At 38.5% G+C, this 119,769-nt stretch overlaps 2 protein-coding genes and 1 pseudogene across 2 annotated transcripts; 2 read left to right on the top strand and 1 right to left on the bottom strand.

Moving 5' to 3' along the window:
- The first annotated feature begins 19,943 nt into the window (after positions 1-19,943).
- On the top strand, positions 19,944-67,051 carry Vom2r49 (vomeronasal 2 receptor, 49). Its single transcript, NM_001099515.1, has 6 exons — positions 19,944-20,158; positions 21,274-21,571; positions 28,294-29,103; positions 38,131-38,355; positions 54,819-54,942; positions 66,159-67,051. The coding sequence occupies exons 1-6, from the start codon at positions 19,944-19,946 to the stop codon at positions 67,049-67,051; spliced, it is 2,565 nt and encodes an 854-aa protein (NP_001092985.1).
- LOC120102735 (small nucleolar RNA SNORA17) lies at positions 58,953-59,070 on the bottom strand (annotated as a pseudogene).
- Positions 67,052-87,282: 20,231 nt separating the features above from the next.
- Vom2r50 (vomeronasal 2 receptor, 50) lies at positions 87,283-109,526 on the top strand. The gene is made up of 6 exons (NM_001099507.1): positions 87,283-87,506; positions 88,545-88,842; positions 98,909-99,718; positions 101,888-102,112; positions 103,313-103,436; positions 108,634-109,526. The coding sequence occupies exons 1-6, from the start codon at positions 87,283-87,285 to the stop codon at positions 109,524-109,526; spliced, it is 2,574 nt and encodes an 857-aa protein (NP_001092977.1).
- Positions 109,527-119,769: the final 10,243 nt, after the last annotated feature.

Consider the following 119,769-nt stretch of genomic DNA (forward strand, 5'->3'; position numbering starts at 1 on the left):
GATGGGGAGGAGAACAGCCATAAAGAAGGGGAGGGGGAGGGATTAGGGGGAAAAGGGAATAACACTCGAAATGTAAATAAGAAATACTCAAGTTAATAAAAAAAGTAACATTAAAAACAAACAAACAAACAAACAAACAAAAAATAACAAAGAAACAAAAAAAAAAAAAAAGAACCAGGGAGTCTAAAGTTCATGGTTGAAATTGATTCTCAACTTTGGTCCAATGTTTTCAGTCTACATAATTTTTAATCCAGTCAATTTACTGAATCAGGATTTTGTGCATGCATACAGTGCCCTGGCAATGTTTTTATAACTGTGGCCAGCATGTAACTTAACAAAATAAATGCAGTGAGGAAAAAGTCACACTGTAAATACAAGGAAACAATATTTCATTTTTCATGATGTCAAAATTTGTTCTTGAAGCAATTGTGTCCTCCTGTGGCAGACAACACTACATTGTCAACACCAGAGTCACAAAAGTTATGCATGACTCCCTATATTGTGTGTCATCAGGGCCTAAGAAAATTGTTTCCCTACCTCCCTCCCTTTTTATCATCCCTCTTCTGTGTGTAGTGCTGTCTAACTGGCAGTCTGCATGTAGAAAATGGAAATTCATGTATTATTTGTCTACTTGTACAAAGCTCAAATCCAAGTGGATCAAGGAATTCCACACAAATCCAGATAAACTGAATCTAATAGAAGAGAAAATGGGAAAGAGTGTAAACACCCTGGCACAGGGGGAATTTTCCAGAACAAAACAATAGTTCAGGCTCTAGGATCAACAACTGACAAAGGGGATCTCATGAAACTGAAAAGCATCTGTAAGGCAAAGGACAATGGCAATATGACAAAATCTTACTAACCCTATATCCAATAGAGGCCTAATATCCAAAATATGCAAAGAATTTAAGAAGTCAGATTCTGGAAAACCCAATATAACTATTCAAATTGGGGTACAGATCTAAACAGAGAATTTTCAAGTGGCAAATCTCAAATGGCTGAGAAGCACCTAAAGGAACATGACACCTTTTAGTCATCATTGAAATGAAAATCCAAACAACCTTGAAATTCCACTTTAAACCAATCAAAAAGGCTAAGATCAAAACCTTAAGTGACAGTAGATGCTGGCGAGGATGAGAAGAACGAGGAACACTCTTCCATTGCTGGTAGTTTTGAGAACTGGTATAACTTCGATAATCAATCTGACCACTCCTCAGAAAGTCAGAAATAGTTCTACCTGAAGACCCAACTATACCACAACTGGGCATATGCCCAAAAGATACTCCAACATATAAGAAGGACACATGCTCTACTATGTTCATAACAGCAGTATTTATAATAATCAGAAGCTGGATATAACCTAGATGTCCCTCATCAGCAGAATGGATACAAAAAATGTGGTACATTTACACAATGGAATATTAATTAGCTATTAAAAATGAGGACATCACAAACTTTGCAGGCAATGGACAGAACTAGAAAATATCATTTTGAGTGAGGTAACACAGACCCAAAAGGATATACATTGTTTGTACTCACTGATAAGTGGTCATTAGCCCAAAAGTACAGAATACCCATGATACAGCTCAAAAACCATATGAAGCTTAATGAAAAGCAAGGTCCAAGTGTGGATATTTCAATCAGCTCTAATGGGGAACAAAAGAATCACAGGAGGCAGAGAAAGGGGAGGACATGGATGAGAGAAGGAAGGAAGAGGAAAAAGGGTGGAGCAGGTCACGTGTAGGAATAAAACAGAAGAGAAGCCCAGAGGGCCATGAGATTGAATAGAAATATGCAGCAGTGTGGGGTGGGGAGTGGGGAGAACCACTAGAACATTCCAGACACCAGGAATGAGGGAGGCTCCCAGGACCGAATAGAGATGACATTAGCCTAAATGTACATCAGCTGGGAGATAGAACCTGAACAGAGCACCTCTAGTAAATAAACATGGTTCTCAGTTGAGGGATGGGGCAACCCATTCATCTTCAAATTTTTTAAACCAGAATTGTTCCTGTCTGAAGGAAATGCAGGGACCAAAGAAATGGAGCAGAGACTGAAGAAAAGGCAATTCCAAGACCGCCCACTTTGTGATCCATTCCAGGAGCAGATACCAAATCTTGACACTATTGCTGATGCTAAGATGTGCTTGCAGACAGGAACATCCTATGGCTGTCTTCTGATAGGCTCTGCCAGCAGCTGCCTGAAAGAGATGCAGATACTTAAACTCAACCATTGGACTGAGTCCAGAAACCCTAATAGAAGAATTATGAGAAGGACTGAAGAGGCTGAAGGGGATTACAAACCCATAGGAAGAACAACAGTTTCAACAAATTGGACCCTCAGAGCTTAAGGGAACTTAGCCACCAACCAAAGAGTATACATGGCCTGATTTGTGATCCCAAATACATGTCTAAGAGAGGACTTCCATGTCAGCCCTCTTTGGGAAGAGATGCACTTGGTCTTGTTGAGGCTTGATGCCTCAGGGAATTTGCTTGATGCTAGAGGTATGAGGTAGGAAGGGATGGGTGTGGGAGCACCGTCTTAGAGGCAAAGGTGACAGGGGAGGGGTTGGAGGGGCTTGTGGAGGGAGAACATGGGAAATGTAAAAAAGTAATAAAAAATTCTGAAGTTTTATTTGTGTGCACGTTACAGCTGTCTCCCCCTAAGGAAGTTCTCATGAGACCATCCTTGAACCAGTTTTCAATTCCCTTTTTATAGGGCAAAACCACAAGGTGGGATGGGAGATCCTTTCAAGCAAGACTGCAGAAACAATCCGAGGCAGTTATGCTTTCACAAAGTAGATAAGGAATATTTCTGGAGCGTTACAGAACATTTCCTGGTTATAGGCTCCAGTGCAACTCAAATTCCCAAACAACATATGTTATTGCCAAGACAATAGGATGCTCTCCACAAAGTTTGACAGCAAAGCTCCAGTGCTGAAGACAGCACTCACAGAAATCATTGAACATGGAGAAGTTAAGCTAACACCTACATAAAGCAGGAAGGTACTCTACACATTCTCAAAAGAGAAACAAAAATATTGCAAACTCTTTTGATCTACAGTGGTTTCTTACTTCCAAGATATGCCAATAGTGGCATGAAGCTTGTGGGCATGACCAACTAATAATGATTTGATTTAAAGTACCTTCCCTAAGATAGAGCCCATACCTGACACTGCTTGTGTGACCAAGATTCAGAGACTAGATGACCCATGAGCCTAAAGAAAACAAAGCAAATAATACTGGTCTACACAAACAAATCTTACTAATAATGACTCCCAATTATATTCTGTTATATTCATACATCAGTGCAATAATCAGTGATACTTCTTCCTCCAGCAGATGGGAAAAAACACAGAGAGAACTTTGGAGCACTCAGCCCGACATGACATGTCTTCATCAAATCTCTCCCCTCAGAGCTCAGGAAACACTTCAGAAGAGGAGGCAGAAAGAATATAAGAGCCAATGGGGATAAGAAACACCAAGAAACCTGACCCTCGAAATTAAGTGAGCAAACCTCATATGAACTCACAGAGACTGAAGCAACATGCTCAGGGCTTTCATGGGCTAAAACCACATCCTCGGTTTATGTATCATGGTTTCTAGTTTAGTGTTTTTATGGGATTCATGAGTATGCAAACTTGATCTCTGATTCTTGTGCCCTCTTGGGCTATTTTCCTTGTTTTGGTTTGTCATGTCCAACTTTGATATTCTTAAATTAGCTTATTACATTTTATTATAAAAATTAAAACAAAAAGATATATATGCATGAGTGAAGATTAAAAAACAAGAAATAAAAGTCAAGAATAACAAAAGAGATAAACATTATAACACCAGTCAGCATATTTTTTCATAGTAGGATGATTTCAAATTCCCCACCATATTGTGATGTCTTATGAAACAAGTGGTTCTGATGAGAAGGTGTAGTTTGTGGCTCCACTTTCAATCTGGAATATAGGGGTGATGCTTGAGCAATTTCCCAGAGAGTGTAAACAAATTGATTGCAGTGGATACATGCTCAATCACTAGTAGGTGTCAGTCCTTCCTCAAGTTTGCCCAGATCTCTTATGGAATGAGTCTTTTTGAAAATTTCAACCCATGATCATGCTGAGTGTGATGGAAGTCATGAGCCTGCCACCTTCCAGGGTTTCTAAGCCCAAACAGGTGTGACCATGCTCTTTTCCATTCACATGCCCACACCTGTGACCATGTGAATGCTTATGGTTTGTTTCTTTTACCTTTTCTGCTGGAAAGTTTCTCTTACAAGGATTCTGCTTGTCTCTGCAGGAGTCTACTTCAACAGTTTCTACAAATTTCTAGGCAATCATATCCAGGCATTCAGTGTTGGTCTTTTTGGAGTACCTAGTTTCAAATGGATTGCCTTCCTCTTACCCTTGAAGATCAGAGATTTATGCAGGACAGAAGCAAAAAGATTGTGAGATCCAAAAGTGAGGGATGATTCCAAATAAAAACAGTGTTTTCCAGATACAACATGACTGATGCACAAACATGTGAACTCACTGAGACAGTGGAAACAAGCACAAAACCAATACAGGTTCAAACAAGATGGGACCCCATCACAGAGAGTAGGAAGAGGACACTCAGTTCTACTCCCTAATTGAGAAGTCACTTGCAATTGATACCTGTAGGGAAAGGGGAAATCAGTTTTCTCTAATGAAGTGTCTAAAACCACAGAGATTCTTTTGAGTAGAGTCGGTGCTTGGCTGCTATGTTATCTTAAGATAGGCAACACATGTGGACATGAGGCTGATTGCAGCTCTGGCTGAATCTGCTGTGTAAATGCCATAGTGTCTCAGGCCTTGAAGTGGGAATGATGAATCACAAATCTGTCTATACAGACTTCCTGGAAATCCCGCCAGGGGCAGGCCTTCTGAAGAGAGGATGCCCAAGGTCTGTCTGTCTGCTCCAATTCTGAAACAGAAGGGGAATTCAGATGAATATCACCTTTCTTTTGCCTGATACACTTTACTCACTGTATTCCACTATAGAGACACCAGTCCTTAGAGATCACCAAGGGAAGAACAGTTAACAACCCCAAACAGGACTCGAATGGCAGACCCCCACAGTACAGACACCACCTGGACCTGAGGCGAACCAGTCAACAGTTCTCTGCACCCAAATCTTGTAGGAGGAAGAGCTAAACCTTCAGAGGGGCAGACACACCTGAGAAGCCAGAAGAGACTACACTCTGCCCACATTTCTCACTCCAGAGGAAAACACCTAATGCCATCTGGAACACCGGTGCACCGGGGCTCCAGGAAAAGGTAGTGCAGGCCCTCGTGGTTGCCACCCTCACTGAGAGCTCAAAAGCAGCCCCCCCACGAGCAACTTGAGCTGCGGGACCACAGATAAGACCAACTTTTCTGCTGCAAGCGACCTGCCAGGTGGACTCAGGACACGGGCCCACAGGAACAGCTGAAGACCTGTAGACAGGAAAGACTACACGCCCAAAAGCAGAACAATCTGGTCCCATAACTGGCTGAAACAAAACAGGAAAACAGGTCTACAGCACTCCTGACACACAGGTCAATAGGACAGTCTAACCATTGTCAGAAATACCAGAACAAGGTAACACCAGAGACAACCTGATGGCAAGAGGCAAGCGCAGGAACCGAAGCAACAGAAAACAAGACTACATGGCATCATCAGAGCCCACTTCTCCCACCAAAGCGAACACTGAATATCCAAACACACCAGGAAAGCAAGATCTAGATTTAAAATCACATTTGATCATGTTGCTGGAGGACTTCAAGAAAGACATAAAGAACTCCCTTAGAGAAACGCAGGAAAACATAAATAAATAAGTAGAAGCCTATAGAGAGGAATCACAAAACTCTCTGAAAGAATTCCAGGAAAACACAATCAAACGGGTGAAGGAATTAAAAATGGAAAGAGACGCAATAAAGAAAGGACACAGGGAAACAACCCTTGATATATACAACCAAAGGAAGAGACAAGGAGCCGTATATACAAGCATCACCAAAAGAATACAAGAGATAGAAGAGAGAATCTCAGGAACAGAAGATTCCACAGAAATCATTGAAACAACAGTCAAAGAAACTGAAAAACGAATAAAGTTACTGGTCCAAAACATACAGGAAATCCAGGACTCAATTAGAAGATCAAACCTAAGGATAATAGGTATAGAAGAGATTGAAGACCCCCAGCTCAAAGGACCAGTAAACATCTTCAACAAAATCATAAAAGAAAACGTCCCTAACCTAAAGAAAGAGATGCCCATAAACATACAAGAAACCTACAGAACTTCAAATACATTGATTGGACAAGAAAAGAAAATCCTCCTGTGACATAATAGTCAAAACACCAAATGCACCAAATAAAGAATATTAAAAGCAGTAAGGGAAAAGGGTCAAGTAAAATATAAAGGCAGACCTATCAGAATCACAACAGACATCTCACCAGAGACTATGAAAGCCAGAAGATCCTGGACAGATGTCATACAGACCCTAAGAGAACACAAATGCCAGCCCAGGTTGCAGTATCCTACAAAACTCTCAATTAACCTATATAGAGAAACCAAGATATTCCATGAGAAAACCAAATTTAAACAATATCTTTCTACAAATCCAGGGCTACAAAAGATAATAAATGGTACAGCCCAACATGAGGAGGCAAGCCACACCCTAGAAAAAGCAAGAAACTAATCATCTTGGCAACAAAACAAAGAGAAGAAAAGCACACAAACATAATCTCACATCCAAATATGACTATAACAGGAAGCAATAATCACTATTCCTTAGATCTCTCAACATCATTGGTCTCAACTCTCCAATGAAAAGACACAGATTAACAAACTGGATAAGCAATGAGGACCCTGCATTCTGCTGCCTACAGGAAACACACCTCAGAGACAAAGACAGACACTACCTCACAGTGAAAAGCTGGAACACAAATTTCCAAGGAAATGGTCTGAAAAAGCAAGCTCGAGTAGACATTCTAATATCGAATAAAAACGATTTTCAACAAAAAGTCATCAAAAAATATAAGGAAGGACACTTCATATTCAACAAAGGAAAAATCCATCAAGATGAACTCTCAATCCTAAATATCTATGCCCCAAATACAAGGGCACCTACATACATAAAAGAAACCTTACTAAAGCTCAAAGCACATATTGCACCTCACACAATAATAGGGGGAGATTTCAACACCCCACTCTCATCAATGAACAGATCATGGAAACTGAGATTAAACAGATCCATAGACAGATTAAGAGAAATCATGAACCAAATGGACTTAACAGATATTTATAGAACATTCTATCCTAAAGCAAAAGGATATACATTCTTCTCACCACCTCATGGTACTTTCTCCAAAATTGACCATATAATTGGTCATGAAACAGGCCTCAACAGATACAGAAAGATAGAAATAATCCCAGGCATGCTATCAGACCACCACAGGCTAAAGCTGGTCTTCAATAACAATAAGGGAAGAATGCCCACATATATGTGGAAATTAAACAATGCTCTACTCAATGATAACCTGGTCAAGGAAGAAATAAACAAAGAAATTAAAGACTTCTTAGAATTTAATGAAAATGAAGGTACAACGTACCCAAACTTATGGGACAGAATGAAGGCTGTGCTAAGAGGAAAACACATAGCTCTGAGTGCCTGCAGAAAGAAACAGGAGAGAGCATATATCAGCAGCTTGACAGCACACCTAAAAGCTCTAGAACAAAAAGAAGCAAATACACCCAGGAGGAGTAGAAGGCAGGAAATAATCAAATTCAGTGCTGAAATTAACCAAGTATAAACAAAAGGGACCATAGAAAGAATCAACAGAACCAAAGGTTGGTTCTTTGAGAAAATCAACACGATAGATAAACCCTTAGCCAGACTAATGAGAGGACACAGCAAGTGTGTCCAAATTGACAAAATCAGAAACGAAAAGGGAGATATAACTACAGAATCAGAGGAAATTCAAAAAATCATCAGATCCTACTACAAAAGCCTGTATTCCATAAAACTTGAAAATCTTCAGGAAATGGACAATTTCCTAGACAGACACCAGGTACCAAAGTTAATTCAGGAACAGTTAAACCATTTAAACAACCCCATAACTCCTAACGAAATAGAAGCAGTCATTAAAGGTCTCCCAACCAAAAAGAACCCGGGTCCACACAGGTTCAGAATTCTATCAGACCTTCAGAGAAGACCTCATACCAATACTATCCAAACTATTCCACAAAATTAAAACAGATGGAGGGCTACCGAATTCCTTCTATGAAGCCACAATTACTCTTATACCCAAACCAAACAAAGACCCAACAAAGAAAGAGAACCTCAGACCAATTTCCCTTATGAATATCAACACAAAAATACTCAGTAAAATTCTGGCAAACCGAATCCAAGAGCACATCAAAACAATCATTCACCATGATCAAGTAGGCTTCATCCCAGGCATGCAGGAATGGTTTAATATACGGAAAACCATCAACGTGATCCATTATATAAACAAACTGAAAGAACAAAACCACATGATCATTTCATTAGATGCTGAAATAGCATTTGACAAATTTCAGTAACCCTTCATGATAAAAGTCCTGGAAAGAATAGGAATTCAAGGCCCATACGTAAACATAGTAAAAGCCATATACAGCAAACCAGTTGCTAACATTAAACTAAATGGAGAGAAACTTGAAGCAATCCCACTAAAATCAGGGACTAGACAAGGCTGCCCACTCTCTCCCTACTTATTAAATATAGTTCTTGACGTTCTAGCCTGAGCAATCAGACAACAAAAGGTCAAGGCGATACAGATTGGAAAAGAAGAAGTCAAAATATCACTATTTGCAGATGATATGATAGTATATTTAAGTGATCCCAAAAGTTCCACCAGAGAACTACTAAAGCTGATAAACAACTTCAGCAAAGTGGCTGGGTATAAAATTAGCTCAAAAAAATCAGTACACTCCTCTACACAAAAGAGAAACAAGCAGAGAAAGAAATCAGGGAAACAACACCCTTCATAATAGTCCCAAATAATATAAAATACCTCGGTGTGACTTTAACCAAGCAAGTAAAAGATCTATATGATAAGAACTTCAAATCTCTGAAGAGAGAAATTGAAGAAGACCTCAGAAGATGGAAAGATCTAGCATGCTCATGGGTTGGCAGGATTAACATAGTAAAAGCAGCCATTTTACCAAAAGTAATCTACAGATTCAATGCAATCCCCATCAAAATGTCAATCCAAATCTTCAGAGTTAGACAGAACAATTTGCAAATTCATCTGCAATAACAAAAAACCCAGGATAGCTAAAACTATCCTCAACAATAAAAGGACTTCTAGGGGAATCACTATCCCTGAACTCAAGCAGTATTACAGAGAAATAGTGATAAAAAACTGCATGGTATTGGTACAGAGACAGACAGATAGACAAATGGAATATAATTGAAGACCCAGAAATGAACCCACACACCTATGGGCACTTGATTTTTGACATTGGAGCCAAAACCATCCAATGGAAAAAAGATAGCATTTTCAGCAAATGATGCTGGTTCAACTGGAGGTCAGCATGTAGGAGAATGCAGATTGATTCATGCTTATCACTTTGTATAAAGCTTTAGTCCAAGTGGGTGAAGGACCTCCACATCAAACCAGATACACTCAAACTAATAGAAGAAAAAGTAGGGAAGCACCTCGAACAGATGGGCACTGGAGAAAATTTCATTAACAAAACACCAATGGCTTATGCTCTAAGATCAAGAATTGACAAATGGGATCTCATAAAACTGCAAAGCTTCTGTAAGGCAAAGGATACTGTGATTAGGACAAAACAGCAACCAACAGTTTGCAAAAAGATCTTTACCAATCCTACAGCTGATAGAGGGCTTATATCCAAAATATACAAAGAACTCAAGAAGTGAGACTACAGGGAGACAAATAACCCTATTAAAAATGGGGTTCAGAGCTAAACAAAGAATTCACAGCTGAGGAATGCCGAATGGCTGAGAAACACCTTAAGAAATGTCCAACATCTTTAGTCATAAGGAAAATGCAAATCAAAACAACCCTGAGATTTCACCTCACACCAATGAGAATGGCTAAGATCAAAAACTCAGGTGACAGCAAATGTGGAGAAAGAGAAACACTCCTCCATTGTTGGTGGGATTGCAGACTGGTACAACCATTCTGGAAATCAGTCTGGAGGTTCCTCAGAAAATTGGACATTGAACTACCCGAGGATCCAGCTATACCTCTCTTAGGCATATACCCAAAAGATGCCACAACATATAACAAAGACACGTGTTCCACTATGTTCATAGCAGCCTTATTTATAATAGCCAGAAGCTGGAAAGAACCCAGATGCCCTTCAACAGAGGAGTGGATACAGAACATATGGTACATCTACACAATGTAATATTACTCATCTATCAAAAACAATGACTTTATGGAATTCATAGGCAAATGGATGGAACTGGAAAATATCATCCTGAGTGAGGTAACCCAATAACAGAAAATCACACATGGTATGTACTCATTGATAAGTGGCTATTAGCCCAAATGCTTGAATTACCCTAGATGCACAGAACACAGGGAATTCAAGAAGGATGACCAGAATGCGAATGCTTCACTCCTTCTTTAAGGGGGAACAAGAATACCGTTGGGAGGGAATAGGGGGGCAAAGTTTAGAACAGAGGCAGAAGGAACACCCGTTGAGAGCCTGCCCAACATGTGGCCCATACATATACAGCCACCAAACTAGATAAGATAGATGAGGCAAAGAAGTGCAGGGTGACAGGAACCAGTTATAGATCTCTCCTGAGAGACACAGCCAGAATACAGCAAATACATAGGCGAATACCAGCAGCAAACCACTGAACTGAGAACGGGACCCCCGTTAAAGGAATCAGAGAAAGGACTGGAAGAGTTTGAAGGGTCTCAAGATCCCATATGAATATCAATGCCAACCAACCAGAGCTTCCAGCGACTAAGCCACTACTCAAAGACTATAAATGGACTGACCCTGGGCTCCAACCTCATAGGTAGCAATGAATAGCCTAGTAAGAGCACCAGTGGAAGGGGAAGTCCTTGGTCCTGCCAAGACTTAACCTCCAGGGAACGTGATTCTTGAGGGGAGGGTGGTAATGGGGGGAGGATGGGGAGGGGAAGCCCATATAGAAGGGGAGGGTGAAGGGTTAGGAGGATGTTGGCCCGGAAACCGGGATGGGGAATAACAATTGAAATGTAAATAAGAAATACTCAAGTTAATAATGATAAAAAAAGTCTGTATGACATCAGCCTAGGATCTTCTGGCTTTTAAGTCTCTGTAGAAAAATTTGGTGTAATTCTGAGAGGTCTGCCTTTATACATTACTTGACTTTTTCCCCTTACTGCTTTTACTATTCTTTCCTTGTTTCTTGCATTTGATGTTTTCATTATGTTGTGACGGGAGGATTTTCTTTTCTGATCCAATCTATCTGATGTTTTGTAGGTTTCTTGTAAGTTTATGACCATCTTTTCTTAGGTTAGGGAAGTTTTCATCTATAATTTTATTGAAAATCTTTACTGGCCCTTTGAGTTGGGAATCTTTGCTCTCTCCTATACCTATAATCCTTAGATTTGGTCTTTTCATTGTCCTGGATTTCCTAGGTGTTTTGAATTAGGAGCTTTATGCACTTTGCACATTCTTTGACTGTTTTATCAGTGTTTTCTAAGGTATTTTCTGCACCTGAGAGTCTCTCTTCTCTTTCTTGTATTCTGTTGCTGATGCTTGTATCTATGACTCCTGATCTCTTTCCTAGGTTTTCTATCTTCAGGGTTGTCCTACTTTGTGATTTCTTTATTGTTTCTATTTCTATTTTTAGATCTTGGGTAGTTTTGTTCAATTCCTTCACCTGTTTGGTTGTGTTTTCATGTATTTCTTTAAGGGATTTATGTGTTTCCTATTTAAGGGCTTCTACCTCTTTACCTGTGTTCTCCCGTATGGCTTTAAGGGAGTTGTTTTTGTCCTTCTTAAAGAGCTCTATCATCATCCTGATAACTGATTTTAAATCAGAACCTGCTTTTCTGATGTGTTGGGGGTATCCAGATCTTGCTGTTGTAGGAGAACTGGGTTCTAATGATGCCAAGTAGCCTCTGTTTCTGTTCTTTAAGTTCTTGTCCTGCCTCTGACAACACCATCTGTTTATCTCTGGTGTTAGCTAGTCTTTCTGTCTCTGACTGGAGCTTGTTATTCTTGAATCTGTGTGCCAGTGGCCTTAGGTTTGTCTGCCCTCCCAGGAGACCATTTCTTTCTTGGTGGGATTTGGGTACATAGAGCTATGGCACAGGGTCAGCTCCAGGGCATCGATGGAAGCTGGAAGAAATCTGTTCCCAGCTGTTCCACAGTTGCTGTATCCTGTGGCATCCTGTTGTGTTTCTCTTGGGCCAGATATTGGAGCAATAGTGGTGGTCTTACTTGTGAACTTAGGTGTGACAGGACTCATGTGAGACAAGCTCTCTCTGGGCTGGATTTGGGTATGGAGAGCTGTGACACAAGATTAATTCCAGAGTGCAGATTAAAACTTGAAGTTTTATGTAGGTTTAATAATAACAGGAAAAGCATATTAATAGCAGGAATATTTCATAAAATGAATTATCTTAAGCTTTCCCCATAAGACTGAATCTGTCACAAATTAATCAGAAGCAGACCATCTCAGGAAGGAATACCAGCTAGTTATTAGCTTGTCTTAATATGGCTCCTAACATTTAACAATCTTTTAGTTCACAACAACTGTGTAGTGTTTTAATACTCTAAGCTACTATGACTATCTCTCAGTCAAAATCCCAGTGATACTTGCATGTTAGTGTAGATATGGCCTTCTGAGCTCCAGGTGTTTTCTCATGGTGTTTCCTGTATTCTCTACCTGTGGTTAATTATTTCCTATGCTGACTCTCTGTCTCTCTGTTTCTCTGTGTGTCCCTCTGTCTCCTCCTCTCTCCCTCTCCCTCTCCCTCTCTCCCTGTCTTTCTCTTCCGCTAGGCTACAAAGAATTCCAGCCATATTCTATCACTGGATGGTCACCTAGCTTTATCGATGAATCAGGGAATGATTGGAGAGCAATGTTTATACAGTATTGAGACAGAAGATTCTCAGAATAAGGGAAACCAGATATGGAGACACAAAAAAATTTATTTTTTCCTAGATAACTTATCTATTGTTGAGATTAGGGTAATGAAGTTACCTAATCATTGTATTAGGATTAATCTGTGTTGTATGATTGTTATCTTATGAAATTGACTACACTTGTGTTTGATGAAGATGTTCTAAACTTTTAATAGCCTCATCACAGATTCAATCTTTAAGGAGTATGAAGAGACCCTCCTTATCAGTTCTGAGTAGTTTTGGTTGGAAATCTATCTTGTCAGATATTATATTAACAATGTCTGATCAATTCTTAATTCCATTTTCTTAGGAAATAGTTTTTCATCCTTTTACTTTAAGATGGTATCTATCTTTGGTAGTAAGACATTTTTTTGGTTCCATGAAGGGTTTAAAGTCTGTTTTCTAAGTCAATCTGCTAGTCTGTGTTTTTTAATAGGACAATTGAGGCCATTAATATTCGGAAGTATTACTGGAGGATGTGTTTATGTTCCTGTCATTTGTTGATTTTTGTAATGTTTTCTTAGACCTCTTTTTATTAACTTTTCTGATTATGTGTATTTATTCCTGGGAGCCAGCTGTGTGTGCTAGTCATTCTGTTCAGACTTTAGCATTACTTCTAAAATCCTTATACAGATGCTTAGGTGTCATAAATTTCTGTATACTTTATCATGGAATATTTTAATTTATCCTTCAAATATAGGGCATAGTTTTACTATGCATAATACTCAAGTTGGCATTTGTGGTCTTTCAGATTTTGGTATGCATTCTTCCACACTCTTCTGCTTTAACTGTTTCTACTTAATACATGCTGAATTGTTTTTCTGATGGGCATGTCTTGTAAGGGATGTGTCTGAGTCTGTCACAGCTTTTAATGCCTTTGTTTTGTATTTCCAGTACTTTATCTCTAGTATATCATGTGATGTTTCTTTTCTGTTCCATTTGTTTTCTGTAGGCCTCTTGTACCTAATTGAATATTTCTTTCTGAAAGTGTAAGGACTTTTCATCTATGAATTTATTGCAAATAATTTCTATGATTTTGTTATTTAATTATGTTCCTCCTTTGTGTATAAGATGTGAGGGTTGGTGTTTTTATGGTGTTACAAATCTCTCCCCTTTCTACACTCATATTTATTTTAATTTACTGTTGAGCACTATTAAATGATTGAATTTAACTAACTGATTGATTAATTTATTGTTCTGTAACTCTACTACAGTATTTTCTACCTCTTCTCCCAGTTCACTTGCTCCAAGCCCCATCCACTCACCCAATTTTCTTCAAAACAAGGTAGGCTTCCCATGGATATTAACCAGAATGTCATGTCAAGCACAAGACCAGCATATCCTTTTCTGTTAAGGCTACACAAGACAGTGGAAGGGTTAGGAGTCTCACAAAAAGACCAAGCTACACAACTGTAACATATGTGCAGAGGGCTGAGGTCAGTCCCATCAGACTCCCTGGTTTGTGGTTCAGTCTCTGTGATAACCATGTTAGCTGATTCTATGAGTTTTTTCTTGTGGTAATCTTTACTCCACTGACTCTTGTAATCCTTCCTTCCCCTCTTCTGCAGGATTTCCTAAGCTCTTCCTAATCTTTGGAAGTGGGTTTCTGGGTCTGTTTCCAGAGTTACAGAGTAAAGCCTCTCTCATGACAACTGGGATAGACAATAGTCTATGAGAATAGTAGAATATCATTAAAAATTATTTTATTGACTTTTTCCCATTATTGTAGTTAGGGTTTGTTTGTTTGTTTGTTTGTTTGTTTGTTTTGCCATTTTATTTGTTTCTATTCTGGGCCTCCAGGCTATACAGTCACAGGATTATGGCCCTCCAAGGAGTGTCAGAAATGGGCTACCTCCCATACAAAGGTCTCAACTTGGACCTGCCATTGGTTGGCCCCTTCCAAATTTCTGTGTCAAATTTATTCCCAGCACATCTTGTAGACAGAATAAATTGTAGGTTGATGGTGTGGTGGTGTAGGTTGGTGTCCCAATTCATCTACAGAAGTATTGGCACAGAGTTGTCCAGTTCAGACTCCATATCACCCATTCCTAGGAATTTTATCTAAGGTCACCCTGATTCCTTCCTGGAATTTTTCCGTTGCCCTCAGTTTCTAGCAAGACACAACCCAATTCAAATTGCATGTACCAGTTATTATGTTCCTCTGTTCTCCCCACACATGATTCTTCCTGTTCCCCTTAAAGAGTAAATGGTTAAATCCTTTAAATAAATCCAGGAAAATACAAACAGGTGAAGGAAATTAATCCAGCTGTTTAAAACCTGAAAATGAAAATAAAACCTGGAGGAATCCTGGAAATGGATTTTCATCTAGATAAGTGAACAGGAACTAGAGATGAAACTATATCACCAGCAGGATACAAAAGTTGGAAGAGAGAATCTCAGGCATAGAAGATGATATAAGAAGTTGACACATTGGTCAAAGAAAATGTTAAATCTAAAATGTTCCTGACACTAAACTTCCAGGAAAACTGGGAAAATATGAAAAGACAAAGCCTATGAATAATAAGAATAAAACAAAGGAAAGATTCACAGATCAAAGGCCCAGAAAATGTAAGAAAATTCATATAACCTAAGGAAAGAGATGACTAAGAAGATAGAAAAAGTTTACAATATACCAAATAGATTGAACCAGAAATAAGTCCCATTGCAACATAATAATCAAAACATCAAATGTAGAGAACTTGGAAAGAACATTAAAAGCCAGAAAGAAAAATGGCCAAGTAACATATAAAGGCAGACCTATTCAAATTAAACCTGACTTCTCAACAGAGACGCTCAAAGACAGAAGGGGCTGGACAGATGTCTTGCTGACTCAAGGAGAGCACAGATGTCAGCCCAGACTACTATACCCAGCAAAATGCACAATTACCACAAATGGAGAAAACAAAATATTCTGTGACAAAACTAAATTTAAACAATATCTATCAGCCCTAAGAAGTTACTAGAAGGAAAATTCCTACCAAAAGATATTAATGACATGTAAAATACTATAGGAAATAAATAAATCCACACCAGAAAAGCTAAAAGGAGAAAACACACACACACACACACACACACACACACTAACAAACACAAACATGCATGCACACACACATTCATCATTACCTACAACATCAAAAAAGGATTAACAATCATTGCTCTGTAATATCTGTCTACATCAATGGACCCCGTTTTCAAATAAATACACAAAGCTGACAGAATGGATGTGAAACAGAACCAATCATTCTGCTGCATAGAAGAAGCACACCTCAACATAAAAGGTGGACATTTCTTCACATTAAAGGGCTGGAAAAAATACTTTCCAAAAACAGATACATAAAGCAAGCTGGTGTAGCTGTTATAACACCTAACAAAATAGATTTTCAACCTAAATTAATCAAAAGATATGTGGAAGGAAACTTTATATTCATCAAAGAAAAAAATCCCCAAAGATTTAGTTTATATTCTGAGTGAACATGCCCCAAATGCAAAAGCAAACACTATCATAAAGGAAACAGTATTAAAGCTTAACCCACAGATCCATACTTACAAATTATTATTGAGAGACTTCAACTCCCTAGACTAACCAATGGAAAGGTCATTGTGGTGCTTGTATATGCTCAGCCCTGGGAGTGGCATTATTAGAATATTTGGCTCTTTTTTTTTTCTCTTGCTCTTTTTTTTTTATTAACTTGAGTATTTCTTATATACATTTCAAGTGTTATTCCCTTTCCCCGTATCCGGGCAAACATCCCCCTCCCCCCTCCCCTTCCTTATGGGTGTTCCCCTCCCAACCCTCCCCCCATTGCCGCCCTCCCCCCACCAGTCTAGTTCACTGGGGGTTCAGTCTTAGCAGGACCCAGGGCTTCCCCTTCCACTGGTGCTCTTACTAGGATATTCATTGCTACCTATGAGGTCAGAGTCCAGGGTCAGTCCATGTATAGTCTTTGGGTAGGGGCTTAGTCCCTGGAAGCTCTGGTTGCTTGGCATTGTTGTACATATGGAGTCTCGAGCCCCTTCAAGCTCTTCCAGTTCTTTCTCTGATTCCTTCAACGGGGGTCCTATTCTCAGTTCAGTGGTTTGCTGCTGGCATTCGCCTCTGTATTTGCTGTATTCTGGCTGTGTCTCTTAGGAGCGATCTACATCCGGCTCCTGTCGGTCTGCACTTCTTTGCTTCATCCATCTTGTCTAATTGGGTGGCTATATATGTATGGGCCACATGTGGGGCAGACTCTGAATGGGTGTTCCTTCAGTCTCTGTTTTAATCTTTGCCTCTCTCTTCCCTGCCAAGGGTATTCTTGTTCCCCTTTTAAAGAAGGAGTGAAGCATTCACATTTTGATCATCCGTCTTGAGTTTCATTTGCTCTAGGCATCTAGGGTAATTCAAGCATTTGGGCTAATAGCCACTTATCAATGAGTGCATACCATGTATGTCTTTCTGTGATTGGGTTAGCTCACTCAGGATGATGTTTTCCAGTTCCAACCATTTGCCTACGAATTTCATAAAGTCATTGTTTTTGATAGCTGAGTAATATTCCATTGTGTAGATGTACCACATTTTCTGTATCCATTCCTCTGTTGAAGGGCATCTGGGTTCTTTCCAGCTTCTGGCTATTATAAATAAGGCTGCAATGAACATAGTGGAGCACGTGTCTTTTTTATATGTTGGGGCATCTTTTGGGTATATGCCCAAGAGAGGTATAGCTGGATCCTCAGGCAGTTCAATGTCCAATTTTCTGAGGATTCTCCAGACTGATTTCCAGAATGGTTGTACCAGTTTGCAATCCCACCAACAATGGAGGAGTGTTCCTCTTCCTCCACATCCTCGCCAGAATATTTGGCTCTTTTGGAGTAGGTGTGTCATTGTGGTTCTGGACTATCAGACCCTCACCATAGCTGCCTGGAAGTTAGTCTTCTACTAGCAGCCTTATGATGAAGATGTAGAACTCTCAGCTCCTCCAGTACCATGCCTGTCTGGATTCTTCCATGTTTCTGCCTTGATGATATTGGAACTTCTGAACCTGTAAGCCAGTCCCAATTAAATGTTGTATTTTATAAAACCTGTCTTGGTCATGATGTCTGTTTACAGCAGTAAAACCCTACCTAAGACAGTCTACCAGACTGAAACTCAATAGAGAAATAATGGAGCTAACAGATGTTATGATTCAGATAGACCTCACACATATCTACAGAATATGTTGCCCAAATACAAAGAATATACCTGTTTTTTAGGACATTAGGGCACCTTATCCAAAATGGAGAAGTCACAAAACTGATCTCAGCAGATACAATTCCTGAACTGATAGCCAAAGGATGCTCTACTACACCACAAGAATACTTGCCCGACTATGTTCATAGCAGCTTTACTCATGATAACCAAAAATTGGAAACAACCTAAATGTTCCTCAGCAAAAGAATGGATGAAGAAAATGTGGTACATTTACACGATGGAGTACTACTCAGCTGCTAAAATCAATGACATGAAATTTGCCAGTAAATGGATGAAACTAGAAAATAGCATCTTGAGTGAGGTAACTGAGTCCCAGAAAGACAAATGTGATATGTACTCAATTATATGTGGATATTAGCCTTAAAGTAAAGGATAACCATGCTATAGTCCACAGACTCAAAGAAATAAGCTGAGGATAAGGTTTCATCAAGTACTAAGCAAGAAAACCTGTGTACACATTCTTACATAAAGGTTCTTACCCTCTTAAGGACTTTGATGAAGTGTATTTTCCTTGTTGAATGAATTTAATATGAATTTAAAAAACCACAAATGGCATATCTCTTTATACATCTGTGCTTTTACTACAAATATGTATTTTTTTTCACACCAAAATTTGGTAACAACTAGGATTGGTGATGCACACCTGTAACCTTTACTGATCAGATGATTGAAACAGGAGGGTCAAAAATTCAAGGACAACCTGGGCAGCCTAATCCGTATATTTAAAGATATAAAAAGGCTAAGGGTGTGACTCTATGGTAGAGTACTTGCCTAGCATGCACCATGTTTTAAATCCAGTCTCCTACAGTACCTGCACCAAAAATGAAAGAATGAATGAATGAATGAATGAGAGGAAAAAAGAGAAAAATGTTAACTCACTGGATCTCATGCACGATAGACATTTTTAAAAGCTAATAATATCTCCTCATTTACTTTCTTTGAAGTAAGTAAATTTGAAATCATGCCAGTGGTTAAAAAATATTTGAATTAAAAATTTATATTTAATTTTTACATTGTATATGCATTTCAAAATATTATAGTTATAAGTATATACAGTGTAAGATATTAAAAATACATAATTTGATAATTGACCCTTTAATAATGTTGTCTAATGTGAGGCTTTGGATTGGTCTTACAGAAATACTCTAAAATGAAACTGATGATAAGTGATTAAGAGTCCAGCTCCCTCCCCTACCACCCAAAAGAACACTGATCCTTTAATGTCTACTTCAGAAGACCCTTCATGACTTAATGTTTCCCCTGGTTATTCTCCTTTTACCTTGGGAATTTGAAAAGCCTCCGCTCACTGAGTGCACACACCCCACATGTGTTTTAGTGAACTTCACACTTGTTCGTAATTATGTGTTTTCTTACTGAGAACCAGGATTCCCAGGTGCCAAGAGTGAGGTTCCTGAGCCCTGGGAGAATCACAGTGACTCTGTGATTATAAACTTGATCCACATGGACCAGATAGCCACATGATTTATCAGTTTGTTGATGTGCTATCAGGAACGATTAGCCCAAGATTCTCAACTGAACAGAGATTTTTGTGTTTTATCAATTATTTGTCAATGTTAGTATGAAATTACTCATTGCTTTCTCTCTCCTGATTTTGCTCACTGCATTCCAGGAACAAATTTCTTGTTTCTCTTTAAGTAAACCTGCTTCTCCTGGCTACTATCAAGACGGGGATTTTGTTATTGGAGGACTCTTTTCCCTTAGAGTGACTGCTGGAGACACTAGAAGCAAATTTGGCTTTACAGACACAACCCATATACCAGAACATGTTTATGTGTAAGTGTTTGCTTCTCTCTTTAAAAAATATAATTTCAGGATTTCATACATTTATAAAATATATGTTGATCAACCAGCTGTACTGCTTCTCGGAGTCTCTGCCTTTCTGTCTGTTTCTCTGTCCCTGTCTCTCTTTCTCTCTTTCTCTCTTTCTCTCTTTCCCTCTTTTCCTCTTCCTTCCCTTCTCTCTCACTTTTTAATCTACTGAGTTAGATTTAGGCATGCCAGTACTGCAGGAGTAAAAGACATAATCTAGAATGTAGGCAAGCTACCAGGACAAACCTCCTACTGAAACTGACCCTCCCTTCCCCAGTAGCCAGCAAATGCCAGTAGCTCCTCAGCCATGACTGGCTCTGTGTGTGACTCTCCCCTACTAATGCTGAATTCTCTTAAATATGTAAGAAGGTGTTGAAAACACTTTTCAGTTGAAGTGTTTTCAGTTTTTCCTTGTTTTAATTAAGCTTATTGTACTGAGAACATTATTTTTTTCCTGCTTAAATTGACTTGACACTATTCTTTTTCTCAATTGCCATAGTTTACCAAGCACTGTGTATTTTCCCCAGGTTTATCCTATTTTTGAAGACCACATAAAATATTAAGTTTCAATGTTTGATATTCTCATATGCTTTATTCCTCAGCTTTACTTTCTTAGACACAATTCCACAGTAAAAAGTTACAATTGTACATTAGATAGTACGTGGTGATGCAAATCTTTAATTCCAGAACTTGAGAAGCAGGAGGATCTATGTGAACCTGAGGTTAACTGGGTACATGTAATGAGTTTAAATACATCCTGGGCTGAATAATCAAGACTTGGTCTCAAATAAAAGATCAAAAAACATAATTGTGAATTTGATAATAAGCTGTATTATGACTCCTCTTCTTAAAGATGAATTCATCTATATTTTAATATAGAATATCCTGTTTGTTTTTTTGGAGTGTCATGTGAATTCTTTATATGACTTAGATTGTTATAAATAAAAATCCAGAATTTGAGAGGGAGCATGGAAGGAGATGCAGGGAGAAAAGGAAGGTAAATGATGTAATTATATTTTAATTAAAAATTAGTATTAACAAAACCCCACAAAAATGGTCTTTCTAATTTTTCCTCCTAGGGATTTCACCAAACATTATCAGCACATGTTGGCAATGGTTTTTGCTATAGAAAATATCAACAAGGATCCAAATATTTTATTCAATATGTCCCTGGGATTCTATCTCTTCAATGTTGACTTTATTGAGATGAAGGCTGTGGAGAGTTCTATGGCTTTGCTCTCTGGAGAGAGCCCCGCAGTTCCTAACTACAGCTGCAGGCCTGAGAAGACTGATAAGCTGGTTGCAGTGATAGGAGGCATTTCAACAGGAATATCAACCCAGATCTCCCAACTTCTAAGTCTCTACAATGTCCCACAGGTAGGCAAAGAATCCTGGCTCTTTAGGTTAAACATAGTAACAGAGTAATAAATGCTAATTAATCTATTTATTGTTTATTGATGAGTTATGGGACTATTTAAAACTTTACTATTTAGTTATCATTTCAACTCTAACGTGTAATTTATTCATAAGATGAAATCCTGTTTGTATAAGAAATTTATTTTTAAAAGCTTTAAATTAAAAAAATATAGATACAGTAATAAAACCTGTATTCTTAACACTCCAAGAAAATTTCCTTTGCCTCGTACCACTGCTTATACGGTCTTTCTTTCATATTGAGTTTTAGGGTATCACACAGCATGAGGACTGGCACAATTCTACTCATGTATCTTCACTGTAACTACTCAGGAAACATTCCTGACTATTATACCGTGCTATCAGCTCAGATTGCCACATAACATTTATTTTTACAAAGAACCTTTGGTCAGACTTACTCTGACTGGACATTAGGGTTGTTTCAATTTTCCTATGTTGGAACAAAAGTTGTAATTTCTGTCTTTATTTAAAAGTATTTTCGTTGATCAGTAATGTTTTATAAACACCACTAGAGTATTATAAGTAAAATGCATCTTAATCAGTAATAAATTTAAACAGAGCTACTTAGAAATCTTAGTCTGCAAATAACAGTGATCCAGCATTATCGGTATCCCTGATAGTATCAGTGAAATAACTTAAAATTTTCGTCAAATGAATTAGGTTGCCATATTGATTTATTTTTGCTTTTTCTTTTTCCTTATTTGTTTATATTTGAGACTTGTTCAAGGCTGGTTTTGAAATTCCTATGTCGCCTTACAGAGATCCTCCTGCCCTTGCTTCTCTGAGGCAGAAGGTGTGCACTATTATGTCTGACCATTTTTTTCTTTTATGAGTTTTTTCTTTTAAAATTTTGACTTTGGACATAGGCTTATGACAATTATATCGAGCACAATTTTCATTAGAAATTCATATATAATTGTACTTGTCTTATTTTTGTCACGGATCCTCCTACCACCTCTCAATAACCACTGATCTCTCACCTAACAGCTTCTTCTTCTATTTTCCTGACATAGGATCCTTCCCTTGGCTCTGTAGCTTTTTCACTCCACGTAGCCCCCTGGTCAGCCATGCAATGATCTGCTGAGCTACCAGAGTCCTTTCAGAAGGCCCTTGCCCAAGGTGATATTTTAAAGGTTTCTCCTAGCTTTTCTTTAGGTGTTTCAAAGTTTTAAACTTTCCCCTAATATCTCTGAGCTGATTAGAATGGATTTTTTGCATAGGGCAGAGAGACAGACTGCTCCACCTTAAGTTCTCTGTGTGTAGCTAGATCTTTAGTTTCCTTAGTAATTTTTGGAAGCAACAGTCTTTCCTCCAGTATATGTTTGTGACTATAGTTATGTGAGTTTATTTACTGGTCTTCTATTTGTTTTGTGTACAGGTTTATCTTATACCAACGCTGCTGTTTTACCATGGCTCACTAGTATAATTTGAGATATTGTATATGAATTGACATGTACCAGTACCCTCACTATTTGTCCATTGGGGGTCTTTGTGTTTCCATATGAACGTGAGAATTGCCTTAGCTACTTTTTGATGAGTGTCATAGGAAGGTTGATGAGAATTATGCTTAATAATATATCATTTTGGAATATTTTGCAGTGTTAATTCAGCCAATCTCTGTGTGTCCAAGTTCCTTCTGTTTTCTAGGGAATTTTTAGATGGCTTTAAAGTTTTCCCCCTCTTTCCTTAGGCTTATACCTAGTTGCTTTATTTTTTTTAATTGGACACAAAATTGCTTCCATGTTTATTTCCTCTACAAATTCATTATTGATACATAGGAAGCTACTAGTTTGGATGTTTGTGGGTTTTTTTTTTTTACTTTGATAAACATGTATATCACGTTTGAGAGTTTTCGTACTTAAAGTTCTGGGAAGACTCCAGGAGAAAACATTCAGACATAAACATGTCATATGAGAACAGGGATAATTTACCCTCTTCTTACCCCATTTGTAGGTGTTTTCTTACTATAATGATTTTGCTAGGATTTCAAGCTAAAAAATGAATGGGAAAAGTGATTATTCTCTACCTTTGTTCGCAGTTTTACTAGGAAACATTTTATTTTTCATCTGGCATTTTATCCATGTCAATATTCCTGTTCATAGTATTAAAGTAGTTACAGTTTGGGGTGTATGACATTGCTTTGGGGGTTCATGTTTCTTTTCTTTCTGTGTTTGAGTTGCATGTCTACTGGCTTGGATATTTATTTTGGTTTTACTTATATATCCTCTGATTGAGCCCTGTACTCCTTTTACACAAATGCATTTGTATTTGGAGAGAGAGAGAGAGAGAGAGAGAGAGAGAGAGAGAGAGAGAGAGAGAGATTATGAACCACCTGACACAGTTGCTGGGAATTGAACTTTGATCATTAGAAGTATTTTTTGTCATCATATGATACATGGGTTACATTATGGTCATTCTCATGTACTTTTTTCTTACTATCTGCTTTCCAATGCCTCTCACACCCTCCTGAATTGCTGTTCTGCTCTCTGAAGAAGACTCAACTTTTAGTTCTGTGTTTTATTTCTGTCCCCTGCCTTAGGATTTCTTTTATCATTCTAGTGGGTCCCTTTCTAGTTCTCTCTCTCTCTCTCTCTCTCTCTCTCTCCCTCTCTCTCTCTCTCTCTCTCTCTCTCTCTCTCTCTACACACACACACACACACACACACACACACACACACACACACACACCACTATGTCTCACAATAAATGGGAAACTTAAATTAACAATAAAGGGTGGTTGGGCAGTTTCTCTTGCTTTGGCTTGGAGTGTGGAATATCTATATCAAGCAGTAGTAGATCTGAATTGTGAGGTTGGTCTAATCTTAGTGTTTGTGAAACTCTATGTTGTTTTGATATTGTGTCAGTTCGCATTCCTAATAGCAACAACAAGGCTTCCTGTTTCCTCCTACCATTTGGTTTGGTTTGTTTGGTTTTTTAAGATTTATTTATTTTATGTGTCCACATGTTTCTCCTACATACATGTTGTTTGCAACAGATGTTTACCTAGTGTCCGTAGAGAAAGCCACAATAAGGTGTTAGATCATCTGGATATAGAGTTACAGGTAGTTGTGAACTGCCATAGGGGTGCTGGAAATAAAACCCAGGTCCAGTGCATGAACACTCCCTGTTCATAACTGCTGAGCCACCTTTTCAGCACCTGCTACCTATTCCCCTGAGGAAAAAACCTACGACTGAGGTAACAAAGTAAAAAAGATTTTATAATTTGGATTCCACTGGTGGTTAAGTTTGTTCAACTCTGTTAAAATATTTATTAAACTTTGTGTTTCTTTCTTGCTGAGGAATGTCTGTTTAGTCCATTAATGGGTTTATTAATTTAATAATTCAAATGTTTTTGAAAGTCAAGTTTTGCTCTTTACAGTATGGCCAGCTGGCTGCCTGTGGCCAATGAAAGCTATGTACATGGCCCAATACAACAACTTAAATGTACTCATAGAATCCTGAGACATTTTTGTCATTTCGTCTGTAATTCACTTGCACACAGTCGTAAGAGTGAGCTGTTGAGCTGCCAGTGCTGTGCTGTTGACCACGTTCTATAGATATTTCATTTCCTTTATCATGTTGGCATTTTTGTTTGAGTTTTTCTGTGTAGAATATGTAAACCATCCTTAGTGTATGTAAATAAATCCCTGATATATGAAAATTATTTCAACTTTATAAAATAGATAAGCCTTTCTTTCCATTTCTTCTCTTTGTCAGCCTGAGTGCTGTGTCTCAAGTGGTTCCATGTGTTAGGTCCTCTGTATGCTAAGTCCCGCATCTTTCTTGATTCACTTTCACATTTTCCAGAGTGCATCCCTGAGTTGAAGAAAATTTAGAAAGTTAGTTCAGCAGAGGCTTTTCATTCAACTGACTTGCATTTTGATTTTCAGCAACTTTATTTGGTTATCTTTTTTCAGACTTTTTTCCCTCCACACTTAAAATTTTCTCCACCAAGTGCCTGTTTTCTAAGTTCTATTTAGATTCAAAATTGATTCTCTTACTTCATCTACCAGCTTATGTGAGCTCTGTTTGTGATTATTTGTGACTATTGGTCATTCTACATAACAGAATGTCTCTGGCATCCAATCTCATATAGTTTTTCTTTTTCTCTTTGACTTCTAGTACTGAAGAATTATGACATCATGGAGGTGTCATTGTTATTTGCTCTCTCTCTCTCTTTCAATGTTTATGTATGTGTGTGTATGTATGTACATGTATTCATATATGTCCATGAGTGTGTGCTTGAGAGTGTGCCTGTGTGTGTAGGGGGTTATGTGGCAACTGTTGTGTATGTCAGTACTGTATAAGTAGGCATATCAGTACACCTGGAGGTCAGACAGTCGTCTCCATCACTTCCTACACTGCTGCCTTGAAAGAGGGTCTTTCACTGCAGAGCAACCTTGAGATTTTGAGCTGACTAGATAAATCTTGGGATTTATCTGTCACTACCCAGCTATGTTGGAGCATAAGCACATACTATGTCTGACTTGTTATGGGGATGCTGAGGATTCTAATCCATGCCCTTGAGCTACCTCCTCAGCCTCACTATGTATATATTTACATATATATATGCATTTACTCTCTCTCTCTCTCTCTCTCTCTCTCTCTCTCTCTCTCTCTCTCACACACACACACACACACACACGCACACACACACTTAGCCTACATAGAAATGGAGTCATCATGACATCTTCATGCATGTATAACATTATACTTTGTTTTTCCATCCCCTAAGGCTCTGGCCTATCAGACAGTTTTTGTCTGATGCTTAGGTCAACTCCTAGTCAGTAAGTGCAAACTAAATCCTCCCTCCATAAACTGCCTGAGCAAAGCCTTTTCCTACCTATTCAGTTTCTTGCCATTGTGACCTTCCATTTCCACACCTGCCTCCTGAGTCAGCCTCATACAGGCCTGTTCAAGTCCCTGCAGATTCTGTGAGGTGCTGAAACTCCCCAATCTTAGCATCACACAGTAGGTCAGTGTTAAACAATCAGTTCTTTCCTGAGACAGCAGCTTGCCATAGCCCTCAGAGTAATAGGGAGCTATAGCTTTTCTACTTTGTCAGCCCATTTTCCTTGAGGAACAGCTGTCTTCCTGATAGCAACATCTGTATTAGAGGCCTGAAAGAACCCTAGGCTTGTCCTGTCAGCAGAACAACAGGCCTCTATCACAGACTCTTGCCTTATATTTGGATGCAATTTGTTACATTTCAAACACATTTTTTTATTTATATTTTAAAAGTAATTCCTTCAGATTTTTAGAAACATGTGTAATTAAGAAAGTTATATTAATTCATATAACATAGGTCATGTTTTATTAATTAATTTACTTTTATGGGACACACGGACCCATTATCAAAGTTTATTGATGTAAGAAATTGTATTGTCATATATCGTCTATTTAAAGTGCTTACTTTTGTGCATTTATAAAATATTAAATATCCCTTTATGCTAGTGTTTCCTTCTTCAATGTTTTCGTTTTCCTTTCATCTTCTGATTTTTTTCTTTCCTATTTCTCCTCCTTCTCCCCACCCAACCTTCTCTCCCAATCAATTAAAATGTATTGAGAATCTGCACCCAATTATCATGATTTTGGATACAATAAGTAAAATATTCACTAAATATCCAAATTCAGTGAATGGTGCCTTGCCATGAGCAGCAGGTCAGGGCTTGACCCAGTGGGCATCTGGTTTTAAGAGATTATTTAGGGAATTCGTGTGGAAATGTGTATCAAGTCCCAATCTGAGGCCAGATATTCTGATAACATTATTGTAGAAAGAGGTAGAAGATTCAGAAAGGCAGACTGATAGTGTTGGCTAAACCTTGGAAATATGTTCCTTGGCTAAAGAAAGAATCCCGGAACTCATTAAAGAGCACATTTTAAGGAAAAGGATTGATTCATACCAATATTAGATTAAGTTGAATTGTAAAGTGAATTTGATAATTGGTGATTCAATATAGCAGATTGGGTAATGAATGATCTAGTCTACTCCCCACAGCAGAAGAGATGCCCTAAAATGCATAGGAACGACATCGTAGTCATCTCAATTGAAGTTCTCTGGTAAGAAGGATATGGGGGTGACCAAAGTGTCCTGTTAAAGAGAGACTTTATGACATTCATTAAGATTGATAGTCAGTCTTTTATCCTAAGCAAGCATATTTTAGGATAGTTGACTATAGCTTAAACATTACAGAAAGACAAAAGGCATAGGAAGTTCTAGGGAAATAATATACTTCACTAGTGGATTATAAAATGCTTCATAGATCTCTCATTATTGGATAATTAATTATGGATTTGCAACCTCAAGTGAAAAAGGCATTTAGAATTGGTATTTATCTACTTCCATTATCAGGACGATGAAAATTCTGGTATGGACAGTTACAGATTTGCAAATGCTCTAATTTGATTGATATTACATGAACAGAAAGCAGGAAATAGACTATTTGCAGTCATGTTTGATATATTCTATAAAAGTGGAAAGAAAAAGATCAAATTGGTGTGAGCAGTGAGAAGAAAGTGATGAGTCATAGGTAACAGTGGTATTACTTAGCAAAGTTATTTAACTATTTACTTTCTCATAGAGTTCATTAAGAGAAAATGTAAATCAAATCATTTGAGAAAAACATATTTGTCTTGTGTTAAATAGTAACTTTCTTTCTATTTAGATCAGCTATGCTCCTTTTGACCAGAGTTTTGAGACCAAAGTCCAGCTCCAGTCTCCTTACCAGTTTCCTGTGCACACCACAGCTCTGTATCAGGGAATTATTCAACTGCTGCTATACTTCTCTTGGGTCTGGGTTGGCCTGGTGGTTCCAGATGATGTGAGGGGAGAACTCTTCCTTAGGGACATCACAGAGGAGATGAACAACCATGGACTTTGTGTTGCATTTGCAGAAAAGTTTCCAGAATTTCCTGCTAAGGACACAGGAAACAGGGAACATTTTATGGAAAGATTCACATTGACCCGTGTTATTGTTGCATTTGGTGACACATATTCTCTTCTGAGATTTGTCTATATTATCTTTTGTAATACCCCTTTCGGTAATGTCTGGGTCACAACTTCTGATTGGGATATCACCACATTACCCTTTCAACAAAATCTAGGTTATACATATTTTGGTGGAGGATTATCATTTTCTGTTCACATGGATGAAATTCTGGGATTCAAGAATTTTCTTAGAAGTGTTCAACCTAGGAAATACCCTCAAGATATCTTTATCCAGGATGTGTGGTCAATCTTATTTGAATGTCCCTATTTTGATCAGCACTGGATCAGGGAACTGAGTCAATGTGAGCAAAATGGCAACCTCAGTACACGACCTCTGCATTTTTGGGATATGAATACCTCACCCTCGAGCTACAAAGTTCATGAAGCTGTGTATGCTATTGCCCAGGCACTCCATGAGGAGCTCTTACTCACATTGGAAGGAGACTCACTCCATAAAGATTTACCCCAGGCTCCTCTCCCATGGAAGGTAGCAATCACTGGTCTTGTGTTTTCCTAGGGTGTTTGGGCTTGTATGCTCTTCATTTTGATTTATGATCTTTCCTAATTATTGTTAGAAAAATATTTATACTTTTAGCATACTTCTTTAGGGTACTGTCTTCTTCTTCCAAGTATTCATGTTTATTTCAGCTACATAAAGTGTTAGAGAAAAATGATGAAAACCACATTTTAGTGTTTGAAGGTGAGCTAACATTGCTATCAGAAAACAATATAGGTATGATGCTGAAAATGGATTTTCTATCTTAAGCATATTCAAGCAATAATACTTATACCCTTTGTCACATATCTTTTCCTTATTGCTTTTAATGATTTGTGATAAAATTATAATATGAAAATCAAGAGACTTATACAAATATAAATATGGCATGTTTTTAAGAAATTTTAGGCACATTTGATGACAATAGATTGTTTTGTTTTGATAAACAGATCCTAGAAAGAACTTATAGCTTCTGTAAGTCTAGACATTATCATCTATGTCTCTTCTCCAGTATGTGATAGGCTGACGCAGAAGGATCACGAGTTTGAAGCCAGCCTAGGTGGTGTAGACAGACCTTGTCTTAAAAACAAAATCACCAATCAAACTGAAACAAAAACAGGTTCTTTAAAATGGAGCTGGACTGAATGGGGTAGCACTATCATGACACATCAAGTTTCTACATGTTTCCCCTTCTGGATCTTTCCCACAGCTATTGCATTTCCATAACCTGCCAAAGTCCCTTCTTCTACATCATTGACCACGCTTTATTTTTTTTGAGTTTGTTTTAAGTTTGCTTATTGTTTGGTACTTTCAAACACTTAAATAATGAATGTTGGGCATTTTCTACCCCTACCCCATTGCATTCCTTACCCCTTCTTTCCTGGTTAGAGCCTTTCTCCCAACTAGCCCTCTCTCACTCTCATGACCCCTTTTTGTAGGTGAGATCCTCTAAATGTAGTTAGAGTTTCTCACCCAAGAGTGGGAGGTTGTTACTAGGCTAAGGACTAATTATCCCTTTCGATCACATAAATCTTTTGTGTGTTTTCAATTTTGACAACAGGCATGATAACACATGCAAAGTGGCAGCTCATGTTGAGCTGCATTTGCCTTTCCATGAGATCAGTGATGTTAAATATCTTCCTACACACTATTATCACATGTATCATTTTCTTAAAAAATATCTAACAAATACTTCCTCTGATTTTAACTTTTTGGTTAAATAATTTCATGAGTTACCTATAACTTGGGATAATAACCCTTCATTAAGTGTCTCGTTTGCAAATATACTCTTCCATTCCACAAATTGTCCTCTTACACTGTTGGATATTTTCTTTGCTGCACAGAATCTTTCTTTGTTAGGATAGTTTATCTTAGCTTTTATTGTCTGCCCTTGATGTCATATCTGAAAATACCATCATCAAGACCAATGACATCAAAGGACTTCCCTCTCCCTCTTACTCCAGGAGTTTTTTTTTTTTTAATTCTGAGTTTTTGATCTGCTTTTACTTCATTTGGTGTGTGAAACAGACAAAAATGTAATTGAAGTTTCTCACCTTGTTTGTGGAAGGACTACATTTCACCATTTTTTTTCTGTTCTTGGTGTCTAGTGTTTTCGGTTGGTTTCGGGATTTCTGTTCAGCTCCTCTGTGATGTGTGCCTGTTATAGGCCATGCTTGTATTGCTGTAATTTCATCAAACTATTTGGAATGGAAAATGTGATACTTTAATTTTGTTCTTCTTGATTAAATTTACAAAAGGCATGTGACTTCTTTGGAGCTGTCCTCTCTTGTGGAGATGTTAGGCCTTGCTAGTCTCTGAGCAAAACATCATTTAAATTTTCATAGAGACTGTCCTAATCTATAAAATCTTTTGCATAATGAACTATTTTAAACAATATTAACTTTTCTTAACCTTGATGCTGTTTCCTTCCTATGTCTCTTTAATGCGTTTTGTCAGCATTTTCCAGTTTCACCATAGGGCTATTTTACCTACTTGGTTAAATTTGTTTCTAATTATTAAAATAATTAGGAATAGTATATTTATTGGTATATATTTATTATACTTGATATTGGGCTTCATAAGGATAATTACATTCATGTGTAGAGTATACAACACTATTTTAACTATATTTCATCTTAATCCTTTACTCTATTTCCTCTCCCTGCTGAGATGTGGTGGTTTGAATGAGAAATGTCCCCCACAGGCTCAGGATTTGAACAATTGGTTCCCATAGCATTTGTCTAGGGAAATTTGGATGATCCAGTCTTCCTGTGTGTGTGTGTACATTTCTGTGTGTCCGTGTGTGTACATTTATATTCAAGTGTGTGCACATGTATGCCTGAGTTGATTCATGTGCACATGCATGTGCTTATTAATATCTGTGTGTGTGTGTGTGTGTGTGAGAGAGAGAGAGAGAGAGAGAGATAGAGAGAGAGAGAGAGAGAGAGAGAGAGAGAGAGAGAGAGATTTTAGGCATTTATAAATAACTGAACTCTATAAATGAGAGGAAAAACTACAATATAAGACTTTATGAATCTTTTTTGTTAATATGATAATTTCCTCATACCAATTTCCCCATAAATGCCATAACTTCACTAGTCTTTATAGATGAATAAAATTCTACTGTGTATATGCTAAATATTTATGTATTAATTAATTGATAGATACTGTATTAATTACTTTCTTTTGCTGTGACAAACATCATGTCCAAATATACTCAAAGAGAAAAGATTTGGCTTACAGTTCCAGTGGTAAAAGTGTTCATTGTGTCAAGGAATCATGGCAGCAAGCACTAGGCATGTTGACAGGGGCAGGAGTTCATATTTCAACCATAAGACAAAGCAAATAGAATAAACAGAAAATTCTCTATACTCTCAAAACCCATCCCCAGTGACAAGCTTCCTCCAGAAAGCCTGCACTTCTAAAACTGCGTGAAACAGTGCCAATCAACTGGTGACAAGTGTTCTTTACCTGAACCTATGGAGGATAGTTTTATTCAAACCACTACACACTCCTAAGTTGAGTCATGATCTTGTTATTGTTGCAGTAAGTTGTAATGTCAAGTACCTCTGATACACTAACTTAAGTCCTTCAAGTTAACATTAAGAACTGATGGAGCTGGATCATATGGTAGGTCCATTTTTGGTTCTGTGAGGAACATTCTTTCTGGTTTTCATAATGGCTAAACTAATTTACATTCCCACCAGTAAAGTAGTGCGTAAGCATCCTCTTTTCTCCATGTTATTGCCAATATTTGTTATTATTATATGAGTTTTCTGTTGTAGTGATAAAACACTGTGACTAAAAGTAACTTATGGAAGAAGGAACTTATTTTGGCTTAGGCTCAAGATTGAGAGTCCTTAATGATCGGGAGACAGAGCAGCAGGTATCTAGAATAAGTAGCCGAGAGATCTTATCTTCAACCACATTTAGGAACCAGAGAGAGCAAGTGGAATGAGGCTACATATTTTCAGCCCATCGACATACTTCCTCCAGCAATGCTCCATAGTCTAAAAATTCCATAACCTGTCAAAACAACACTTCTAACATGGCCCAAGTACTCAAATACTTGAACCTACTGGGAACATTGACTACTCATTATATATACATATATATATATATATATATATATATATATATATATATATATATATATATATATATATTGTGTGCGTGTGTGTGTGTGTGTTTTGATTGGATTCATCCCCCTCCCCAACAGCTTTCCCTTTCCTGACTGAGATTTCCATCCTATCCTCTTAAAACCCATCAAGACCAATTCATGCTGCCCCAATAATTTTGGATAGTTTATGTTCTACTGAAGCATGGACAACCTTCTAGAGGCTACATTCTTAAACAGCACTGACTCTCCCCTCCAATAGCTAACAATTTCCAGTGTCATCTCAGCTATGGGTTGGACTTCATGCTCAACTCCTTTAGCCTGGCTTGAGCTTGCTATGTCTTATGCATGCTATTAAAACTTCTAGGATCTCATATGTGCAGCTCCCTACAGAGGCCAGAAGAGTCTGTTTTCTTGTACTCATCCACTGGCCATTATTATGCATTGGTTATAGTTTACTAATTAAAGCATTTTAAAATTTTAACTATATTTATCTGATATTATTCTTCTGCCTCAAGTTCATCCAGATTCCTGCCTCCTACTTACCATGTTATTTCTCAAGAAACTAACCAAAATTCAATATGCAAACAAACCCTTCAAACCAGGAAAACAAAATAAAATCACACCCCAAAGAATAAGGCAAAACAAAATGTCAAAGTGTAATAAAAATTAAAGCACACATAAAAAGGCCTCTGGGAGTCCGTTATTTGTTGGTCACTCACTCCTGAATATGAGAGCTGCCCTGGAGTGGTTGGTGTGCCCAGAGCCACTTTTTGGAGAAACTAGATTTTTCCCTCTCCCAGCAAGAGTAACAGTTCAGTTGTCAATTTTTACTCTACTGACAGGATTTTCATTGATTTATCCATCTATCCATCCATCCATCCATCCATCCATCCATCCATCCATCCATCATTTATTTTCTGTAAATACAACAAAAACATTTTAACAACATAAAACAAAAACTATCACATAGAAGTCAGACAACAGAAAAAAAAAAAGAGCCCAAAATAGGATGCAAGATTCAGGCACATACTTGTTTGCATGCTCAGAAGTTACATAAGAACACTAAAATTGAAGCCATAATATAAGAACAAAGGACCTGGTATGGACCCATGCAAGCCCTATTCTTGCTGTTTCAGTCTGTGACTTCATATGAGATTTGCTTATGTTAATATAGAGGGAGCAAATTGTTTTCTTGGTATCCTCCATCCCCACTGGCTCTCGCCTTCTTTCTGCCTCCTTTTCCATAATGTTTCATGAGCTGTAAGAGGAAAGATTTTTTTTTAATTTTGAAGAAAATATTTTTCTCTCATGTAATACATTTCAAAGGCAGACTCCCCTTCCTCTACTACCTCCAGCTCCTCTGTCAATCTCCTCCGGACTCCTGGACCTCTGGAGCAGACCTCCCAGGAATATCAACATGGCATAATCTTTGAAATGATATACTAATTAACTGTGTTTAATTGTTCTTCCTGGATGTCATTATGGACAAATACTTTTCTTGTCAACTTACCTTGAGATTCTGATTCCTAGGAATTTTTGTAGGAATTCTAACTCACTTATTTTTCTTCTCAGAGAGATTAGACTCTCCAGAATATAGATAATTTCTTGACCCCTTAAAGACAAATAAGTACTGACAGCCTTTTTCTTCTGATAAGTGTAAGACTATGAGATATTTGCCTTTTAGTTTTCTTTAAATACTGTAGTATTGTGCTATCTACAGGGTCTTTGCATTTCCATATATATAGTTTATACTAAGTTAGCTAACATCCACATAAGAACCTACTAGCATTTTAAGAATGGTTGTACTGACTCTACGGGTCAACTTTTATGGAATTGACATATTCACAGTGTTGAGTCTCCTTATTTATGACCACAGAAATTCTTTCCATTAAAAAAGATACTCTGTTAAATGTTTATTCTATAAACTATTCAATAAAGATATTTTGACGTCATTAGCAATTTAAGTGGATTGACCTATTTCTCTATGAACATCTATAGTTATTTTTCTTCTTTGGCTATTTCTTGGACATTGTTAATGGACATATATTTTGGAAAGGTTATGGTTCTCTTAAATAAGTGGGTATTTTGTCAACTTTATTACAATTTATTAGCATTCTTTATTGGTTTTTTGTTTTACTATTTATATTAGTTATTGTTTTCATGTCCCTTTTAGCATCTGGAAAGTTTCTTGTTATGAAGGCCACTTTGCTCTCTTTAATACACTAAGTCCAACCTTCTTTTAATTAATGTTGGCACAGTATATTCCTGCATACCTTGTTAATCTACTGTTGTCTTTTTCTTATTCTTTTCTATTGAGAACTTCATACTTTCACACAACGTGTTTAGGTGGAATCCATCCCTTGTTCCTTCTCCTACACATCCACTCTTATTCATACCACCTATCCTCTCAGTTTAATTGTGCTCTGTTCTTTTGAGCTCAGTGAGTCTACTTAGATCTACATGTATATGTATGGGTTTAAGACCATGTACTCTAGTAGGGGTAAGCTCGCACTCCCTGCATTCTTAAGGAACACTGACTCACCCTATGAATTTCATGTTAAATAGCACAAAGTCTTGGCGGGTTTTTGTTTATCTGTTTGAGTATTGTGTTTTACCCCAATTTGTCTCTGTTTTAAATTCATATATTTAGTGAACTCGCCTTAAATTGATTATTGATATTTATAATAATTAATATCATATGACAATTTTCTATTTGGGGGAAGTTGACTCATTTTGTTATCTTCTCATTATCTAACATCTTTAGAATTAACTGTATTTTCTATTCTACTTTTCTCTTAGAATATCAGTTACACTTTAAAAATTCTGGTGGTTTTCTAAACATAAAAAATACTGCATGTCAGCAATACTGGCACATTCAGCAACCCTTCTGCTTTCCCTTTTCTATTTGTTGTAATAGAGCTGTCAAGAGTTTAATTTTTCTAAAGATGTAGCATATGCAATTTTTTTCTTTGAGAGTTTCCTTTAACATTGCTACAAAGCTGGAACATGAACGATTTTACTCCTGTGTGTTTTTACCTCAGATCATATTCATTTGCCCTTCAGTTTAATAGGATGATTTTTTGCTGATTCAATCTTAAATTAAATCATCTTCCTCTCTAAGGAAGGGATATTTTTCACTTATTTCTTCAGAGAATTGTTTTTCTGATTTTTTTAGTTTCAATTGTAAGATGTAGTTTTTTTATATTCATCCTATATGATCTATTAAAATAATTTATTTGTTGACAGCTATATACAAGCATACAAGTACATAATACCTTCTGTTCACACCCATTTTCCTCCCTCCCTTAACTTTCTCCAACCTCACAGATTCTCCAGTCTCTCACCATGTCTCTATCCTGCATTCATTTCTCTTGTTTTGTTTTTTCTTTCATGACACACTGGATTTATGGCTGTGTGGGCATGAGAATGCAGCTATGCCATGGGGCAGTAGGCACTCAAAAGTGTGGTTCTATCTGATGGCAATGACTTCCTCTCTTCCAGAATCGTTATGGCGCTAACAGTGCTCATGTGAGGGGCTGGACTTCATTAGCCCCTCCCTAATCTCTAGTTAAATATTTTATGGGCTCAATCTTGTATTGGTCCCACACAGGCAAACTTAGCTTCTATAAGCACATGAGTGCCATGACCATGTCACACCTAAAAGACATCATTTCATGGACCTCCTGTCCAGCATCTTGCTCTTGCATTCTCTCCATCCCCTTTTCACAATGTTTCCTGTGCTTAGGGAACAGTCCCATGGCTGTCTCATTTAAATATGAGTATTCAATAGTCATTTTTTTCCTCAAGCACTGATATTCTTGGAAAAGAGAAGATTCTCTGATATAATCTGTCAATTTCACTATACCATGTGTGTAACTATGCAGGAGACAATTCAGTAATGCATCTTCTTAGCAAAACAGAAGAATTAGGCTCACCCATAGGACTCTGATATCCCTAGACATGGAACTTGAATAGGTTTGCAGTAATAGGTATGAGTCCCTCTTTTAAAGATGTCCTCAAATACAATCAGTGAGCAGTTATTTATTCCCATAACAGTTGTGCCAGTATTTCTCCAGTATGCACATTGTATCTGGGAAATTGCTATTATAGAATGTAAGGTCCCTCGTTGGGAAAAGCCTCTGCTGACATTTTTCCCCTAGCAGCTTGTAGTTCAGCTTCTGCCAGTATGAAATGTGCAAGACAGACAGACAAACAGAACAGAAAAGTAGGGAGAAATTTTTCAGCTTATCTCCACCCTAGCTATTGTGCCCTGCATCCATGATGTGGAGTGTCTTCAGGAATATTATCTGGTTCATATATGTAACTAAGGGAAATGATCATAATCAGTATAGTCTTGGTTCTGTTTTATATAATAAACTGTAAAACCTCTGTTCAAATTCTTTTTAAATTATATTTTTTCTTTCTTTTTTGATTTTTTACAGATATTTTATTTATTTACATTTCAAATATTATTACCTTTCCTATTTTCCCCTCCACAACCCTCCTACCACATACCCCCACCCCTGCTTCTAGGAGGGTGTTCTCTTACCCACCCACCCAATTCTTCTCCCTGCCTTGGCATTCCTCTACACTGAGGTATCTAGCCTTCACAGGACCAAGGGCCCCTCCTCCCATTAATGTCCATCAAGGCCATCCTCTGCTACATATGTTTTAACTTTATGTGTAACTTCTTTATATATCTTCAGGTTTGGTTAACTTATCCCCACTTCATTCCCTCTTACTACCATCCACCTTTTCAGTTCTCTATGGCATGATTCCCTACATTTCTATATCATATGTGTTCTTCTTTCCCCTCCCTCTCTAACTACAACTTTTATATTTCAAAAGCTGAATATTTTGTTGAATTTTAGTAATTTATAATTGTGAAAGAAAAAGGTATTTTTCTTAAAAGCTATTATGCAAAAAGCACCTCATTCAAATTGTTCTTATTTTTCATAAAAATTAGAATCTTTCCTAGATTCTAATCTAGAAGTCCTCATTTCATCAGGGAGTGAATGAGAAAAATTCAGTTTTTGATTCTCAATAGTGGTGCTATTGTGGAAAGATCCTTGAACACATGGGCACTGTGGAAATTTTCCTGAACAGAACACCAATGGCTCAGGTGCTAAGATCAACAATAAACAAATGGAATCTCATAAAATTCAAAAGCTTCTATAAGGCAAAGGTCATATAGGTAATAGCACATGACTATGCTAATGTCTACATATAGCCCTATTGCTGGCATATATTAGCCCTATGATAAATGTTTGATAAATGAAATAATAATCAAAGCCCACAGGAATATATAGTTGGGGAAAGAGAAGGCAGTTAATGTACCCATGTTTATTTGCATCTCAGTGACTTATACTTCAAATTCTGACAGTTATTTTCTCCTTTAGCTTCATCCATTCTTACAAAAGGGCCAACTTAGGAGAAGCTCCAATGAGGAGAATGTAGTAAACAAGGAGGTTTCAGCAACCAAGCTTGACATCTTTAATTACCAGTCTCTGCAGAACGGTAGCAAAGCTCAAGTGAAAGTTGGCGAGTTTGTCTTTGAGTCTCACAGTGTTCAGCATTTTTCCCTAAATGAGGAACTCATAACTTTTGGTGAACACCACAGTCAGGTGAGTATCTTTGAAGTCATCACCATGTGCTGATCCGAGAGTGGAATTCCTCAGAAAATGGGGTTAGGGGACTGCTGAGTACCTGCAGGCTGAGAGTGCCTTCACTTTGTCCTTTCCAATGCCAAATACCAGAACTTTTTGTCTGCAGAATCACTGCAAGAATTACTGATTCATTTCGGATTAATTCTTCAGATAGTTTAATTTTTGTAATGATAATATACACCCATGGCCTACATAGTTAAAAAAAGCCTTGGGATGTTTTCTAGATAGTCAAGACTTTAGTAGAAGTAACTGACTTTGGTAAGTAAAGATGTATGGTCAAAAACAGTCTCTGTAAGTAGGTATTTGTAAATATAACTTTTATTTTCATGAAGTTAATTGTCATTTCTGGGGCTTACCGCCCCTATCTGCTAACCTGTGCTTGTTTCTGGAAGCTTCTAGACTCATTGCAATCTATGTCAGGGCTAGAATGTTTATAGACCTTGAGACTTGACGCTTAATAAGATTACCTTGTCTATCACTTTCCAAGTTCAGGCTGGCTGGTTCACATCAGCTACTCTGGCTCAACTCTTCTCCTAGCTGACTTGTTCAATCTGACTTCTCTCAGTTTCTGGCTAAATTTACTCTACTTGGCTTCATATTACCTTTGTAATGTGTTACAATCTTTTGACTGTTTTTGAAATTCTGGCTGATTCTGTCTCTGCCTTCATGCACTGTTCCTTTAAGTTACTGACAGAAGCCATCTAGGAAAGGCTATGGTAAACGAGTAAGTCTTCTGGAGATAGCCCACAGATATTCATGGCTGACAATTTTTCTCTGAGAGGCAAAGACCCCAGAGACTTTGACTCAGATACTGCTTCTTTTTCTTCCCACTACTACACTGCTTACTGATTTCCTGGGTATTTTCCCACCCTATTGGGCAGATTTCCTGAGGAATCAATATGAAGATGTACTTTTATGTAGTAATGCTGCTTAGATGAATTGATGATTTTCTAATTTCTGATCATTATTTTATATTGCTCCTAAATTGATACAAGTATTCTCAAGTGGCCTATAAAATAAAAGTTGCAAATAGAGCTCTGTATAACTTCAAGTCTCATGGACTAATTGTGCTAGGAAAAAAAGGATCGGAACAAATTAATGATCAAGGAAAAAACATTTATTCAATGATAGATCAAAGAAATAGGCCACAGGCATTCACTGTGAAAAAGCAAGGACATATGAAAAACTGTTGCTTTGAACTTATCATGAGCTTATGCAATGAAACACTGCTTTGAACTTATAATCTCCCTTCTTCTGTAATTCCCATTTGCATACCATGTTATATATGAGGGGATTTTTTCTTACATAGAAGATTTTTGTAACTGAAGGCAAAAAGAAAGGCCTCCTACTTCTCGCAATGTATGTTTTTTGTGTCCTTGACTTTCTTTGATTCTTCATTCCTTTGTTCCTTGGTTTGTTTATTTGTTTATTTGATCATTTGTTCGTTCGTTCCCTCCTTCCTTTCTCTCTATTTCTTTCTTCTTTCTTTTTCTTGTCCTTCTTTCTCTGTCTGTCTGTCTGTCTGTCTGTCTGTCTGTCTGTCTGTCTGTCTGTCTGTCTCAGGAAGAGTTAATAACCAATTTGGCCCTCTTGCCTTCCTAGGCAGAGTCCTCAGGATCAATGAGTAAAGAGTCCATGTAACTAAGTTTCTTTTTTTTTTTTTTAACAAAGAGAGCTTTTTATTAACTTGAGTGTTTCTTAATTACATTTCGAGTGTTATTCCCTTTCCCCAGTTTCAGGGCAAACATCCCCCTAATCCCTCCCCCTCCCCTTCTTTATGGGTGTTCCCCTCCCCACCCTCCCCCCATTACTGCCCTCCCCCCAACACTCACGTTCACTGGGGGTTCAGTCTTAGCAGGACCAAGGGCTTCCCCTTCCACTGGTGATCTTACTAGAATATTCATTGCTACCTATGAGGTCAGAGTCCAGGGTCAGTCCATGTATAGTCTTTAGGTAGTGGCTTAGTCCCTGGAAGCTCTGGTTGATTGGCATTGTTGTTCATAAGGGGTATCGAGCTCCTTCAAGCTCTTCGAGTTCTTTCTCTGATTCCTTCAACAGGGGTCCCGTTCTCAGTTCAGTGGTTTGCTGCTGTCATTCGCCCCTGTATTTGCTGTATTCTGGATGTGTCTCTCAGGAGCGATCTACATCCGGCTCCTGTCGGCCTGCACTTTTTTGCTGCATTCATCTTGTCTAATTGGATGGCTGTATATGTATGGGCCACATGTGGGGCAGGCTCTGAATGGTGTTCCTTCTGTGTCTGTTTTAATCTTTGCGTCTCTATTCCCTGCCAAGGGTATTCTTGTTCCCCTTTTAAAGAAGGAGTGAAGCATTCACATTTTGATCATCTGTCTTGAGTTTCATTTGTTCTAGGCATCTAGGGTAATTCAAGCATTTGGGCTAATAGCCACTTATCAGTGAGTGCATACCATGTATGTCTTTCTGTGTTTGGGTTAGCTCACTCAGGATGATATTTTCCAGTTCCAGCCATTTGCCTACGAATTTCATAAAGTCGTTGTTTTTGATAGCTGAGTAATATTCCATTGTGTAGATGTACCATATGTTCTGTATCCATTCCTCTGTTGAAGGGCATCTGGGTTCCTTCCAGCTTCTGGCTATTATAAATAAGGCTGCAATGAACATAGTGGAGCACGTGTCTTTTTTGTATGTTGGGGCATCTTTTGGGTATATGCCCAAGAGAGGTATAGCTGGATCCTCAGGCATTTCAATGTCCAATTTTCTGAGGATCCTCCAGACTGATTTCAAGAATGGTTGTACCAGTTTGCAATCCCACCAACAATGGAGGAGATTTCCTCTTTCTCCACATCCTCGCCAGCATCTGTTGTCCCCTGAGTTTTTGATCTTAGCCATTCTCACTGTTGTGAGGTGAAATCTCAGGGTTTTTTTGATTTGCATTTCCCTTATGACTAAAGATGTTGAACATTTCTTTAGGTGTTTCTCCGCCATTCGGCATTCCTCAGCTGTGAATTCTTTGTTTAGCTCTGAGCCCCATTTTTTAATAGGGTTATTTGTTTCCCTCTGGTCTAACTTCTTGAGTTCTTTGTATATTTTGGATATAAGGCCTCTATCTGTTGTAGGATTGGTAAAGATCTTTTCCCAATCTGTTGGTTGCCGTTTTGTCCTAACCACAGTGTCCTTTGCCTTACAGAAGCTTTGCAGTTTTATGAGATCCCATTTGTCGATTCTTGATCTTAGAGCATAAGCCATTGGTGTTTTGTTCAGGAAATTTTTTCCAGTGCCCATGTGTTCCAGATGCTTCCCTAGTTTTTCTTCTATTAGTTTGAGTGTGTCTGGTTTGATGTGGAGGTCCTTGATCCACTTGGACTTAAGCTTTGTACAGGGTGATAAGCATGGATCGATCTGCATTCTTCTACATGTTGCCCTCCAGTTGAACCAGCACCATTTGCTGAAAATGCTATCTTTTTTCCATTGGATGGTTTTGGCTCCTTTGTCAAAAATCAAGTGACCATAGGTGTGTGGGTTCATTTCTGGGTCTTCAATTCTATTCCATTTGTCTATCTGTCTGTCTCTGTACCAATACCATGCAGTTTTTATCACTATTGCTCTGTAATACTGCTTGAGTTCAGGGATAGTGATTCCCCCTGAAGTCCTTTTATTGTTGAGGATAGCTTTAGCTATCCTGGGTTTTTTGTTATTCCAGATGAATTTGCAAATTGTTCTGTCTAAATCTTTGAAGAATTGGATTGGTATTTTGATGGGGATTGCATTGAATCTGTAGATTGCTTTTGGTAAAATGGCCATTTTTACTATATTAATCCTACCAATCCATGAGTATGGGAGATATTTCCATCTTCTGAGGTCTTCTTCAATTTCCTTCTTCAGTGTCTTGAAGTTCTTATTGTACAGATCTTTTACTTGCTTTGTTAAAGTCACTCCGAGGTACTTTATATTATTTGGGTCTATTATGAAGGGTGTCGTTTCCCTAATTTCTTTCTCGGCTTGTTTCTCTTTTGTATAGAGGAAGGCAACTGATTTATTTGAGTTAATTTTATACCCAGCCACTTTGCTGAAGTTGTTTATCAGCTTTAGTAGTTCTCTGGTGGAACTTTTGGGATCACTTAAATATACTATCATATCATCTGCAAATAGTGATATTTTGACTTCTTCTTTTCCGATCTGTATCCACTTGACATCCTTTTGTTGTCTGATTGCTCTGGCTAGAACTTCAAGAACTATATTGAATAAGTAGGGAGAGAGTGGGCAGCCTTGTCTAGTCCCTGATTTTAGTGGGATTGCTTCAAGTTTCTCTCCATTTAGTTTAATGTTAGCAACTGGTTTGCTGTATATGGCTTTTACCATGTTCAGGTATGGGCCTTGAATTCCTATTCTTTCCAGGACTTTTATCATGAAGGGGTGTTGAATTTTGTCAAATGCTTTCTCAGCATCTAATGAAATGATCATGTGGTTTTGTTCTTTCAGTTTGTTTATATAATGGATCACGTTGATGGTTTTCCGTATATTAAACCATCCCTGCATGCCTGGGATGAAGCCTACTTGGTCATGGTGTATGATTGTTTTGATGTGCTCTTGGATTCGGTTTGCCAGAATTTTGTTGAGTATTTTTGCGTCGATATTCATAAGGGAAATTGGTCTGAAGTTCTCTTTCTTTGTTGTGTCTCTGTGTGGTTTAGGTATAAGAGTAATTGTGGCTTCGTAGAAGGTATTCGGTAGTGATCCATCTGTTTCAATTTTGTGGAATAGTTTGGATAATATTGGTATGAGGTCTTCTATGAAGGTTTGATAGAATTCTGCACTAAACCCGTCTGGACCTGGGCTCTTTTTGGTTGGGAGACCTTTAATGACTGCTTCTATTTCCCTAGGAGTTATGGGGTTGTTTAACTGGTTTATCTGTTCCTGATTTAACTTCGGTACCTGGTATCTGTCTAGGAAATTGTCCATTTCCTGAAGATTTTCAAGTTTTGTTGAATATAGGTTTTTATAGTAAGATCTGATGGTTTTTTGAATTTCCTCTGAATCTGTTGTTATGTCTCCCTTTTCATTTCTGATTTTGTTAATTTGGACGCACTCTCTGTGTCCTCTCATTAGTCTGGCTAAGGGTTTATCTATCTTGTTGATTTTCTCAAAGAACCAACTTTTGGTTCTGTTGATTCTTTCTATGGTCCTTTAAGTTTCTACTTGGTTGATTTCAGCTCTGAGTTTGATTATTTCCTGCCTTCTACTCCTCCTGGGTGTATTTGCTTCTTTTTGTTCTAGAGCTTTTAGGTGTGCTGTCAAGCTGCTGACATATGCTCTTTCCTGTTTCTTTCTGCAGGCACTCAGCGCTATGAGTTTTCCTCTTAGCACAGCTTTCATTGTGTCCCATAAGTTTGGGTATGTTGTACCATCATTTTCATTAAATTCTAAAAAGTTTTTAATTTCTTTCTTTATTTCTTCCTTGACCAGGTTATCATTGAGTAGAGCATTGTTCCATTTCCAAGTATATGTGGACATTCTTCCTTGATTGTTATTGAAGACCAGTTTTAGGCCGTGGTGGTTCGATAGCACGCATGGGATTATTTCTATCTTTCTGTACCTGTTGAGGCCCGTTTTTTGACCAATTATATGGTCAATTTTGGAGAAAGTACCATGAGGAGCTGAGAAGAAGGTATATCCTTTTGCTTTAGGATAGAATGTTCTATAAATATCCGTTAGGTCCATTTGGCTCATGACTTCTCTTAGTCTGTCTACATCTCTGTTTAATTTCTGTTTCCATGATCTGTCCATTGATGAGAGTGGGGTGTTGAAATCTCCCACTATTATTGTGTGAGGTGCAATGTGTGTTTTGAGCTTTAGTAAGGTTTCTTTTACATATGTAGGTGCCCTTGTATTTGGGGCATAGATATTTAGGATTGAGAGTTCATCTTGGTGGATTTTTCCTTTGATGAATATGAAGTGTCCTTCCTTATCTTTTTTGATGACTTTTAGTTGAAAATTGATTTTATTTGGTATTAGAATGGCTACTCCAGCTTGCTTCTTCTGACCATTTGCTTGGAAAGTTGTTTTCCAGCCTTTCACTCTGAGGTAGTGTCTGTCTTTGTCTCTGAGGTGTGTTTCCTGTAGGCAGCAGAATGCAGGGTCCTCGTTGCGTATCCAGTTTGTTAATCTATTTCTTTTTATTGGGGAGTTGAGGCCATTGATATTGAGAGATATTAAGGAATAGTGATTATTGCTTCCCGTTATATTCATATTTGGATGTGAGGTTATGTTTGTGTGCTTTCATTCTCTTTGTTTTGTTGCCAAGACGATTAGTTTCTTGCTTCTTCTGGGGTATAGCTTGCCTCCTTATTTTGGGCTTTACCATTTATTATCCTTTGTAGTGCTGGATTTGTAGAAAGATATTGTGTAAATTTGGTTTTGTCATGGAATATCTTGGTTTCTCCATCTATGTTAATTGAGAGTTTCGCAGGATACAGTAACCTGGGCTGGCATTTGTGTTCTCTTAGGGTCTGAATGACATCAGTCCAGGATCTTCTGGCCTCCATAGTTTCTGGCGAGAAGTGTGGTGTGATTCTGATAGGTCTGCCTTTATATGTTACTTGACCTTTTTCCCTTACTGCTTTTAATATTCTTTCTTTATTTTGTGCGTTTGGTGTTTTGACTATTATGTGACGGGAGGTGTTTCTTTTCTGGTCCAATCTATTTGGAGTTCTGTAGGCATCTTGTATGCCTATGGGTATCTCTTTTTTTAGGTTAGGGAAGTTTTCTTCTATGATTTTGTTGAAGATATTTACTGGTCCTTTGAGCTGGGAGTCTTCACTCTCTTCTATACCTATTATCCTTAGGTTTGATCTTCTCATTGAGTCCTGGATTTCCTGTATGTTTTGGACCAGTAGCTTCTTCCACTTCACATCATCTTTGACAGTTGAGTCAATGATTTCTATGGAATCTTCTGCTCCTGAGATTCTCTCTTCCATCTCTTGAATTCTGTTGGTGAGGCTTGTATCTACAGCTCCTTTTCTCTTCTTTTGGTTTTCTATATCCAGGGTTGTTTCCATGTGTTCCTTCTTGATTGCTTCTATTTCCATTTTTAATTCCTTCAACTGTTTGATTGTGTTTTCCTGGAATTCTTTCAGGGATTTTTGCGATTCCTCTCTGTAGGCTTCTACTTGTTTATTAATGTTTTCCTGTGTTTCCCTAAGGGAGTTCATTTCTTTCTTGAAGTCCTCCAGCATCATGATCAAATTTGATTTTGAAACTAGATCTTGCTTTTCTGGTGTGTTTGGATATTCCATGTTTGTTTTGGTGGGAGAATTGGGCTCCGATGATGCCATGTAGTCTTGGTTTCTGTTGCTTGGGTTCCTGCGCTTGCCTCTCGCCATCAGATTATCTCTAGTGTTACTTTGTTCTGCTATTTCTGACAGTGGCTAGACTGTCCTATAAGCCTGTGTGTCAGGAGTGCTGTAGACCTGTTTTCCTCTCTTTCAGTCAGTTATGGGGACAGAGTGTTCTGCTTTCGGGCGTGTAGTTTTTCCTCTCTACAGGTCTTCAGCTGTTCCTGTGGGCCTGTGTCTTGAGTTCACCAGGCAGCTTTCTTGCAGCAGAAAAGTTGGTCTTACCTGTGGTCCCGAGGCTCAAGTTCGCTCGTGGGGTGCTGCCCACGGGCTCTCTGCAGCGGCAGCAACCAGCAAGATCTGTGCCGCCCCTTCCGGGAGCTTCAGTGCACCAGGGTTCCAGATGGCCTTTGGTGTTTTCCTCTGGCGTCCGAGATGTGTGCACAGAGAGCAGTCTCTTCTGGTTTCCCAGGCTTGTCTGCCTCTCTGAAGGTTTAGCTCTCCCTCCCATGGGATTTGGGTGCAGAGAACTGTTTATCTGGTCTGTTTCCCTCAGGTTCCGGCGGTGTCTCAGGCAGGGGTCCTGCCGCTCCTGGGCCCTCCCCCACAGGAGCCCAGAGGCCTTATACAGTTTCCTCTTGGGCCAGGGATGTGGGCAGGGGTGGGCAGTGTTGGTGGTCTCTTCTGCTCTGCAGCCTCAGGAGTGCCCACCTGATCAGGCGGTGAGGTCTCTTTCCCACAGGGTCTGAGAGCAGAGAGCTGCTGCGGGCCGGGATCCGCGGGCGTAGGACCTCCGGCAAACACAGGATGTGCCCGGTCCTAGATGAACTCTGCCTCTGTGTGTCCCGATCTCACCAGGCAGCTCTCTTGCAGCAGACAAGTTGGTCTTACCTGTGGTCCTGAGGCTCAAGTTTGCTCGCGGGGTGCTGCCCAAGGGCTCTCTGCGGTGGCAGCAACCAGGAAGCCTAAGTTTCTTTTCTATTCTTTTTTTTTCGTCTTTATTAAATTGGATATTTCTTATTTACATTTCAAGTGTTATTCCCTTTCCCAGTTTCCAAGCCAACATCCCCCTAACCCTCGCCATCCGCTTCTATATGGGTGTTCCCCTCCCCATCCTCTGCCCATTACCACGCTCCCCCCAAGAATCCTGTACAGTGGGGGTCCAGCCTTTGCAGGACCAAGGGCTTTCCCTTCCACTGGTGCCCTTACTAGGCTATTCATTGCTGCCTATGCAGTTGGAACTCAGGGTCAGTCCATGTATGGTCTTTAGGTAGTGGCTTAGTCCCTGGAAGCTCTGATTGGTTGGGATTGTTGTTCATATGGGGTCTCAAGCCCCTTCAGCTCTTTTAGTCCTTTCTCTGATTCCTTCAACGGGGGTTCAATTCTCAGTTAGGTGTTTTAATGATGGCATTTTCCTATGTATTTGCTGTATTCTGGCTGTGTCTCTCAGGAGAGATCTACATCCGGCTCCTGTTGGCCTGCACTTCTTTGCTTCATCCATCTTACCTAGTTTGGTGGCTGTGTATGTATGGGCCACAGGTGGGGCAGGCTCTGAATGGGCGTTCCATTAGCCTCTGTTCTAAACTTTGCCTCCCTATTCCCTCCCAAGAGTATTCTTGTTCCCTTTTTAAAGAACGAGTGATGCATTTGCATTTTGGTCATCCTTCTTGAGTTTCATGTGTTCTGTGCATCTAGGGTACTTCGAGCATTTGGGCTAATATCCACTTATCACTAAGTGTATACCATGTGTGTTTTTCTGTGATTGGGTTACCTCACTCAGCATGATATTTTCTGGTTCCATCCATTTGCCTATGAATTTCATAAAGTCATTGTATTTGATAGCTGAGTAGTATTCCACTGTATAGATGTACCATATTTTCTGTATTCATTCCTCTGTTGAAGGTCATCCGGGTTCTTTCCAGCTTCTGGCTATTATAAATAAGTCTGCTATGAACATAGTGGAGCATGTGTCTTTGTAATATGTTGGGGCATCTTTTGGGTATATGCCCAAGAGTGGTATATCTGGGTCCTTAGGTAGTTCAATGTCCAATTTTCTGAGGAACCTCCAGACTGATTATGAGAATGGTTGTACCAGTCTGCAATCCCATCAAAAATGGAGGAGTGTTCCTCTTTCTCCGCATCCTTGCCAGCATCTCCTGTTGCCCAAGTTTTTGATTTTAGCTATTCTGACCGGTGTGAGGTGGAATCACAAGGTTGTTTTGATTTGCATTTCCCTTATGTCTAATGATGTTGAGCATTTCTTTAGTTGCTTCTCAATCATTCGTCATTCCTCAGCTGTGAATTCTTTGTTCAGCTCTGAACCCCATTTTTAATAGGGTTATTTGTCTCCCTGCAATCTATCTTTGTGAGTTCGTTGTATATTTTAGATATAAGCTCTCTATCAGTCATAGGATTGGTAAAGATCTTTTCCCAATCTGTTGGTTGTCATTTTGTCCTAACAACAGTGTCCTTTTTCCTACTTGTAGTTTTATGAAATTCCATTTGTTGATTCATGATCTTAGAGCATAAGCCATTGGTGTTTTGTTCAGGAAATTTTTTCCAGTGCCCATGTGTTTGAGATTTTTCCCCACTTTTTCTTCTGTTAGTTTGAGTGTATCTGGTGAAGTCCACTTGGACTTAATCTTTGTACAGGGTGATAAGAAGGATCGATCTGCATTCTTCTACATGCTGACCTCCAGTTTGAACCAACACCATTTGCTGACAATGCTATCTTTCTTCCATTGGATGATTTTGGCTCCTTTGTCAAAAATCAAGTGATATAAAATACCATGGTGTGACTTTAACCAAGCAAGTGAAAGATCTGTATGATAACAACTTCAAGCCTCTGAAGAAAGGAATTGAAAAAGATCTCAGAGGATGGAAAGATCTCCCATGCTCATCAACTGGCAGGATTAATATAGTAAAAATGGCCATTTTACCAAAAGCGATCTACAGATTCAATGCATCCCCTTCAAAATTCCAATCCAATTCTTCATAGAGTTAGACAGAACAATTTTCAAATTCATCTAGAATAACAAAATACCCAGATAGCTAAAACTATCCTCAACAATAAAAGGACTTCCAGGGGGATCATTATCCCTGAATTCAAGCAGTACTACAGAGCAATAGTGATAAAAACTGTATAGTATTGGTATAGAGGCAGGCAGATATTTTAGTGGAATAGAATTGAAGACACAGAAATGAACCCACATACCTATGGTCACTTGATTTTTGACAAAGGAGCCAAAACCATCCAATGGAAAAATTTTCTTTTCTTAATCCTCTTCTGCTATCAGCAGGAATCAGTTGCAGGAAGTCATCAGCTTTTGGCCTAGGAAGAGCAAAACCAAGTTAATTGACAAAGGCCATCAACTTCTACTCCCAAAATAGAAAACGAGAATTAAATCCCCAGAAGCCATCAGTTTTTGGGTACCAGGACAGTAAGAGAGTGTTAATGGGCAGAGATTTTCATCCTTTGTCCTTCATCTGTCACTGTGTCCCACCTCAGTACCTAATTGTAGGAGGTAGGACACCAGCAAATTGCCTCTCCTTCCTGTCTGCTCTTATGGGAGTTGGGTATACCCTATCATTGACTTATTCTGTCAAATCTCTCCCTGATTTGTCACTTTCTGCCCCTCAATTAGAAGTTATTTTCATTTCTTAAAATAACATAAAACTTTATTTTGAAGGACTTTTAACTCAGTTATTGTTATGTGAAATATGATGTTTGATTTTCAACAACAGAACCATAAGATATGTAAATCTTCAAAAACAAACATAGCCAACAGAAGAAATACATTTGGAGAGAGAAGCAAGTATAAAGTGTGACCTTGATTCTAACAGAGATAGTTATAATTCAAAGTCTGGTAAATATGCCAAGCAATTCAATTTTTTTTTTGGTTCTTTTTTTTTTTCGGAGCTGGGGACCGAAGCAATTCAATTTTACAAGTTGATAATATGCCAGAATAGTCAGAGTATGAGTAGAAAGGAAGAACCACTTCTAAAGCTTAAATCCAAACAATTCTGGTTGATTTCTTAATATGGCGTGAGATATTAATATAGTTTAATTCTCGTGTCTCCAAGAATCTGTTTTCCACTCACCATTTCCCCATTGTATGTTTTTGGCATTCATTTCAAGTATTTCTTGACTATCCATGTGTACAATTACTTATAGATAAATTCTGTCCTGGTAATCTGTGTTTGTGGTTTTTATGTTTTGTCAGTATCATTATGCTTAAATGTCTATAGCTGTGAAGTATTTTTGAAATAAGATGAAGCACAGCCTTTCGCTTTATTGTTCTGGCTATTTGGGGTCTTGTGTGACTCCAGGTAAGTTTTAGGATATTTCATCCTTAGATATGTTTTCATTTGCTTGCTTTAAAAAAATGACATTGAAATTTCACAGGGGATTACAATGGATATGTGGAAGGCTTTGAAGGGTATTTGAGAGAGATTATGAAATTGTTTCCATCCTTTCTTTTTTCCTCCATCTTTTTTTAAATTGGGTATTTCTTATTTACATTTCTTTTTTTGTGGTTTTTTTTTTTCACATTTTTTTTATTAACTTGAGTATTTCTTATATACATTTCGAGTGTTATTCCCTTTCCCGGTTTCCGGGCCAACATCCCCCTAATCCCTCCCCTTCCTTATGGGTGTTCCCCTCCCAACCCTCCCCCCATTGCCGCCCTCCCCCCATAGACTAGTTCACTGGGGGTTCAGTCTTAGCAGGACCCAGGGCTTCCCCTTCCACTGGTGCTCTTACTAGGATATTCATTGCTACCTATGGGGTCAGAGTCCAGGGTCAGTCCATGTATAGTCTTTAGGTAGTGGCTTAGTCTCTGGAAGCTCTGGTTGCTTGGCATTGTTGTACTTTTGGGGTCTCGAGCCCCTTCAAGCTTTTCCAGTTCTTTCTCTGATTCCTTCAATAGGGGACCTAGTCTCAGTTCAGTGGTTTGCTGCTGGCATTCGCCTCTGTATTTGCTGTATTCTGGCTGTGTCTCTCAGGAGCGATCTACATCCGGCTCCTGTCGGTCTGCACTTCTTTGCTTCATCCATCTTGTCTAATTGGGTGGCTGTATATGTATGGGCCACATGTGGGGCAGGCTCTGAATGGGTGTTCCTTCAGTCTCTGTTTTAATCTTTGCCTCTCCCTTCCCTGCCAAGGGTATTCTTTTTCCTCATTTAAAGAAGGAGTGAAGCATTCACATTTTGATCATCCGTCTTGAGTTTCGTTTGTTCTAGGGATCTAGGGTAATTCAAGCATTTGGGCTAATAGCCACTTATCAATGAGTGCATACCATGTATGTCTTTCTGTGATTGGGTTAGCTCACTCAGGATGATATTTTCCAGTTCCAACCATTTGCCTACGAATTTCATAAACTCGTTGTTTTTGATAGCTGAGTAATATTCCATTGTGTAGATGTACCACATTTTCTGTATCCATTCCTCTGTTGAAGGGCATCTGGGTTCTTTCCATTTTCTGGCTATTATAAATAAGGCTGCGATGAACATAGTGGAGCACGTGTCTCTTTTATATGTTGAGGCATCTTTTGGGTATATGCCCAAGAGAGGTATAGCTGGATCCTCAGGCAGTTCAATGTCCAATTTTCTGAGGAACCTCCAGACTGATTTCCAGAATGGTTTTACCATTCTGCAACCCCACCAACAATGGAGGAGTGTTCCTCTTTCTCCACATCCTCGCCAGCATCTGCTGTCACCTGAGTTTTTGATCTTAGCCAATCGCACTGGTGTGAGGTGAAATCTCAGGGTTGTTTTGATTTGCATTTCCCTTATGACTAAAGATGTTGAACATTTCTTTAGGTGTTTCTCAGCCATTCGGCATTCCTCAGCTGTGAATTCTTTGTTTAGCTCTGAACCCCATTTTTTAATAGGGTTATTTGTTTCCCTGCAGTCTAACTTATTGAGTTCTTTGTATATTTTGGATATAAGGCCTCTATCTGTTGTAGGATTGGTAAAGATCTTTTCCCAATCTGTTGGTTGCCGTTTTGTCCTAACCACAGTGTCCTTTGCCTTACAGTAGCTTTGCAGTTTTATGAGATCCCATTTGTCGATTCTTGATCTTAGAGCATAAGCCATTGGTGTTTTGTTCAGGAAATTTTTTCCAGTGCCCATGTGTTCCAGATGCTTCCCTAGTTTTTCTTCTATTAGTTTGAGTGTGTCTGGTTTGATGTGGAGGTCCTTGATCCACTTGGACTTAAGCTTTGTACAGGGTGATAAGCATGGATCGATCTGCATTCTTCTATATGTTGCCCTCCAGTTGAACCAGCACCATTTGCTGAAAATGCTATCTTTTTTCCATTGGATGGTTTTGGCTCCTTTGTCAAAAATCAAGTGACCATAGGTGTGTGGGTTCATTTCTGGGTCTTCAATTCTATTCCATTTGTCTATCTGTCTGTCTCTGTACCAATACCATGCAGTTTTTATCACTATTGCTCTGTAATACTGCTTGAGTTCAGGGATAGTGATTCCCCCTGAAGTCCTTTTATTGTTGAGGATAGCTTTAGCTATCCTGGGTTTTTTGTTATTCCAGATGAATTTGCAAATTGTTCTGTCTAAATCTTTGAAGAATTGGATTGGTATTTTGATGGGGATTGCATTGAATCTGTAGATTGCTTTTGGTAAAATGGCCATTTTTACTATATTAATCCTGCCAATCCATGAGCATGGGAGATCTTTCCATCTTCTGAGGTCTTCTTCAATTTCTTTCCTCAGTGTCTTGAAGTTCTTATTGTACAGATCTTTTACTTGCTTGGTTAAAGTCGCACCGAGGTACTTTATATTATTTGGGTCTTATTTACATTTCAAATGTTACTCCCTTTCCCAGTTTCCAGGCCAATATCCCTCTAACCTTCTATGTGGGTGTGTCCCTCCTCATCCCCCCCACCCCTAGAAGTTACTTTCAAATATGGGTGCTTTCTTCTACAAAGTAAATCTAGGACTGAGCCATGCCACAACTATAAAAAGGGGTTTGTTTGTTAGTTTGTTTGTTTGTTTAGTAAATAAGCACAATATCAGGGTGAAGAGTGTGATTAAATATCCTACGACAGATATTTCTGGATTTGAAATTTAAAACTATATGCACAAGCTTCTGTAAGGCAAAGGACACTGTGGTTAGGACAAAACGGCAACCAACAGATTGGGAAAAGATCTTTACCAATCCTACAACAGATAGAGGCCTTATATCCAAAATATACAAAGAACTCAAGAAGTTAGACCGCAGGGAAACAAATAACCCTATTAAAAATGGGGTTCAGAGCTAAACAAAGAATTCACAGCTGAGGAATGCCGAATGGCTCAGAAACACCTAAAGAAATGTTCAACATCTTTAGTCATAAGGGAAATGCAAATCAAAAAAACCCTGAGATTTCACCTCATACCAGTGAGAATGGCTAAGATCAAAAACTCAGGTGACAACAGATGCTGGCGAGGATATGGAGAAAGAGGAACACTCCTCCATTGTTGGTGGGATTGCAGACTGGTACAACCATTCTGGAAATCAGTCTGGAGGTTCCTCAGAAAATTGGACATTGAACTGCCTGAGGATCCAGCTATACCTCTCTTGGGCATATACCCAAAAGATGCCCCAACATATAAAAAAGACACGTGCTCTACTATGTTCATCACAGCCTTATTTATAATAGCCAGAAGCTGGAAAGAACCTAGATGCCCTTCAGCAGAGGAATGGATACAGAAAATGTGGTACATCTACACAATGGAATATTACTCAGCTATCAAAAACAATGACTTTACGAAATTCGTGGGCAAATGGTTGGAACTGGAAAATATCATGCTGAGTGAGGTAACCCAATCATAGAAAAACACACATGGTATGCACTCATTGATAAGTGGCTATTAGCCCAAATGCTTGAATTACCCTAGATGCCTAGAACACATGAAACTCAAGACGGATGATCAAAATGTGAATGCTTCACTCCTTCTTTAAAAGGGGAACAAGAATACCCTTGGCAGGGAATAGGGAGGCAAAGATTAAAACAGAGACAGAAGAAACACCCATTCAGAGCCTGTCCCACATGTGGCCCATACATATACAGCCACCCAATTAGACAAGATGGATGAAGCAAAGAAGTGCAGGCAGACAGGAACCGCATGTAGATCTCTCCTGAGAGACAAAGCAAGAATACAACAAATACAGAGGTGAATGCCAGCAGCAAACCACTGAACTAAGAACAGGACCACCATTGAAGGAATCAGAGAAAGAACTGGAAGAGCTTGAAGGGGCTCGAGACCCCATATGAACAACAATGCCAAGCAACCAGAGCTTCCAGGGACTAAGCCACTACCTAAAGACTATATATGGACTGACCCTGGACTCTGACCCCATAGGTAGCAATGAATATCCTAGTAAGAGCACCAGTGGAAGGGGAAGCCCTGGGTCCTGCTAAGACTGAATGTGATTGTTGGGGGGAGGGCGGCAATGGGGGGAGGATGGGGAGGGGAACACCTATAAAGAATGGGAGGGGGAGGGATTAGGGGGATGTTGGCCCGGAAACCGGGAAAGGGAATAACACTCGAAATGTAAATAAGAAATACTCAAGTTAAAATAAATAAATAAAAATAAATAAATAAATAAATAAAAACTATATGCACATTCATCACCTTATTGTTAGAACTGTTCACCCTGAACATCTCTGTGATGTGATAAAAAGAGTTAACACATAGTAATGGGGAAATTTATGGTCGTCACAAGACCTAATAATTTTTCTCCAATGGAAAACACTGGGTATATCAACCACCCCAAAGCAGGTCTCGTGTTCAGGAGCAGGGTGGCTGGGCAGCACAAGAGGGGAATACAATATATACATTATTTATTAAAAATTATATTAAATTTAACGAAATATATAAAATAAAAAAATAGCAGGTCAATGAAATAAAATAAAGCAGGAGCTCAAAAGAGAGATAGAGGAAGAGAGAGAGAAAGATAGAAACAGACTCTTGACTTCACACTCTCTAAAAGCATGGTAATTCTGTGGTTATTACAGTACACAGATGTCCTGCTGAAATTTACCATCTGAATGCTAATACTGAGTGTCATGAATTGACTTCCTTCCCTTTTCTATGTCTCCTATACAGACACCTTTTTCTGTTTGCAGTCCAAGTTGTCCTCTTGGATTTAGGAAATCACCTGTTGAAGGGAAACCATTCTGTTGTTTTGATTGTCTCCCATGTCCAGATGGAGAGATTGCAAATGAAACAGGTATTTATAAAATGAATATGACTGTGGATATTTTTGAAAGTGGTTCTGAATGTGAAAATTTCTTGAAATGATTCTAACTGTTGAAATTTATAGAAATGGTTCTGAATGTGGAAATATCTAGAAATGGTTCTGAATGAGGACATTTCTAGAAATGTTTCTGAATGTGGAAATGTTGCACCACAGGATCGAGGAATGTATTTCAACACATGAAGACACAGTTATATTTATGTTGCTAACTCCCCAAGTTTAAAACAAGTTCTTGCTGGGTAGATGCAGCAAAGGTTTTAATCCCAACTCTCAGTATATGGATCTCTGAGTTCAAGGCCTTCCTAATGTACAGAATGAGTTTCAGGACAGCCAGGACTGCACAGAGAAACCATGTCTTGAAAAACACAACAAAAACCAAACAAAAATCTTGATTTCAACCCAATGATTTTTGTTACTATTGTTTGTTTATCTGCTTGTTTTATTTATCTAAGCTGCCTGGATTGGTCTCAAACTCCTGGGCTCCAGCAATTCTCTAGGCTTAGTCTCCTGGGTGACTAAGACCACAGTAGTGTGCTCCTACATATGGTCCTGTTTTGTCTTCTGCACATCTGCATTGAGTTTAATGTGTTTTCTTCCCCTCCCCCTGTTTTTCACTACTAGTTCTATTACTGCTGTAGTAGTGTTAATGAGATAACTTAGCACTCACTTTATACTGTAAACAGTTAGTGCTCCCTATATACCCTAAACTATAAGATGCATTATAAAGTGTGACCTTATTTCAAGCTTACAATAAATACTAATAATAACCAATATTCTATTCACAAGGAAATTAAATTTCAGGACTGGAGAGGTGGCTCAACAGTTAAAAGCACTAACTGTTCTTCCAGAGATTGTGAGTTCAATTCCCAACAACCACAGAGGGGCTTTCAATCATGTGTAAAGGGATTTGATGCCCTCTTCTGGTGTGTCTGAAAAACACACCAGCTACAGTCTATTCCTATGCATAAAAAATAAATAAACCTTTAGAAAAATCCTCTTTCTCTTACCCCTTTCTCTCCCCATTCCTTTCCTCAATTCTCTCCACATGCTCATATCTGGCCTCTACTCTCCTCTTCCTCCTCCTCCTCCCTCCTCATCTTCATCCTCCTCCTCCTCCTCCTCCTCCTTCTTCTTCTTCCTCTTCTTCTTCTTCTTCTTCTTCTTCTTCTTCTTCTTCTTCTTCTTCTTCTTCTTCTTCTCTCTCTCTCTCTCTCTCTCTCTCTCTCTCTCTTTCCCTCTCTTACCCCCCACCCTGTCTCCACCATTCCAATAAACCTCATCCACATGAAAAAAAAGAAAATTAAATTTAGGAGAAACTGTATAAATTGCTATGATCATACACCCTAGAGACAGCTGAGACAAAGTACAGACATGTCAAATGTGAGGAAATGCTAAACATTGTACCTGAGTTACATTGATGAAAGCTGAACCTGGAGCCCTGGGACCCTGGGACCACTTCTTATGGTTAATAATAGAAACTATATAAATATTTGTTTAGGACTAAGTAAGTATTTGCCATATGATTTAATACTTTTCCCTTGTAATTACTTTGATTCTTGTGGGAGCTCGTATTATGCATTCCCTGGTATGGTAAACTTGCATGAGACCACTGTACAATCAAGCACTGAGTGATTCCAGAGGATGAGTGATGTGCAGGGCTGAGTGATGTGCAGGGCTGAGTGCTGTGCAGGGCTGAGTGCTGTGCAGGGCTGAGTGATGTGCAGGGCTGAGTGCTGTGCAGGGATGAGTGATGTGCAGGGATGTTCTGCCCACTCTCCGCTGACTTCCCTGCTGTCACTTCTTCCTCAGAATGATTGTAATTGCAAAGCCTTCCCAGAGCTTGGCAACAATGCTTCCTAGCAGATTTGTTTGTTTTGTTTTGTATACTTATTTCACATCCAACATTTATTTCTAAGGAGGTATTTTGTCATACCAATTCTATTCTCCTGAATGGAATCTTTACTTAAAAAAGAACATTTAGAATAAGGTGCTTTGCTCTTTTTGCTAGCAAAGTAGTGGTAGTCCAGACTAATGACTTCCTGAGTGCTGGGTTTTGCAGATAAACACTACCAAGTCCTTGTTCTGTACACTTTAAAAAATTAACTTTGTATTGGTTCTTTTTGAATTTTACATCATACACCTCAATCCCACTCATCTTCCCATCTCCCCTGTGTCCCTTGCAACCTACCCCTACCCCAAACAAAAAATGTCTTGTTGTAGAAGCTGTAGTGTGTCACAATGACTCTCAGCATACCCTTATATCCACATTTCTTTGCTTGCCAATGTTCATTCCAAGGACTTGTTAGTCTGCTCTAAACCTCTGGCTTCTGCAACTCTATCAATACTGGAACCTCAGTAGGACTCCTCTCAGATATCCTGTTGTTCAGTGTCATGAATTCCTATAATTTTGATATGTAGGATGAGCCCCTTCATGTACTCCAACAGTTAGTTCATAGTAGGGTAGAGGTAGAAGAGGGCAAATTCAAAGCACTGAATCTGGGCCTGAAAAGTATCTGAGATAGTCAGCCCATCAGTTTTCCTGCTTTCATGCCCTTGAGGCCAGGTCACCAGGAACTCCTGCTGGGAAGGCCAGCTCCACCGTGCTACCCAGGTGATGTTAAGGGTCTGTTCTCCCAAGTGCTGCTGCTGGTTGTGGGACATGACCAGTTCTCTCATTTTCATGATCCCTAGGCCAGATCTTCTGCCTGCCATGGATGGAAAGGGACAAGCAGAGGGAGGAAGGAGCTTCTCCTTGGTCAGCACCACTGGCCAGCAGAGAAGAAGCAGGCCTGGCTCTCCCATATGCCTGTCCTGGGGGCTACCTTACCTGCTACCCCCACATCTAGGGCAAGCTCTACTGTGCTAATCAAGTATTGTTCAGGGCCTGCTATCCTGAGTGCTGCAACAGGCAAGGGGTATGGACAGCTCTCCTACACTGATGCCCTTGGAGCCAGTTCTCCTATCTGCTGTAGGTGGAAAAGGGCAATGAGGAGGATATCTCTCACTCACCCATTCAATTGAGGCCAGCTCTTCCATGCTCATGCCCTTGCTGCTGACTCAGTTGGGCTCCACACTCCAACACCAGCATCAGCTCTATTGTGTTGCCAAATGGTGGTACAGGGTTCTTTGTCCTGAGTGCTGTTGCTGGTGAAGGACAAAAGGGGAAAAGAGTATCTCTCCCTCATCCACTCCATCACACAGGGACAAGAGCTATGGCTAGGTCTCCCATGGTGGGGTGCACAACTCACCTGCACCTCCAGAGGCATGCAGGGCCAACACTACTGAGTACTGCATCTGGTCAATAGTGGAGTCAGCACTCAGGCTTTCATGTCCCCAGAGCCAGTTCTCCCACAAAGTCCAGGCAAGGGGTGTAGCCATTTCTGCACAGTCCTCTGATATCAGCATGTCCCTAGTTGGCATCCCAGACCATGGATATCCACTTGGCCTTAGTAACAGACTTCTGCTGGTGCAGGGTCACACAACCGGATGTGGTCTCCAGTGGCAGCACAGGCCAGGAACCAATCAACACCTTGTTCATGATAGCTGTTTCTTACTATCCTGGAATCTCCAGTTCTGCCTAAATTTATTGTGTCCACAGCTATATTTTTCTTTTTCTTTTCCATTTCTCTGCCACCCAATTGCTCCTCTTTGTGGTACCCGGGATCTGTGAGTGTCTGAATTTGTCTAAGGAGTAGTCTTAAGATCTACTTCCTGCTCATGCTTTATGGTGTCAGGCAAGCATTATCTCTGGCATTGTCTGTCCTTCTCCCCAGCCCTAAACAGTAACCAACTCATGGTCGTTTCACTGCCTCAGGCTAGCCACCTGTCCAGGCATGAGGGCACCAATCTGGTGGACATCTTGGGCTTCCTCCTCATCTGGACTGTGGCCTCCAGTCCCAGAAAGAATTCTTCTAGTCTCCTGGGAGCCACTGGAGCCTCTGAAGCATTGGACTGGTGGTCTCTTAAGTTCTCTTTTTTTCAGGGTTGTTAGGCTACCAATCATAGGTCAGAACTCTGAAAGTAGACTTTGTTTCTCTTCTCTTCGCATCCTACTGATACAGATGTAACACAGTAGCCTACCCACAACCCTTCTAGGGTGAGGCCTTGTTCTGTACTTTGATGAACGTCAAATACTACCATATTCTTAGAGAAGCAATACATTGATAGATAACAAGACAAGACAATACATCTACCTCATACTCTCTAGGAATAACAACTCTTTAAAGTACCTTTAGTTTTATCTAATATGCTTATGGGAATCATTCCCTCTTTACCCCATTGCAGTATTTTCTGTGCCATCAGCAGAAGGCTTGATATTTCCAAGTATATATGACTGAATCTCTTTTTCCTCATATTCTAACATCTACCAACTGTTAAAGTACATTATCCTTAAACTTCTATACTTATTCTTTTATATAATGTGGATAAATAGTTTTATGTGCTATGCCTTAAAATATTAATTTTGAAAAAGCACTTTGCAATTTTCTATTTACTGAAAAGAAGTAATTTATTTGGATGATATAATCCCATTTTATTAAATAATTCTAGAAAAATATCTCTATCATTATCATTCATTTAGAACATTTTTGTGCTGAGAATAGAACCTAAAGCTTTCCATATTCTATGCATGTGCTCCAGACTGAGCTGTATCCACAGGTCATGCATTTATCATCATAAATTTTTTCATTACATCTACTAAATTCAATCTGGCTCACCATATATATACCTTTTAAAATAGATTCAGGTGTGGGTTCCATGGCTCACTGGCTTTTCAGTAGCTGCTAATAGTTCACTATATTCTTAGAATATCACATCTATTCTCTTACAGTTGTTAGGTCAGTTTTAGTTCCTGTGTATTATTTTTCTTCAAACCACCAATGTCTAGCTACTTATGTCAAAGGAAATATTCTTCAGAATCAAAAGGGCAGAATGAGCAGAACTGATAGCCAAGCATATTGACTTTGATAATGACCATGAAGATACCACTATCCCTGAAAATAACCAGTGTAGAGCACTGGAAAAACCTAATTTGAACTTCTCTTGGAAGAGAAATTAACAATACAGAATGATTAATTCTTTACTGGTAATTTTAGAATGGTCTTGTGACCTATAAACTCACAGTTGAATATGCAATCGTTTTCCTTCCTTTTTTTCTTTCCTTTCCTTTTTCTTTTCTTTTCTTTTCTCTTCTTTTCTTTTGAGATAAGGCCTCACTGTAAAATGCCTGACCAGGCCAGAAATGTGGTATGTAGTCCAGGCTGGCTGGTAACCCAGATGAGTGCTAGAATTACAGGTGTGCAGTATAGTGCTTGCTATAGTTATTTTTCTAACTAAAGATGGGTCCCCTGGAAGTATCATTCAGAGAGAATGAAGTCTAAGCTTAGTGAATAAGACTTCCCATTATACTGGATTTGTCTTAAATATTCAGACACATAACTTTACCTGTTTCCTTTTCTAAAGACACTATCTGAAGAAAATTATTAATATTCTGTAAATGTATAGGAAATTCAGGTAGCTTTAATTATATATGGTAAATATTTATTGAAAATGAAGTGCAAAATTATTTTTCCTTTACAAAACCTCTAATCAGAGTTCAATTAAGGATATTAAGGAACTCAAGGAAACAAGTATATTTTATCTGAAGAAAAACAATTCACCCCATTCTCAGTTCAATGAATGAACTCTCAGTTCAAGAGTCTGAATCTGTACTTGTAATGCTCTGTCAGAGCCTCTCAGAAGAGAACTACATCAAGTTTCTGTTAGCATGTACTTCTTGGCATCAACAATGTTGTCTGGGTTTGGTGGCTATATGTATATGGGCTGGATCCCCAGGTGGGGCAGTCTCTAAATGGCCTTTCCTTCAGTATCTGCTCCAAACTTTGTATCTGTATTTCCTCCTATGGATATTTTGTTCCCCCTTCAAAGAAAGACAGAAGTACCAACACTTTGCTCATCCTCATTCTTGAGCTTCATGTGGTCTCTGGATTGTATCTTGGGTAATCCAAGCTTTTGGTAATCCACTTGTGAGTGAGTGCATACCATGTGAGATTTTTGTGTAATTGGGTTACCTCACACAGGATATTTTCTAGTTCCACTAATTTTCCTATGAATTTCATGAAATTGTTGTTTTTAACAGCTAAGTAGGTCTCCATTGTATAAATGTACCACATTTTCTGAATCCATTCATCCATTCTGTGTCCATTGAGGAATATCTGGGTTCTTTCCATCTTCTGACTATATAAACAAGGCTTCTATGAACACAGTATAGAATGAGTCCTTGTATTGGAGCAAGTTTGAGGTATATGCCCAGGTGTGGTGTAGCTGAGTCATCAGATAGTACTATGCCCAATTTTCTGTGGAGCCACCAGACTGATTTTAGAGTGGTTGTACCAGCTTGCAATCCCACCAACAATAGAGGAGTGTTCCTCTTTCTGCATATCCTTGCCAGCTTCTGCTGTCACCTGAGATTTTTATCTTAGCCATTCTGACTGACTGGTGTTAGGTAGAACCTTAGGTTTGTTTTGATTTGCAAATCCCCGATGACTAAGGATGTTAAACATTTCTTTAGGTACTTCTCAGCCATTTGCTATTCCTCAGTTGAGAATTCATTGTTTAGCTCTGTACCCCATTTTATAATAAGGGTATTTGGATCTCTTTTGTTCTTTGTATATAATGGATATTAGCCTTCTATCAGATGTTGGATTGGTAAAGATCTTTTCTCAATTTGTTGGTTGCCATTTTGTCCCCATGACTGTTCTTTGCCTTAGAGAACCTTTGCCGTTTACAAAAGAAAGTTCACATACACATGGATGCTAAACAATGCTCTACTCAATGATAACTTGATCACAGAAGAAATAAAGAAATTAAAGACTTTTTAGAATTTAATAAAAATGAAAGCACAACATGTTCAAACTTATGGGACACAATGAAAGCAGTGCTAAGAGGAAAACTAATAGCTCTGAGTGCCTCCAAAAAGAAACTAGAGGAAGCATACACAAGCAGCTTGACAGCACTCCTAAAATCTCTAGAACAAAAAGAAGCAAATACACCCAAGATGAGTAGAAGGCGGGAAACAATCAAACTCAGACCTGAAAATCAACCAAGTAGAAACAAAAAGAACTATACAAAGAATCATCAAAACCAGGAGCTGGTTCTTTGAGAAAATCAACAAAACAGATAAACCCTAATCCAAACTAACCAGAGGGCACAGAGAGAGTATCCAAATTAAAAAACAGAAAGGAAAATGGAAACATAATAACAGAATCTGAGGAAATTCAAGAAATCATCAGATACTACTATAAAATCTTATACTCAACAAAATTGGGAAATCTGAAAGAAATGGACAATTTTCTAGACAGATACCAGATTTAAACCAAAGTTAAATCAGGATCAGATAAACCATCTAAACAGTCTCATAATTCCTAAAGAAGTAGAAGCACTCAATAAAAATCTCCCAATCAAAAAAGACCAGGAACAGATGGGTTTAGTAAAGAATTCGGTCAGACCTTCATATAAGACCTAACACCAATACTGTCCAAAATAGAAACTAAAGGAATCCTACCCATTTTCTCCTAAGAAATCACAATTATGCTTATACCTAAACCACACAAAGACCCAACAAAGAAAGAGAACTTTAGATCAAATTCCCTTATGAATATTGATGCAAAAATACTCAATAAAATTCTTACAAAGAGAATTCAAGAACACATCAAAATGATCATCCATTATGATCAAGTAGGCTTCATCTCAGGGATGCAGGGATACTTCAATATGGAAATCCATCAGTGTAATACAATATATAACAAACTCAAAGAAAAAGCACATAATTATCTCATTAGGTTCTAAGAAAGCATTTGACACAATTTAACACCTTTTCATGTTAAAAGTCTTAGAAAGATCAGGAATTCAAGTCCCATACCTAAACATAGTAAAAGAAATAAACAGCAAACCAATAGCCAAAAACAAACTAAATGGAGAGAAATTTGAAGCAATCCCACTAAAATCAGGGACTAGACAAGGCTGCCCACTCTCTCCCTACCTATTAAATATAATACTTGATGTTCTAGCCAGAGCAATCAGACAACAAAAGGAGGTCAAAGGGATACAATTTGGAAAGGAAGAAGTCAAAATATCACTATTTACAGATGATGTGATAGTATAATTAAGTGACCCCAAAAATTCTACCAAAGAACTTCTACATCTCATAAACAGCTTTGGCAGTGTGGCTGGATATAAAATTAACTCAAACAAATTAGTAGCCTTCCTCTTCTCAAAGGATAAACAGGCTGAGAACGAAAATAGGGATGTGACACCCTTCACAATAGTCACAAATGCATTAAAATGCCTCAATGTGACTCTAACCAAGCAAGTGAAAGATTATATATGATAAGAATTTCCAGTCTCTGAAGAAAAAAAATTGAAGATCTCAGAAGATGAAAAGATCTTCCATGCTCATGGATTGGCTGGGTTAATTTTGTAAAACTGGCCATCTTGACAAAAGCAATCTACAGATTCAATGCAATCCCCATCAAAATTCCAACTCAATTATCCATAAAGTTAGAGAGAACTATGTGAAACTTTATTTGGAAGAACAAAAATCCCAGGATAGTGGAAACTATCCTCAACAATAAAAGAGCTCTGGGGGAATCACCATCTCTGTCCCTCAAGCTGTATTACAGAGCAATAGTGATTAAAAACTGTATGGTATTGGTACAGAGGCAGGCAGGTAGATCAATGGAATAGAATTGAAAATCCAGAAATAAACCCACACACCTATGGTCACTTGATCTTTGACAAAGGAGCTAAACCCATCCATGGAAAAAAAGATAGCATTTTCAACAAATTGTGCTGTTTCAACTGGTGGTCAGCATGTAGAATGTAAATCGATCTATTCTTATGGTCCTGTACAAATAGAACTCCATGTAAAACCAGATACACTCAAATAAAAGAAAAAGTGGGGAAGAGCCTCAAAACATGGGCACTGGGGAAAATTTCCTGAACAGAACACCAATGGCTTATTCTCTAAGATCAACAATGGAAAAGCTGGAATTCATAAAACAGCCTCTGGCTTTAACACCTCATATTAAAACAACTTGGGATTAAGTAAAGTAGCCTTTGTTTTTATCTTTGCAAGAACCTGGAGGCTAGGATCCCAGTCTGCTAATGAAAGTCTCAGGAAGAAAACTGAATACTTTGAAAAGTGAATTTAGTATTTATTTCTAAATTCTCCAAAAATTCTCTTCCTTAAAAATTCTTAATTTTTAAGTTACCTTTTAATTTCTAAGTTTCCTTTTCATTTTTAAGTTATTATACTCTGCCATTCTCCTTCTCATATTGCTTTTGCCTCTTGCTTTGAAGTAATAATAGCCTACAAGGTATTAATTCCTTGTTTTTATACCATTTCTAAGGGAATAGGTCACATGGTTTTTCCAATCTTGTCTTTTTTTTAATAAAAGTGCACTAAAATTTCCAATATAAATTCTAATTATAAATTGAATAGGGAGTTTATAACAGAGATTGTTTATTTATGTATCCATTAGAACTTATCATTTATTACCTGTCATTAGCTCTACAGGTTCATTGAAATTTAAATTCCATAATTTTTGTGACTAAGTTATTATTGAAGTTTTGTATAAATAAAACTAGTCAATATTTCAGCTTCTGTCATTGTACCTACATTAAATCATTAGTTCCCTTTGCATGATCTTTGGTTAATAGTTTTACAGCCTCTTAGAATATGTTCTCAGTTGTAGATGTCTTCTCTCTATCTCAGAATCAATTAACTGGTGACATTTGAAGACTGACAGAGTTCTCATTGCAGTTTTAAGATCAGAGAGGACTTAATAGCAGTCTATTATATGGGGCTTAATAATTACTAGTATAATTTTAGGGAATTATTACAAAATCATCATTAAGAATTAAGAAAATCTCCTATTCGTTTATATAAAATCAGTACAAGAGAGTATATTTTTATTCATCTGCAGAAATCTGCCCACAAAGAGAGCTAACACCTGGCGACATATATGTATATGTATGTGTATGTATATGTATATGTGTATATGTATGTATTTCTCTAACTCTCTCTGTGGGTGTTGGGGGTGTGTGGGTGTGGCTGTCTGTTTATAATAAGAGGAAATGCATATTAATAGCAGGAATCTTTCCTCATATGTAATTCATTTGGTCTTGCTCAGAAGGGCAATTCCATGTTGACTTAACAGTCTGTGGTGAAGCCATTTCAGAAAGTTGGCTGCAAATTTTTGGCTTCTCCTAGATGTCTCCTGGCACCTTCCATAAGAACAAGTAAGAGCCCACAGGGATAAGAGCACCAAGAATCACTGTGATAGAGAAGGCAGAAAGCTCATAAGAGCCAGAGAGGGAACATCTGTAAGTGAAGCAGAATTTGTCAGACACGACAGGGTCCTAGAGCACAAAAACTCACACAGGCATGCCCCAGATCAGGCCAGATCAAGCATACAAAAATCCCAGCATGGATGGGGTACAGGATCACAAACTCTCACTTCTAGCTAGAAGCTATTGGTAATTGATGACTGCTGAAGAGAAATAGTCAGTTTTTTATGTATTTATGCATTTATTTGTTTGTTTGTTGTTCAGATATGTGGTCCTGATAGGCTGCCTATGTTTTAGTAGATGGCTCAATGTTGACATGCATATAGGCAGGACTAAGTGAACTCAGAGAAAAAAAATGAGCAAGAACAAAATTTTGGAGGGAGAGGGAAAAGGAATTTCAAGGGGGAGAGATTGATGGTGGATTTGTTTAAAACACATGAAATGCATATCTAAAATTCTCCAGTAATGAAGAATTATTTTAAAAGATAAAGGGAACAAAAAGAAAGATACTAAAAGTTTCAAAATAAACTATTCGTATGTAATGAAATATAATTTGTATATGGTCTGATTTCCCTTCAACATCATTTCTAGATTTCTGACTCATATTGTTTAAGTCCACCCATGTTCTTAATGTTTTGTAAATACAAATATATATGTATTTTTCTCTTGTGAAAGAAAAAATGACTTATTCATCTATTGATTTTCAATATTATGGCTTAGTGAATATAACCAGGGACATTTCCTTCAAATTTCAATAATCATTTGGCCCAAGGTATACACCCCATACGTATATCTGGGAAATACCCAATGGAATGTAAGAAACCAACCTGTCTCTATTTTAGATATGGATCAATGCATCAAGTGTCCTGAAGATCAATATCCAAATAGACAGAGGAATCAGTGTCTTCCTAAAATCACAGAATTTTTGTCCCATGAAGATACTTTGGGAGCTGTTTTTGTCTCCATAGCCATTAGTTTATCTGCCTTGTCAGCTATGATTTTAGGATTATTTATCTGCTATCGAGACACATCCATTGTCAGAGCAAATAACAGAAATCTCAGTTATCTCCTCCTGGTTTCTCTAATGCTCTGTTTCTTTTGCTCATTAATATTCATTGGCCAGCCCAGAACAGTCACTTGTGTCTTGAGACAAATGATTTTTGGGATTGTATTTTCTGTTGCTGTTTCTACTATCTTGGCAAAGACCTTCATTGTGGTTGTGGCCTTCAAAGCCATCAAACCAGGAAGTGCCTTAAAAATGTCGATGGTGATCCGACTCTCAAACACTATAGTCTTCTGTGGTTCCATCATTCAAGTGTGCATCTGTGCAGTCTGGCTGGGAACGTATCCCCCTTTCCCTGATGTCGACATGCACTCAGAGTTTGGGCAAATCATCCTCTGGTGTAATGAGGGCTCCACCCTTGCCTTCTATTGTGTTCTGGGGTACTTGGGCTTTCTAGCCAGTCTCAGTTTGCTTATTGCTTTTCTAGCGAGAAGGCTACCTGACAGCTTTAATGAGACAAAAACAATAACATTCAGCATGCTGGTTTTCTGTAGTGTGTGGATTTCTTTTGTACCCACTTACTTGAGCTCCAAAGGCAAAACCATGGTGGCTGTGGAAATTCTTTCAATTCTGGCTTCCAGTGCTGGCTTACTGGGCTGTATATTTCTTCCCAAATGCTATATGATCTTAATGAGTTCAGGTGGCCATTCACGAATAAAGTTCTTTAAATGACTTCTTCCTTAATACAATGGAATTTATTGTGATTTGTATGAACTGAACCATGTACAAATATTCAAAAGAGTGGTGTGAAGTCAATGCATTTCACTAAACAATGGCAATGGATATTTAGTCAAGTGTCCCTGCTGTCCTTGATACCAGTTAGTTACAGTAAACCAATCTACCTCAGGTTAGATAGTTGTCAACTAGAGGTGATTTCTGATGTGTCTACTAAGTGATTCTTTAAATTACAGTCTTCTCGTTTTTTAACATAATGTAACAGGACTGGAAAAGATTAAGGGTAAGAAAGAGAGTAAATCTTTTGTGGGAACAAAAGTAACAGATGTTTAAATGTTAACGTGCTTCCTCTCTGTTAATCACATGCAGGGCAAGTCTTGTCATTATTCAATAAAAATTAATTTCAAATTAATCATGTGTCCTGAAACAGAAAGTTCATAGTTTCTGCTTCTCCTTATGAAGAGCCTCACAGACAAGACAATATAGTATGCAATTTTCAGAATCTTGGGAGGCTTTCTGCTCTTTTCTATGCTCAGGTAAAACAACATGAATGAGGGCTTAGGCAGAGTCCCAGAGGAAACACAGACATGTTTACCCTAGGATATCTAACACATCAGTGAATAGTCTCCTGAGAGAGCAAACAATCTCCATGGGAAATGCTTTTCTCTAATAGATTTAGGAATTTCAAATTGTCTTCTCATAATGAAAGGTGGTACCCATTGTGTTCTATTTTCAAGGAGGGAATGTATCTGATGGTAGATGTAGGCATAAAGAACAGGTATAAGGCCAGAGATTCAACAGGGCATGGAGTATCATGAAATCATGAATTCTAGACCATGTGGATTTTCAGGTACTTGCTTTTCCTAGCCAAGATAGAAGATGATTAAACATGATTGCCAGATCATGACAAGTACAAACTCAAATTGGAGCTTACAACATTGTGAGGAATCACCGTTCAACCCTGGTCAAAAACAGGCAAAGAAATGGCTACATGGCTAAAGTCATTTTGTTTAAGATTCAGAACAAGACTTACTAATGTTTTCCATAGGTTTTAACTTGAGAGACTGTTTTCACACTGTAATATTAAACACAGTATGATTGTAAGATCAAGAAACATTTAAGATATTCTGTGTCTGTTTTGAGTCTCAATTACTGCTTATCTTTCATATGTAAATTTATATCCTAATGGACTGCATTGCTTCTACTCGGCCATAAAAACAGCACAGAAGATTTCACTGGGATCTGCTTTGATGTGGGTAAAATAAAAATTGTTCAAAATGTATTATTTGAAAGGCATGGAAAAAAGTGTCTGAAACTATGCACTCATGGGGTCTTGTCACTTTGAAGAAGAAGACACTCCACTATGAAATATTGCCAGGCAGATTATCAGCATGAGTAGAAAGACATCAATCTTGGGAAATGATCTTTACCAATCCTATATCAAATACAGGTCTAATATCCAAAATATACAAAGAACTCATGAAGTTAGACTCGAGAGAGCCAAATAACCCTATTAAAATGGGGTACAGAGCTAAATAAAGAATTCTCAGCTGAGGAATATCGAATGGCTAGAAGTACCTAAAGAAATGCTTAACATCCTTAGTCATCTGGGAAATGCAGATCAAAACAACCCTGAGATGCCGCCTCACACCAGTCAGAATGGCTAAGATCAAAATCTCAGGTGACAGCAGATGCTGTTGAAGATGTGGAGAAAGAGGAACACTCTTCCATTGTTGGTGGGATTGTTGGAAATCAGTCTGCAGGTTCCTCAGAAAATAGAAAATTGCACTATCTGAGGACCCAGCTATAACACTCCTGGGCATATACCCCAAACTTGCTGTAGTATATAACAAGGACACATACACTACTATGTTCATAGCAGTCTTGTTTATAATAGCCAGAAGCTGGAGGGAACTCAAATGCCCTTCAACAGAGGAATAGATACAGAAAATGTGGTGCATCTACAAAATGGAGTACTGCACAGCTATTAAAAACAATGACTTCATGAAACTTATAGGCAAATAAATTGGACTGAACTAGAAAATACCATCCTTAGTCAGGTAACCCAATCACAGAAAAACACACATGGTATCCACTCACTGATAAGTGGATATTAGCCCAAAAGGTTGAATTACCCAAGATACAATCCATAGACCACATGAAGCTTAAGTGGAAGAATCCCAAAAATGTGGATGCTTTACACCTTCTTAAAAGGGGGAACAAAAATATTCACAGCAGGGTATATGGAGGCAAAGTTTGGAGCAGAGACTGAAGGAATGGCCATTCAGAGTCTATCCAATATGGGTATACAGCCCATGTATATGCAGCCACCAAAACTAGATAAGGTCGATGAAGTAAAGAAGTACATGCTGTCAGGAGCCAGATATAGCTGTCTCCTAAGAGGCACAGCCAGAGCATGTCAAATACAGTGGTGAATACTAGCAGCAAACCATTGAACTGAGAACAGAATCCCTGTTGGAGGAATTAGAGAAATGATTGAAAGAGCTGAAGGGGCTGGCAACCCTGCAAAACATTGAACTGAGAACTGGACCCCTGTTGGAGGAATTAAAGAAAGGATTAAAAGTGCTGAAGGGGCTTGAAACCCAATAAGAACAGTGCCAACCAACCAAAGCTCCCAGGGACTAAACCACTACCCAGAGACTATACATGGACTGACCCGTGGCTCCATCTGCATATGTAGCAAAGGATGGCCTTGTGGGGCACCAATGGAAGGAGAAACACTTGGTCCTGCCAAAGTTGGATCCACAGTTTAGGGGAATGTTGGGGGAAGGGCGGGAAGGAGGGATGGACAGGGAAGGGAACACCCTTATAGAAGGGGAGGGGGATGGGATAGGGGGTTTATGTCCAGGAAACCAGGAAAGGGAATAACATTTAAAATGCAAATAAAAAGATAAAAGAAAGAAAGAAATCAATCAATCAGTGAGTCAATCAGCCAACCAATCAATCAATCTCTGATTTCTAGAACCAGTTTCTTTCTTGAATCTGTGTACATCATGTTGCAAGCCAAGCAAAGCACCAACAGATAGAATGCTTCAGGTTGCAGATCCAAGTGGATTTCAAGAATCTCACATCCTGATTGGAGCTTATCTGAAAGATTAAATAAATGTTCATCAAATATATGTTGCTAACTAAATGTTCAAACATTTAAATGTGTTGTAAATGGTCTCACTGTGGCAATCACTGTATAGTTAATGGAGACTACTCATTATACAGTAATCTCTCAAAAACAATTAAAATTTATTACTTGACTTTTACTTAAAAGTACATGAAAGAATAATGTCTTAAAATCTCATAAATTCTTTAGAAACTATTCATTATATAAACATTCATTTTGTGACACTTTCCTTAAGAAATATTAGAATTGTCGAAGACACCTATTTCCCTTTCTCAAGCATGTTCTCTTCATTGCACTTCTCCAGAGGGAAAACTCGTTATAAGATTTATGTTGTCGTTTCTTTGCTGTGTCTTAAATATCAATTTCCATTCTTAAAATGTGGAATGGAAAATTCTATAAAATTGTTAAAACTTTAATTTAAATTGTCTATCTTATGTAAATATGGCAAATTTTATGTATTCTCTGATTTATTGCCATTCTTAAGCCAGCTCTAAGAGTTTATACAAGTAGTGGTCTGTAATGGAGTTATATTTAGTCTTTTCCATTGATGAGTATTAAATCTCTGTACATAAAATTATTTCAATAAGCACCAGATTCTCTTCATCATAGAACTCGGGACTTCTTTCATTTTCTGAATGAAAGTGAAGTTTCTTCTATTTCTAGATTAGTCTACTGGTGTACACACATACAGATTATCTAGAACTTCAATTTAGAAAGATTATTGCAGTAAGAAATATTAATTTGTCTGTACCTATCAAATTATTTTCTAAAATATATTTGAATAATTGGGACCACAACAAAATATCTGAAAGTTGTCATCTGTACAAACTACTTAGTCATTGTCACACTTAACTTTTATTTAACTATTATTAAATGATATTACTTTGATACATTTTTTAACTTTCACTGACATAATAATCAGATTATAATCTATAATTTTAGGGAAATTCTACAATTTCACAAAGATATAAATATAGTTTTCTTTTTTTATCCCACCTAGCATTTTCTGGTCTGCCCTAATATCTAGAATAGTGTGCCCCCTTTCATGACTTTTCTCTGGCATCATCCTAGATCATTTTGTTTTCTTGGTCTCTATCTGCTACATCATAGGATGTAACAAATAGTATTATTAAGTGGTTAATATCTCTTAATTTCTACTTCATAATTTATTTGATGGAAAAACATATGATTATCTCTATGAATAACTTTACTATCAAAGTCTCTTTACACAATTCTATATTCATTCGTAATACAAGCATTTGGTGAAATGGGATCTGTTTTTTTTTTTTCAGAAGTAAGCTTATATCTTAGTGGGAAGCTTTATGAATTTAAGTTTGAGGTCAAGAATAGGGGACATATGCTCTGTATTTTCACTGCTCCTTAGCATTGAGTTAGACACAGGGGGTATTGTATCTTTTGTCTTTTAAAAAAAAGTTCTCTGCACCCAAATCCCATGGGAGGGAGAACTAAACCTTCAGAGGGGCAGACATGCCTGGGAAGCCATAAGAGACTACACTCTGCCCACATTTCAGGCTCCAGAGGAAAACACCTAACACCATCTGGGACCACGGTGCACTGGGGCTCCAGCAAAAGGCAGCACAGACCATCCTGGTTGCTGCCCTCACTGAGAGCTCAAAAGCAGCCTACAACGAGCAACTTGAGCTGTGGGACCACAGGTAAGACCAACTTTTCTGCTCCAAGCAACCTGCCTGGTGGACACAAGACACAGGCCCAGACAAACAGCTGAAGACCAGTAGACAGGAAAGACTACATGCCTGAAAGTAGAACACTCTGTTCCCATAAGTGGCTGAAAAAAAACAGGAAAACAGTTCTACAGCAATCCTGACACACAGGACTATAGGAAAGTCTAGCAACTGTCAGAAATAGCAGAACAAGGTAACACCAGAGACAACCTGATGGCAAGAAGCAAGTGCAGGAAGCCAAGCAACAGAAACCAAGACTACATGGCATCATTGGAACCCAATTCTCCCACCAAAGCAAACACTGAATATCCAAAAACACCAGAAAAGCAAGATCTAGATTTAAAATCACATTTGATCATGATGCTGGAGGACTTCAAGAAAGATATAAAGAACTCCCATAGAGAACCTTGCTGATCCCCGCCCGCAGCTCACTGCTCCCAAACCCCATGGGAGAGAGAGCTCACCGCCCGGACAGGTGGGAACTCCTGAGACTGCAGAGCAGAAGAGACCACCAGAGCAGGGATGTGCCCACCCCTCCCCACATCCCTGGCCCAAGAAGAAACTGTATATGGCCTCTGGGGACCAGAGGATAAGGGCACTGGAGCTACAGGTCCCCTGTGCCCCAAACACCCCCAGAACCTGAGGGACCAGATCAACAGTTATTCTGCACCTAAATTCCATGGGAGGGAAAGCTAAACCTTCAGAGAGGCAGACACACCTGGGAAGCCAGAAGAGACTACACTCTGTCCACATTTCTGACTCCAGAGGAAAACACCAAACATCATCTGGGACCCTGGTGCATGGGGACTCCTGGAAAGTGTGGCACAGGTCCTCCTGGAAGCTGCCTTCGCAGAGAGCTCATAAGCTACACACCATGAGCAAACCTGAGCCTCGGAAACACATGGAAGACCAACTTTTCTGCTCCAAGTGAATTGCCTGGTGAAGTCAGGACACAGGCCCACAGGAACAACTGAAGACCTATAGACAGGAAAAACTACATGCCCGAAAGTAGAACACTCTGTTCCCATAATAGGCTGAAAGAAAACAGGAAAACAGGTCTACAGCACTCCTGACACACAGGCTTATAGGACAGTCTAGCCACTGTCAGAAAGAGCAGAACAAAGTAACACCAGAGATAATCTGATGGCAAGAGGCAAGGCAGGAACACAAGCAACAGAAATCAAGATTACATGGCATCATCGGAGCCCAATTCTCCCACCAAAGCAAACACTGAATATCCAAACACACCAGAAAAGCAAGACCTAGATTTAAAATCATATTTGATCATGATGCTGGAGGACTTCAAGAGAGACATGAAGAACTCCCTTACAGAAACACAGGAAAACATAAATAAACAAGTAGAAACATATAGAGAGGAAACACAAAAATCCCTGAAAGAATTCCAGGAAAACACAATCAAACAGGTAAAGGAATTAAAAATGGAAATAGAAGCAATCAAGAAAGAAGACAGGGAAACGACCCTGGATATAGAAAACCAAAGGAAGAGACAAGGACCCGTAGATACAAGCATCACCAACAGAATATAAGAGATAGAAAAAAGAATCTCAGGAGCAGAAGATTCCATAGAAATCATTGTCACAACTGTCAAAGATAATGTAAAAGGGAAAAAGCTACTGGTCCAAAACATACAGAAAATCCAGGACACAATGAGAAGATCAAACCTAAGGAAATAGATATAGAAGAAAGTGAAGACTCCCAGTTCAAAGAAACAGTAAATATCTTCAACAAAAACATAGAAGAAAACTCCCCTAACCTAAAGAAAGAGATGCCCATAAGCATATAAGAAGCCTACAGAACTAAAAATAGATTGGACCAGAAAAGAAACTCCTCCCATCACATAATAGTCAAAACACCAAATGCACAAAATAAAGAAAGAATATTAAAAGCACTAAGGGAAAAAGGTCAAGTAACATATAAAGGCAGACCTATCAGAATCACACCAGATTTCTCGCCAGACACTATGAAAGCCAGAACCTCCTGGACAGATATCATACAGACCCTAACAGAACACAAATACCCACCCAGGTTACTGTGTCCTGCAAAACTCTCAATTAACATAGATGGAGAAACAAAGATATTCCATGACAAAACCAAATTTACACAATATCTTTCTACAAATCCAGCACTGCAAAGGGTAATAAATGGTAAAGCCCAACATAAGGAGGCAAGCTACACCCTAGAAAAAGCAAGAAACTAATCGTCTTGGCAACAAAACAAAGAGAAGAAAAACACACAAACATAACCTCACATCCAAATATGAATATAACAGGAAGCAATAATCACTATTCCTTAATATCTCTCAACATCAATGGCCTCAACTCCCCAATAAAAAGACAAAGATTAACAAACTGGATACGCAACGAGGACCCTGCATTCTGCTGCCTACAGGAAACACACCTCAGACACAAAGACAGACACTACCTCAGAGTGAAAGGCTGGAAAACAACTTTTCAAGAAAATGGTCGGAAGAAGCAAGCTGGAGTAGCCATTCTAATATCAAATAAAATCAATTTTCAATGAAAAGTCATCAAAAAAGAAAAGGAAGGACACTTTATATTCATCAAAGGAAAAATCCACCAAGATGAAATTTCAATCCTAAATATCTATGCCCCAAATACAAGGGCACCTACATACGTAAAAGAAACCTTACTGAAGCTCAAAACACACATTGCACCTCACACAATAATAGTAGGAGATTTCAACACCCCACTCTCATCAATGGACAGATCATGGAAACAGAAATTAAACAGAGACGTAGGCAGACTAAGAGAAGTCATGAGCCAAATGGACTTAACAGATATTTATAGAACATTCTATCCTAAAGCAAAAGGATATACATTCTTCTCAGCACCTCATGGTACTTTCTCCAAAATTGACCATATAACTGGTCAAAAAACGAGCCCCAAAGGTACAGAAAGATAGAAATAATCCCATGCGTACTATCAGACCACCACGGCCTAAAGCTGGTCTTCAATAACAATAAGGGAAGAATGCCAACATATACGTGGAAGTTGAACAATGCTCTACTCAATGATAACCTGGTCAAGGAAGAAAGAAAGAAAGAAATTAAAGACTTTTTAGAATTTAATGAAAATGAAGGTACAACATACCCAAACTTATGGGACACAATGAAAGCTGTGCTAAGAGGATATCTCATAGCGCTGAGTGCCTGCAGAAAGAAACAGGAAAGAGCATATGTCACCAGCTTGACAACACACCTAAAAGCTCTAGAACAAAAAGAAGCAAATACACAAAGGAGGAGTAGAAGGCAGGAAATAATCGAACTCAGAGCTGAAATCAACCAAGTAGAAACAAAAAGGACCATAGAAAGAATCAACAGAACCAAAAGTTGGTTCTTTGAGAAAATCAACAAGATAGATAAACCCTTAGCCAGACTAACGAGAGGACACAGAGAGTGTGTCCAAATTAACAAAATCAGAAATGAAAAGGGAGACATAACTACAGATTCAGAGGAAATTCAAAAAGTCACCAGATCGTACTATAAAAGCCTATATTCAACAAAACTTGAAAATCTTCAGGAAATGGACAATGTCCTAGACAGATACCAGGTACCGAGTTAAATCAGGAACAGATAAACCAGTTAAACAACCCCATAACTCCTAAGGAAATAGAAGCAGTCCTTAAAGGTCTGCCAACCAAAAAGAGCCCAGGTCCAGACAGGTTTAGTGCAGAATTCTATCAAACCTTCATAGAAGACCTCATACCAATATTATCCAAACTATTCCACAAAATTGAAACAGATGGAGCACTACCGAATTCCTTCTGTGAAGCCACAATTACTCTTATACCTAAACCACACAAAGATCCAACAAAGAAAGAGAACATCAGACAAATTTCCCTTATGAATATCGACACAAAAATACTCAATAAAATTCTTGCAAACCGAATCCAAGAGCACATCAAAACAATCATCCACCATGATCAAATAGGCTTCATCCCAGGCATGCAGGGATGGTTTAATATACGGAAAACCATCAACATGATCCATTATATAAACAAACTGAAAGAACACAACCACATGATCATTTCATTAGATGCTGAGAAAGCATTTGACAAAATTCAACACCCCTTCATGATAAAAGTCTTGGAAAGAATAGGAATTCAAGGCCCATACCTAAACATAGTAAAAGCCATATACAGCAAACCAGTTGCTAACATTAAACTAAATGGAGAGAAACTTGAAGTAATCGCACTAAAATCAGGGACTAGACAAGGCTGCCCACTCTCTCCCTACTTATTCAATATAGTTCTTGACGTTCTAGTCAGAGCAATCAGACAACAAAAGGTCAAGGGGATAGAGATCGGAAAAGAAGAAGTCAAAATATCACTATTTGCAGATGATATGATCGTATATTTACGTGATCCCAAAAATTCCACCAGAGAACTACTAAAGCTGATAAACAACTTCCGCAAAGAGGCTGGATATAAAATTAACTCAAATAAATCAGTAGCCTTCCTCTACACAAAAAAGAATCAAGCCGAGAAAGAAATTAGGGAAACGACACCCTTCATAATACATCCAAATAATATAAAGTACCCCGGTGTGACTTTAACCAAGCAAGTAAAAGATCTGTACAATAAGAACTTCAAGCCTCTGAAGAAAGAAATTGAAGAAGATCTCAGAAAATGGAAAGATCTCCCATGCTCATGGATTGGCAGGATTAATATAGTAAAAATGGCCATTCTACCAAAAGCAATCTACGGATTCAATGCAATCCCCATCAAAATACCAATCCAATTCTTCAAAGAGTTAGACAGAACAATTTGCAAACTCATCTGGAATAACAAAAAACCCAGAATAGCTAAAGCTATCCTCAACAATAAAAGGACTTCAGGGGGAATCACTATCCCTGAACTCAAGCAGTATTACAGAGCAATAGTGATAAAAACTGCATGGTATTGGTACAGAGACAGACAGATAGACCAATGGAATAGAATTGAAGACCCAGAAATGAACCCACACACCTATGGGCACTTGATTTTTGACAAAGATGCCAAAACCATCTAATGGAAAAAAGATTGCATTTTCAGCAACTGGAGGTCAACATGTAGAAGAATGCAGATCGAACCATGCTCATGTCTCTGTACAAAGCTTAAGTCCAAGTGGATCAAAGACCTCCACATCAAACCAGATACACTCAAACTAATAGAAGAAAAACTAGGGAAGCATCTGGAACACATGGGCACTGGAAAAAATTTCCTGAACAAAACACCAATGGCTTATGCTCTAAGATCAAGAATCGACAAATGGGATCTCATAAAACTGCAAAGCTCTGTAAGGCAAAGGACACTGTGGTTAGGACAAAACGGCAACCAACGGATTTTGAAAAGATCTTTACCAATCCTACAACAAATAGAGGCCTTATATCCAAAATATACAAAGAACTCAAGAAGTTAGATCGCAGGGAGACAAATAACCCTATTAAAAAATGGGGTTCAGAGCTAAACAAAGAATTCACAGCTGAGGAATGCCGAATGGCTCAGAAACACATAAAGAAATGTTCAACATCTTTACTCATAAGGGAAATGCAAATCAAAACAACCCTGAGATTCACCTCACACCAGTGAGAATGGCTGAGATCAAAAACTCAGGTGACAGCAAATGCTGGCGAGGATGCGGAGAAAGAGGAACACTCCTCCATTGTTGGTGGGATTCCGACTGGTACAACCATTCTGGAAATCAGTTTGGAGGTTCTTCAAAAAATTGGACATTGAACTACCTGAGGATCCAGCTATACCTCTCTTCGGCATATACACAAAAGAGTCCCCAACATATAAAAAGACACGTGCTCCACTATGTTCATAACAGCCTTATTTATAATAGCCAGAAGCTGGAAAGAACCCAGATGCCGTTCAACAGAGGAATGGATACAGAAAATGTGGTACATCTACACAACGGAATATTACTCAGCCATCAAAAACAATGACTTTATGAAATTCATAGGCAAGTGGAGGGAACTGGAAAATATCATGCTGAGTGAGGTAACCCAATCACAAAAACACACATTGTATGCAGTCATTGATAAGTGGCTATTAGCCCAAATGCTTGAATTACCCTAGATGCCTAGAACAAATGAAACTCAAGCTGGATGATCATAATGTGAATGCTTCACTCCTTCTTTAAAAGGGGAACAAGAATACCCTTGGCAGGGAATAGAGAGGCAAAGATTAAAACAGACACAGAAGGAACACCCATTCAGAGCCTGCCCCACATGTGGCCCATGCATAAACAGCCATCCAATTAGACAAGATGGATGAAGCGAAGAAGTGCAGGCCGACAGGAGATGAATGTAGATTGCTCCTGAGAGACACAGCCAGAATACAGCAAATACATAGGCGAATGCCAGCAGCAAACCACTGAACTGAGAATGGGACCCCCGTTGAAAGAATCAGAGAAAGAACTCAAAGAGCTTGAAGGAGGTCAAGACCCCTTATGAACAACAATGCCAAGCAACCAGAGCTTCCAGGGACTAAGCCACTACCTAAAGACTATTCATGGACTGACCCTGGACTCTGGACTCTGACCTCATAGGTAGCAATGAATATTGTAGTAAGATCACCAGTGGAATTGGAAGTCCTAGGTCCTGCTATGACTGAACCCCCAGTGAACGTGATTGTTGGGGGGAGGGCAGCAATGAGGGGAGGGTGGGGAGGGAGCACCCATAAAGAAGGGGAGGGGGAGGGATTAGGGGGATGATTGCCTGGAAACCGGGAAAGGGAATAACACTCGAAATATAAATAAATACTCAAGTTAATAAAAAAATAAATAAATAAATAAAAAGACATAGAACAAAAAACTGGATACGCAATGCTGCCTACAGGAAACCCACTTCAGAGACAAAGACAGACACTACCTCAGAGTGAAAGGCTGGAAAACAACTTTTCAAACAAATGGACAGAAGAAAAAGCTGGAGTAGCAATTCTAATAGTGAATAAAATCAATTTTCAACTAAAAGTCATCAAAAAAGATAAGGAAGGACATTTCATATACATAAAAGGAAAAATCCACCACGATGAACACTCAATCCTAATTATCTATGCTCCAAATACAAGGGCAGTTACAAATTTAAAAGAAACCTTACTGAAGCTCAAAACACACATTGCACCTCACACAATAATAGTAGGAGATTTCAACACCCCACTCTCATCAATGGACAGATCATGGAAACAGAAATTAAACAGAGACGCAGACAGATTAAGAGAAATCATGAACCAAATGGACTTAACAGATATTTATAGAACATTCTATCCTAAAGCAAAAGGATATACATTCTTCTCAGCACCTCATGGTACTTTCTCCAAAATTGACCATATAATTGGTCAAAAAACAGGCCTCAACAGATACAGAAAGATAGAAATAATCCCACGCATCCTATCAGATCACCATACACTAAGACTGGTCTTCAATAATAATAATGAAAGAATGCCCACATATACATGGAAATTGAACAATGCTCTACTCAATGATAACCTGGTCAAAGAAGAAATAAAGAAAGAAAATAAAGACTTTTTAGAATTTAATGAAAATGAAGGTACAACATACCTAAACTTATGGGACACAATGAAAGCTGTGCTAAGAGGAAAACTCATAGCTCTGAGTGCCTGCAGAAAGAAACAGGAAAGAGCATATGTCACCAGCTTGACAGCACACCTAAAATCTCTAGAACAAAAAGCAGCAATCACACCCAAGACGAGAAGAAGGCAGGAAATAATCAAACTCAGAGCTGAAATTAACCAAGTAGAAACAAAAAGGACCATAGAAAGAATCAACAGAACCAAAAGTTAGTTCTTTGAGAAAATCAACAAGATAGATAAACCCTTAGGTACCAAAGTTAAATCTGGAACAGATAAACCATTTAAACAACCCCATAACTCCTAACAAAATAGAAGCAGTCATTAAGAGCCCAGGTCCAGACAGGTTTAGTGCAGAATTCTATCAGACCTTCATAGAAGACCTCATACCAATATTATCCAAACTATTCCGCAAAATTGAAAGAGATGGAGCACTACCGAATTCCTTCTATGAAGCCACAATTACTCTTATACCTAAACCACACAAAGACCCAACCAAGAGAGAGAACTGCAGACTAACTTCCCTTATGAATATCGACGCAAAAATACTCAATAAAATTCTGGCAAACCGAATCCAAGAGCACATCAAAACAATCATCCTTCATGATCAAGTAGGCTTCATCCCAGGCATGCAGGAATGGTTTAATATACGGAAAACCATCAACGTGATTCATTATATAAACAAACTGAAAGAACAGAACCACATGATCATTTCATTAGATGCTGAGAAAGCATTTGACAAAATTCAACACCCCTTCATGATAAAAGTCCTGGAAAGAATAGGAATTCAAGGCCCATACCTAAACATAGTAAAAGCCATATACAGCAAACCAGTTGCTAACATTAAACTAAATGGAGAGAAACTTGAAGCAATCCCACTACAATCAGGGACTAGACAAGGCTGCCCACTCTCTCCCCACTTATTCAATATAGTTCTTGAAGTTCTAGCCAGAGCAATCAGACAACAAAAGGAGGTCAAGGGGATACAGATTGGAAAAGAAGTCAAAATATCACTATTTGCAGATGATATGATAGTATATTTAAGTGATCCCAAAAGTTCCACCATCGAACTACTAAAGCTGATAAACAACTTCAGCAAGGTGGCTGGGTATAAAACTAACTCAAATAAATCAGTTACCTTTCTCTACACAAAAGATAAACAAGCCGACGAAGAAATTAGGAAACGACACCCTTCATAATACATCCAAATAATATAAAGTACCTCGGTGTGACTTTAACCAAGCAAGTAAAAGATCTGTACAAAAAGAACTTCAAGCCTCTGAAGAAAGAAATTGAAGAAGACCTCAGAAGATGGAAAGATCTCCAATGCTCATGGATTGGCAGGATTAATGTAGTAAAAATGGCCATTTTACCAAAAGCGATCTACAGATTCAATGCAATCCCCATCAAAATACCAATCCAATTCTTCAAAGAGTTAGACAGAACAATTTGCAAATTCATCTGGAATAACAAAAAACCCAGGATAGCTAAAACTATCCCCAACAATAAAAGGACTTCTGGCAGAATCACTATACCTGAAATCAAACAGTATTACAGAGCAATAGTGATAAAAACTGCATGGTATTGGTACAGAGACAGACAGATAGACCAATGGAATAGAATTGAAGACCCAGAAATGAACCCACACACCTATCGGCACTTGATTTTTGACAAAGGAGCCAAAACCATCAAATGGAAAAAAAGATAGCATTTTCAGCAAATGGTGCTGATTCAACTGGAGGTCAACATGTAGAAGAATGCAAATCGATCCATGCTTATCACCCTGTACACAGCTTAAGTCCAAGTGGATCAAGGACCTCCATATCAAACCAGATACACTCAAACTATTAGAAGAAAAAGCAGGGAAGCATCTCAAACACATGGGCACTGGAGAAAATTGAACAAAATACTAATGGCTTATGCTCTAAAATCAAGAATCGACAAATGGGATCTCATAAAACTCCAAAGCTTCTGTAAGGCAAAGGACACTGTGGTTAGGACAAAACAGCAACCAACAGATTGGGAAAAGATCTTTACCAATCCTACAACAGATAGAGGCCTTATATCCAAAATATACAAGAACTCAAGAAGTTAAACTGTAGGGAGGCAATCAATCCTATTAAAAATGGGGTTCATAGTCTATGGGGGGAGGGCGGCAATGGGGGAGGGTTGGGAGGGGAACACCCATAAGGAAGGGGAGGGGGGAGGGGGATGTTTGCCCGGAAACCGGGAAAGGGAATAACACTCGAAATGTATATAAGAAATACTCAAGTTAATAAAAAAAAAAAAAAGAAAGAAAAAAAATGGGGTTCAGGGGGTTGGGGATTTAGCTCAGTGGTAGAGCGCTTGCCTAGCAAGCACAAGGCCCTGGGTTCGGTCCCCAGCTCCGAAAAAAAGAGAAAAAAATGGGGTTCAGAGGTAAACAAAGAATTCACAGCTGAGGAATGCCAAATGGCTGAGAAACACCTAAAGAAATGTTCAACTTCTTTAGTCATAAGGGAAATGCAAATCAAAACAACCCTGAGATTTCACCTCACACCAGTGAGAATGGCTAAGATCAAAAACTCAGCTGACAGCAAATGCTGGCCAGGATGTGGAGAAAGAGGAACACTCCTCCATTGTTGGTGGGATTCCGACTGGTACAACCATTCTGGAAATCAGTTTGGAGGTTCTTCAAAAAATTGGACATTGAACTACCTGAGGATCCAGCTATACCTCTCTTGGGCATATACCCAAAAGAGTCCCCAACATATAAAAAAGACATGTGCTCCACTATGTTCATAGCAGCCTTATTTATAATAGCCAGAAGCTGGAAAGAACCCAGATGCCGTTCAACAGAGGAATGGATACAGAAAATGTGGTACATCTACACAACGGAATATTATTCAGCTATCAAAAGCAATGCCTTTATGAAATTCATAGGCAAATGATGGAACTGGAAAATATCATGCTGAGTGAGGTAACCCAATCACAGAAAGACATACATGGTATGCACTCATTGATAAGTGGCTATTAGCCCAAATGCTTGAATTACCCTAGATCCCTAGAACAAATGAAACTCAAGACGGATGATCAAAATGTGAATGCTTCACTCCTTCTTTAAATGAGGAAAAAGAATACCCTTGGCAGGGAATAGGGAGGCAAAGATTAAAACAGACACAGAAGGAACACCCATTCAGAGCCTGCCCCACATGTGGCCCATACATATATAGCCACCCAATTATACAAGATGGATGCAGCAAAGTAGTGCAGGCCAACAGGAACCAGATGTAGATCTCTCCTGAGAGACACAACAGAATACAGCAAATACATAGGCAAATGCCAGCAGCAAACCACTGGGCTGAGGACGGGACCCCTGTTGAAAGAATCAGAGAAAGGACTGGAAGAGCCTGAAGGGGCTAGAGACCCCATATGAACAACAATGCCAACCAACCAGAGCTTCCAGGGACTAAGCCACTACCCAAAGACTATACATGGACTGACCCTGGGCTCCAACCTCATAGGTAGCAATCAATACCCTAGCAAGAGCACCAGAACACCAGTGGAAGAGGAAGTCCTTTGTCCTGCCAAGACTGAACCCCCAGTGAACGTGATTGTTGTGGGGAGGGCAGTAATTGGGGATGAATGGGGAGGGGAACACCCATATAGAAGGGGAAGGGAAGGGTTTAAGGGGATGTTTTCCGGAAACTGGGAAAGGGAATAACAATTGAAATGTAAATAAGAAATAACCAAGTTAAGAAAGATGGAGGGGAAAAGAAATATAAGCAGTCATTAAAATTTCCCAAACAAAAAAGTGCCAGGACCAGATGGGTTTAGTGCAGAATTCTCTCACACATTCAATGAAGTCCTAATACCAATAGTCCAAACTATTCCACAAATACAAACAGAAGGAACACTACTGAATTGGTTCTTTAAAGCTACAATTATGCTTACACCTAAACCACTCAAAGACACTACCAAAAAAAGAGAACATCAGACCCTCACTATTACTGATGCAAAAATACTAAGACTCTTACAAACTGAATGCAAGAATGCACACCAAACTGATCATTCACCGTGATCAAGTAGGCTTCATCCCAGGGGTGCAAGTATGGTTCAACATACAGAAATTGATCAATGTAATCCACTATATAAAAAACACATGAACATTTCATTAGATGCTGAGAAAGCATTGGCCAAAATTCAATGTTCCTTCAACATAAAAGTCTTGGAAAGATCAAGAATTCAAAGCCCATACCTAAGCATAGTAAACGCAATATACAGCAAACTCTTAGTCTAAGAAGATCTCAGAAGATAGAACAATCCCCCATACTCATGGATTGGCAGGATTAATATAGTAATGTGGTCACTTGGTCATTGACAAAACAATTAAAACCATCAAATGGAATAAAGACAGCATTTTCAACAATTGGTACTGGTTCAACTGGAGGTCAGTATGTAGAAGAATGCAATTGACCAGTTCTTATCTCCTTGTACAAAGCTCAAGTCCAAGTGAATCAAGAACTTTTACATAAAACCAGATACACTGAAACAAATAGAAAAGAAAGTGCTAGAAAGTCTTGAACACCTACACACAATGGAAAATTTTCTTAGGAAAACATCACTGGCTTATGCTCCAAGATCAAGAATTGACAAATGGGACCTCATAAAATTGCAAAGCTTCTGTAAGGCAAAAGACACTGTCAGAAGAACAAAATGGCAACCAACAGATTGGGAAAAGGTCTTTAGGTTGGGGATTTAGCTCAGTGGTAGTGCGCTTGCCTAGGAAGCACAAGGCCCTGGGTTCGGTCCCCAGCTCCGAAAAAAAAGGGAAAAGGTCTTTACCAATCCTATATCCAATAGAGGGCTAATATCTAATATATACAAAAATTCAAGAAGTTAAACCCCAGAGAATCAAATAACCCTATTAAAATGGGGTACAGAGCTAAACAAAAAATTCTCAACTGAGGAATCCTGAATGGCTGCGAAGCGCCAAAAGAAATGTTCAACATCCTTAATCATCAGGGAAATGCAATCAAAACAACCCTGAGATTCAACCTCGCACCAGTCAGAATGGCTAAGATCAAAAACTCAGGTAACAGTAGATGCTGGGGAAGATGAGGAGAAATAGGAACACTCTTCCACTGTTGGTGGGATTGCAGCTGGTACACCACTCTGGAAATCAACCTGGGGTTGCTAAAAAATTGGACATCGTACTACACGAAGTCCCAGCCATACCACTTCTGGGCATATACCCAAAAGATGCCCCAACATATAACAAGGACACATGCTCCACTCTGTTCATAGCAGCCTTATTTATAATAGCCAGAAGCTTGGAAGAACCCAGGTGTCCTTCAACAGAGAATGCATACAGAAAATGTGATACATTTACACAATGGAGTACTAGTCAGCTAATAAAAACAATGACTGCATAAAATTTTTAGGCAATTGGATGGAACTAGAAAATATCATCCTGAGCGAAGTAACCCAGGTACAAAAAAACACACATGATATTCGCCCAATGATAAGTGGATTTTAGCCCCAAATCATGGAATACCTAACATAAAATTCACAGATCATATGAAGCTCATGAAGAAGGAAGACCAAAATGTGGATGGTTCATTTATTCATAGAAGGGAGCATAAAATACTCATGGAAAGAATACAGGGACAAAGAATGGAGCAGTACTGAAAAAAAGGTTATCCAGAGACTGCCCCACCAGGGGATCCATCCCATTATGCTGCCACCAAACCCACTCACTACTGTTGATGCCAAGAAGTGCTTGATCATAGGAGCCTGATATGGATATCTCCTGAGAGACTCTGCCAGAGTCCTACTGATACAGATGATAGTTGCAAGTAACAATTGGACTGGAATTAGAAAAAAGACTGAAAGAACTTATGGGGTTTGCAACCCCATAGGAAGAAAAACAATATCAACCAACCAGACCCCAGCAGAGCTCCCAGAGACTAAATGACCAACCAGTGAGAACACATGTAGGGACCCATTACCCCAGTCACATAGATAGCAGAAGATGACACTGTCCAGCATCAATAGGAAGAGAAACCTTTTGTCCTGTTAAGGTTCATTTTTCCAATGTAGGGTAATGTCAGGGTGTTGAGGTTGGACTGAACACATGGGAGGGAGTGCATCCTCATAGAAGCAGGGAGAGGGAGTATGGGAGGGGAAAGGTGGTTACATTGGAAATATAAATACATAAAATATTCAAGAAAAATAAAATTAAAAAAACTAAAAATAAAATAAAGCAATACCATGACACAAACAATCAAAAAAGAATGGATGGAGAAAATGTGGTACATTTATACAATGCAATATTACTCAGTTTCTAAAAACAATGACAAGAAATTTACTAACCAATGGATGAAAGTAGGAAATACCATCCTGAGTGAGGTGCTTGAGTACCAGAAAGACAAACATGGTATGTCTTTCTTATACATGGATAATCACCTTAAAGTAAAGAATGACCATGCTACAATCCACAGATCTAGAGAAAGAAGCTGAGGATAAGTTATGATTTTCCTCATGTTCTAAGCAACAAAGCCTGTGTACACACACATTCTTACCTACAGATTACAACTCTAGTTGTAGTTTATAAGGTTTATAAAAGCTATATAGTTTATATAAGGGCTTAAATAAACTTGATTTTCTATGTGAATGGATTTTATATGATTTGAAAAAACAAATTACATCTCTTTATACATCTGAATTTCTTATTACAAATATGTATTTTTCATATCAAAATAAGGTAATAACTAGGCTTGGAGTTGCATACCTTTAACCTCGACTGATCAGAAAACCTGGGCAGCCTAGTTCTTACCTTTAAAGATTTAAAAAGGCTAAGGGTGTGACCCTATGATAGAGAATTGTCTAGCAAACACCATGCTCTAGGTTCAGTCTCCTAGAGTGCCAGCACCAAAAGTGAAGGAATGAAAGAGAAGAAAGAAAGAAAGAAAGAAAGAAAGAAAGGAAGGAAGGAAGGAAGGAAGGAAGGAAGGAAGGAAGGAAGATTGGACCGCATGCACAGTTTTAAACATATTTAAAGGTTAACAGTATCCTTTGATTTACTTTATTGGAAATAAGTAAATTTGAAAGTATGCCAATGCTTTAAAATAACTATCTGAATTAAATATTTGTGTTTAATTTTAATATTTGTATGTATTTCAAAACATTTTACTCATAAGCATATAAAATATAAGATGTTAAAAATATACGATAATCAGACCTATAAAGTGGTCTTTGGCTTGATCTTACAGAAATACTCTAAAATGACAGTGACGTTAAATGATTTAGTCTCACCCTTCCCCCACAAACACTGAGCCCTTTGATCCATCTTTCAGATGACTTAATCATGTTTCCTCTGGTTAGTCTCCCTTTACTTTGGGACCTTGAGAAGTCTCAGCTCACTGAGTGTACACACCCCACAGGTGTTTTAGAGGACTTCACACTTGTTCTTAATTATGTGTTTTCTGCTGAGAATCAGGATTCCCAGGTGCCAAGTGAGAGGTTCCTGAGCCTTTGAAGACTCACAGTGACCCTGTGAAGGGGACATGATCTAGGGCTAAGTAGGTGCAAAGCAGATTATACTTCCAGGAAAGAAAGAAGTGTTTGGATACTGGTGGATTTGTCTCAGGAAAAAACAAAGCTTTATAAACTTGAAGCACACTGACCTGAAGCTACCTGTTTTATCTGTTTGTTGATTGCTATTGCGGTTCATTAATCCAAGATTTTCAACTGAACAGATATCTGTGTTTTATCAATTATTTATCAATATTAGTATGAAATTACTCATTGTACTCATTGCTTTCTCTCTCCTGATTGTTCTCATTGTATTCCAGGAACAAATTTCTTGTTTCTCCTTAACTAAACCTGCTTCTCCTGGCTACTATCAAGATGGGGATTTTGTTATTGGAGGAATCTTTTCCCTTAGAGTGACTGCTGGAGACACAAGAAGTAGATTTGGCTTTAAAGATACAATCTATATACCAGAATATGTTTATGTGTAAGTGTTTTGCTTCTCTCTTTAAAAAAAAGCATTGTTTCTGGATTTCATACATATTCAACAATATTCGTTGTCCAAACCCAAATCTATTGCTTCCCCTCCAATGTATAATGTCTCTACTCTTTCAACTTCATTCTCTCTCTCTCTCTCTCTCTCTCTCTCTCTCTCTCTCTCTCTCTCTCTCTCTCTCTCTCTCTGACACACACACACACACACACACACACACACACACACACACACTTTTCAATCTACTGAGTTTACTTAGGCATGCTAGTGCTGTAGGTGTATAGAGCATCATCTATAGTATAGGCAAACTACTAAGGCAAACCTCCTAAGGAATCTGACTCTCCCTTCCCCAGTAGCCAGCAAATACCAAATACTCAGCCATGACTGGGTCTTTGTGTGTCTCTCCCCTACACATGCTGAATTCTCTTAAATACATAAGGAGGTGTTGAAAGCACTGTGAAGTTGAAAAAAATTGTAGTTGTTGAATGTATTTTACTAAGAATAAAATATACACAGTTCCTGCTTCAAATTTCCTACATGCTTTACTCCTCCATTTTATTTTCTCAGACATAAATAGCACAGTAAAAATTAAAATTGTACATTTGAAAGTATGTGGTCGTACAAAACTTTAAACCTAGAACTTGAGAAACAGAGGCAGGAGGATCTCTGTGATTCTGAGGTAAACCTAGTCCACATAGTGAGTTTCAGTCCAGCTTGGGCTAAAGAAACAAGACTCTGTCTCAAAATAAAATTTGAAAACAAAAATTGTGAATTTGATATTCAGTTGTGCTATAAAATTTTAAGACTAATTCCTCTACAGTTTTAATATAGAATATCCTGATTGTTTTTTGGATTATTGTGTATATAGTTTATATGATTTAGATTGCTAGAAATAAAATTCCAGAACATAAAAGGGAGCATGGGGAATATGCCTGGAGCAAAGAAAGGGACGTAAATGATGTTATTATATTTTAATTAAAAATTAATATTAAAAAAGAACGCAGAAATAGTCTTTCCAATTTTTTCTCCTAGGGATCTCACCAAACATTATCAGCATATTTTGGCAATGGTTTTTGCTATAGAAAAAATCAACAAGGACACAAATATTCTATTCAATATGTCCCTGGGATTCTATCTCTTCAATGTTGATTTTATTGATATGAAGGCCGTGGAAAGTTCTATGGCTTTGCTCTCAGGACAGACCCCCCCAGTTCCTAACTACAGCTGCAGGCCTGAGAAGACTGATAAGCTGGTTGCAGTGATAGGAGGCATTTCAACAGGAATATCAACCAGGATCTCCCAAGTTCTAAGTCTCTACAATGTCCCTCAGGTACGCAGAGAATCCTGGCTCCTTAGATTAAATATAGTAATAAATACTAATTTATTCATTTATTGTGTATTGATGAGGAATAGAATTACATAAAATTTGAATTATTTTAAAGCACAATTTATTCATAAGATAAAATTGTTTGTATAATAAATTTAATTTCAAAACATTTAAAATTAAAAGTGTATAGATAAAAGTAATCACAGCCTGTATTCTGACAACTCCAAGAAAATTTTCTTTGCCATGGACCGTTGTTAGTACGGTCATTTTTGAGTATACAGTATTAGAGCATCACAAAGCATGAGGACAATTATAATTTTACTCATGAATCTTCACTGTAACTACAGTGGGAATACTCCTGATAATTTTAACGTGGTATCAGCTCAGATTCCCAAATAACATTTAATTTTTACAAAGAGACATTGGTCAGGCTTACTCTGGCTGGACATGTGGGCTGTTTCAATTTTCCTCTGTTAGAACAAAAAGTGTAATTTCTGTCTTTGTTTAAAAAAAACACTCTGTTCAGAAGATTTGCAATTTATGAGGTTCCATTTCTTGATTCTAGATCTTAGAGCATAAGACATTAGTGTTCTATTCAGGAAAATTTCCCCTGTGTGTAGGTGTTCAAGGATATTCCCCACTTTCTCTTCTATTAGTTTCAGTGTGTCTAATTTTATGTGGAGGTCTTTGATCTACTTGGACTTGAGCTTTGTACAGGGAGATAAGAATGGGTCAATTTGCATTCTTCTACATTCTGACTTCCAGTTGAACCAGCACCATTTGTTGAAAATGCTGTCTTTTCCCCATTAGATAGTTTTAGCTCCTTGTCAAGAATAAAGTGACCATAGGTGTGTGGGTTAATTTCTGGGTCTTCAGTTCTATTCCACTGATCTACCTGCCTGTCTCTGTACCAATACCATGCAGGGGTTTTTGTTTTTGTTTTTGTTTTTGTGTTTTGTTTTCGTTTTTTGTTTCTTTGTTTGTTTGTTTGTTTGTTTGTTTTGGTTTTTTAATCACAATTGCTATGTAGTACTGCTTGAGGTCAGGGATGGTGATTCCCCCAGATGTTCTTTTATTGTTGACAGTAGTTTTCACTATGCTGTTTTTTTATTTCAAATGAATTTGCAAATTGCTCTTTCTAACTCTATGAAGAATTGAGTTGGAATTTTGATGGAGATTGCATTGAATCTGTAGATCGCTTTTGGCAAGATGGCCATTTTTACTATATTAAACCTGCCAATCCATGAGCATGGGAGATCTTTCCATCTTCTGAGAGCTTCTTCAATTTCTTTCTTCAGAGGCTTGAAGTTCTTGTCATACAAATCTTTCACTTGCCTGGTTAAAGTCACACAGAGGTATTTTATATTATTTGGGACTATTGTGAAGGGCATCATTTCCCTAATTTCTTTCTCAGCCTGCTTATCCTTTGAGCAGAGGAAGGCTACTGTTATGTTTAAGTTAATTTTATATCCAGTCATTTTGCTGAAGTTATTTTTCAGGTTTAGGAGTACTCTGGAAGAATTTTGGGGTCACTTAAGTACACCATCATATCATCTTCATATAGTGATATTTTGACTTCTTCCTTTCCAAGTTGTATCCCTTTGACCTCCTTTTTTATCTTTTTGCTCTGTCTAGGACTTAAAGAACTATATTGAATAGGTAGGTAGAGAGTGGACAGCCTAGGACAAAACAGCAATCAACAGGTAGCAAAAAGGTCTTTACCATTCCTACATCTGATTGAGGGGTAATATCTAATATATTCAACGAACTCAAGAAGTTAGACTCCACAAAATCAAATAGTCCTATTCAATATGGAGGACAGAGTTAAACAAAGAATTCTCAACTGAGGAATACTGAATGGCTGAAAAGCACCTAAAGAAATGTTCAACATCCTTAGTCATCAGGAAAATGCAAGTCAAAACAAACTGAGATACCACTTCACACCATTCAGAATGACTGAGATCAAAAACTCAGGTGACAGTAAATTTTGGGGAGGGTGTAGAGAAATAGGAACACTCCTCCATTGTTGGTGGGATTGCAACCAGGTACAACCATTCTGGAAATCAGTCTGGTGGTTCCTCAGAAAAATGGATATTACACTACCTGAGGACCCAGCTATACATAAACTATCCAAGGAAAATAAAATTAAAAAAACTTTCTGTTTATCAGTAATGATTCCTTATAAACAATACTAGAGAGCTGGATTTATAAGTCACTTTCATGTTAATTAGTAATACACATGAAAAGGACTACTTAGAACAAGTGACAAGTTACAAGTAACAGTGATTCAGTGCTTCTTGTTTCCCACTATTCCAAGTGAAGTAACTTATACGTTAGTAAAATGAATCAGGATGCCACGTTGATTTTTACTTATTTGTTTATTTTTGAGACAGGTTCTCAAATGCGAATTTTCCTGGCCTTGAACTTCCTATGTAGTACAATATTGCCTTACAGAGATCCTCCTGCCTTTGCTTCTCTGAGGCAGAAGGTATACACTACTATGCCTAATCATTTTTTTATTTTTATGAGATTTTATGAGTTAATTTTAAGTATGTGACTATGGACATATGCTTATAAAAACATTCATGATGAACACAATTTTTCATAAGAAATGCATATATAATTATATTCGTCTCATTTTTGTCACGGATCCTCCTACAGCATCTCAATAACTCCTGACCTCTCAGCTAACAGCTCCTTCTTCTGTTTTCCTGACATAGGATCCTTCCCTTTGCTCTGTAGCTTTTTCACTCCATGTAGCCCCCTGATCAGCCATGCAATGATCTGCTGAGCACCAGAGTCCTTTCAGAAGAGCCTAGTCCAAGATGATATTTTGAATGTTTCCCCTAGCTTTTCTTTAGGTCTTTCAAAGTTTTAAGTTTCCCCCTAATGTCTCTGAGCTGATTAGAATGGAGTTTTTTCACAGGGCAAAGAGGCAGACAACTCCTTTATAAATTTTCTACATGTGTTTAGATGTTTAGTTTCCCTAGGAATTTATTGTAGCCACTGTCTCTTCTCCAGTATATGTTTGTGACTATAGCTGTGTGCGTTTATCTATTGTTATTCTGTTTGGTTTGTGTTAACTGTTTTTCTTATGCCAACACCAGGCTGATGTGTTACCATGGCTCGGTAGTATAATTTGAGACCTTGTATATGGATTGACATGTACCAATACCCTCTCTATTTAGGATGGCTTTGTCCAATGGCGTTTTTTTGTGGTTCCACATGAACTTTAGAATTCCCTTTGCTAGTTTTATGAAGAGCATCATAGGAAAGTTGATGAGAAGTATGCTTAATAATATATAATTTGGGAATATTTTACATTATTAATTTTGCTAATCTGTGTATGTCCAAGTTCCTTCTGTTTTCAACAGTCTTTTTAAATGTCTTTAAAATATCCCAACTCTTTGCTTATTCTTATTCCTAGGTTTTTTTATTATTTTTATTACACATGGGATTGCTCCCATGATTTCTTTATCATTATTGGTATATAGGAAGCTACTAGTTTGGATGTTTATTTTGTATACTGTTACTTTGATGACCATGTATATCAGGTCTAGGAGTTTTCATATTTAATGTTCCAGGAAGAGCCCACAAGAAAACATTGAGACATAAACATATCATATGCAAACAAGGATACTTTACTGTCTTGTCTTGTTAGAATGTTCTTACTATATTGGTTTTGCTTTTATTTCAAGCTAGAAATGAATGGCAAAAGGGAATACTCTCTAGACCATTGTTTGTAGCTTTTCTAGTAAATTTTGAATTTTTCATCTGGCATTTTAGACATGTCAGTATTCCTATACGCAGTAGTTAAGGAGTTATGAGCTTTGGGTATTGCATTGTGTTGGGAATTCATGTTTCTTTTTCTCTGTGTTTAAGTTGGGTGTCTGCTGGCTTGGGTATTTCTTTTAGTTTTACTTGTGTATTTTCTTATTGAACTGTGTAATCCTATTATTTAGATATATTTTATTATTTTTAATATTGTGGAGAGAGGGGGGAAAGAAACAGAGACAGAGAGACAGAGGTTAGACAGTGACAAACAGAAAGACAAAGAGAGAAAGAGAAAAAGACAGAAACAGAGAGAGAGAGAGACAGAAAAAGAGAATTCATAGATGTGATGGGTTCTGGCACCACAGAGGCCAGATGTGTTGGAATTCCCTGAACTGGAGTTAGAAGTGGTTATAAACCACCTGACACAGTTGTTGGGAACTAAACTTTGGTCCTTAGAAACACTTTTTTGTCAGCATATGATATATGGTTTTCATTATTGCACATTCACATGCATTTTGTTCTTACTTTCTGCTTCCTGATGCCATTCACACCCTCTTGCCTTGCTGTTTTGCTCTTTGAACAAAGCTCTTTCAGCTTTTAACTCAGTGTTTTATTTCAGTAGTCTCCTGCCTTAGGGTTTCTTCTATCATTCTAGTGTCATTCTAGTATCATTTCTATTCATCTCTCTTCCTCTCTCTGTCTCTGTCTCTGTGTCTCTGTATCTGCCCCTGTCTGTCTCTGTCTGTCTCTGTCTCTCTCTCTGTCTCTCTCTCTGTCTCTCTCTATCTCTCTGTCTCTCTCTCTGTCTCTCTCTCTCTCACACACACACACACACACATACACACACACACACACACACACACACACACACAGCTATGTCCCAAATAAAGGGGAAACAAAGTGTATGCCTGGTTTATTTTGCTTTATAAAATATTTGTAGTTCCCACACCCATCTTCCTCCAAATGTCTTTATTCTATATGGCTGCATATAATTTTGTTGTGAGTATATACCTTGTTTCTGAATTTATCTATTCCTATTTATGACATCTAGTTTGTTTGTTTCTTGGTTACTGAAAATAGTACAAAGGAAAAAGGTGAATAATAAGATATGGGTGTGTTGTGTCGTTTTCCTTGCTTTGGCTTGGACTATGGAGTATCTATACGAGTTGTAGTAGAGTTGAGTTGTGTGGTTGGTCTAACCATTTGTGAAACTCCGTTACTTCCGTACTGTGCCAGTTTGCATTCCTAATAGCAGCAAGAGGCTTCCTGTTTTCTCACTCCCGCTATTTGGTTGGGTTTGATAATTAAGACATATTTCATGGGTACAAGTGTTTCTCCTGCATGCATGGTATGTGAGCCACATATGTGTATCTAGTGCCCATGGAGAAAGCCCAGAATAAGGTGTTGTGTCATCTGGTTACAGAGTTTACTAATGGTTGTGGGATGCCATAGTGGTTCTGGGAATAAAAACCGTGTCCTAAGGAGGAACATTTAAAGTTCTTTTTTTTTTTTTTATTAACTTGAGTATTTCTTATATACATTTGGAGTGTTATTCCCTTTCCCGGTTTCTGGGCAAACATCCCAATGCCCCTCCCCTTCTTTATGGGTGTTCCCCTCCCCACCCTCCCCCCATTGCCGCCCTCCCCCAAACAATCTAGTTCACTGGGGGTTCAGTCTTAGCAGGACCCAGGGCTTCCCCTTCCACTGGTGATCTTACTAGGATATTCATTGCTACCTATGAGGTCAGAGTCCAGGGTCAGTCCATGTATAGTCTTTAGGTAGTGGCTTAGTCCCTGGAAGCTCTGGTTGCTTGGCATTGTTGTACATATGGGGTCTCGAGCCCCTTCAAGCTCTTCCAGTTCTTTCTCTGATTCCTTCAACGGGGGTCCTGTTCTCAGTTCAGTGGTTTGCTGCTGGCATTTGCCTATATATTTGCTGTATTCTGGCTGTGTCTCTCAGGAGAGATCTACATCCGGCTCCTGTCAGCCTGCACTTCTTTGCTTCATCCATCTTGTCTAATTGGATGGCTGTATATGCATGGGCCACATGTGGGGCAGGCTCTGAATGGGTGTTCCTTCTGTGTCTGTTTTAATCTTTACCACTCTATTCCCTGCCAAGGGTATTCTTGTTCCCCTTTTAAAGAAGGAGTGAATCATTCACATTTTGATCATCTGTCTTGAGTTTCATTAGTTCTAGGCATCTAGGGTAATTCAAGCATTTGGGCTAATAGCCACTTATCAATGAGTGCATACCATGTGTGTTTTTCTGTGATTGGGTTACCTCACTCAGCACGATATTTTCCAGTTCCAACCATTTGCCTACGAATTTCATAAAGTCATTTTTTGATAGCTGAGTAATATTCCATTGTGTAGATGTACCACATTTTCTGTATCCATTTCTCTGTTGAAGGGCATCTGGGTTCTTTCCAGCTTCTGGCTATTATAAATAAGGCTGTGATGAACATAGTGGAGCACGTGTCTTTTTTATATGTTGGGGCATCTTTTGGGTATATGCCTAAGAGACGTATAGGTGGATCCTCAGGCAGTTCAATGTCCAATTTTCTGAGGAACCTCCAGACTGATTTCTAGACCCCATATGTACCAGTCTGCAATCCCACCAACAATGGAGGAGTGTTCTTCTTTCTCCGCATCCTCGCCAGCATCTGCTGTCACCTGAGTTTTTGATCTTAGCCATTCTCAGGGATGTTTTGATTTGCATTTCCCTTATGACTAAAGATGTTGAACATTTCTTTATGTGTTTCTGAGCCATTCGGCATTCCTCAGCTGTGAATTCTTTGTTTAGCTCTGAACCCCATTTTTAAATAGGGTTATTTGTCTCCCTGCGGTCTAACGTCTTGAGTTCTTTGTATATTTTGCATATAAGGCCTCTGTCTGTTGTAGGATTGGTAAAGATCTTTTCCCAATCTGTTGGTTGCCGTTTTGTCCTAACCACAGTGTCCTTTGCCTTACAGAAGATTTGCAGTTTTATGAGATCCCATTTGTTGATTCTTGATCTTAGAGCATAAGTCATTGGTGTTTTGTTCAGGAAATTTTCTTCAGTGCCCATGTGTTTGAGATGATTCCCCACTTTTTCTTCCATTAGTTTGAGTGTATCTGGTTTGATGTGGAGGTCTTGATCCACTTGGACTTAAGCTTTGTACAGGGTGATAAGCATGGATCGATCTGCATTCTTCTACATGCTGACCTCCAGTTGAACCAGCACCATTTGCTGAAAATGCTATCTTTTTTCCATTGAATGGTTTTGGCTCCTTTGTCAAAAATCAAGTGCCCATAGGTGTGTGGGTTCATTTCTGGGTCTTCAATTCTGTTCCATTGGTCTACCTGTCTGTCTCTGTACCAATACCATGCAGTTTTTATCACTATTGCTCTGTAATACTGCTTGAGTTTAGGGATAGTGATTCCCCCTGAAGTCCTTTTATTGTTGAGGATACTTTTAGCTATCCTGGGTTTTTTGTTATTCCAGATGAATTTGCAAATTGTTCTGTCTAACTCTTTGAAGAATTGGATTGGTATTTTGATGGGGATTGCATTGAATCTGTAGATCGCTTTTGGTAAAATGGCCATTTTTACTATATTAATCCTGCCAATCCATGAGCATGGGAGATCTTTCCATCTTCTGAAGTTTTCTTCAATTTCTTTCTTCAGAATCTTGAAGTTCTTATTGTACAAATATTTTACTTGCTTGGTTAAAGTCACACCGAGGTACTTTATATTATTTGGGTCTATTATGAAGGGTGTCGTTTCCCTAATTTCTTTCTCGGCTTGTTTCTCTTTTGTGTAGAGGAAGGCTACTGATTTATTTGAGTTAGTATTATACCCAGCCACTTTGCTGAAGTTGTTTATCAGCTTTAGTAGTTCTCTGGTGGAACTTTTGGGATCACTTAAATATACTATCATATCATCTGCAAATAGTGATATTTTGACTTCTTCTTTTCCGATCTGTATCCCCTTGACCTCCTTTTGTTGTCTGATTGCTCTGACTAGAACTTCAAGAACTATATTGAATAAGTGGGGAGAGAGTGGGCAGCCTTGTCTAGTCCCTGATTTTAGTGGGATTGCTTCAAGTTTCTCTCCATTTAGTTTAATGTTAGCAACTGGTTTGCTGTATATGGCTTTTACTATGTTTAGGTATGGGCCTTGAATTCCTATTCTTTCCAGGACTTTTATCATGAAGGGGTGTTGAATTTTGTCAAATGCTTTCTCAGCATCTAATGAAATGATCATGTGGTTTTGTTCTTGCAGTTTGTTTATATAATGGATCACGTTGATGGTTTTCCGTATATTAAACCATCCCTGCATGCCTGGGATGAAGCCTACTTGATCATGGTGGATGATTGTTTTGATGTGCTCTTGGATTCGGTTTGCCAGAATTTTATTGAGTATTTTTGCATCGATATTCGTAAGGGAAATTGGTCTGATGTTCTCTTTCTTTGTTGGGTCTTTGTGTGGTTTAGGTATAAGAGTAATTGTGGCTTCATAGAAGGAATTCGGTGGTGCTCCATCTGTTTCAATTTTGTGGAATAGTTTGGATAATATTGGTATGAGGTCTCCTATGAAGGTCTTTTAACTACTGAGCTACCTCTGCATCCCACGCAACTTATTCCCATGTTTTAAACACCTACGATTGAGGTGAAAGAGTCTTAAGAGTATTTGTAATTTAGATTCCCCTGGTGGTTAAGGGTGTTCAACACTGTCAATATATTTATTAAATCTTTGTGTTTCTTAAATTTTAAGAACAATCCATTTAGTGAATTAACTGGTTTATTGATTTAATTATTCATGTTTTTTTAAATTCAAGTTTAGCTATTCAACCTGTGGCCAGCAGGTTTCCTGGGTTGAATAATAGTTATGCACATGGTCCAACACAACAAGTTCAAAGTACTCACAATGTCTTGAGACATTTTTGTCATTTCTTTTGTAATTCACTTGCACATGTCTTAAGTGTGAACTGTGTAATTGATCATGGTGTGCTGTCGACCATATTCTATACATATTTCATTTTCTTCATCATGTTGGCACTTTTGTTTGAGGTTTTCTGTGCAGAATAAGTAAACCATTTTATTATTTGTAAATGAATCCCTAATATATGCAAATAATTCCAACTTTACCTATGACAAATAACCTTTCTTTCTATTTCTTTGGAGCCTAAGTGCTGTATGTGTGTTCTCAAAGAGCTCCATGCGTTAGGTCCTCTATATGCTAAGTCCCACATCTTTTTTTCTTAATTAACCAACTATCAGAGTTTATAAATATAAAAATAAATGGTCTCGTATCATCTATTTAAAATGCTCACTTTTATGCATTTACTAATTATTGAATATTTCTTTATCCTACTGTTTCCTTCCTCAAAGTATTCATGTTTATTTCATTTTCTGATTACTTCTTTCCTATTCCTCCTCCTTCCCCCTACCCAACCCTCTCTCCCAATCAATTAACATGTATTGAGTATCTGTATCCAATTATCATGATTTTGGATCCTGTACGTGAAAAATTCACTAAACATCTAAACTCAGATGCCTGGTGAGAAGGGAGTGAATGGAGATAGGTCATGAGGTGTGGATTAGGGCAAGTACCAGTGGGCATCTGATTTTAGGAGCTTATTATGTAGGGAATTTGTGTAGAAATGGAATCAAATCCCAATCTGAGCCATAGGACACCAGGGTATGCCAATACCACAAGTGTAAAGATAGAGAGAAGACTCAGTAAGGCACAGACAGTGAGACATTAAAACATTCACTGTGGTAGTCAGCCTTCTGTCCTAAGCAAGCTTACTTTAGGGTAGTTGACTATTGATTAAGCATTGTAGAAAGAATATAGGCATAGAAACTTCAAGGGGGGATATAGCCATTACTAGTGAATTTTAAGCTACATCATAGATTTGTCTTTATTGGTTAATTAGTTATGGATTTGTGGCTTTAAGTAAAAATGGCCTTTATTGTTACTATTTCTATACTTCTATCATCAGGAAGACAAACATTTTGGTATGGGAAGTGACCAATTTGCAAATGCCCTTATTTGACCAGTTTACTTGAACAGAGAGAAGGAGATAGACACTCTGTGGCCATGTTTGATAAGTTTTGTAGAAGTGTAATAAAAAGATACATTTCCTGTGTGCAGCGATTAGAAAGTGGTCGGTCATAGGTAACAAATAGGTATTTCTTAGCAAAGTTATCTAGTTGTTTAATTTCTCCTAGAGTGCATTAAGAGATAAGGTAAACCAAATCACTTGAGAATAAGCATAATTGTCTTGTCTTAAGGTGTAACTTTATGTTTAGATCAGCTATGCTCCTTTTGACCAGAGTCTTGGGACCGGAGTCCAGCTGCAGTCTCCATACCAGTTTCCTGTGTACACCACAGCTTTGTATCAGGGAATAATTCAACTGCTGCTATACTTCACTTGGGTCTGGGTTGGTCTGGTGGTTCCAGATGATGTGAGGGGAGAACTCTTCCTTAGGGACATCACAGAGGAGATGAACAACCATGGACTTTGTGTTGCATTTGCAGAAAAAGTTCCAGAATTTCCTGCTAAGGACACAGTAGACAGGGAACTTTTTATGGAAAGATTCACATTGACCCATGTTATTGTTGCATTTGGTGACACATATTCTCTTCTGAGATTTGTCTACAACATCTTTTGCAATACCCCTTTTGGTAATGTCTGGATCACAACTTCTGATTGGGATATCACCACATTACCCTTTCAACAAAATCTAGGTTATACATATTTTGGTGGAGGATTATCATTTTCTGTTCACATGGATGAAATTCTGGGATTCAAGGATTTTCTCAGAAGAGTCCAACCTAGGAAATACCCTCAAGATATCTTTATCCAGGATGTGTGGTCGAACTTATTTGAATGTCCTTATTTAGATAAGGACTGGATCAGGGAACTGAGTCAATGTGAGCAAAATGGCAACCTCAGTACACGACCTCTGCATCTTTGGGATATGAATACCTCACCTTCAAGCTACAAAATCCATGCTGCTGTATATGCCATTGCCCAGGCCCTTCATGAGGAGCTGTCACTCATTGTGGAAGGAGACTTATTGAATAAAGGTGTACCCCGAGCTCCTCTCCCATGGAAGGTAGAAATCACTTGTCTTCTGTTTTCCTGGGCATTGGGCTTGTATGCTCTTCATTTTGATTTATGATCTTTCCTAATTATTGTTAGAAAAATACTACTGTTGTTAGTATATTTCTTTTTTTTTGGTTCTTTTTTTCGGAGCTGGGGACCGAACCCAGGGCCTTGCGCTTCCTAGGTAAGCACTCTACCACTGAGCTAAATCCCCAGCCCCGTTAGTATATTTCTTTAAGCACCTGTCTCCTTCTTCAAAATATTCATGTTTATTTCAGTAGCATAAACAATAGTCTTAGAGAAAAAAATGAACTGCATTGAAATGTTGAAAGTTGAGCTAACATTACTATTAGAAAACAATACATGCATGATGCTGAAAAATTATTTTATTTTAAGCATATTCAAACAATGATTTTTATGCCCTTTAATTGTCACATATCTTTTTTTATTGCTTTTAATGATTTGTGAAGAGATTTGTACAAGTATAAATATGGCAGATGTTAAGGGATTTTAGGTACATTTGATACCAATAGCTTGTTTTGTTTTGATAAATATCCTAGAAAGATCATATAGCTCTATAAAGCTAGACATTATGATCCATGATTGTTATCCAACTCGTAGCAGGTTGAAGCAAAAGGATATGAGTTTGAAGCTAGTCTGGGCTGTATAGACATAGCTTGTCTTTAAAATCAGATCCTAAACCCAACTGAAACAAAAACAGGTTGTTTTAAATGAAACTGGATTGAATCTGAGGCACTAAACATGACATATCAACTTTCTACCTGTTTATCCCTCTACACCTGCTTATCTTTTCCACAGCTATTGGACATCCATCAATTTAGTTTGTTTGGTTTATTGCTGCTGTTGTCTTCAGTTCTTTATACATTTAGGATATTATTTCTCTGTAAAATGTAGAGTTGATATAAATCACTTCCCAGTATATAGGCTGTCATTTTGTCCCTTTGAAGTTGTTCACTGCCTTGCAGAAACTTCTCGGTTTCATGAGGTCCCATTTGTTAAGTGTTGATCTTAGTACCTACACTCTCAGTGTTCTGTTTAGGAAGTTGTCTTCTGTGCCAGTGTATGCAAGGCTGCTCCCTATTTTCCTTCCATCGAGTTCAGTGTGACTAGTTTCAAGTGATAGGTAATTGGCCTTAAGTTTTGTGCAGGTGATAAATATGGATCTACTACATTTGTCAACATAAAGACATCTAATTAGAAGAGCACCATTTTTTAAAGATGCTTCCTTCTTCCATTATGTAATTCTGGTTTCTTTATCAAAAATCAGGTGTCCATAGGTGTGCAGATTTATTTCTGAATCTTCATTTTGATTCCATTGCTCAACATGAGTGTATTTATGAAAATAAGTTGTGGCATTTACTACTATAGCACTGTGGTACAATTTAAAATTAGGGATGGTGATATTTCTGGAAGTTATTTTAATAACTTTAATAGCATAATAAATTGTTGTGTTAATTCCTCTGTTCCACGAGTGTGAGAATTCTTTCCATCTTCAGATATCCTCTTCTGTTTCTACTTTCTAAGACTTAAAGTTTTATCATACATGTCTTCTGCATGCTTTATTTAGCTACCCCAAAATATTTTCTGTTTTTATTTTTTTGTGTGTGGATATTGCAAAGTGTTGTTTTCCTGATTTTTTTTCCCAGTCTGTTTGTAATTTTTATATAGGAAAGCTACTGATTTTTTTAAACTTAATCTGTGTCTAGCCACATCACTGAAAGTGTTTTATCAGTGATAGAAGTTCCCTGGTAGAGGTTGCTTATGTATATTATCATATCATCTGCAAATAATGATATCTTGAAATTTTATTTTCTTATTTGTATCCCTTGATCTCCTTTAGCTATCTTATTGCTGTAATGTCTGTTTGGTTTATAACATCTGTTAGCTTCAGTATTTGTTGAGTTTTTGTCTGTTTTGTATGAGTGAGTGAGTGAATGTGTGAATGTGTGTGTGTGTGTGTGTGTGTGTGTGTGTGTGTGTGTGTGATATGTCTATTGCTGGCATGAATCAGTTCTAAGATAAATGTTTGATATACAGAACAATAATGAAAGCCATGGGAACATACAGTTAAGAAAAGAAAGGGAAGTAAAAGTAACTAGGTTTATTTGCATCTCAGTGATTTATAGTGCAAGTTCTGACCATTGTTTTTCATGTTTAGCTCCATCCATTCTTACAAAATGGCCAGCTAGGGAGAAGCACCAATGAGGAAACTGTTGTGAACAAGGAAGTTTCAGCAACCAAGCTTGACATCTTTAATTACCAGTCTCTGCAGAGCAGTACCAAAGCTCAAGTGAAAGTTGGCGAGTTTGTCTTTGAGTCTCACAGTGTTCAACATTTTTCCCTAAATGACGAACTCATAACGTGGGGTGAACACCACAGTCAGGTGAGTATCTTTCAAGTCAGCACCATGTGCTGATCTCAAACTGGAATTCCTAGGAAAACAGGGTTCACAGAAGTCATCAGTTTTGGGCCTAAGAAGAGCAAAGAGGGTCAATTGTCAAGTCATAATTTTCTGGTCCCAGAATAGCAAGGGAGAGTTCCCAGAAGTCATCAGCTTCTGGGTTCCAGAACAGTAAGAAAGAGTTAATGGGCAGAAGTCATTAGACTTTGGCCTTCATCCATCACTGTGTCCCACTTCAGTGCCTGAATGTTTTTGTGAGACACCAACAAGTCACCTTTTTCATGTTTTTTTTTCTTATAAGTATTTGGTATATCCTATTTCTGACTCACTTGGTCAAATCTTTCTCTGATTCTTCATTTCATCTGCTCCTCAATTAGAAGTTATTTTCAAACATGGGTAATCCTTCTTCAAATTAATTTTACCTTCTGTGTTTGGGATTAAAGATGTGTACTAAGGGCTGAACCATACCACAACTAAAAACAGCTTTTTTTTTTAGTAAATAACACAATCTTGGGGTTCACATTGTGATTAAATATGCTGTGACAGGTATCTCTGGATTTGAATTTTAAAACTATATGCACATTAATCCCCTTATTGTTAGAACTGTTAACCCTGAATATCTCAGTGATGTGATAAAACCTGGTGATACATAGTAACAGAGAACATTATTGGTCTTCAAGAGACACAATAAATTTTCTCCAATGGAAGACACTGGTTATACCAACCACTCTAAGGGAATATATATATATATATGTATATATATATTGCATATATATGTATATGTATATATATGTATATACATATATAGTCACAGTTTGGTGGGTTTTGTTTTGCAATATTTAAAAATTGTTTTAAATATACTAAAATACATTATATAAAAATAAAAAATATGGTAGAGCGCTTGCCTAGCAAGCGCAAGGCCCTGGGTTCGGTCCCCAGCTCTGAAAAAAAAAAAAGAAAATAAATAAAATAAAAAATATGAGGTCAATGGAAGGAAATAAAGCCAGAGTTCAAAAGAGAGGGGGAGAAGTAAAAGGAACAGAAGCTTTAGCTTCACATTCTCTAAAAGCATCTTCTTTCTTGGTTGTTGCAGTACACAGGCCTGCTGACATCTACCGTCTCAACGCTAATACTGAATGTCATGAATTGACTGCCTCCCCTTCTCTCATGTCTCCTATACAGACTCCATTTGCTGTTTGCAGTCAAAGTTGCATGCTTGGATTTAGGAAAACACCTGTTGAAGGGAAACCATTCTGTTGTTTTGATTGTCTCCCATGTCCAGATGGAGAGATTGCAAATGAAACGGGTACTTCTAAAATAAATATGAATATGGACAATTTTGGAAATAGTCCTGAATTTGGAAGTTTCTAGAAATTTTTCTTAATGTAGAAATTTCTAGAAAAGATTCTGAATGTGGAAATTATTCTCAATGGGTCAGGGGTGAGTAACACAGAGCCTGAAGACACAGTTACAGTTATATACCTAATTCCTAATACTTTAAAACAAGTTCTTGCTGGGTGGAGGTGGCACAAAATTTTAATACCAGAATTCGGTAGATGGATATCTGGGTTCAAAGCCAGTCTGGCCTACAGAGTTAGTTCCAGGACAGCCAGAGTTGCACAGAGAAACCCTGTCTTAAAAAACAGACAAACAATCTTGATTACAACCCAGTCATGTTTGGTACTGTTGTTTATTTGTTGATTGGTTTGCTTTATTTGCTATGCTGCCCAGATTGTTCTCAAACCTCTGGCCTCCAGAAATCCTCCAGGCTCACTCTTCTGTATGACTAAGACCACAGATGTGTGCTCCTACATCTGACTCTGCCTTGTCTTCTGCATGTCTGCCTTGAGTTCAGTTTCTTTTCTTTGTACACCTGCTTTTCAGCAATGGTTCTGTTAGCAATGTGTAAAGTTAGTGCTCCTGGAATACTATAGGCTATGAGCAATGCATAAAGTTAAAGCTCCTGTATACCCTAAACCATTAGCCATCCCGTATACCCTAAAATGGTTAAAGCTGGTGCTCCTTGGATAGACTAAACAGTGCTCCATGTGTTCTCTAAACTATGAGATGCATTACAAAGCATGACATTATTTCATCTTTATAATAAATGTTGATAATAATCTAAAATTTTCTCACAAGGAAATTAAACTTCAGAGAAAATATATAAACTTCCTATGATCATACAACGTAGAGACAGCTGAGACAAAATAAAGTCTTGTCAAATGAAAGGAACGCCTAAAAACACTTTATCAGAGTGACATTGATGGTAGATATACTGCTCCTTTCCTGGGACCCTGGGTCCTGTTTCAGACATTTCCTATAGCAAATAGCCATAGCTCCACAAATACTTGTTTAATGACTAAATACGTATTTACTGTATGACTTACTACATTTCCTTTGAAATCCTTTAATTCTTCTGAGAGCTCTCATTATGCTTTCCCTGGTCTTGTAAGCTAGCATGAGGCTACTATATAAACACACATGGAGAGATCCCAGAGGATGAATGATGTGCAGAGTTGTGAGTGATGTGTGGGACTTTGACTGATGTATGAAGATGCTCCAGCCACTGGACCCTGACTGTCCAGCTGTCACTTCTCTGTCAAAATGATTCTAATAACAAAGATTCCTCAGAGCACACCAGCAATGCTTTGTGTTCTTACTTCTCATCTAATATTTTTTTTGAATCAGGTATTTGCAAGGCCCATTTGACTCTCCTGAATGAAACCTGTATTTATCAAACACAGGTTAAAAGGCCCTTTTTCTTTATTTTCGTAGCAATATAGTCATAGGCCAGACTAACTACTTCCTAACTGCTGAGCTCGTGGACAAGCACCACCAAACCCTTGATAACTTCTTCTTTTTATTGGCTATTTTTAAATTTACTTTTCAAATGTTATTGCCTTTCCAAGTTTCCAGACAATAAACCACAAATACCATCCCCTGCCCCTTCTTCTATGAGGGTATTCTCCCACCCTGCCAACCACTCACCCCTTCCGGCCTCCCCACCCTGATATTCCCTTCACTGGGGAGCTCAGTTATGGCAAGATCAAGGACTTCTCTTCCCATTGGTGCCCAACAAGGCCATCCTATGCTACATGTGCAGCTGGAGCCATGGGTCTGTCCATGTGCACTCTTTGGGTAGTGATTTAGTCTCTGTGAGCTCTGGTTGGTTGCCATTTTTCTTTTTATGGGGTCGCATGCTCCTTCAATCCTTTCTCTAACTCCTCCAATAGGGACCCCATTGTCAGTTCAATGTTGGATGCTAGCATTCACTTCGAATTTGTCATGCTCTGGCAAAGTCTCTCAGGAAACAGTTATGTCAGACTCCTGTAAGCATGCACTTCTTGGCATCAACAATGTTGTCTTGGTTTGGTGGCTGTATATATGTGGGCTGGATCCGCAGGTGGGGCAGACTCTGAGTACCCATTCCTTAAGTCGTTGCTACAAACTTTGTCTCCATATTTCCTCCTATGAATATGCTTATTCCCCCTTTTAGGACAGACTGAAGCATCTGCATTTTGGTCATCCTTCTTCTTGAGCTTTTTGTTGTCTGTGGATTGTGCCTTGGGTAATTTGAGCTTTTGAGTTAATATCCACTTACCAATGAGTATATACCATGTGTGTGTTTTGTGATTGGGTTACCTCACTCAGGATGACATTTTTTAGTTCCATTCACTTTCCTCTGAATTTCATGAAATCATTGTTTTTAATAGCTGAGTAGTACTCCATTGTGTAGATGTACCACATTTTCTGTATCCATTGCTCTGTTGAAGGATGTCTGGGTTTTTTTCCAGCTTCTGCCTATCATAAATAAGGACCCTATGAATATAGTGGAGACTGTATCCTTGTTATACGTTGGAGCATATTTTGATTACAGAAGTATTATAGCTGGGTCCTCAGGGAGTACTATATCCAATTTTCTGAGGAAACACCAGACTGATTACCAGAGTAGTTGTACCAGCTTGCAATCCTACCAACAGTGGAGGAGTGTTCCTCTGTCTCCACATCCTCACCAGCATCTGTTGTCACCTGAGTATTTGATCTTAGCCATTCTGACTGGTGTGAGGTGCAATCTCATGGTTATTTGATTTTCATTTCCCTGATAACTAAGGATGTTGATTGAACATTTCTTAAGGCACTTCTCAGCCATTCAATATTCCTAAGTTAAAAATTCTTTGTTTAGCTCTGTACCCCAATTTTAATAGAGTTATTTTACTCTCTGGATTTTAACTTCTGGAGTTCTTTGTATATATTGAATATTAGCCCTCTATCAGATGTAGGATTGGTAAAGATCTTTTCCCAATCTGTTGGTTGCCATTTTGTGCTAATGACAGTGTCTTTGCCTTACAGAAGCTTTGCAATTTTATCAGGTCCCGTTTGTCTATTCTTGATGTTAGAGCATGAGCTATTGGTGTTCTGTTCAGGAAATTTTCCCCAGTGGCCATGCATTTGAGGCTCTTCCCCACTTTTTCTTCTATTAATTTGAGTGTATATGGTTTTATGTGGAGGTCCTTGATCCACTTGGACTAAGCTTTGTACAGGATGATAAGAATGAATTGATTTGCATTCTTCTACATGCTGACCTCCAGTTGAACCATCATCATTTGTTGAAAAAATGCTGTCTTCTTTCCACTGGATGGTTTTAACTCCTTTGTCAAAGATCAATTGACCATAGGTGTGTTGGTTCATTTCTGAGTCTTCAATTCTATTCCATTGATCTACCTACCTGTCTCTGTAATAATACCATACAGTTTTATCACTATTCCTCTGTAGTACAGCTTGAAATCAGGGATGGAGATTCCCCCAAGAAGTTCTTTTTTTGTTGAGGTTAATTTTTGCTATTCTGGTTTTTTTGTTATTGCAAATGAATTTGCAAATTGCTCTTTCTAACGCTAAAAAGAATGGAGTTGGAATTTTGATGGTATCACATTGAATCTGAAGATTGCTTTTGGTAGAATGGTCATTTTCCTATATTAATTCTATGAATCTGTGATGAATTCCATATCACACACACACACACACACACACACACACACACACACACACACACACACACACACACCAAGCCTGCTCATCTTCCCCCTCCCCTTTTATCTACCTTCCACTCTTGCAAACTCCCCGAGCTTCACAACAGAAAAAAAAAAAAACAAATCTCATTGTGAAAGCGATAATATGTCACAGTGAGTCCCTTTTTTACCCTTATTTATCATAAATATTCAAAGGCTTACCTCCACCTCTACCTTTTTTTTAAAAAGACATTATGTGAAGAAGCTTATTAAATTTTTCTACAAAAGTACAGAAAACTCAAATAGCATAAATGCATGTAGTAAATATACATTGAAAATTAAGTATAAAATCATTTTCCTGTAATAAACTTCTAATCAGAATCCAATCAAGGATTTTTAAGGAATTCACAAATACAAGCATTTCTTTATAAGAGAATACTATTCCCCTCTAAAATGTATTACCTTCAGTATTATTTCTAAAACAAAGATACATCCTTTTGTGTAATCAAAAGGATGAAAGAAACAAAAGAAAATGCTACAGTTACTAAACATAGATGTCATTAAACTCTAGGAAGTTTTACTTTCTAGGCCTTCTACAATAACAATCAAGAGCTCCCAGGGATAAGAGCTCCAGGGATGATTGTGGACTACAAGGCAGAAAGATTTTAAGTGCCAGTGAGCAGACATCTTTAATGAAGCAGAAGTTGCTAGAAATGACAGAATCTTTGAGCACATATCCATTCAGAGGCATGCAACAGATCTGCAACAGATCAAGCCAGATCAAGTCAGATCAAGCCAGATTAAGCCAGACACAATCCCTAAATGAATGGAGGACACGCTCATGATGCCCTTGCTAGTAATAGATAAGACCTATTGGCACTTGATGGATACTGGAGAGAAAGAGTCAGTTTTCTTCAGGTAGGGGGGTCCTGATAGGTTGCCCATGAAATGGTAGAGGGAGCTACATCTATATGGATACACTCAGCATTACACGAGCACAGTGGGTTAAAAAAAAAAGCACATGAAGTTGGGAGGAAAAATTGTTGGATGGAGAGAAAGACATGCAGTGTGAAGAAATTGGTGGTATATCTGATCGAAACACATTATATGCATGGATGAAATTCTCAAGCAATAAATAGATCTTTAATGAAGAAAATGAACAAGGAAAGAAAGAGATTAACAGCTTGAAGGTGTATGTCTCTCTTCCTTTCATATGTAATCAAACGTATTTTTCGTATCATCTGATTTCCTCTCATTTCATTTCAAGATTTCTGATTCTCTCATGTTTTTCGAGTCTACTCACATTCTGAATATTCTATGGATTCAGCTGTATATGTATTTTTCTCTCATGAACCAGCATGACCCTGGTTCAGTGAACATAACCAGGGATATTTGCTTCAGAATTCAACAATGGTTGTGTTCAATGGTTGTGTGTCCCATACATATATCTGGGGAGTGAAATGTGGAATGTAATAAACCTATCTGTCTCTATTTTAGATATGGATCAATGCATCAAATGTCCTGAAGATCAGTATCCAAATAAGCAGAGGAATCAGTGTCTCCCTAAAATTACAGCATTTTTGTCCCATGAAGATACTCTGGGAGCTGTTTTCATCTCCTTGGCCATTAGTTTTTCTGCCTTTTCAGCTATGATTTTAGGATTATTTATCTGCTATCGGGACACACCCATTGTCAGAGCAAATAACAGAAATCTCAGTTATCTCCTCCTGGTTTCTCTAATGCTCTGCTTCTTTTGCTCATTAATATTCATTGGCCAACCTAGAACAGTCACTTGTGTCTTGAGACAAACAATTTTTGGGGTTGTATTTTCCATTGCCATTTCTGCTATCTTGGCAAAGACCTTCATTGTGGTTGTGGCCTTCAAGGCCATCAAACCTGGAAGCACTTTACAAACATGGATGGTGACCCGAGTCTCAAATGCTATAGTCTGCTGTGGTTCCAGCATTCAAGTGTGCATCTGTGCAGTCTGGCTGGGAACGTATCCCCCTTTCCCTGATGTCGACATGCAGTCAGAGTTTGGGCAAATCATCCTCTGGTGTAACGAGGGCTCCACCCTTGCCTTCTATTGTGTTCTGGGGTACTTGGGCTTTCTGGCCAGTCTCAGTTTGCTTATTGCTTTTCTTGCTAGAAGGCTACCAGACACCTTCAATGAGGCAAAAACAATCACATTCAGCATGCTGGTTTTCTGCAGTGTGTGGATTTCTTTTGTACCCGCTTACCTGAGCTCCAAAGGCAAAAACGTTGTGGCTGTGGAAATTCTTGCAATTCTGGCTTCCAGTGCTGGCTTACTGGGCTGTATATTTCTTCCCAAATGCTTTGTGATCCTACTGAGATCAGATGACCTTCCAAGAAAGAAGTTCTTTAAATGATTTCCTCCTTAATGCATAGGAATTGATTGTGATTTGTATGAAAAGAACCATGTAGAAATAAAGATTCAAAAGAGTGGTGTGAATTCAGTGCATTCCACTAAACAATGGTAGCTGCTATCCAATCGTGTGTCACTACTGTCATTGGAAACAATCAGTCACAGTGAGCCTAGCCAACACATGTTAGATAGTTGCCAACTAGAGATGACTTTCTCTGTGTTTCTTTAAATCAGTTTTCTCATTTTTCAATGTCATGTAACAGGACCGGAAAATATTAAGGAGGAGAATGAGAATGAATCATTTGTGTGGAAACAAAAGTAACAGATGTTTTAAAATGTGTTTCCTATCTGTTCCTCTTATGCATGGAGATTATATTCAATACAAATTAATTTAAAATTAACCATGAGTTCTGCTACAGAAATCTCATGGTCTGCTTTTCCCTTTTGAAAAGTCTCATAAGCAAGAAAATATAGGATATAAGTTTCACAGTCCCAGGAGTGTATTGTGCTCTTTTCTATGCTCAGGTAAAGGAACATGGATGACAGCATAGTTAGAATCCAAGGAGAAGCACAGACAGGTTTACCCTGAGGATATACAACACATCACAGGATACAGGGTCTCATGAGTGAGCAAACTGCTTTCATAGTAAGTGCTGCTCTCTACTAGAAATAGAAGTATCACACTGGCTTCCACGGGTTTGCCTAGTGAAAGCTGATACCGTATACATACTTTGAATTCTATTCTCAAGGTGTAAATGAGTCTGAAGGCAGATGTTGTAGAAGAGACAAGGTATAGGCCTAGAGATTCAATAAGACATGGAGAATTATCAAAACATGCATCCTAGCTCATGTGCCTTTTTGAATATTTTCTTCAATCTAGCCAAGAACTCACCTTAAACATGATTGCCAGAACATGACAAGGACAAACTCAATTTGGAGCTCACAACATTGGAAGAGGTCACTGCTCAGTTGTGGTTAAAAACATGCTCAGAAAGGGCTACATAACCAAAGAGGATTTTTTTAATGTTCTAGTTTGTTTGTTTTTATACTTTTATTTATTTTTTTACACTCCAGATTTTATCCCCCTCCATGTCTACCTTCTGACAGTGCAACATTAAATACCTCTTCCCCCTGCCGCCATGAGGATATCCCCACCCCCAACTCCACCAGATATCTCAACTCCCTGGGGCCTCCAGTCTCTTGAGCGTTAGGTGCATCTTCACTGACTGAAACCAGTCACAGCAATACTCTGCAATATATGTGTTGAGGTCTCATATCAGCTGTATGATAGGTGTATGCTAACTCGTTGGTGGTCCAGTGTCTGAGAGATCTTGAGGGTCCTGTTTAGTTGAGACTGCTGGTCTCCTACAGGGTCACCCCCTCCTCAGTTTCTTCCAGATTTCCCTAATTCAACCACATCTGCATCTGCAGATATCTGCATCTGACTCTTTGAGCTGCTTGTTGGGTCTTTCAGAGGTCAGTCATGATAGGTTCATTTTGTTAGCACTCCATAGACTCAGTGATAGTGTCAGGCCTTGTGGCCTACCTTTGAGCAGAATCCCACTTTGGGCCTATCGCTGAACCTTCTTTTCCTCAAGCTTTTCTCCATTTCCATCCTGCAGTTCTTTCAGACAGGAACAATTATGGGTCAGAGATTTGGCTGTGGGATAGTCACCCCGTCCCTCACCCTGTCTTTCTGCTGGAGGTGGGCTTTACAAGTTCTCTCTTCCCATTGTAGAGAATTTTATCTAAGGTCTCTCCCTTTGAGTCATGAGAGTATCTCACCTCCCAGATCCCTGGTACATTCTGGAAGGTTCCTAGAGGTCTTACTTCAAGGTTTCCTGTTTCCATTCTTTCTGCTGGCCCTCAGGGCTTCATTCCTTGTCACCCACTCAATAACTGATCATGTTCTCTTCTTCCTCTCCCTGTCCCCTTTTCCACACAGGTCCCTCCCTTCCTACCCCCATCTCCTGTTATTTGTTTCTTCTCCCTCCCAAATGGGATTGATGCATCCTCACTTGGGCACTTTGACTTGTTAACCATTTTTAGTTTTGTGGACTGTATCCTGAGGATTCTGTACTTTTTTGGGTAATATCCATTTATTAGTGAGTACATACCATACATGTCATTTTGAGTCTGAGTTACCACACTCAGGATGATATTTTACAGTTCCATCCACTTCCCTACAAAACTCAGGATATCCTTGTTCCTAATATCTGAATAGTATTCCATTGTGTAAATGAACCACGTTTTCTGCATCCATTCTTCTATTGTGTAATATCTGGGTTGTTTCTAGCTTCTGGCTATCACAAACAAGGCTGCACTGAACATTAGTGGAACATGTGCCCCTGTGGGACATCTTTTGGGTATATGCCCAAGAGTGGTATACCTGGGTCTTCAGGCAGATCTATTTCTAGTTTTCTGAGAAATCTCCAGAATGATTTCTAGAGTGGTTGTACTAGTTTGCAAACCTATCAGCAGTGGAGGAGTGTTCCTTTCTCCACATCCTCAGAAACATGTGCTGTCACCTGAGGTTTTGATCTTAGTCATTCAAATTGGTGTAAGGCAGAATCTCAGAGTCCTTTGATTTGCATTTTCCTAATCACTAAGGACCTTGAACATTTCTTTAGGTGTTTCTCAGCCATTCAAGATTCCTCTGTTGTGAACTCTCCGTCTAGTTCTATACCCCAATTTTTGATTAGGTTGCTTGGTTTTTGGTGGTTAGCTTCTTCAGTTCTTTATATATTTTGGTTATTGGCCCTCTATCAGATGTGGGGTTAGTTAAGACTTTTTTCCAATCAGTAAGTTGGCAATTTGTCCTACTTTTTGTTTTGTTTTGTTTTGTTTCTTTTTATTATCAGATATTTTCTTTACTTACATTTCAAATGATTATCCCCTTTCCTGATTTCCCCTCCGGAGCCCCCCTATCCCTTTCCCTCTCTCCCTGCCCTGTCATTCCCCTACATGGGGGCATTAAGCCCTCACAGGGCCAAGGGCCTCTCCTCTCATTGATGTCCAATAAGGTCATCCTCTGCTACATTTGTGGCTGGAGCCAGGGATCCCTCCATGTGTATTCTTTGGTTGGGGGACCTGGTTGGTTGATATTGTTTTTTCCTATGGGGTTGAAAACCCCTTCAGTTCCTTTAGTCCTTTCTCTAACTTCTCTATTAGTGACCCCACTCTCATCTCAATGGTTATCTGTGAGCACCTGCCTCTGTATTTGTCAGGCTCTGGCAGAGCCTCTCGGGAGACAGCTGTATTAGTCTCCTGTCAGCATGCACTTCTTGCTATCCACAATATTGTCTGGGTTTGGTGACAGTATATGAGATGGATTCCTAGTTGGGGCCATCTCTGTGACCTTTCTCTCAGTTTCTACTCCACACTTTGTCTCTATATTCCCTTGTGTGCATATTTTGTTCTCCCTTCTAAGAAGGATTGAAGCATCCACTCTTTAGTCTTTCAACTTTTTGAGCTTCATATGGTCTGTGGATTGTATCTTGTGTATTCCAAGCTTTTGGGCTAATACCCACATATTAGTGAGTACATACCATGTCTGTTCATTTGTGAATGGGTTCCCTCACTCAGGATATTTTCTAGTTACAGCCACTTGACTAAGAATTTCATGAAGTCATTGTTTTTAATAGCTGAATAGTACTCCATTGTAAAATTTACCATATTTTCTGTGTCCATTCCTCTGTTGAAGGACATCTGGGTTCTTTCCAGCTTCTGGCTATTATAAATAAGATTGCTATGAACATAGTGGAGCATTTGTCCTTGCTATATGTTGGAACAACTTTTGGGTATATGCCTAGGAGTGGTATAGGTGGATCCTCAGGTAGTACCATTTCCAATTTTCTGAGGAACCTGCAGAGGTTATACTAGCTTGCAATCCCACCAACAATGCAGGAGTGTTCCTCTTTCTCCACATCCTCACCAGCATCTGTCATCACCTGAGATTTTGATCTTAGCCATACTGACTGGTGTGAGGTGGTCTCGGGGTTGTTTTTAATTTGCATTTTCCTGATGACTAAGGATGTTGAACTTTTCTTTAGGTGATTCTTGGCCATTTGATAGTCTTCAAATGAGAATTCTGTGTTACCACTGTCCCCCATTTTTAATAGGGTTATTTGATTCTCTGAAGTCTAACTTCTGGAGTTCCTTGTATATGTTGAATATTAGCCTTCTATCAGATGTAGGATTGGTAAAGATCTTTTCCCAATCTGTTGGTTGCCATTTTGTCCTAATGACAGTGTACTTTGCCTTACAGAATCTTTGCAATTTTATGAGGTCCCATTTGTTGATTCTTGATCTTAGAGCATAAGCCATTGGTGTTCCATTCAGGAAATTTTCCCCAGTGGCCATGTGTTCAGAGCTCTTCCCCAATTTCCTCTATTAGTTTGAGTATATCTGGTTTTATGTGGAGGTCCTTGACCCACTTGGACTTGAGCTTTGTACAGGACAATGTGAATGGCTTGATTTGCATTCTTACACATGCTGACCTCCAGTTGAACCATCACCATTTGTTGAAAATGCTATCTTCTTTCAACTGGATGGTTTTAGCTCCTTTGTCAAAGATCAATTGACCTTAGCTGTGTGACCATTTCTGGATCTTCAATTCTATTCCATTGATCAACATGTTTGTCTCTGTACCAAAGCCATGCAGTTTTTGTCACTGCTGCTTTGTAGTACACCTTCAGTTCAGGAATAGTGATTCCCCAAAAAGTTCTATTGTTAAAAATTGTTTTTGCTATTCTGGATTTTTTGCTTTTCAGATGAATTTGAGAATTATTCTTTCCATGTCTTTGAAGAATTGTATTAGAATGTTGTTAGGTTCTGTGTTGAATTAGTAGATAGCTTTGATGTGATGGTCATTTTGACTACGTTAAGTCTACCAATCCATGAGCATTAGAGAGCTCTTCATTTTCTGAGATCTCCTTCAATACATTTCTTGAGACACTTGAAGTTATTGCCATACAGACCTTTCACTTGTTTGGTTAGATTTACCACAAAATATTTTATATTATCTGTGGCTTTTGTAAAGGGAGTTGTTTCTCTAATTTCTTTCTTGGCCTGTTTATCATTCGTATAAAGGAAAGCTACTGATTTATTTGAATTAATTTTATATGTAGCCACATTGCTGAAGTTATTTATCAGCTGTAGAAGTTCTCTGGTAGATTTCTGGGTTTGCATATGTATACTATCATATCATCTTCAAATAATGATACCTTTATTTCTTGTTTGTCATTTTGTATCTACTTGTTCTCTTTTTACTGTCTTATGGCTCTAGTTAGAAATTTGAGTACTATATTGAATAGCAATCAGGAGGGTGGGTATCCTTACCTTGTCCACAATTTTAGTGGGATTGCTTTAAGTGTCTCTATATATACTTAGATATTGGCTGTTGGTTTGCAGTAAATTGCTTTTATTACATTTACATATATGCCTTGAATTCCTGATCTCTCCAATACTTTTAACATGAAGGGGGTATTGTATTTTTTCAAGGCTTTTTCTGCATCTAAGGAGATGATCATGTGATTTTTTGAGCTTGTTTATATAGTAGATTTCATTAATAAATTTTGTACATTGAACCAACCTTGCATCCCTGGGATGAAGCCGACATGATCATGGTAAATAATGGTTTCAATGTGTTCTTGAATTCAGCTTCCAAGAATTATATTGACTATTTTTTGCAATGATATTCATAAGCAAAATTGTCTGAAGTTCTCTTTCTTTATTGTGTCTTGTATGGTTTCAGTATCAGAGTAATTGTGGCTTCATAGAATGCATTAGGTAGTTTTTCTATTATTTTGATTTTATGGAATGTTTTGAGAAATACTGGTATTAGGTCTTCTTTGAAGGTCTGATAGACTTCCGCACTAAAGCCACTTGGCCCTGGCCTTGTTTGTTTCTTTAGGAAGTTTTTAATTTCCTCTATTTACTTAGGGAATATGGGCCTGTTTATCTGCTCCTGATTTAACTTTGGCATGTGGTGTCTGTCTAGAAAACCACCCATTTCATCTAGATGTTCCAGTTTTGTTGAGTATAGGCCTTTTTGGTAGGATCTGATGATGTTTTGAAATTCCTACATTTCTGTTGTTATCCCTCTTGTCATTTCTGACTTTGTTAAAATGGATACTAGCTTTGGGCCATTTCGTTTGTTTGGCTAGGGATTTATTTATCTTATTGATTTTCTCAAAGAACCAGCTTTTGGGTTTTTTTTTGGGGGGGGAGGTTATTCTTTCTCTTGTTCTCTTTGTTTCTCTTTGGTTGATTTATAGGTTACTTGGCCCTTTTCACTTGCAGCTTTTGCCTTAGTCTTTTTTTTTTTTTTTTCCGGAGCTGGGGACCGAACCCAGGGCCTTGCGCTTGCTAGGCAAGCGCTCTACCACTGAGCTAAATCCCCAACCCCTCACTTGCAGCTTTTAATATCCTTTCTTTGTTCTGTGCATTTAGTGTTTTGGTTATTATGTGACAGGAGGATTTTCTTTTCTGGTCCCATTTATTTGGTGCTCTATAGGCCTCTTGTACATTTATGGTCATCTCTTTCTTTAGGTTTGGGAAGTTTTCTTCTACGATATTGTTGAAGACTGTTTCAAGTCCTTTGAGTTAGGGATCTTTGTTCTGATCTATTCCAATTATTCATATATTTGTTCTTTTCATTGTATCCTGAATTTCATGGATGTTTTGGGTTAGGAATTTTTATGTTTTGAATTTTCTTTGACAGTTATGTCAATCTCTTCTATGGTATATTCTACACGTGGGATTCTCTTCTTTTTTATTTTCTGTTCATGATGTTTATATCTGTAATTCCTGACCTCTTATGGTCTTGAGCTTGCCTCTTACCATCTGGTTATCCCTGTGTTTGCTGGTCTGGGTGCCCCTGTCTTGAGCCTGCCTTTGTCCCTGAGATGTTTTAGGCCTCCTGGTATGCCTGAGGCCCTGGCTCTAGCTGATCTCCTGTGGAACCTTCAGCCTGTGTGGTCTTCAGAGAGGCAGAGAATCTGCTAATCTGCTGTACTAGCTGCAGCAGATCTTCTGGGAGGCTGTGGTGTGGGTTGCTTAGTTGTGTTGTGTGCAGAGGAACTCCTGTAATGCTTTCAAGCTATGGTGTTTTCAGGGGAGGAGGGAAGATGGTGATCAATTGCTCAGTTGCCCTGGGTGCAGCAGATCTCCTGGGATACCCCAGGCTGTGGTGTCTTCAAGGAAGCAGAACAGATGACAGTCAGTCCTGGCCTGAAGGGAAGTGAAATTTGGGGTTGGGGGCTTTGGAGAGTGATGGATCCTGAGTCCACTGGGCTCACAGCAGCCATGGGACTTCAAAAGGGTTGTTACCAGTTGCACTGAGTGCGCTGAATATCCTGGGAAACCTCAGGCTATGTGTCTTCAGAGGAGCAGACTAACTAGCAGTCTGTCCCTAGAGAAAGTACTGGCCAGATACATCATCCATAGTTTTTAAATCAAGAGAATGTTTGCACACTGCAATTTCATATCTCTGTAATGTCAAGAAACATTTAAGGTATTTTTAGAGAATTTTTAGCTTCAATTATTGCTAATCTTTCATTTTTTAATCGTTATTAAATTGGGTATTTATTTACATTTCAATTGTTATTCCCTTTCCCGGTATCCAGGCAAACATCCCTAACCCCTCCCCCTCCCCTTCTCTATGAATGTTCCCCTCCCCATCCTCGCCACATTACCAGCCTCCCCCCAACAGTCATGTTAACTGGGGGTTCAGTCTTGGCAGGACCAAGGGCTTCCCCTTACACTGGTGCTCTTACTAGGCTATTCATTGCTACCTATGAGGTTGGAGCCCAGGATCAATCCATGTATAGTCTTTGGGTAGTGGCTTAGTCCCTGGAAGCTCTGGTTGGTTGTCATTGTTGTTCATATGGGGTCTCAAGACCCTTCAATCTTTCAGTCCTTTCTCTGATTCCTTCAACGGGGGTTCCGTTCTCAGTTAGGTGATTTGCTGCTGACATTCGCTTATGTATTTGCTGTTTTCTGGCTGTGTCTCTCAGGAGAGATCTACATCCAGTTCCTGTTGACCTGCACTTCTTTGCTTCATCCATCTTATCTAGTTTGGTGGCTGTATATGTATGGGCCACATGTGGGGCAGGCTCTGAATGGGCACTCCTTCTGACTCTGTTCTAAACTTTGCCTCCCTATTCCCTCCCAAGGGTATTCTTGTTCCCCTTTTAAAGAAGGAGTGAAGCATTCACATTTTGGTCAGCCTTCTTGAGTTTCATGTGTTCTGTGCATCTAGGGGAATTCAAGCATTTGGGCTAATATTCACTTAGCAGCGAGTGCATACCATGTGTGTTTTTCTGTGATTGGGTTACTTTGCTCAGGAAGATATTTTCTACTTCCAACCATTTGCCTATGAATTTCAAAAAGTCGTTGTTTTTGATAGCTCAGTAATATTCCATTGTGTAGATGTACCACATTTTCTGTATCCATTCCTCTGTTGAAGGGCATCTGGGTTCTTTCCAGCTTCTGGCTATTATAAATAAGGCTACGATGAACATAGTGGAGCACGTGTCTTTTTTATATGTTGGGGCATCTTTTGGATATATGCCCAAGAGAGGTATAGCTGGATCCTCAGGCAGTTCAATGTCCAATTTTCTGAGGAACCTCCAGACTGATTTCCAGAATGGTTGTACCAGTATGCAATCCCACCAACAATGGAGGAGTGTTCCTTTTTCTCCACATCCTCGCCAGTATTTACTGTCACCTGAGTTTTTGATCTTAGCCATTCTCAGTGGTGTGAGGTGAAATCTTAGGGTTGTTTTGATTTTTATTTCCCTTACGACTAAAGATGCTGAACATTTCTTTAGGTGTTTCTCAGCTATTCAGCATTCCTCAGCTGTGAATTCTTTGTTTAGCTCTGAACCCCATTTTAATAGGGTTATTTGTCTCCCTGCAGTCTATCTTCTTGAGTTCTTTGTATATTTTGGATATAAGGCCTCTATCTGTTGTAGGATTGGTAAAGATCGTTTCCCAATCTGTTGCTTGCCGTTTTGTCCAAACAACAATGTCCTTTGCCTTACAGAAGCTTTACAGTTTTATGAGAGCCCATTTGTCAATTCTTTATCTTAGAGCATAAGCCATTGGTGTTTTGTTCAGGAAATTTTCTCCAGTGCCCATGGTTCAAGATGCTTCCCCACCTTTTCTTCTATTAGTTTGAGTGTATCTGGTTTGATGTGGAGGTCCTTGATCCCCTTGGACTTAAGCTTCGTACAGGGTGATAAACATGGGTCGATCTGCATTCTTCTACATGCTGACCTCCAGTTGAACCAGCACCATTTGCTGAAAATGCTATCTTTTTTCCATTGGATGGTTTTGGCTCCTTTGTCAAAAATCAAGTGACCATAGGTGTGTGGGTTCATTTCTGGGTCTTCAATTCTATTCCACTGGTCTATCTGTCTGTCTCTGTACCAATCACATGCAGTTTTTATCACTATTGCTCTGTAATACTGCTTGAGTTCAGGGATAGTGATTCCCCTGGAAGTCCTTTCATTGTTGAGGATACTTTTAGCTATCCTGGGTTTTTTGTTATTCCAGATGAATTTGCAAATTGTTCTGTCTAACTCTCTGAAGAATTGGATTGGAATTTTGATGAGGATTGCATTGAATCTGTAGATTGCTTTTTGTAAAATGGCCATTTTTTACTATATTAATCCTGCCAATCCATTAGCGTGGGAGATCTTTCCATCTTCTTCAATTTCTTTCTCCAGAGGCTTGAAGTTCTTATTGTACAGATCTTTCACTTGCTTGGTTAAAGTCACACTGAGGTACTTTATATTATTTGGAACTATTATGAAGGGTGTCGTTTCCCTAATTTCTTTCTCGGCTTGATTCTCTTTTGTGTAGAGGAAGGCTACTGATTTATTTGAGTTAATTTTATACCCAGCCACTTTGCTGAAGGTGTTTATCAGGTTTAGTAGTTCTCTGGTGGGACTTTTGGGATCACTTAAGCATTCTATCTTATCATCTGCAAATAGTGATATTTTGACTTCTTCTTTTCCAATCCGTATCCCTTTGATCTCCTTTTGTTGTCTGATTTATTGAGAATGTTTTTGATCAGGACTGCCATACTTCAGCAGCGACTGTTCCCAATGTTGCAAGCATAACTTGAGTTTGCCTTGATGTGTTCTGGCAACCATGTTTAAAGCAAATTCTTGGCTAGAAAAATGCAAATACCTGAAAAGCTACATGTCCTAGGACACCCAATACCATGGTTCTCCAAT

This window comes from Rattus norvegicus, chromosome 4, assembly GCF_036323735.1.
Source record: "Rattus norvegicus strain BN/NHsdMcwi chromosome 4, GRCr8, whole genome shotgun sequence".
Lineage (NCBI taxonomy): Eukaryota > Metazoa > Chordata > Mammalia > Rodentia > Muridae > Rattus > Rattus norvegicus.

Bases quoted from the DNA above. Each gene is read 5' to 3' on its own strand.
- Vom2r49 (NM_001099515.1), top strand. From the start codon at position 19,944: ATGAAATTACTCATTGCTTTCTCTCTCCTGATTTTGCTCACTGCATTC. The intron at 20,159-21,273 runs GTAAGTGTTTGC...TTTTCCTCCTAG, and splicing joins ATACCAGAACATGTTTATGT to GGATTTCACCAAACATTATC. The intron at 29,104-38,130 runs GTAGCAATCACT...TTTCTCCTTTAG, and splicing joins AGGCTCCTCTCCCATGGAAG to CTTCATCCATTCTTACAAAA.
- Vom2r50 (NM_001099507.1), top strand. From the start codon at position 87,283: ATGAAATTACTCATTGTACTCATTGCTTTCTCTCTCCTGATTGTTCTC. The intron at 102,113-103,312 runs GTGAGTATCTTT...TCTCCTATACAG, and splicing joins GGGGTGAACACCACAGTCAG to ACTCCATTTGCTGTTTGCAG. The intron at 103,437-108,633 runs GTACTTCTAAAA...TCTCTATTTTAG, and splicing joins AGAGATTGCAAATGAAACGG to ATATGGATCAATGCATCAAA.